Genomic DNA, 121,896 nt, shown 5'->3' with positions numbered 1-121,896 from the left:
ATGGTTTAGCCTCATGGGCTTTGGTTGGCTGCAACAACAATGCATGGTTAGTACAGGAGCGGCACCAGGGTTTCTGGCGCCCTAGGCAGAATTCGGGTGGGGGGACATTTTGTGCGCTCCCTACAGGGCGCACGGGAGCTTCCGGTTCCAGTCCCGTCGTGCCGCCGAAGAAGGACCCTCTGCCGAAATGCCGCCGGCGACAGCGGCAGTCATTGAGCTGCTCAATTGCCTGCCGTTGTTTTCCGCGGCACATCGGCAGAAGGTCCTTCTTCGGCGGCGCGACGGCAGTGGAACCGGAAGCTCCCGTGTGCCCCATGGGGTGCGCACAAAATGCCACCCCCCAACTCCTGGCGCCCTAGGCAACTGCTTAGGGTCGCCTAATGGAAGGTTAGTATGAACATGTAAGGTATTATTATTATTATTATTATGTTCTTTACGACAACATAATTTTAAGCTAAACAAAAGCAATAAAAGCATTAACATTCCCATTGTAATAATATGATGGGGCTGTCGTACTGCCTTAGTTACATAGCACAATACATCATAATTAGTACATAAAGTAGATACCCTATAGGCTGTATGAAAGGCACACTTTTCAAGTTGATATATATATTTTGGAGCATATGAATTTGACCTTGTAATTCAGAGATTTTCTGGACCTTTGGTAGCAGTGAAAGCAAATTTTGGAATCGGTCAGGTACTAAGGCAGTTCAATTAAAGGGTTATTTGGAATCTCAGGGCTGACTGTAGAACTCTATTGCCTGCAGCAGTGGTGAGATTAAAATGTATGTCTTGCAAAGTGGTGGCTTTGACATTGGGATGGAAAATTAACCACGTGTTGTGTTTGAATCAGATAAGCCTGAGGCTTCTTTATTTCAAGCATATGCTGGTAGCTCTCCCGATAACAAGGAACCTTAAAGCTTAAAACCACAAACAGTTACACACCCACTTTTCCAAACCTTATTAGTAACTCAGAAGTTTATCAAAAACAAGCCTTATTAAGAATATAGCAAAAGAAGCTTTTCCTGTTATTCACAGGTTGTCCTCTTGCGGTTACTGGCTTTTCTAACACTCCTTCTCCTTTGGCAAGTTTCTTTCTTGTCCCCCTTCTCCAGCCCTCCTACTCACTTATGCAGTTAGCTTACCTTGGATAAATAGAGGCCTGGGAGAAATATGAGGCCTATTGAAGTTTTCTCTTACAACATACACGCGGCTATTATTAGCTTGGAAAAGCAGGTGTTCTGTAGGGTCGTTTTTTGTCCCATACCCTTCCAACAAACGTTGTCATGAAGAGTGACAACTTCCCCAGGCTTCAGTTTTTGTACACGCTGAAGCTGTGGGGGTTCTAAAGGCCAAAGTGTCCACTGATGCCCTATTTTTATTTAAATGTCGGGGGTTATTCCAGGAGCACTGACTAGAAATCGGTTAGGCATACTAGGTTGTTTAATTTCCCAAATGTTTTGGTGAATTATTTAATCCCACATGCATTTTTCCCACGGACCCAGCAGGATACTGGGCTTTGGTGGTTTCAGTAGAGCAAGTGTTCCTTCTTCTTTCTTGGCACAGTGGTGGTTTAGCATTTTGCAGGGGAGAGGTTACTAGCACATCACCCTGTAATGCTTTAGGTTTTTCAGCACAAGCCAAATGCATGGTAGTTCTGTCAGTGGACAAGGGAGAGGTTACTAGCATTTTATCTTATCCTTTTTTTCTGCTGCCCAAAAGAAACAGCAGCACCAGAAGGAGAAACAGGCTGATCATCAGTCGTAAAGTGCTCTTGAGGTGGAGAGGCCTTTTTGCAGTGAGAAGCACGGGTCCAGGCAGTCAGTTCTTGGCATTTTACAGCGGTGTTGGTAGTCAGCAGGACTTCATAAGGGCCTTTCCAGCGTGGAGCCAGGGCGGTCTTTCGCTGATGGACCTTTATGTAGATCCAGTTTTCTGGTTTCAGCAAGTGGCAAGGTTGTTCAGCTATAATCATTATTGTCGATTTAAAAAAAAGGTAGAAAGTCTTGCTCCAACTGTTTATCTTTGGAGCCCTACCTGCAGTAAGAGAGATTCCCTGCCCGGGTGTGCAGTTCCCCTCTTGCAATTGCTTAAGAATAAACTGTCTCTGATTTGTTACAACCAACCTAAAAGTAAAAACTCTGTTTTCTTCCACAATTATTGATGCCGTGACTCGGATGGTAACGCTCAGCTCAGCCAGCGGCAGCTACTGCGGACTGTTCCCCTTCGAACCCCAAGGTGCCAATCAAGAGGTAAGAGACCTTCTGAAATCTCTAATGGGGTATCGAAGGAGAGCTGCCCGTGGAACCGTCTGTCCCTCTGGGGCTCATGCCATCCGAACTTATTGATTTTGTAACAAAATCAAATGCAGAGAGGTACTGAGGAACTGTTGCCGCTCTCAATAAGATTACTTTGAAGTGATCAGGGCCAGCTCAAGCTCTTTTTGCCACCCCAAGCAAAAAGTGCCGCCCCCCAGGCACGTGCTTCCTCATCTGGTGCCTGGAGCCGGCCCTGGAAGTGGTACTGAGGATTTAGTTTTCCCTGATGTGTAACAAGGCCTGATCTGAGTCAATTACATGGAAGCTGCTTAACCCTTTTTGTCATGTGTCACAGAAGTTTAGATCCTGTGTGGATTCTCCCATGTTGAATGAGGTCTGATCTCCATGTGAAACTTTTCCCACAGTCCAAGCACTTACACAGTCACTCTCCTGTGTGGATTTTCTGGTGTTTAACCAGGGCCGATCTCTGTCTAAATGTTTACCTACGGAGTGAGCACCTGTGGGGGTCTCTCTCCTGCGTGGACTGCCTGATGTTTAACAAGGTGTGATCTTCTTATGAAACTTTTCTCACAGTCCACGCACTTGTGGGGTCTATCTCCTCTGTGAATTGCCTGATGTTGAACAAGGTGTGACCTGAGTTTGAAACTTTTCCCACAGTCCAAGCACTTGTGGGGTCTCTCTCCTCTGTGGACTGACTGATGACAAACAAGGTCTAACCTTCGTATGAACCTTTCCCCACAGTCCACGCACTTGTGGGGTCTCTCTCCTGTGTGGATTGTCTGATGTCGAACAAGGTGTGACCTTCTTATGAAACTTTTCTCACAGTCCACGCACTTGTGGGGTCTCTCTCCTGTGTGGACTGACTGATGACAAACAAGGTCTAACCTTCGTATGAACCTTTCCCCACAGTCCAAGCACTTGTGGGGTCTCTCTCCTGTGTGGACTGACTGATGACAAACAAGGTCTGACCTTCTCATGAAACTTTTCACACAGTCCAAGCACTTGTGGGGTCTCTCTCCTGTGTGGACTACTTTATGTCTAACAAGCTCTGACCTCTGTATGAAACTTTTCCCACAGTCCAAGCACTTGTGGGGTCTCTCTCCTGTGTGGACTGCCTGATGATAAACAAAATCTGACCTTCGTATGAAACTTTTCCCACAGTCCAAGCACTTGTGGGGTCTCTCTCCTGTGTGGACTGCCTGATGATAAACAAATTCTGACCTTCGTATGAAACTTTTCCCACAGTCCAAGCACTTGTGGGGTCTCTCTCCTGTGTGGACTGCCTGATGATAAACAAATTCTGACCTTCTTATGAAACTTTCCCCACAGTCCATGCACTTGTGGAGTCTCTCTCCTGTGTGGATTTTCTGGTGTTTAACCAGGGCTGATCTCCGTCTGAAACTTTTCCCACAGTCCAAGCACTTATGGGGTCTCTCTCCTGTGTGGATTTTCTGGTGTTTAACCAGGGCTGATCTCCGTCTGAAACTTTTCCCACAGTCCAAGCACTTATGGGGTCTCTCTCCTGTGTGGACTGCCTGATGATAAACAAATTCTGACCTTCGTATGAAACTTTTCCCACAGTCCAAGCACTTGTGGGGTCTCTCTCCTGTGTGGATTGCCTGATGTCGAACAAGGTGTGACCTTCTTATGAAACTTTTCTCACAGTACACGCACTTGTGGGGTCTCTCTCCTGTGTGGACTGACTGATGACAAACAAGGTGTGACCTTCTCATGAAACTTTTCCCACAGTCCAAGCACTTGTGTGGTCTCTCTCCTGTGTGGACTGACTGATGACAAACAAGGTCTGACCTTTGTATGAAACTTTTCCCACAGTCCAAGCACTTGTGGGGTCTCTCTCCTGTGTGGATTGCCTGATGTTTAACAAGGTGTGACCTCTGCATGAAACTTTTCCCACAGTCTAAGCACTTGTAGGGTCTATCTCCTGTGTGAATTGCCTGATGGTGAACAAGGTTTGACCTCTGTTTGAATCTTTTCCCACAGTCCAAGCACTTGTGGGGTCTCTCTCCTGTGTGGATTGCCTGATGTTTAACAAGGTAGGACCTTTCCTTGAAACTTTTCCCACAGTCCAAGCACTTGTGGGGTCTATCTCCTGTGTGTAATGCCTGATGTTTAACAAGGTGTGACCTCTGCATGAAACTTTTCCCACAGTCTAAGCACTTGTAGGGTCTATCTCCTGTGTGAATTGCCTGATGGTGAACAAGGTTTGACCTCTGTTTGAATCTTTTCCCACAGTCCAAGCACTTGTGGGGTCTCTCTCCTCTGTGTATTGCCTGATGTTTAACAAGGTCTGACCTTTGCATGAAACTTTTCCCACAGTCCAAGCACTTATGGGGCCTTTCTACAGTGTGGCTTTTCTTAAGTGACTTTTGTGCTGACTTTGGACTGAAACATATCCCTTCAGCTCCTCCCACAAAGGTCGCCTGGGGTTGCACTTCTCCAGGAACTTCCTGATGATGATTCTCCTCCTCATTCTCATTCCCTCGCTCAGCACCTTCTGGAAGAGAAACAATCCAGACAGGAGTCATTGTGCTTGGAAGAAAGAGGAATAGCACCCAGGGAAAACCCAACAGAGAGACTGAGCAATTGGATTGTGCCTCCACATCCCACCCAAACACTCAAAGTGAAGGAGAAATGGGAAGGAAACTCCTGCAGCTAAGAGGATGGGTGGAAAGTCGTGAGCGATATTTGCTGACTACATCCCTGTCCTGGCTGAAACGAGGAAGAACAGGGGGTGCTTACTCACACCATATTTGGGGATTCTCTTCCTAGATGGTTTCTGTGTCAGTCCTCACCTGTATGGGTGCATCTTGGAAGCCTTCTTTCCTCGCAGGCCTGGAGATCGGGCACCCACGGCTCTTCCCCTTGCTCCAGGCGGGCGATAAGCTCAGGTTTGGCAAGGGGAAATCCTGCGCAGAGGGTGAAATCAGACCAGATCAGGGTGCATGGAGCACTGGTGGAGTATTTGTCACTAAGGACATTCCGTGAGTGGAACCTGTCCCTGTGCTCTGCTGGAGGAACGTGGCATCCAAGAGGAAGGGAACGTGGTCACTGAGCCCCCTTGCACAGAGGATGTTGTCTGGGGAGGTGAGCTGAATTATTACTACACCCTCACTAGGCGTTCCCAGGATCTGTGCACTCTGGGGGCCTTGCTGACTCACACACAGCTCTGCACTTAAACCCCTGCCTCTTTCTAAACCTGCAGAGCCCAGAGCCCTCCCCAGGGCTGGAGCTAGTCCCAACAAGGGAGGTGAACAGGGATTGTGTGTGCAGCCAAGAAACCAGGACAATGCTGGATTTATGCCCCTTTGAAAGGTGGCGTGGGGGGATGGTTTAGCTTGTCCATTGGGTTTTGACACCCATGTTCCACTGGAGAGGGCACAGAGATGCAAGTCTCTCTCACATGGCAGCTGTGCATTATGGAACCCATTCGCCTCTAATGTAACTGACTGAGGAAGAACCTGAACACATTCAGATACGTAGGTCCCATGGCTTCTAATAACAGAGTGGACGGGAAGCCCTTACCCAGCGAGGTCACCATCTCATAGGTCTCCTGCATGACGTCCCTGTAGAGGGCTCTCTGAGCAGGGTCCAGCAGAGCCCCCTGCCCCTGGGTGAAATACACAGCCACCTCCTCGAAGGTCACCGGCATCTGAAACAACAAGAGTCCCTCCCTCAGCACCTGCTGCCCCAGATACAATCCCACTAGTTACGGGAAGGGGAAAAAATGTGAAGCTCTGGGAGGGCCAGACTGGCAGAATCCCACCACCACCCAGCTCAGAGGCTTCAGGGTGGGAAGAAGGTGAGCGCTCCCTATCGGCTACATCAGACGGAGCAGGGCCGGGATTTCTTATTTCCGACATGCCTGCCAGCCACAGGCTGACATGGGAAGCAGAGCTCTGAGCCGGGGACAGGGACCGGAATACCAACAGCTTCTCTTCATATTTCACAGCAGCCTCAGGCCAGTGGGTCCAGGCTCCAGCACTGGGAGTCTGGAAAATGTTCCCAGGCCTGCCTACGGGGTTGTATCCTGTTTGAGAAATGGAGGAATGTCCCCTCTCCCCTCCCCCGCCTCCAATGGGCCTACTCAGAAAATCAGCAGGTTTCTCACACCCTGTCTCCTCTTTGCCTCTCCCTCACCCCGCCCAGTAGCTCCCTGAAAATCTCCTACCTGAACTGGCTCCATCACAGCCATTTCCCTTCCCTGTCTCCTAGAAGACGGGACCATCTGGAGCGAAATGTGGACGTGATTCCTCAGTCTGTCAGGGCGAGAGGAGCAATGGGGGAGGTTACAGAAGGGGCTTCAGTCCATGTCACCCGCAGATTCCCATGGAAGAAACAGATTCTTCACTCTTGTGTTTGTTAGCAGCAAGTCAGAGGCAGTTTATTTCAAGCAACTGCAGGGGCAGCCTACGGGGACGGGGGGGGTTCCCTTTCTTAGGCAGGTCTCCAAAGTACAACAGTTTAAAGCACATATTTATAGGTTCCCCTCACATATATCAACGGATACAGCTGAATCTTGTTATACATTTTCCTTCCCATTCTTATCTGAAAGCAAGGTTAGAAAACAGCTTCCCATGTCGTTTCCCCATCCGCCTCGCACAATCCCCGCTTCGACAAATCTCGTGACGTTAGGGTTAGGGTTAGCCTTGTCGTGGAAAAACGACCAGGCGTTGTGTTTGGATCAGAACCGCCTGAGGCCTTTGATTGATTACCAGCGCACAGGGGCGGACCGCTATTGGAAACAGCCTACCCGAAGCTGGTTACAGACAGGCTTATAAAGCTTAAAAGCACAAACTCGTTACACAAGGCTGCATACATTGCCTTGTCATTTCCTAACTAGAAATGTTGCAAAATCAATATAAATTAGAGCAAACTTAAATTCTTCCCATGTTAGGCCTCTCCTGGTATTAACTGTCTGTCCTATTGCGGTGAAACGGCGACTGTGAAGGATATGGCACAATTGTTTTTGGCTAGGGGACTGTTGGGTACTTTCCACTGCCTCCTCTGTGCCCTCATTTCAGCGAGCTGACCTTGGCAGCTCGACATGAGGCTTGGGCCTATAAGGTTTGGATGCCACTTGATTTTTCCTTACAAGGGGTTTGGGGTGCAGACTGCGGTGGGGAGAGGACACCCCCCAGCCCTCTCTCACCGCAGCAGCTCGGGGCAGGGTGAGAGGCACCTCTCCCCAGCCACGGCAGCTGCTGTGGTCGTAAGCCGGGCTGAGGGAGGGGTTCCTCTCCCCAGCAGCTCTGGTGGACCTGGGTCGAGCCTGGTGAGGGGATTTTTTCCACTCTGACTCCTTCTGCCCCTTGTACACAGAAACAAGTAGGATCTTAGTTCAAGGCCTGTAAGCAAGCTTGACCAAACTCAGGACCTTGACTAAAGCTTAAGGCCGGCTAAATTTTCCCTCACAGCCTGTCTTCTGCTCTGTCTCTTAAAAACACTAAGATGGCTGCTGCAAACGCCCTTTTCACACTTCCACATTCCCCCGAGGCTCTTCAGACCCTTCCAGTAACAGCAACTCTGAGCCAAATGCTAGAAAAAGAGCAGAACTGAAAGGGCCACTTTGGGAGATTTCCCCGCACTGCCCTGTAAACTCCTCTCCCTGAGGAACAGCCGGAGCCCTCTGGTGGCATCACCCGAAGAACGAGCTGCCCTGGACTCCCCCAGCAGCCCCCAGGGACAGGCAGACAAAGGCTGATTCCATTGGCCCATCCACTCTCCCTACCGGCCAGAATCAGCAGTGACTCCGGTGGGGCTGAGATCTGAAACCTGCAGGAAAATCAGACCAGGGCCCCGGGTAGACCCCAAAACTCATGAGACACAGACCCCAGCAGCACGGGTGTGTCTGACAATACATAGGGTGACCAGATGTCCCAATTTTATAGGGATGGTCCCGATTTTTGGGTCTTTTTCATATATAGGCTCCTATCACCCCCCCCCCCCCACCTCCTGTCCTGATTTTTCACACTTGCTGTCTGGTCACCCTAGACAATAACACACTGAGAGCGGGAGCTGGGTTTTTGCTTTGTAGCCTCTGCACCCTGAGGGGTTCCAGTTCCTGATCACTCCCAAAGCTGGTTTGATCAGTTCCAGGAGGAGAAAAGCTTCTCTCTGCCCCTCCCCCTTTGTGTCCCATGGGGCAGAGAAGCTGCCTGGGCATCTCCCCACCTACCACCGCCAGTCTCCCCACATCCCCCCTCCGCTCGCAGTGTCCCCCTCACATCTTCCCCCATTCCAGCCTCGCTCCCCTCGGGCCCACAATCCCCCTGATCCCCCCGCATCGCCCCATCTTCCCTTCAGTGCCCCCGCCCCCATCCCAGCCTGCCCCCCGCAGCCCCGCACCCGCTTGCTGCCCCCACCCCGCTCCCCCGCCTGCCCTCACCCCCTGCAGCCCGGGCGGGTTGCTCTCACCTTCCCTCCGAGCGGGGCCCCCCGGGGCAGGGGCCGGGCCGGGCCGGGCTGGGGGCTCTGCCCTGGGAGAGGCTCCTGGGGGGGAGCAGCGGGAAGGGCCCTGCTGGAGATTCCCCTCTCCCGGCTGCAGCCAGGGCTCCGGGCTCCCAGCACCAGCCGCCCCCCGGGGCTCGGGGATCTCGCCAGGAGCCTGGGAGCCAGAGTCACCGCAGCGGCTGCGAGTCGCTTCCTGCTGCCGGGCCGGAGCCCAGCGCTCGCTGCCTGGAGCCGCCTCCCGGCCGCTCCTGGGTCCTAGAGATCAACCCATCACAATTTAGCATCTCTGGGTCCGGCTCCTGTTCCACTCCCAGGCGCTAAGGTCAGAAGGGCCCATCACGAGCATCTGGCCCAGGGGGTCTCACGACCAAATTTGGTGGCCTCGGAGTGTGGCCAGCAACTCTCACTGGTGGCCGCTCTGACACTTTCCCCTATAATCCTAACTAACTTTAGGAGAAGCCAATAAATATGCACACAGGTAAGGGGGGGGGGGATGTTCCTCCTAGTGTGGGGGAACTTTTCTGGCTTATATGGAGCCATGGTGGAATTGGCTAGCAAAATAATCTGAGTCCTTTACCCAGAGGCCTGCATGACCTGAAGGACCCCTCCCCTTCCACTCTGGTCCCCATAATCCCCAGGCTGGGCTCAGGGCTCCGACCTGAGGTGCTCAACCCCCAATCTTCTTGTGATCACCCAGGGCAGGTATCCCCATCGGGGGGTGTTCCCTTCACTCTGGACGCTTCCCTGATCATTGCACAGAGTTCAGTACAAATACAATTTATTAAACAACAATTAATACAAAAATGAGGAGAAAAGCGGGAAAGATTAAAGGAAAACATGTCACTCCACTCTGTGGGGGCGGGGGGACCACAAACAGCGTCTGTGGGATGCCAGGGCAGTTCACAGTCTGTTCCTCCCATGTCCCAGGCCTCCTGCCCAGGCCCTGGCTGTGCTGCAGGGATGCTGCGGGTCAGACACTTACTCTGGTGGTGGCCACATGCACTCAGGCTCTAGGTGGCAGGACCCTTCTCCTAGATCAGTCTCTTCCTCTCAGGGTTATTTATAAATAAATAAATGGCGATATACCAATCTCCGAGAACTGGAAGGGACCTTGAAAGGTCATCGAGTCCAGCCCCCTGCCTTCACTAGCAGGACCAAGTACTGATTTGTCCCCAGATCCCCAAGTGGCCTCCCTCAAGGACTGAACTCACAACCCTGGGTTTAGCAGCCCAATACTCAAACCACACCCAGTCTGGCCTGCAAGGCCTCTTGGCTGAGGGTGTCTCCTTGCCCTGGGCCCCCTTGGTTCACTGCTCCCAGCTCCGAACTGCTCCAGTTTCCCTCTGCCACAGCACTGCTGCTGCTCTGCGTCCAGCCCAACACTCCTCTTTCCTTGGCACCTCCTGCTCTGCTCTGGCCCAGCCAGCTCCACTCACACAGAGGAGAGGAGAGGACCCCGGGCTGCTGACTCCCTCATTGGCTTGCCTGCCCTGTCCATCAGGCTGACCTAAAGCATTGACCCCTTTCCATTGTCAGTCTCAGGATCTTGATTTCTCATTGGCCCTTCCCCTTTCTTTTGGTATTAGGAGGTGGCTAAACGATTGAAATGGCCAACTAGTGGCCAACTCATTAAGTTTCAGTAAGAGGCCAACAATCCCCTTACACCTATAAAAGTGAAAATCATAATTTATTTATTGCTAGCTAGTAAGTCTGCTGCTGGGAAAAAAATGTTATTTCTACGTTTGCTAAAAATTTTTAACAACTTCTCAGCTAGCGACTCAGGTTGCCAACTTGGTAATATTTAAAAATGGACACTCAAGCAGGATTGCTGGAACTTTCCCTGCCCCACCTCTTACCCCTGAGGTCCCATCCCTGCCCCACTTCTTCCTTGCAAGGCCCTGCCCCAACTCCGCCTCCTCCTCCAAGGCTCTGCCCGCCCTCCACTTCTCTTCCTCCCCTCCCTGGCTAGGTCAGGAGGGACTTGCCTGTGGAGCCAGGCCTGGGAGCTGCAGCTGCCCAGGGCAGATAGGAGGCAGCCCCGGCTGAGTAGGGTCTGATGCGAGTGATGACACAGTTCCTCCCCACCCGCAGTAACTCGACTTTGGGTGTCCGAGCAGTAGATCTGACCAGATACTGTCACGTCCCCTTTTCGACTGGATTTCATGGTTGAAAACCAGGCACCTGCCCACGCTAACAGCACCCAATGTGCAATAAGTGCTGGGACTGCGTCAGGAACAACTTCTGCTTTCTGATGGTGGAGGAAGTAACCGGAGGGCAGACGGGTTAGACTCAGTTCTGACCAGCGGGGAATGGGGCTTAGATGGTGGGGGGGACTTCACACAGAGCTTGTAGGGCAGCCACAGTCCTGGGAGAGAGCTGCTGCTGGACTGGAGAGACCGGGCTCTCAGCTCCCCACACTGCCCCTCTTAGGTTGGTGGAAGTGCTCCTGGTGAGGACATGCCGCACCGACCCAAGAAGGATTGTGTGAACATCACCTACCACAGTCATTACTCTCACCCCAAAGCTTTCAGCAGTCCATGTTCATTGGAAAGCCTTCCAGCTAGGACCACTCCCCCAGCTCAATGATGCTCCTATTGTCTTTCAAGTGATCTTGCTCCCATAAGTAGAGATGGAGCAGGGGAGGTGGCCAGAGCCCTTCTCCCCGCCCCTTCTTATACTCAGAACCTTTATACTGGAAAAGTCTTTAGTGGGTCATGGGGTCAAGGAACTCCATGGCACAGGTGAGCTCCACACTACGCTACAGATGAATTGTAAGTTTCTTTGTTTACCCCCTTCTTTCTATTGGTGGATGGACAAATAAGAGTTTTCTAACAGGGACAGTCAGTCCTTTGTTGTCTCTGAGGAGTTAGTCTGTGGGCGTTCCCTAGAACTATGGCATATTTCAGTAACAAACTGGGTTACCCTATGGCTGGGTTTTCCCAGAGAGAGCCTCTTTTTTGAGCCTGCTCAGTGGAGACGCTCTCTACACCAATATTCCACAGGAGGATGGGCTACAAGCTGTCAGGAACAGTATCCCTGATGAGGCCACAGCACACCTGGCAACTGAGCTTTGTCACTTTGTCCTCACTCACAACCATTTCAGATCTGGGGACAACTTACACCTTCAAGTCAGCGACACTGCTACGGGTATCCGCATGGCCCCACAGTATGCCAATATTTTAATGGCTGACTTAGAACAACGGTTTTTTGCCTCTCGTCCCCTAGCGCCCCCTCCTCTACTTGTACTACATTGATGACATCTTCATCATATGGACCCATGGGAAGGAGACCCTTGAAGAATTCCACCAGGATTTCAACAATTTCCACCCCACCATCGACCTCAGCCTGAACCAGGCCACACAAGAGATCCACTTCATGAAAACTACAGTGCAAATAATTGATGATCACATAACCACCACCCTATACTGGAAACCTACTGACCTTTATACTTACCTACATGCCTCCAGCATCCATCCAGGACACATCACACGATCCACTGTCTACAGCCATGCCTCAAGACACAACCGCATTTGCTCCAATCCCTCCGGCAGAGACAAACACCTATAAGATCTCTATCAAGCATTCTTAAAACTACAATACCCGCCTGGGGAAGTGAGGAAACAGATTGACAGAGCAAGATGGGTACCCAGAAGTCACCTATTACAGGACAGGCCCAACAAGGAAAATAACAGAACACCACTGGCCATCACTTACAGCCCCCAGCTAAAACCTCTCCAGCGCATCATCAACCATCTACAACCGATCCTGGAGACAGTTTATTCTTAAGCAATTGCAAGAGGGGAACTACACACCCGGGCAGGGAATTTCCCTTACTTTAGGTAGGGCTCCAAATATAAACAATTGGGGCAAGGCCTTTCTACCTTTTTTTTTTATTTAAATAGACAATAATGATTATAGCTGCAGTTTGTTTATACATTTTTGCCGGATTTTTTTAAATAAGCTTTGCTGCAGTTTACATTTTATTATTATTAAAGCAAGGTCAAAAAACAGCATTTCTGACCATTTCCCCAGCCGCCTAGCACAAACCCTGCTTCCACAAATCTTGCGCTATTAGCAAGAAGGTTAGCCTGTCTTTTACTCTGTCACTTGACAACACAAAATGGCTACTACACTTCCACACACAACTCTTTTGTGCTTCTAGCACAACAATCAATTTTAAACTTTTTTTTTATTAAACCTTGCATTTTTGATTTTAGAATAAATGGTTTAGCCTCATGGGCTTTGGTTGGCTGCAACAACAATGCATGGTTAGTACAGGAGCGGTGTGACGTTATGAGTGTAATATAATATCTCATTGAAGGTGACAGGACCAGAACGAGTTAATTAACTCATAGACTGACCTGACCCATGGGTGAACCTTAAGGACTGGTTAGGAAGATATGTAACCGACTAGAGCTTTGAAATGCAAGTCTGCATTGTTAGAGGTAGAAGGGGAGATATTTGCTCAGGTCTTGTGATGTCAGCAAACAAGTCTTGTCTATTGCTATAGTTTTAATTCAAAGATCAAAAAAGGAATATTAGCATTTATGATGATACTTGAGGGAAATAGTATTATTGTCTATGTGTCTCTTTGAAGGTTGTGCTAACCTGTATCTGAACTGTTTAATGGATAAATTACTCTGTGCTAATTGCCAGGATGTTTGGAAGAAGGAGTTAAGCCTATTGTTTTCTCAGGCCAAAAGGCTGCTGGAAATGTATAAGAAGCCTGGGACATGATCCTGCTTCATCTCAGATCTGCTCTGGGTTTCAAGAGGGGGAAACCTTAAGCCATAAGGATTGAGATCCCCAGTCACTGACTGGAGCCACCCTGAATATAAACATTGGACTATAACCTATGGACTATTTCTAAAAGGACTTTTGGCAACTACAAGCTGATCTCTGCTATGCATCTGAACCTCAAGAATTGAATTCAAGTCTGTCTGTAGATTGATCTTTTAACCAACACTCTCTCTCTTTTCTTTTTTAATAAATTTTAGCTTAGTTAATAAGAATTGGCTATAGCTTATTGTGGGTAAGATCTAAGTTATAATTGGACCTGGGTATGTGGCTGATCCTTTGGGATTGGAAGAACCTTTTCTTTTATATGATGAAGTAAGATTCTCAGGAATCATCATCATATCTGACAGGTGTGTGTGGACGGAGGCCTGAAGCTGGGCACTTTAAGGGAACTGCGTGGTTTGGACTTCTAAGTGACCAGTGAGGTACTAGAGAAGCTGTTTTGTGCTGGTTTGGTAAATCTAAGTATTGGAATAACCACCAGCATTTGGGGTTTGTATGCCCCGTTTGGTTTGCAGTTCACCCTAATTGAGTGACCTCAGCTGGCTCCCACGGGCAGCACCGTCACAAGCGGCGCCAGGGTTTCTGGCGCCCTAGGCAGAATTCACGGGGCGGCATTTTGTGCGCTCCCCACAGACAGGGGAATCCAGGGCGCGTGGGAGCTTCCGGTCCCGTCGTGCCGCCAAAGAAGGACCCTCTGCCAAAATGCCGCCGGCGACAGCGGCAGTCATTGAGCTGCTCAATTGCCTCCTGCTGTTTTCCGCGGCACATCGGCAGAAAGTCCATCTTCGGCGGCGCGACGGGAGTGGAACCGGAAGCTCCCGTGTGCCCCGTGGGGAGCGCACAAAATGCCACCCCCCGAATCCTGGCGCCCTAGGCGACTGCTTAAGGTCGCCTAATGGAAGGTTACTATGAACATGTAAGGTATTATTATTATTACATTCTTTACGACAACATAATTTTAAGCTAAACAAAAGCAATAAAACCATTAACAATCCCATTGTAATAATATGATGGGGCTGTTGCACAATACATCATAATTAGTAAATAAAGCAGATACCCTATAGGCTATATGAAAGACACACTTTTCAATTTGATATATATATTTTGGAGCATATGAATCTGACCTTGTAATTCAGAGATTTTCTGGACCTTTGGTAGCAGTGAAAGCAAATTTTGGAATCGGTCAGGTACTAAGGCAGTTCAATTAAAGGGTTATTTGGAATCTCAGGGCTGACTGTAGAACTCTATTGCAGCAGTGGTCAGATTAAAACGTATGTCTTGCAAAGTGGTGGCTTTGACATTGGGGTGGAAAATTAACCACGTGTTGTGTTTGAATCAGATCAGCCTGAGGCTTCTTTATTTCAAGCATATGCTGGTAGCTCTCCCGATAACAAGGAGCCTTAAAGCTTAAAACCACAAACAGTTACACACCCACTTTTCCAAACCTTATTAGTAACTTAGAAGTTTATCAAAAACAAGCCTTCTTAAGAATATAGCAAAAGAAGCTTTTCCTGTTATTCACAGGTTGTCCTCTTGCGGTTACTGGCTTTTCTAACACTCCTTCTCCTTTGGAAAGTTTCTTTCTTGTCCACCTTCTCCAGCCCTCCTACTCACTTATGCAGTTAGCTTACCTTGGATAAATAGAGGCCTGGGAGAAATATGAGTCCTATTGAAGTTTTCTCTTACAACATACACGCGGCTATTATTAGCTTGGAAAAGCAGGTGTTCTGTAGGGTCGTTTTTTGTCCCTTACCCTTCCAACAAACGTTGTCATGAACAGTGACAACTTCCCCTGGCTTCAGTTTTTGTACACGCTGAAGCTGTGGGGGTTCTAAAGGCCAAAGTGTCCACTGATTCCCTATTTTTATTTAAATGTCGGGGGTTATTCCAGGAGCACTGACTAGAAATCGGTTAGGAATACCAGGTCGTTTAATTTCCCATATGTTTTGGTGAATTATTTAATCCCACATGCATTTTTCCCACGGACCCAGCAGGATACTGGGCTTTGGTGGTTTCAGTAGAGCAAGTGTTCCTTCTTCTTTCTTGGCACAGTCGTGGTTTAGCATTTTGCAGGGGAGAGGTTACTAGCACATCACCCTGTAATGCTTTAGGTTTTTCAGCACAAGCCAAATGCATGGTAGTTCTGTCAGTGGACAAGGGAGAGGTTACTAGCATTTTATCTTATCCTTTTTTTCTGCTGCCCAAAAGAAACAGCAGCACCAGAAGGAGAAACAGGCTGATCATCAGTCGTAAAGTGCTCTTGAGGTGGAGAGGCCTTTTTGCAGTGAGAAGCACGGGTCCAGGCAGTCAGTTCTTGGCATTTTACAGCGGTGTTGGTAGTCAGCAGGACTTGATAAGGGCCTTTCCAGCGTGGAGCCAGGGCGGTCTTTCGCTGATGGACCTTTATGTAGATCCAGTTTTCTGGTTTCAGCAAGTGGCAAGGTTGTTCATGTATAATCATTATTGTCGATTTAAAAAAAAGGTAGAAAGTCTTGCTCCAACTGTTTATATTTGGAGCCCTACCTGCAGTAAGAGAGATTCCCTGCTCGGGTGTGCAGTTCCCCTCTTGCAACTGCTTAAGAATAAACTTTCTCTGATTTGTTACAACCAACCTAAAAGTAAAAACTCTGTTTTCTTCCACAATTATTGATGCCGTGACTCGGATGGTAACGCCCAGCTCAGCCAGCGGCAGCTACTGCGGACTGTTCCCCTTCGAACCCCAAGGCGCCAATCAAGAGGTAAGAGACCTTTTGAAATCTCTAATGGGGTATCGAAGGAGAGCTGCCCGTGGAACCGTCTGTCCCTCTGGGGCTCATGCCATCCGAACTTATTGATTTTGTAACAAAATCAAATGCAGAGAGGTACTGAGGAACTGTTGCCGCTCTCAATAAGATTACTTTGAAGTGATCAGGGCCAGCTCAAGCTCTTTTTGCCACCCCAAGCAAAAAGTGCCGCCCCCCAGGCACGTGCTTCCTCGTCTGGTGCCTGGAGCCGGCCCTCGAAGTGGTACTGAGGATTTAGTTTTCCCTGATGTGTAACAAGGCCTGATCTGAGTCAATTACATGAAAGCTGCTTAACCCTTTTTGTCATGTGTCACAGAAGTTTAGATCCTGTGTGGATTCTCCCATGTTGAATGAGGTCTGATCTCCATGTGAAACTTTTCCCACAGTCCAAGCACTTACACAGTCACTCTCCTGTGTGGATTTTCTGGTGTTTAACCAGGGCCGATCTCAGTCTAAATGTTTACCTACGGAGTGAGCACCTGTGGGGGTCTCTCTCCTGCGTGGACTGCCTGATGTCGAACAAGGTGTGATCTTCTTATGAAACTTTTCTCACAGTCCACGCACTTGTGGGGTCTCTCTCCTGTGTGGATTGTCTGATGTCGAACAAGGTGTGACCTTCTTATGAAACTTTTCTCACAGTCCACGCACTTGTGGGGTCTCTCTCCTGTGTGGACTGACTGATGACAAACAAGGTCTAACCTTCGTATGAACCTTTCCCCACAGTCCAAGCACTTGTGGGGTCTCTCTCCTGTGTGGACTGACTGATGACAAACAAGGTCTGACCTTCTCATGAAACTTTTCCCACAGTCCAAGCACTTGTGGGGTCTCTCTCCTGTGTGGACTACTTTATGTCTAACAAGCTCTGACCTCTGTATGAAACTTTTCCCACAGTCCAAGCACTTGTGGGGTCTCTCTCCTGTGTGGACTGCCTGATGATAAACAAATTCTGACCTTCGTATGAAACTTTTCCCACAGTCCAAGCACTTGTGGGGTCTCTCTCCTGTGTGGACTGCCTGATGATAAACAAATTCTGACCTTCGTATGAAACTTTTCCCACAGTCCAAGCACTTGTGGGGTCTCTCTCCTGTGTGGACTGCCTGATGATAAACAAATTCTGACCTTCTTATGAAACTTTTCTCACAGTACACGCACTTGTGGGGTCTCTCTCCTGTGTGGACTGACTGATGACAAACAAGGTGTGACCTTCGTATGAAACTTTTCCTACAGTCCAAGCACTTGTGTGGTCTCTCTCCTGTGTGGACTGACTGATGACAAACAAGGTCTGACCTTTGTATGAAACTTTTCCCACAGTCCAAGCACTTGTGGGGTCTCTCTCCTGTGTGGATTGCCTGATGTTTAACAATGTGTGACCTCTGCATGAAACTTTTCCCACAGTCTAAGCACTTGTAGGGTCTATCTCCTGTGTGAATTGCCTGATGGTGAACAAGGTTTGACCTCTGTTTGAATCTTTTCCCACAGTCCAAGCACTTGTGGGGTCTCTCTCCTCTGTGTATTGCCTGATGTTTAACAAGGTCTGACCTTTGCATGAAACTTTTCCCACAGTCCAAGCACTTATGGGGCCTTTCTACAGTGTGGCTTTTCTTAAGTGACTTTTGTGCTGACTTTGGACTGAAACATTTCCCTTCAGCTCCTCCCACGAAGGTCGCCTGTGGTTGCACTTCTCCAGGAACTTCCTGATGATGATTCTCCTCCTCATTCTCATTCCCTCGCTCAGCACCTTCTGGAAGAGAAACAATCCAGACAGGAGTCATTGTGCTTGGAAGAAAGAGGAATAGCACCCAGGGAAAACCCAACAGAGAGACTGAGCAATTGGATTGTGCCTCCACATCCCACCCAAACACTCAAAGTGAAGGAGAAATGGGAAGGAAACTCCTGCAGCTAAGAGGATGGGTGGAAAGTCGTGAGCGATATTTGCTGACTACATCCCTGTCCTGGCTGAAACGAGGAAGAACAGGGGGTGCTTACTCACACCATATTTGGGGATTCTCAACTTTTTCCTTCACTTCCTAGATGGTTTCTGTGTCAGTCCTCACCTGTATGGGTGCATCTTGGAAGCCTTCTTTCCTCGCAGGCCTGGAGATCGGGCACCCACGGCTCTTCCCCTTGCTCCAGGCGGGCGATAAGCTCAGGTTTGGCAAGGGGAAATCCTGCGCAGAGGGTGAAATCAGACCAGATCAGGGTGCATGGAGCACTGGTGGAGTATTTGTCACTAAGGACATTCCGTGAGTGGAACCTGTCCCTGTGCTCTGCTGGAGGAACGTGGCATCCAAGAGGAAGGGAACGTGGTCACTGAGCCCCCTTGCGCAGAGGATGTTGTCTTGGGAGGTGAGCTGAATTATTACTACACCCTCACTAGGCGTTCCCAGGATCTCTGCACTCTGGGGGCCTTGCTGACTCACACACATCTCTGCACTTAAACCCCTGCCTCTTTCTAAACCTGCAGAGCCAAGAGCCCTCCCCAGGGCTGGAGCTAGTCCCAACAAGGGAGGTGAACAGGGGTTGTGTGTGCAGCCAAGAAACAACACGGACAGGACAATGCTGGATTTATGCCCCTTTGAAAGGTGGAGGGGTGGGGATGGTTTAGCTTGTCCATTGGGTTTTGACACCCATGTTCCACTGGAGAGGGCACAGAGATGCAAGTCTCTCTCACATGGCAGCTGTGCATTATGGAACCCATTCGCCTCTAATGTAACTGACTGAGGAAGAACCTGAACACATTCAGATACGTAAGTCCCATGGCTTCTAATAACAGAGTGGACGGGAATCCCTTACCCAGCGAGGTCACCATCTCATAGGTCTCCTGCATGACGTCCCTGTAGAGGGCTCTCTGAGCGGGGTCCAGCAGAGCTCCCTGCCCCTGGGTGAAATACACAGCCACCTCCTCGAAGGTCACCGGCATCTGAAACAACAAGAGTCCCTCCCTCAGCACCTGCTGCCCCAGATACAATCCCACTAGTCACGGAAAGGGGAAAAAAATGTGAAGCTCTGGGAGGGCCAGACTGGCAGAATCCCACCACCACCCAGCTCAGAGGCTTCAGGGTGGGAAGAAGGTGAGCGCTCCCTATCCCCCACATCAGACGGAGCAGGGCCGGGATTTCTTATTTCCCACATGCCTGTCAGCCACAGTCTGACATGGGAAGCAGAGCTCTGAGCCGGGGACAGGGACCGGAATACCAACAGCTTCTCTTCATATTTCACAGCAGCCTCAGGCCAGTGGGTCCAGGCTCCAGCATTGGGAGTCTGGAAAATGTTCCCAGGCCTGCCTACGGGGTTGTATCCTGTTTGAGAAATGGGGGAATGTCCCCTCTCCCCTCCCCCGCCTTTAATGGGCCTACTCAGAAAATCAGCAGATTTCTCACACCCTGTCTCCTCTCTGCCTCTCCCTCACCCCGCCCAGTACCTCCCTGAAAATCTCCTACCTGAACTGGCTCCATCACAGCCATTTCCCTTCCCTGTCTCCTAGAAGACGGGACCATCTGGAGCAAAATGTGGACGTGATTCCTCAGTCTGTCAGGGCGAGAGGAGCAATGGGGGAGGTTACGGAAGGGACTTCAGTCCATGTCACCCGCAGATTCCCATGGAAGAAACAGATTCTTCACTCTTGTGTTTGTTAGCAGCAAGTCAGAGGCAGTTTATTTCAAGCAATTGCAGGGGGAGCCTACGGGGTTCCTTTCTTAGGCAGGTCTCCAAAGTACAACAGTTTAAAGCACATATTTATAGGTTCCCCTCACATATATCAACGGATACAGCTGAATCTTGTTATACATTTTCCTTCCCATTCTTATCTGAAAGCAAGGTTAGAAAACAGCTTCTGATGTCGTTTCCCCATCCGCCTCGCACAATCGCCGCTTCTACAAATCTCGTGACGTTAGGGTTAGGGTTAGCCTTGTCGTGGAAAAACGACCAGGCGTTGTGTTTGGATCAGAACAGCCTGAGGCCTTTGATTAATTACCAGCGCACAGGGGCGGACCGCTATTGGAAACAGCCTCCCCGAAGCTGGTTACAGACAGGCTTATAAAGCTTAAAAGCACAAACTCGTTACACAAGGCTGCATACATTGCCTTGTCATTTCCTAACTAGAAATGTTGCAAAATCAATATAAATTAGAGCAAACTTAAATTCTTCCCATGTTAGGCCTCTCCTGGTATTTACTGTCTGTCCTTTTGCGGTGAAACGGCGACTGTGAAGGATATGGCACAATTGTTTTTGGCTAGGGGACTGTTGGGTACTTTCCACTGCCTCCTCTGTGCCCTCATTTCAGCGAGCTGACCTTGGCAGCTCGACATGAGGCTTGGGCCTATAATGTTTGGATGCCACCGGATTTTCCCTTACAAGGGGTTTGGGATGCAGACTGCAGTGGGGAGAGGACACCCCCCAGCCCTCTCTCACCGCAGGAGCTCGGGGCAGGGTGAGAGGCACCTCTCCCCAGCCACGGCAGCTGCTGTGGTCCTGAGCCGGGCTGAGGGAGGGGTTCCTCTCCCCAGCAGCTCTGGTGGAGCTGGGTCGAGCCTGGGGAGGGGATTTTTTCCATTCTGACTCCTTCTGCCCCTTGTACACAGAAACAAGCAGGATCTTAGTTCAAGGCCTGTAAGCAAGCTTGACCAAACTCAGAGGACCTTGACTAAAGCTTAAGGCCGGCTAAATTTTCCCTCACAGCCTGTCTTCTGCTCTGTCTCTTAAAAACACTAAGATGGCTGCTGCAAACCCCCTTTTCACACGTCCACATTCCCCCGAGGCTCTTCAGACACTTCCCGTAACAGCAACTCTAAGCCAAATGCTAGAAAATGAAAAGGAAAAAAAGGGGCCACTTTGGGGGATTTCCCTGCACTACCCTGTAAACTCCTCTCCCTGAGGAACAGCCGGAGCCCTCTGGTGGCATCACCCGAAGAACGAGCTGCCCTGGACTCCCCCAGCAGCCCCCAGGGATAGGCAGAAAAAGGCTGATTCCATTGGCCCATCCACTCTCCCTACCGGCCAGAATCAGCAGCGACTCCGGTGGGGCTGAGAACTGAATCCTGCAGGAAAATCAGACCAGGGCCCCGGGCTGACCCCAAAACTCATGAGACACAGACCCCAGCAGCACGGGGGTGTCTGACAATACATAGGGTGACCAGATGTCCTGATTTTATAGGGATGGTCCCGATTTTTGGGTCTTTTTCATATATAGGCTCCTATCACCCCCCACCTCCTGTCCTGATTTTTCACACTTGCTGTCTGGTCACCCTAGACAACAACACACTGGGAGCGGCGGGGGGCGGGGGGGGGTTTGCTTTGTAGCCTCTGCACCCTGAGAGGTTAGTCCCTGATCATTCCCAAAGCTGGTTTGATCAGTTCCAGGAGGAGAAAAGCTTCTCTCCGCCCCTCCCCTCCCCCCTCGTGTCCCGTGGGGCGGAGAAGCTGCCTGGGCATCTCCCCCCCCTTCCCCCGCCAGTCTCCCCACATCCCCCCTTCCCTCGCAGTGCCCCCCCTCACATCTTCCCCCCATTCCAGCCTCGCTCTCCTCGGCCGCACAATCCCCCCGATCCCTCCGCATCGCCCCATCTTCCCTTCAGTGCGCCCCCGCCCCCATCCCAGCCGCGGCTGGGATTTAAAAGGCTCTGTCCTCCCCGCCGCGGCGGGCAGCCCAGAGCTCTCTGGTTCCCGGCCGCGGCTGGGATTTAAAAGGCTCTGGGCTCCCCGTGGTTGCAGGCAGCCCAGAGCCCTTTAAATCCCAGCAGCGGCTGAGATTTAAAGGGTTCTGGGCTCCCCGCCGCAGCGGGCACCCCAGAGCCTTCTGATTCCCGGCCCCGGCTGGGATTTAAAAGGCTCTGGGCTCCCTGCGGTTGCAGGCAGCCCAGAGTCCTTTGAATCCCACCCTCTGTCCGCTGATTGCCCCCTCCCCAGACCCCTGCCCCAACTGCCCCCCAGAACCTCCACCCCCTATCTAAGCCCCACTGGTCCTTGTTCCCCAATTACCCCCTCCCGAGACCCCTGCCCCTAACTGCCCCTTGGGACCACAGCCCCTATCTAAGCCACCTTTATCCTTGTCCCCCACAGCCCACTACGGAGACCCCCCCCAACTTCCCCAGGACCGCACCCCTACCTGTCCCCTGATAAACCTCTTAGACTCCCATGCCTATCCAATTGCTGCCTGTCCCCTGACTGCCCCTTGAACCTCTGCCCCATCCAACTCCCCCTGCTCCTTGTCCCTTGACTGCCCCCCGGAACTCCCTACCTCTTCTCCAACCCCCAAACCGCTTACTGTGCCACTCAGACCAGCGTATCTGGCTCCATGCAGCTCCAGACAGTTGCTGCCATGCTCCCCCATGGAGCCCACAGCCCTCTCCCACCCCCAGCACCTGCCTTCCAGATTTGAACACCTCAAAATTCAGGAGTGCTCAAGCTCGGTTTGGGCAGCTTTTACTTCATTTCTCCCAAATCAGTTTCCCCTGCAAGGTGCCAACTGAAGGTGTTGGAGAACAGAGAGATCGGGTGGCCTCCTAATGCCTGGAAAAGAGACAAAGGCCGGAGGAGGGAGTGTCAGTGCCTGTGCGGACTTCTGGGAAGTGCACGGTGTGGAAGGGGATGCTGTGATGCTTTGGAACATCTCCATACAAAGCCAGTCAGGACTCTGGGGGAGCCTCCTCTCTCTGAGCATACTGTCTCCAGGGCAAGAAGCTTACACCTTCCTGGGTCTGACCTCGGAGCATTCAGCATGCCTTTCCACGTCATGCACTTTCCAAAGTGAGTCTGCCCAGGCTGGTCCTGGGGCAACCAGAGGTCGCTGCACCCCAACTCCGCAGTCAGATGTGACTCTCAGCCAGACAGTAAAACAGAAGGTTTATTAGATGACGGGAACACAGTTTAAACAGAGCTTGTTGGTACAGAAAACAGAACCCCTCTGTCAGGTCCATCTTGGGGGGTGGGGAGCCCAGAACCAAGTTCTGGGTCTCTCCCAATTTCCCCAGCCAGCTCCAAACTGACACTCCATCCTCTGGCCTCTGTGTCTCTTCTGGACAAGGAGGCCACCTGATCTCTTTGTCCCCAACACCTTCAGTTGGCATCTTGCAGGGGAAACTGAGGCACCCACACAGTATTCAGAGAAAATATTAAGAACATTCCCACTTCATCACAACAGATGCAACAAAATATAATACTGTATATTGAAGTAGGCAAGTGCTGCTTCTGACTTTCCACTTTTAATTGACCCTTGTAATCTTGTGGCACTGACGCGTTGTAGCTTCATTTTATATCGGCTTACAGGGCGGGAGCGGGGGGGGGGGCACCACCATTTTGGGCCCCACCAAAAATTATACAAACCTGCCGCCTATGCCAGCCGCCCCCCGGGGCTCGGGGATCTCGCCAGGAGCCTGGGAGCCAGAGTCACCACAGCGGCTGCGAGTCACTTCCTGCGGCCGGGGCTGAGCCCAGCGCTCGCTGCCCGGAGCCGCCTCCCGGCTGCTCCTGGGTCCTAGCGCTGAAGGGATCGCGCTGCAGCATCTCTGGGTCCGGTGTACCGACAGAAACATGAACCGCTCCAGATTTGCTACTTTGGCTGCACTGAGCATGCGCGGTCGAACTGAGCATGCCCAGTAACCTGTGCTGTCGCCACTGCCCTCTCTCTGCCCTCACTTCTACTCACCATTTGCTGCCTGCTCTTTGGGGGCGTTTAAAAGGCTCAAGGGGGCAAATCGCAGCGGGGGGGCTGCCAGGGTCTGAGCGGGGACAGAAATTTACTGGTCAGAGGGGTCAAGCTGCTGTAGGCAGCGGCAGGAGAGAGGCTGAAGGGGAAAAATCGGGGTGGGGGTGGGAGCCGCGGTTAAGCGGGGAGAGACGCTGCGAGACCCTGTGCGGGGACAAAACCCCCGTTTAGGGAGGGGGTGGGGGGGGAACAGTGGCCCCTCGGGATGAGCCACCTGCTGCGCTCGCAGATCTGTGGGTGTCGGGGCTGGGGGGGGGCAGAGGCTGTTTTCAGTTGTGCCCCTTGTCAGCCCCGGAGCAGGGGGCGGGTTCCTGGGGCTGGGTCTTAAAGGCACAGGCAGCCCGATTCCTACACTGTCAAAGCGTAGACAGCGCGGCTCCTCTCGATCCTATACAAGTGCTGCGGGGCTCTTACTGCTCCAGCCAGGAGACTGAATGCGGGGAAATATTGTACAGACGCCCCCTCCCTCCCTCAAACTCTGCCTCTCACTTTTTGACTATGTAAAAGTGTCTTCTATCATTTTCTATGTCTATATGAAATCACTGCAGCTCCTTTCTCTTATGTGCTGATTTGGTAACTCCCGCCCAGAGCCCACATGTCTGTACCCCCTCCTGCACCCCAATCCCCTGCCCCAGGTCAGAGCCTGCACCCGTCACTCAAACTCCCCATAGCCTGCAACCCTCCTGCACCCCCAACTCCATCCCAGAGCCTGCACCCCAAACAGGGCTGGATTAACCTGTTGTGGGCCCGGTGCTAAACATATTTGTGGGCCCCCATGGGGGAAATGGGGACATGAGGCATGGGGGCAGAGTCCTCAGAGCGAGGGGCTGACTGGGGGCAATGGGATATGAGTCATGGCACGGCAGGGACAGCCCCACTCCACCCAGCCCAGTACAAGGGCTCTGTTTACAAACCAGGAGCTGCCAGACCCACTCTGTCCAGCCCAGCCCTGCACTGCCATTGTGCTTCTTCCCCTTGGGGGTGGGCCCATGCTGCACCATGCTACCCCCTGCCCAGCACCCCTCCGGCTCCCTACTCGCAGTGCCACACCACCCAGAGACCCCCACCAACCCCCTGCCCAGCACCCCTCCGGCTCCCTACCCGTAGTGCCACACCACCCCGAGACCCCCACAAACCCCCGGCCCTGTACCCCTCTGACTCCCTTCACCCAGTGCTGCACCATCCAGACCCCCACAAACCCCCCTGCCCAGTGCACTCCCAGATCACTCCCCCACCCACTCAGAACCCCCCCACAGATCCTCTCATTGACCAGTGCCCCCCAGCTGAAGACCCCCCACAGCCCTCCCACAACTGCACAGTGCCCCACACCTTCCCACCCAGAGCCCCCCTACAAAACCCCTCACTGTCCAATGCCCCCCACCACCACAACTGCACAGTGCCCCGCACAGACCTCCCACACTTCCCAGCGTCCCCGACACACACAGATCTCCCCCACTGACAGCCCGCCAACACACAGATCTCCCCACCCTCCCCAGTGCCCAGCACCTATCCAGACCCCCTAGAGACCTACTCTCCCAAACCCTAACCCCCAGCCATAATAGCCAGCCCTGATGGGAGGTGACTATGTCTGCCAGGCTGAGATGGCAGCGCAGCCAGAGCTGGTCCTGGGGCAGGAGAACTCTGGCCTCTTGGGAGTGGTGGAAGCAGCCAGGCTAGAGCAGGAGCAGAGCCTACCCGGGCCAGGCTCCCTCAGGACCCAGCTGAGCCTCCCCCCTCCCCGACTGTTCCCTGTGAGTGGCTGAGACTGGCCCAGCCTCTGCACCAGTCCCAGGTGGCTCTTCCCCCAGGGAGGCAGGTGGGGCCACACAGGTCCCAGGCAGTGGAGACAGCTCAGAGCTGGAGCAGTGCTGGGGAGTGGGCAGATCCCTGAGTGACTCCCGAGATCCTACCCAGCCCACCCACATCCATTGGCCCCGTGGCCAGCAGCCTTGCAGAGCACACACCTCTCTCTCTCCCTGCTTTCCTATCACCAGTTATGTTACTACAGGAATGAAATCGAGACATCCCGTAAAACAGCTAGTTCCACATTGTTCTTCAAACCTCAGATCATTGAAATGCAGCTTTGCATTTGAGATACTATATGACTGTAGTACATTTTGTACATTGAAACAGCATGCACTTCTACTGAATATGCTTAATGATGGACTTTGAGTGAACTTGTGTGATTTGATTCTGGGGAAAGACTTCACAGAATGTGGACACGAAACAGTAGCATGTTGCATGTTTGAGAACGTGTTATTATCAACATGGGGCACAGCAAATCAGGTGATACATTGTGTAAGTGTGAGACAATAATATGAAAACAAGTGTGTATGTATGTGAGCAATAAGTCATTTCAATTACTAATTGAAAAGAGAGAGAATGGATTTTTATCTATGTCGAGAAACCAGAGGGGGGAAAAAGGGAAAGCAGAGCTCATTTATGCAGTCTGCTAATGTACTCTCTAAAAATTTCAGAAACTTCATCAAACGATTAACTAGTAAATCCTCATCTGATTGGAACAGTAAAATTGTTCCGCATCCCAGACAAAGTGATGGCCACAACTGCAGACCACTCATCTTAAAGGTATTGAATACCAAATTGCCATTAATATTGGTTATGTATGTTTACTTATCCATGTTGAAAGTAAATGCCAGAGATTACCAGTGGGCACTGCACCGGTGTCCTTGCCAGGGTGTATGGGGTGCGCTTCTGGCCCCAAGAAGGAATGGGGTCTCCAGTGGAAGGTGCGGTGCTGGGGGGACCAGATTCTACCAGCCAGCCCTTCGTGACAGCTGCTGCTGCAGTGGCCAGGAGCACCAGGTGCTTGTAAATCACCGTAGCCCAGAACCCCTTTTGCTCACCCACCGTAGGCAGCCCTGCCAGGAGCGTTCAACAGCATTGCTGGACCCTGTGGCTGGGCCGCTGATGCGGGGGCGATGGGATAAAGGGGGCAGCGCTGTTAAAGCATAAAGCACTGCCACAGCGGAAGTGTAATGTCAGCCATGTACGGGAAGGAACCAGCAGCCAGTTCTTACCGGTACACTGGACTGGCCCACTTTCACCTCTGTTACTTATGTGTATTCTAAATATCTGTGTTGGTAGTTTGCAGAAACGTATTTGCAGCACAAAGACTTCAGTGCGGTAGAAACAACACAAGAGGCTAATACTGCATTTAGAAGACATACAGCAATTCTTCTAATGAAGGAGTCAGGTAATTACTTTCTTGCATGTATTGTGGACTCATTAGGCACATGTGAAGATAACATGAAGAGTGGAACTTTGTCACATAGTAGACAGTTATCGTAACACCCCTAAAGTGGGATATCTCACAGGTTTGGTTCTCTAATGGTGACTACGAATCAATAATATCTTTAAGTACACAAAAATTTGAATGGGGTGAATGATTGCTATTGATCAGTTGAATGAAATTTGCATTTTTAGATACAGGTGCAGTAAAGTAAAAATTTGAGAAAATATGATTCCCAAAAAATAAAAAAAAAGTTCAAACCATTGACTGCATTAAAATATTGACAAGTAATAAATCAAGGTTTGCATTTTTAGTGTTGGTCATACCATATTCATCATTTCATAATGCTATAATTATTTTTTAGAAAGCATGGAGGACTATTGCATATACTGCAACTGTATCAACTGTGAAAAAGAAAATGAGGATTGCACGATGGTAAGATAAATAGTATTGAATGAGAAATATATGCCATAAACTGGTTAAGGACCATGATTCCTGTAAAAATTCCACAGCAGTAATCCTTTTCTTCATGCTGATAGTCATATATTAGGTAACGCTCCCATGTGGAAGGAATAGCATGAGTGAATGCTAAGTATGTGTAACATTATAACTTCTGTGATTTCATTTCTTAATTGTTACTTATCAAAGGTCCAGTGTGATTCTTGCAAGAGGTGGGCACATATACCCTGCATTGCAGAAGGAACCAATCAAGAAAACCTGACAGATGAGAAGAAAGAGTACAACTGCAAGAAATGTGCATAGTTCACTTCATTACCCCCCCCAAAAAACCCCAATAGAAAAACCCATAGTTTAAATGCCTCTTGTTCAAAACATAAAACTATATTTCATTGGGTTGCATTATGTATAGTCGGAATTTAATAAAACATGTATTTTACTTGGAAAAATTATTCTCTGTATTTGTGTCCATATATATAATGCAAAGTATAAAATTATATTTAAAAAAAGAAAGTGGTCTCATCATGGGCGTTCTCCATACCCCCAAACCTTACCTCCCTTTTCACGTACTCACACACAAACGAGTGAAAGAGCGCGCCTCGCTCATCCAATAGGTCAATTTGGCACATTAGCCAAGAGGAAGCAGATCGTGAGCGTTTTTGACCGCAAAGCCCATCCCTCCGGATTTGCAACCATCCCCAGACCAGTGACGTGCATAGGGAGCCAAGTCACTGGAAATAATCAAGGAGGAAGCCAGTGGAAAAAATGAATGGGGCCACTCTGGTTATCACCTTGGGGTCAGGGGCGTCCTCTGTACCCCCAAACCTTACCTCCCTTTTCACTTATTCACACTGTGACGAGGTAGTTCTGGCGGTACCAAAGTGAGAGTGCCAATTCAGGACAAATTGCTCAAACAGGGCAGTTACAGCCCTCGGCTGGGGGTTTTCCACCTCTAAGGCAACCCAAACCAGCCAGACACAAAGGACTTTGGTTTCACCGCACTGGGTAACACAAGTCACACAAACAATGTCCTTAGACACTCCAGTCTCCCAGTATCACCACCAGACCCACTCGTCCTGGGGATGAATGGTTATGAAAACCAACACCCCAATAAAAGAAAATGGTTCTCTCGATCCCAAAGGACCAAGCCCCAGCCCCAGTCAATATACACATCTGATCTTACCCACAAATCACGCTGTTGCCAATCCTTTAGAATATAAAATCTAAAGGTTTAGTCATAAAGGGAAAAAGGTAGAAATGAGAGCTAGAATTGGTTAAATGGAATCAATTACATAGAGTAATGACAAAGTTCTTAGTTCAGGCTTGTAACAGTGATGGAGTAAACTGCAGGTTCAAATCAAGTCTCTGGAGAACATCCCCCGCTGGGATGGGTCACTAGTCCCTTGTGTAGAGCTTCATTTCCTAGCAAAATCCCTCCAGAGGTAAGAAGCAGGACTGAAGACAAGATGGAGATGAGGCATTAGCCTTATATAGGCTTTTCCAGGTGTAAGAACCTCTTTGTCCTTCCTGTGGAACATTACAGCAAAATGGAGTCTAGAGACAAATGGGCAAGTCCCTGCATACTTTGCTCAGTTACAAGGCGTATCTGCCTTCTCTCCATGGGTCGATTGTGTAGCTGATGGTCCTTAATAGGCCATCAAGCAAACTTATCAGAGCTAACACCAACTTGTCTGGGATGTTACCCAGAAGCAGAGCACAAATACAAAATACAGACAGTACAGAGCCAATACTTATAACTTCAACTACGAAATGATACAGACAGCATAAATCATAACCACCAACCCATAACCTGGTCTTAGCCACCATATATGACCACCTTTACCTAAGATTTGGTGCCACTACAGGACCTTGGTTGCAAACCATGTTCTATATGGTCCCAGTTTATATCAATAATGTCACACACACACAAACGAGTGGACGGGCGTGCCTCAATCATCCAATAGGTCCATTTGGCACATTAGCCAGGAGGAAGCAAATCGTGAGCGTTTTCGACCGCAAACCCCATCCCTCCAGATTTGCGACCATCCCTGGACCAGTAACAGGGGCATACGCAGCCAAGTCACTGGAAATAATCAAGGAGGAAGCCAGTGGAAAAAATGAATGGGGACACTCTGGTTACCACCTTGGGGTCAGGGGAGTGCTCTGTACCCACAAACGTTACCTCCCTATTCACGTATTCACACTCAAAAAAGTGGAAGCGCGCGCCTCAATCATCCAATAGGTCAATTTGGCACATTAGCCAGGAGGAAGCAAATCGTGAGCGTTTTCGACCACAAACCCCATCCCTCCAGATTTGCAACCATCCCTGGACCAGTGACAGGGGCACAACCATCCCCGGACCAGTGACAGGTGCGTAGGCAGCCAAGTCATTGGAAATAATCAAGGAGGAAGCCAGTGGAAAAAATGAATGGGGCCACTCTGGTTACCACCCTGGGGTCAGAGGAGTGCTCTGTACCCCCAAACCTTACCTCCCTTTTCATGTATTCACACACAAAAAAGTGAAAGAGCATGCCTCAAGCATCCAAAAGATCAGCGTTCGGCAACCTTTCAGAAGAGCTGTGCCGAGTCTTCATTTAGTCTCTCTGATTTACGGTTTCGCATGCCAGTAATACATTTTAATATTTTTAGAAGGTCTCTTTTTATGGCTATAATGTATAACTAAACTATTGTTGTATATAAAGTAAATAAGGTTTTTAAATGCTTAAGAAGCTTCATTTAAAATTAAATTAAAATGCAGAACGCCCCAGACCCGTGCAATAGGTCAATTTGGCACATTAGCCAAGAGGAAGCAGAATGTGAGTGTTTTCGACCACAAACCCTGTCCCTCCTGATTCGCAACCCTATGGACCAGGCGGTAGCAAGTCCTGAGCAGGAGCCCAGATGGTGACGTTGTGCGGCAGAAACTGCAACTAGTAGCAAAATGTGAGGGTTTTGCAATGTGTCGTCACACCTGTCTCCTGTTCCACTCCCAGGCGCTATGATCAGAAGGGCCCATCATGAGCATCTGGCCCAGGGGATCTCATGACCAAATTTGGTGGCCTCAGAGTGTGGCCAGCAACTCTCACTGGTGGCCGCTCTGACACTTTCCCCTATAATCCTAACTAACCAAGACTCGTCCCCATAATTTCCTTCTTGCTAGTATACAATATTTTTTTTCCCCACCAGTGCCAGTTTTTAATGTTCTTTGTGGTCAGAAATCCCTGGGCTTTGGTGGTTTCAGTAGAGTAAGTGTTCCTACTTCTTGGCACAGTGGTGGTTTAGCATTTTGCAGGGGAGAGGTTACTAGCACATCACCCTGTAATGCTTTAGGTTTTTTAGCACAAATCAAATGCATGGTAGTTCTGTCAGTGGACAAGGGAGAGGTTACTAGCACTTTATCTTATCCTTTTTTTCTGCTGCCCAAAAAAAACAGCGGCACCAGAAGGAGAAACAGGCTGATCATCAGTCGTAAAGTCCTCTTGAGGTGGAGAGGCCTTTTTGCAGTGAGAAGCACGGGTCCAGGCAGTCAGTTCTTGGCATTTTACAGCGGTGTTGGTAGTCAGCAGGTTTTTAGTTCTTCACTGGATCATTGTAACTCCTGTTCACCATTTAATTACACTTGCCATTTTGCCTACATTGTAAACTTCTGTGCAATATTGTAATTCAAAACCCATTTAAAAATGCTTACTCCATTTTGTGGAAGGCATGTGCTACAGCCTCCATTTTTGCAAGCCATACTGTAATTTTATTAGTCTAGTTGAGATGTGTCAATGAGGTATGTATGGGTGACAGAATCAACCTCCAGGACCAGCCCGTCCTGATGAAATAAAGTTCAAATACCAACGGCTGAAGAACTAGACAACAGCCCTAACTCAAGCAAGAAGCATCCACCCTAAAAAAAGAAAGAAACAGAAGGAAGATCAAAGCCAGGTCCCAGGCTGACAGTCACACCTGCAATTGACGGGTGATCAAGCACCAAACCCAGAGGCGGCGTGACACAGCGAGACCTAGAGACTTTGAATCCAAACTAAAAGCCTATAAAAAGGAAGGGTGAGATGAGAGACTTTGCTTAACATTCTGCTATCAACAGCTACTGCGGACTGTTCCCCTTTGAACTCCAAGGCACCAATCAAGAGGTAAGAGACCTTCTGAAATCTCTAATGGGGTATCGAAGGAGGGCTGCCCGTGGAACCGTCTGTCCCTCTGGGGCTCATGTTATCCGAACTTATTGATTTTGTAACAAAATCAAATGCAGAGAGGTACTGATGAACTGTTGCCGCTCTCAATAAGATTAGTTTGAAGTGATCAGAGCCAGCTCAAGCTTTTTTTGCCACCCCAAGAAAAAAGTGCCGCCCCCCAGGCACGTGCTTCCTCGTCTGGTGCCTGGAGCCGGCCCTAGAAGTGGTACTGAGGATTTAGTTTTCCCTGATGTGCAACAAGGCCTGATCTGAGTCAATTACATGGAAGCTGCTTAACCCTTTTTGTCATGTGTCACAGAAGTTTAGATCCTGTGTGGATTCTCCCATGTTGAATGAGGTCTGATCTCCATGTGAAACTTTTCCCACAGTCCAAGCACTTACACGCTCTCTCTCCTGTGTGGATTTTCTGGTGTTTAACCAGGGCTGATCTCTGTCTGAATGTTTACCTATAGAGCAAGCACCTGTGGGGGTCTCTCTCCTGTGTGGATTGCCTGATGTTCAACAAGGTGTGACCTGTGTTTGAAATTTTTCCCACAGTCCAAGCACTTGTGGGGTCTCTCTCCTGTGTGGATTGCCTGATGTTGAACAAGGTGTGACCTGTGTTTGAAACTTTTCCCACAGTCCAAGCACTTGTGGGGTCTCTCTCCTGTGTGGACTGACTGATGTTGAACAAGGTGTGACCTGTGTTTGAAACTTTCCCCACAGTCCAAGCACTTGTGGGGTCTCTCTCCTGTGTGGACTGACTGATGACAAACAAGGTCTGACCTTCTTAGGAAACTTTTTCCACAGTCCAAGCATTTGTGGGGTCTCTCTCCTGTGTGGATTGCCTGATGTCGAACAAGGTGTGTCCTTCTTATGAAACATTTCTCACAGTCCATGCACTTGTGGGGTCTCTCCCCTGTGTGGACTGACTGATGACAAACAAGGTCTAACCTTCGTATGAACCTTTCCCCACAGTCCAAGCACTTATGAGGTCTCTCTCCTGTGTGTAATGCCTGATGACAAACAAGGTCTGACCTTTGTATGAAACTTTTCCCACAGTCCAAGCACTTGTGTGGTCTCTCTCCTGTGTGGATTGCCTGATGTCGAACAAGGTGTGACCTTCTTATGAAACTTTTCTCACAGTCCACGCACTTGTGGGGTCTCTCTCCTGTGTGGACTGACTGATGACAAACAAGGTGTGACCTTCGTATGAAACTTTTCCCACAGTCCAAGCACTTGTGGGGTCTCTCTCCTGTATGGACTAACTGATGACAAACAAGGTCTGACCTTTGTATGAAACTTTTCCCACAGTCCAAGCACTTGTGGGGTCTCTCTCCTGTGTGGATTGCCTGATGTTTAACAAGGTAGGACCTTTCCTTGAAACTTTTCCCACAGTACAAGCACTTGTGGGGTCTATCTCCTGTGTGGACTGACTGATGTTGAACAAGGCGTGACCTGTGTTTGAAACTTTTCCCACAGTCCAAGCACTTGTGGGGTCTCTCTCCTGTGTTAATTGCCTGATGCTGAACAAGGTTTGACCTCTTTTTGAATCTTTTCCCACAGTCCAAGCAATTATGGGGCCTTTCTCCTGTGTGGCTTTTCTTAAGTGACTTTCGTGCTGACTTTGGACTGAAACATCCTCCCACAAAGGTCGCCTGGGGTTGCACTTCTCCAGGAACTTCCTGATGATGATTCTCCTCCTCATTCTCATTCCCTCGCTCAGCACCTTCTGGAAGAGAGAGAATCCAGACAGGAGTCATTGTGCTTGGAAGAAAGAGGAATAGCACCGAGGGAAAACCCAACAGAGAAACTGAGCAATTGGATTCTGCCTCCACATCACACCCAAACACTCAAAGTGAAGGAGAAATGGGAAGGAAACTCCTGCAGCTAAGAGGATGGGTGGAAAGTCGTGAGCGATATTTGCTGACTACAGCCCTGTCCTGGCTGAAACGAGGAAGAACTGGGGGTGCTCACTTACACCATATTTGGGGATTCTCAACTTTTTCCTTCACTTCCTAGATGGTTTCTGTGTCAGTCCTCACCTGTATGGGAGCATCTCGGAAGCCTTCTTTCCTCGCAAGTCTGGAGATCGGGCACCCACGGCTCTTCCCCTTGCTCCAGGCGGGCGATAAGCACAGGTTTGGGAATGGGAAATCCTGTGCAGGGGGTGAAATCAGACCAGATCAGGGTGCATGGAGCACTGGTGGAGTATTTGTTACTAAGGACATTCCGTGAGTGGAACCTGTCCCAACGAGGGAGGTGAACAGGGATTGTGTGTGCAGCCAAGAAACAACACAGACAGGACAATGCTGGATTTATGCCCCTTGGAAAGGTGGAGTGGGGGGATGGTTTGGTTGTCCACTGGGTTTTGACACCCATGTCCCACTGGAGAGGGCACAGAGATGCAAGTCTCTCGCACATGGCAGCTGTGCATTATGGAACCCATTCGCCTCTAATGTAACTGACTGAGGAAGAACCTGAACACATTCAGATATGTAGGTCCCACGGCTTCTAATAACAGAGTGGACGGGAAGCCCTTACCCAGCGAGGTCACCATCTCATAGGTCTCCTGCATGACGTCCCTGTAGAGGGCTCTCTGAGCGGGGTCCAGCAGAGCCCCCTGCCCCTGGGTGAAATACACAGCCACCTCCTCGAAGGTCACCGGCATCTGAAACAACAAGAGTCCCTCCCTCAGCACCTGCTGCCCCAGATACAATCCCACTAGTCACGGGAAGGGGAAAAAAATGTGAAGCTCTGGGAGGGCCAGACTGGCAGAATCCCACCACCACCCAGCTCAGAGGCTTTAGGGTGGGGAGAAGGTGAGCGCTCCCTGTCCCCCACATCAGACGGAGCAGGGCCGGGATTTCTTATTTCCCACATGCCTGCCAGCCACAGGCTGACATGGGAAGCAGAGCTCTGAGCTGGGGACAGAGACCGAAATACCAACAGCTTCTCTTCATATTTCACAGCAGCCTCAGGCCAGTGGGTCCAGGCTCCAGCATTGGGAGTCTGGAAAATGTTCCCAGGCCTGCCTACGGGGTTGTATCCTGTTTGAGAAATGGGGGAATGTCCCCTCTACCATCCCACGCCTCCAATGGGCCTACTCAGAAAATCAGCAGGTTTCTCACACCCTGTCTCCTCTCTGCCTCTCCCTCACCCCGCCCAGTAGCTCCCTGAAAATCTCCTACCTGAACTGACTCCACCACAGCCATTTCCCTTCCCTGTCTCCTAGAAGACGGGACCATCTGGAGCGAAATGTGGACGTGATTCCTCAGTCTGTCAGGGCGAGAGGAGCAATGGGGGAGGTTACGGAAGGGGCTTCAGTCCATGTCACCCGCAGATTCCCATGGAAGAAACAGATTCTTCACTCTTGTGTTTGTTAGCAGCAAGTCAGAGGCAAGTATCAGAGGGGTAGCCGTGTTAGTCTGGATCTGTAAAAGCAACAAAGAATCCTGTGGCACCTTATAGACTAACAGACGTTTTGCAGCATGAGCTTTCGTGGGTGAATACCCACTTCTTCAGATGCAAGTGGTGGAAATTTCCAGGGGCAGGTTTATATATGCAAGCAAGAAGCAAGCTAGAGATAACGAGGTTAGTTCAATCAGGGAGGATGAGGCCCTGTTCTAGCAGTTGAGGTGTGAAAACCAAGGGAGGAGAAACTGGTTCTGTAATTGGCAAGCCATTCACAGTCTTTGTTTAATCCTGAGCTGATGGTGTCAAATTTGCAGATGAACTGGAGCTCAGCAGTTTCTCTTTGAAGTCTGGTCCTGAAGTTTTTTTGCTGCAGGATGGCCACCTTAAGATCTGCTATTGTGTGGCCAGGGAGGTTGAAGTGTTCTCCTACAGGTTTTTGTATATTGCCATTCCTAATATCTGATTTGTGTCCATTTATCCTTTTCCTTAGAGACTGTCCAGTTTGGCCGATGTACATAGCAGAGGGGCATTGCTGGCATATGATGGCATATATTACATTGGTGGACGTGCAGGTGAATGAACCGGTGATGGTGTGGCTGATCTGGTTAGGTCCTGTGATGGTGGCAGAGGCAGCCAGAGTCAGAGGCAGTTTATTTCAAGCAACTGCAGGGGGAACCTACGGGGATGGGGGGCTTCCCTTTCTTAGGCAGGTCTCCAAAGTACAACAGTTTAAAGCACATATTTATAGGTTCCCCTCACATATATCAACAGATACAGCTGAATCTTGTTATACATTTTCCTTCCCATTCTTATCTGAAAGCAAGGTTAGAAAACAGCTTCTGATGTCGTTTCCCCATCTGCCTCGCACAATCCCCGCTTCTACAAATCTCGTGACATTAGGGTTAGGGTTAGCCTTGTCGTGGAAAAACGACCACGCGTTGTGTTTGGATCAGAACCGCCTGAGGCCTTTGACTGATTACCAGCGCACAGGGGCGGACCGCTATTGGAAACAGCCTCCCCGAAGCTGGTTACAGACAGGCTTATAAAGCTTAAAAGCACAAACTCGTTACACAAGGCTGCAGACATTGCCTTGTCATTTCCTTACTAGAAATGTTGCAAAATCAATATAAATTAGAGCAAACTTAAATTCTTCCCATGTTAGGCCTCTCCTGGTATTTACTGTCTGTCCTTTTGCGGTGAAACGGTGACCGTGAAGGATATGGCACAATTGTTTTTGGCTAGGGGACTGTTGGGTACTTTCCACTGCCTCCTCTGTGCCCTCATTTCAGCGAGCTGACCTTGGCAGCTCGACATGAGGCTTGGGCCTATAAGGTTTGGATGCCACTGGATTTTCCCTTACAAGGGATTTGGGGTGCAGACTGCGGTGGGGAGAGGACATCCCCCAGCCCTCTCTCACCGCAGCAGCTCGGGCAGGGGCGGCTCTAGGCACCAGCAAAACAAGCTGGTGCCTAGGGCGGCAAAATCTAGGGGGCGTCCCCCGCGGCCGGTGGGGGGCGCGGCGCGTGGCTCGGCTGGACCCCCCGCGGCTGCGGACGGTTCGCGGGTCCGGCGGCTCCGCTTGACCTGCGGGAGGTCCACCGGAGCCCCGGGAGGACCGGACCTGCCGCAGGCATGACTGCGGAGGGGGCGCTCGTCCCGCGGCTCGGCTGGACCTCCCGCAGGCATGACTGCGGCAGGTCAAGCGGAGCCGCCGGACCCGCGAACCGTCCGCAGCCGCGGGGGGTCCAGCCGAGCCACGCGGGACCAGCAGTCATGCCCACGGGAGGTCCGCTGCTCCCGCGGCTCCGGGGCGCCTCCCGCGCATGACTGCTTGGGGCGGCCAAAACGCTAGAGCCGCCCCTGAGCTCGGGGCAGGGCGAGAGGAACCTCTCCCCAGGCACGGCAGCTGCTGTGGTCCTGACCCAGGCTGAGGGAGGGGTTCCTCTCCCCAGCAGCTCTGGTGGACCTGGGTCGAGCCTGGGGAGGGGATTTTTTCCATTCTGACTCCTTCTGCCCCTTGTACACAGAAACAAGCAGGATCTTAGTTCAAGGCCTGTAAGCAAGCTTGACCAAACTCAGAGGACCTTGACTAAAGCTTAAGGCCGGCTAAATTTTCCCTCACAGCCTGTCTTCTGCTCTGTCTCTTAAAAACACTAAGATGGCTGCTGCAAACCCCCTTTTCACACGTCCACATTCCCCCAAGGCTCTTCAGACCCTTCCCGTAACAGCAACTCTAAGCCAAATGCTAGAAAAAGAAAAGGAAAAAAAGGGGCCACTTTGGGGGATTTCCCCGCACTGCCCTGTAAACTCCTCTCCCTGAGGAACAGCCGGAGCCCTCTGGTGGCATCACCCGAAGAACGAGCTGCCCTGGACTCCCCCAGCAGCCCCCAGGAACAGGCAGACAAAGGCTGATTCCATTGGCCCATCCACTCTCCCTACCGGCCAGAATCAGCAGTGACTCTGGTGGGGCTGAGATCTGAATCCTGCAGGAAAATCAGACCAGGGCCCCGGGCAGACCCCAAAACTCATGAGACACAGACCCCAGCAGCACGGGGGTGTCTGACAATACATAGGGTGACCAGATGTCCCGATTTTATAGGGATGGTCCCGATTTTTGGGTCTTTTTCATATATAGGCTCCTATCATCCCCCACCTCCTGTCCTGATTTTTCACACTTGCTGTCTGGTCACCCTAGATAATAACACACTGGGACCTCCCCATCCCAGCGTGCCCCCCCGCAGCCCCTGCATCCGCCTCCTGCCCCCACCCCGCTCCCCCGCCTGCCCTCACCCCCGGCACCTCTTTAGCCTCCGCCCCCTGCAGCCCGGGGGTGCCGGGGGGGGCGGGTCTCTCTCACCTTCCCTCCGAGCGGGGCCCCCCGGGGCAGGGGCCGGGCCGGGCTGGGGGCTCTGCCCTGGGAGAGGCTCCTGGGGGGGAGCAGCGGGAAGGGCCCTGCTGGAGATTCCCCTCTCCCGGCTGCAGCCAGGGCTCCGGGCTCCCAGCACCAGCCGCCCCCCGGGGCTCGGGGATCTCGCCAGGAGCCTGGGAACCAGAGTCACCGCAGCGGCTGCGAGTCACTTCCTGCTGCCGGGCCGGAGCCCAGCGCTCGCTGCCCGGAGCCGCCTCCCGGCTGCTCCTGGGTCCTAGCGCTGATGGGATCGCGCTGCAGCATCTCTGGGTCCGGCTCCTGTTCCACTCCCAGGCGCTATGATCAGAAGGGCCCATCATCTGGCCCAGGGGGTCTCATGACCAAAGTTGGCGGCCAGGAACTCTCACTGGTGGCCGCTCTGACACTTTCCCCTATAATCCTAACTAACTTGAGGAGAAACCAATAAATATGCACAGAGGTAAGAGGGGGGGACGTTCCTGCCTCTCTCTTTGCGGGGAAGAGGCAGTGGAGGGGGGCAGCCCAGCAGGTCACACAGAGTTTGTAGTGCAGCCGCGCTGCTGGGAGAGAGCTGCTGCTGGTCCTCCAGGGAATTATCTCAGTCCATCAGCAGGGCACCCTCCTCTGGTGGCGTCTCACGCTCTGTCACCGCTTCACTGGCTCCATGTCTTCAGAAGCCAGAGCTGCATCTCTCCTGGACCAGTGTCCTCTTCGGGGTACAGCCCTCTGGCTGAGCCCCAAACTCCGTTCCCCCCACTTTCTGCGATGTAAAGGTTTGCTTTAGTGGGACACTACTGAGAGTATCCGATTCAGGATGAACTGCTGAGAGCAAGGGCAGGCACAGCCCATGATAGGTAGTCCTTCACTCACAAGGTACAGCGAAAAGCGAACTTCTTTGTCATCACTCTGGCTAACAAAGTCAGAGAAGCAATTCCCTCGGATACTCCAGTCCCCTTGTATCACCACTAGAAGCATTGCTTAGAGGGATGAGTGGTCATTAAAACCAGTGTCCCCAGTTAAAGGTTCTCCTGATCCCAAAGGATCAGCTACACACTCATGTCAATATACAAATCAGATCTTACCCAGAAATCATGCTGTTGCCAATTCTTTAGTATCTAACATTTAAAAGTTTATTAATAAAAAGAAAGGTGAGTTAAAATTGGTCCAAGGAATCAAATACATACAATAATCACAAAGCTCTTGATTCGGCAGCGATGGAATAAACTGCAGGCTTATATAAAGTTTCCGGTTACTCTCAAATCATTAGAAGGACCTCCGTTCCCCAGTTGGAATGCTCCCCTTCGTATAAATGCATAGTCCAAGGGTTTGAGCAGCAGAGAAGCTGGAGCAGGAAAGAGCTAAGATGGAGATGTTTCCAGGGTCTTTTATATCTTGCATCATGTGCAGGGAATCCCATTGAAAAGAACAGTAACAATATCCAGTCACATGAGCCATCACATGGGCAAATCATCCATCCACGCATGACTCCGTTCTTTACAGGCAGAAGCCATGGCCCACATGCTAGTTTGAATGTTCCCAGGAAGGCTCATCAGATGTGGACTGGCATCTCCCGAGGCCCATTGTCAGTCAGGTACTTCTTGATGGGCCATGCAATTTGAATCGTTCCTTCGCAATTCGCTGGCCAAATGCTTCACTGGGGCTCCTCAGAATCAAACTCATGGAAGTACAAGTATGTAGCCAATAGTCATAATTTCAAACACATCAATAACATATGCATGCAAATAGAACAAAAATACCCAGCTATTGCAATCCTTTCCATAGGCACCTCACTTGACCACCTTTGCACAAGATTTCTTGCAAACGTAGAACAGTGGTTGCAACAATGATCCATATGATATTTTAATCAGGTCACGTCATACCGGAGAACCAGCAGCCCTTGCTTCCAGCCTGTCGCCGTGGTGCCGAACTGCAGCCCCTAGTACAGCCCTTCCCTCAGGGGAAAACTGCGGTTCTTCGATGGGCCACTCTCTTTGGCAGCAAGTGGGACAGACCCGCTTGCTTCTCTGGGCCCCTCCCCCAGGACCCTCTAGCAGCAGCTCTTACTGCCTCCCCTCCAAGTGCTGCTGCTTACCTCTTTATCCCTGGGCCACTTCCCGGTAGCCCCAGCACCTTCCCTGCCTCCTATTGGGGCTTCTGTCTGACAGCCAGTGGGGCTGCAGCTCCGCTTACTCGCCTGACCCCACCCTGCTCTCCCTGACACTTCTCTTTATAGACAGCTAGTCCTCTTCCATCAGGCTGGAGAAAGAGACTGTTCTCTGCTCTGCAGAACAGTCCTTTTTATATGGCCCTCACTGGCTGCTCCATCAAGCCTCCTTTCCATTGGGTCTCTCCGCAAGTCCTCCTCTCATTGGCTGAGCTTTGCACAGCCTCCCCAAGGGCTGCTTTAACCCCTCTTCTCCCAGAGTGGGAAACTGCACTACACCTAGGGTGACCAGACAGCAAATGTGAAAAATTGGGATGGGGGAGTGGGGGTAATAGGAGCCTATATAAGAAAGAGACCCAAAAATCAGGACTGTCCCTATAAAAATCAGGACTTCTGGTCACCTTAACTACACCTCAAATTGTGAATACCCCTGCCGCATCCCCTCCAGCACCCACTCTACCCCCTCCAGCTCCCACCTTCATCAGTGTCTCTTTTTGGGCACCTGGGATATGGTCACCCTAGCAACAAACATACACAAAAAACTCACCATTCTACATGCACTGGTGTTACACACATTTCAACGGCAGATCATGACTTTTCCAATGATCCCTCACCAGGCCTACGTTGTACACGATATATCAGAACCATACATAAGTGGTGAGCATGGGGGGCAAAGAGAGTCTCTGTCATCCCAACACAGGACACTGAGGTAGATGGGGAAGGGGTGACCGGGTGGACTGTTGGGTTCCTCATCTTCCTCTGGCCTCAGTGATGGGGGTCGGCCTGGCTTCAAGGCTGCCCAGGTCTGTTGACATCCCCGGCTCCCTTCTTGCCTCAGCCCAAGTTTGGCATCTCAAGAATAGGGAGACGCTACTGCCTCCCCTATCATTGTCCGGGATGTCGTTCATGGACCTTTAGAGTTCAGGGGCAGTTTCACATGACTCAGCCAGTCCAAGTTGAGTCCCTCCTTCTCTGGTACCGGTGCAGCGAGTTCACAGTTCTCAGCCTCGGCTGTCAGGCTCGGAGGAGCAAACCCAACAGTTTCCCAGCTCTGTTCCCCCAACTTCTCCCCCTCCCAACGGTATCTCACATCTCTGCAGGGATCAGGCAGTGTCGTGGAAATTACCCACGCCTTGCGTTTGTATCAGACAGCCTGAGGCTTCTTTATTGTAATACAAGCATGCGGGGAGAGACAGCTGCATCGAGCTGCTCTGCAAAGATGAAAACAATAAAAGCTTACATAGATTTTTAACAATATACAGATAAGCACATTTCCTCATTAATATTTCCTTATTAGGAACACAGCAAAACCAAGTTGTCCCGTTTTAAAGAGTTGTTCTTTTGCGGTTAACAGCTTTCTTAAGATTACCTGTTGCAATTGTGTTTCTCAGAGCTCCCTCATTCCCCCTCTTTATCATGTACACAGTTAACTTGACAAAAGTTTAGGCTCACTTAACATTGCTTTCACAGGCAGTAACTTCCATTTCAGTCTCTGTCTCTCGCATTCTGAATCTAGGGGCTGGTCTACACTGGGGGAGGGGGTATCGGATACGCAACTTCAGCTATGTGAATAGCATAGCTGAAGTCAAAGTATCTTAGATTGATTTACCTCGGGTCTTCACGGCGCAGGATCGACGTCCGCGGCTCCCCGTGTCGACCCCACTACCTCCACTCGCTCCAGTGGAGTTCCAGAGTCGACAGGAGCGCGTTCGGGGATCGATATATCGGAGATGTAATATATCGATTCCTGAAAAATCGATTGCTACCTGCGGATATGGCGGGTAGTCTGGACGTACCCAACTCTCACCATCAGTGTTCATGCTGAGAGACACTGACCACTGGAGGGATAGCTCAGTGGTTTGAGCATTGACCTGCTAACCCAGGGTTGAGGGGGCCACTTAGGGATCCGGGGCAAAAATTGGTCCTGCTAGTCAAGGCAGGGGGCTGGACTCGATGACCTTTCAAGGTTCCTTCCAGTTTTAGGAGATTGGTATATCTCCAGTTATTATTATTACTGTCATTGTTCAAACCACACACACAAAAATCTCACGACAAAGGGTTACACAAACATTAAAATAAAATAATATCTAAAAAAGGATGATTCGTGCCAATGACCATTTGTCTCTTGAAATCTGCAGGAAATCTGAGCCACAAACTATCCAACTAAACTAATATCAAAGACGTGACCTCATGGCCTTCACGAAGAGAGAAAAACCCACAGGCCAGGGTGGACTATAGAATGATTTCACATTCATAAAGTGAAATCTCAGAGACTCTTTTAAGAAATTCACCCATTTTCTTCTGAAGTGGCTAAACCGGCTTCACTTCTCACCTGCTTATTCGGCTGTATGAGTTACAAAAGTTTTAGCATCATCATCATAAAAGAAAGAGAATGAAAAACAAAACAACCTTCCCATCTATAAATGATCTGGACTAAACCTAGAAAAACCCAGGAAGCAATTTTATCAATAGATGGAAACAGGGCTATAAAATGTGAAGGTCAAACTGTGCTTTGAAGTTCATTGAGATTTCCCTGCCCACTGCCAGGTCTGTGACACTTCCTTCTCCAGCACTCAGGCGTCTGACCTAAGACCATAGACATCAAAGCTGTGACTCCTAAGCATGAAGAGCCAGGGACAGGGTGGTAAGTGACACCTTGGGAGATGGAGGGAAAGAAGGGAGACAGGTTAAACTTTCCATGGCTGGGACAGAGCCTGCTGTGTTGAGAGTGGAGCGTGACAGTGATAGGGGAAGGAGGTTTCAAGTGGGAGCCGTATTATTCTGTATCCGCAAAAAGAACGAGGACTCCTTCTGGCACCTTAGAAACTAACAAATTTTTTTGGGCATAAGCTTTCGTGGGCTAAGACGCACTTCATCAGATGCATGGTGTGGAGCATACAGTAGGAAGACACACACACACACACACACAGTGAAAAGATGGAGGTTGCCATACCAACTCTGTGAGACTAATCAACTCAGGCGAGCTAGTATGAGTTTTCCCCTACTGTTACTCACACCGTCTTGTCAACTGTTTGAAATGGGCCACCCTGATTATCACTACAAGCGTTTTTTTTCTCCTCCTAATAGCTCACCTTAATTGACTAGTCCCAGAGTTGGTATGGAAACCCCCATCTTTTCATGTTCTCTGTATGTATATCTTCCTCCTGTATGTTCCACTCTATGCATCTGAAGTGGGTTTTAGCCCATCAAAGCTTATGCCCGAATATAGGTGCTCGTTTCTAAGGTGCCACAAGAACGCCTCTTTCTTTTTTTAGGGGAAGTAGGGAATCTCTCGCACTCACCCCGTCGCCCTGAAATAGCAGAGAAGCTAAAACACCCCATTTTACTGTCCCTGCTCCCCACTTTTTTAGCATCTAGTTAATTCTGGTGCATAAGGGATAAAATGTACAAACACTAAATGCTTTCCGGCACGGCCTGGTGTAACGCGAGACTATCTGGGAACGAGAAAGTCTGGCCGCCAAGGGGGAACTCAGGGACTAGCAATCACTCTGCTAACGGGAGATTGGGGTGGGGGTCAGAAACTGTGTTCCCTGCAGGCAACGCAGCTGCACTGCAGGCTATCGAGGGCCGTGGAGGCAGGCAGGGAGGGGCCCCTCTGAAGGCTAGGCCCGGGTCCACTGGAGATGCAGGGGAGAGGAACCCCTCCCTCAGCCCGGCCCAGGACCACAGAAGCTGCGATGGCTGGGGAGAGGTGCCTCTCACCAAGGGCCGGCTCCAGGCACCAGCCACGCAAGCTCTTGCTTGGGGCGCAGATACGGGGCGCGGCAACGCAAGGCCCACGTTGTTTCCTGCTCTGGCCGCCCTGTAGGGGGCGGCAGTGTGGAGGAGGGGAGCGCCCTGCAGCAAACTCGGCAGGGCAGCCCGCGTCCTTCCCTCCCCGCCGACCAGAGCAGCGCAGAGCCCTCCCGACAGGCAGCGCGGCGATCAAGGCCGCGGGGTGAATGCCCCGCTGAAGCCCTCGCCACCCCCTTCTCTCTCTGGCCCCTGCTCCCTCCCCATTAGACCAGGTGTGCACTGCAGCACAGGGAGTCCCCTGGCTCCGGCAGCCCTGGAGGGTTTTGTTTTGTTTTTTCCCCTGTTTGGCGGCCGCGCCGTTCCCCCCCCACACCCCGCTTTGCCGCTCCGCAGGTTATTTTTTTTTCACCTGCTTTGCAGCTCGAGCCGTGCAGTGTTTTTTGGTTCCCCCCCCCCGTGCTTTCCCGCTCCGGCTGTGCTGCAGGTTTATTTCCCCCCCCCACACTTTGCCGTTCCAGCCACACCGTTTTTTTGTTCCCCCCACCCTGATTTACCGCTCCGGCCGCACTGTGGGTTTTTGTTGTTTTTTTTCCCCCGCTTTGCTGCTCCGGCTTTGCTGCATTCCGCCCCCACACACACTTTGCCGTTCCAGACGCGCTGTTTATTTGTTCCCCCTACCCCGCTTTGCCGCTCTGGTCGCGCTGTGGGTTTTTGAATTTTTTCCCCTGCTTTGCCACTCCGGCGCCCCCCCCCTTTTTTTTATGCTTGGGGCGGCAAAAAAGCCAGAGCCGGCCCTGCTCTCACCTGGCCCCGAGCTGCTGTGGTGAGAGTGGGCTGGGGAGAGTCCTGTCCCCAACGCAGCCTGCAACTCAATTCCCTCATTCCCAGCCCCACCTCACAGGCCTAGCCAGAGCCATCACCCCTCCACACCCAACCCTCTGCCCAGCCCTGAGCCCCCTCCCACTCTCCGAACCCCTTGGCCCCACCCCCACCACATGAATTATCTTCTGTGCGCCAATATGGAGATGATGTGTCACATCCTGGTGCATAGAACCAAATTCATTCCGCACATGGATGTAAAAGACGAGGGAGCACTGGTCAGAGCACATAAGATGCTCAGAGTGAGTTTACACTAGGAAATCTGGTGGAGGGTCACAGAGATCTGCTGGCTAATCCCCACCACACCTCCTAGCGGAGCCAGAACTTCAGAGGCTGATGCTGCGGAGGCAGAGGTGGGGTCTCCAGGCCTCCCACAAAAGGCCCTGTAGGAACCAGTCCCTCTCAGTGGTGCTGTCTGCATGCAGACGGGCGGGGGGCAGAGGGGCTGAGTGAAGAGAGGCAGCTCCTCTCTACCCCTGTCAGTGGACAAGGGACAGGTTACTAGCACTTTATCTTGTCCTTTTTTCCTGCTGCCCAAAAAAAACAGCGGCACCAGAAGGAGAAACAGGCTGATCATCAGTCATAAAGTCCTCTTGAGGTGGAGAGGCCTTTTTGCAGTGAGAAGCACGGGTCCAGGCAGTCAGTTCTTGGCATTTTACAGTGATGTTGGTAGTCAGCAGGACTTGAAAAGGGCCTTTCCAGCGTGGAGCCAGGGCGGTCTTTCGCTGATGGACCTTTATGTAGATCCAGTTTTCTGGTTTCAGCAAGTGGCAAGGTTGTTCAGCTATAATCATTATTGTTGATTAAAAAAAAAGGTAGAAAGGCTTCCTCCAACTGTTTATCTTTGGAGCCCTACCTGGCCTAAGAGAGATTCCCTGCCCGGGTGTGCAGTTCCTCTCTTGCAATTGCTTAAGAATAAACTGTCTCTGATTTGTTACAACCAATCTAAAAGTAAAAACTCTGTTTTCTTCCACAATTATTGATGCCGTGACTCGGATGGTAACGCCCAGCTCAGCCCGCGGCAGCTACTGCGGACTGTTCCCCTTCGAACCCCAAGGCGCCAATCAAGAGGTAAGAGACCTTCTGAAATCTCTAATGGGGTATCGAAGGAGAGCTGCCCGTGGAACCGTCTGTCCCTCTGGGGCTCATGCCATCCGAACTTATTGATTTTGTAACAAAATCAAATGCAGAGAGGTACTGAGGAACTGTTGCCGCTCTCAATAAGATTAGTTTGAAGTGATCAGGGCCAGCTCAAGCTTTTTTTGCCACCCCAAGCAAAAAGTCCCGCTCCCCAGGCACGTGCTTCCTCGTCTGATGCCTGGAGCCGGCCCAGGAAGTGGTACTGAGGATTTCGTTTTCCCTGATGTGTAACAAGGCCTGATCTGAGTCAATTACATGGAAGCTGCTTAACCCTTTTTGTCATGTGTCACAGAAGATTACATCCTGTGTGGATTAACTCATGTTTAATGAGGTGTGATCTCTTTATGAAACTTTTCCCACAGTCCAAGCACTTGTGGAGTCTCTCTCCTCTGTGGATTCTCCCATGTTGAACGAGGTCTGATCTCCATGTGAAACTTTTCCCCAGTCCAAGCACTTACATAGTCACTCTCCTATGTGGATTTTCTGGTGTTTAACCAGGGCTGATCTCTGTCTGATTGTTTACCTACAGAGCAAGCACCTGTGGGGGTCTCTCTCCTGTGTGGACTGCCTGATGTTGAACAAGGTGTGACCTCTGTTTGAAACTTTTCCCACAGTCCAAGCACTTGTGGAGTCTCTCTCCTGTGTGGATTGCCTGATGTTCAACAAGGTTTGACCTTCTTATGAAACTTTTCCCACAGTCCAAGCACTTGTGGGGTCTCTCTCCTGTGTGGATTGCCTGATGTCGAACAAGGACTGACCTTCGTATGAAACTTTTCCCACAGTCTGAACACCTGTGAGGTCTCTCTCCTGTGTGGATTGCCTGATGATAAACAAATTCTAACCTCCGTATGAAACTTTTCCCACAGTCCAAGCACTTATGGGGTCTCTCTCCTCTGTGGACTGACTGATGACAAACAAGGTCTGACCTTCTTAGGAAACTTTTTCCACAGTCCAAGCACTTGTGGGGTCTCTCTCCTGTGTGGATTGCCTGATGTCGAACAAGGTTTGACCTTCTTATGAAACTTTTCCCACAGGCCACGCACTTGTGGGGTCTCTCTCCCGTGTGGACTGACTGATGACAAACAAGGTCTGACCTTCGTATGAAACTTTTCCCACAGTCCAAGCACTTGTGGGGTCTCTCTCCTGTGTGGATTGCCTGATGTTGAACAAGGACTGACCTTCGTATGAAACTTTCCCCACAGTCCAAGCACTTGTGGGGTCTCTCTCCTGTGTGGAGTGCCTGATGTTGAACAAGCTGTGACCTCCGTATGAAACTTTTCCCACAGTCCAAGCACATATGGAGTCCCACTCCTGTGTGGATTGCCTGATGATAAACAAATTCTGACCTTCGTATGAAACTTTTCCCACAGTCCAAGCACTTATGGGGTCTCTCTCCTGTGTGGATTGCCTGATGTCGAACAAGGGTTGACCTTCTTCTGAAACTTTTCTCACAGTCCACGCACTTGTGGGGTCTCTCTCTTGTGTGGAGTGCCTGATGTTGAACAAGCTGTGACCTCCGTATGAAACTTTTCCCACAGTCCAAGCACTTGTGGGGCCTTTCTCCTGTGTGGGTTTGCTGATGATTAACAAGTGCTGACCTATATGTGAAACTTTTCCCACAATGTAAGCACTTATGGGATCTCTGTTCTGTGTGGACTGCCTGATGTTTAACAAGGTCTGACCCAGGTATGAAACTTTTCCCACAGTCTAAGCACTTGTGGGGTCTATCTCCTGTGTGAATTGCCTGATGTTGAACAAGGTGTGACCTCTGCATGAAACTTTTCCCACAGTCCAAGCACTTGTGGGGTCTCGCTCCAGTGTGGATTGCCAGATGTTGAACAAGGTATGACCTCTGTATGAAACTTTTCCCACAATCCAAGCACTTGTGGGGTCTCGCTCCTGTGTGGATTGCCTGATGTTGAACAAGGTTTGACCTTCTTATGAAACTCTTCCCACAGTCCAAGCACTTGTGGGGTCTCTCTCCTGTGTGGACTGCCTGATGTTTAACAAGGTGTGACCTTTGCATGAAACTTTTCCCACAGTCCAAGCACTTATGGGGTCTCTCTGCTGTATGGCTTTTCTTAAGTGACTTTTGTGCTGACTTTGGACTGAAACATTTCCCTTCAGCTCCTCCCACAAAGGTCGCCTGGGGTTGCACTTCTCCAGGAACTTCCTGATGATTCTCCTCCTCCTCATTCTCATTCCCTCGCTCAGCACCTGCTGGGAGAGAGACAATCCAGACAAGAGTCATTGTGCTGGGAAGAAAGAGGAATAGCACCGAGGGAAAACCCAACAGAGAGACTGAGCAATTGGATTCTGCCTCCACATCACACCCAAACACTCAAAGTGAAGGAGAAATGGGAAGGAAACTCTTGCAGCTAAGAGGATGGGTGGAAAGTCGTGAGCGACATTTGCTGACTACAGCCCTGTCCTGGCTGAAACGAGGAAGAACAGGGGGTGCTTACTCACACCATATTTGGGGATTCTCAACTTTTTCCTTCCCTCCCTAGATGGTTTCTGTGTCAGTCCTCACCTGTATGAGGGCATCTCAGAAGCCTTCTTTCCTCGCAGGCCTGGAGATCGGGCACCCACGGCTCTTCCCCTTGCTCCAGGCGGGCGATAAGCTCAGGTTTGGGAAGGGGAAATCCTGCGCAGGGGGTGAAATCAGACCAGATCAGGGTGCATGGAGCATTGGTGGAGTATTTGTCACTAAGGACATTCCGTGAGTGGAACCTGTCCCTGTGCTCTGTTGGAGGAACGTGGAATCCAAGAGGAAGGGAACGTGGTCACTGGGCCCCCTTGCGCAGAGGAAGTTGTCTGGGGAGGTGAGTTGAATTATTACTACACCCTCACTAGGTGTTCCCAGGATCTGTGCGCTGGGGGCCTTGCTGACTCACACACACGGCTCTGCACTTAAACCCCTGCCTCTTTCTAAAGCTGCAGAGCCCAGAGCCCTCCCCTGGGCTGGAGCTAGTCCCAACGAGGGAGGTGAACAGGGAATGTGTGTGCAGCCAAGAAACAACACAGACAGGACAATGCTGGATTTATGCCCCTTTGAAAGGTGGAGTGGGGGGATGGTTTGGTTGTCCACTGGGTTTTGACACCCATGTTCCACTGGAGAGGGCACAGAGATGCAAGTCTCTCTCACATGGCAGCTGAGCATTATGGAACCCATTCGCCTCTAATGTAACTGACTGAGGAAGAACCTGAACACATTCAGATACGTAGGTCCCACGGCTTCTAATAACAGAGTGGACGGGAAGCCCTTACCCAGCGAGGTCACCGTCTCGTAGTTCTCCTGCATGACGTCCCTGTAGAGGGCTCTCTGAGCAGGGTCCAGCAGAGCTCCCTGCCCCTGGGTGAAATACACAGCCACCTCCTCGAAGGTCACCGGCATCTGAAACAACAAGAGTCCCCCACTCAGCGCCTGCTGCCCCCAGGGCCGCCCGGGGGGGGCAAAGGGGGCAATTTGCCCTGGGCCCCGGGCTCTGCAGGGGCCCCCAAGAGAACAGCGGAGGCTCCCGCCTCCGCCCCTCTCCTGGAGCCTCAGCGCATCAAGCGCCCTGTCTCCAGCGGGGCCCCTGAGCCCCGCCCCGCTCCGAGCCGCGTGGGGAGGGGGCGGGGCTGCAAGCTCCGGGCTCAGCTCAGCTCCCTCCGCTCGGCGTGAGCTCGCAGCTCCGCCCCCTCACCACGCGGCTCTGAGAGGGGCGGGGCTCAGGCGCCGCCAGAGGCACGCTGCGGCTGTTCAGCCGAGGCGCTGAGGCTGCGCGTGAGGAGGAGCCGGGGTAAGAGGCTGGGGCCGGGCGGGGTTGGATTGTGGGTGTTCTGGGGGTGGATAGGGTCAGGGCCGCCCAGAGGGGCGGGCAAGAGGGCGCAGGAGCTTCTTCGCTCCCGGTCTTCCGGCGGGGTCCTTCCACTCCGGGCGGAAGGACCCCCACTGGCGACTACCGCGGCGGGACCCGCCGCCGACGCAGCCCGGTCTTGGCGGTAATTCGGCGGCGGGGCCCTTCCGTTCGGGACCCGCGCCGGTGCCCCGAAGACCCGCGGCGGGGGCCCCCCGCCGCCGAATTACCGCCGAAGACCGGGCTGCACGTCAGCGGCGGGTCCCGCTTCGGCGGTAATTCGGCGGCGGGGGGCTCCCGCCACGAGTCTTCGGGGCACTTTGGCGGCGGGTCCCAGAACGGAAGGGCCCCCGGCTGCCGAAGACCCCGGGCCCCTGGAATCCTCTGGGCGGCCCTGGCTGCCCCAGCCACAATCCCACCAGTCACGGGAAAGGGAAAAAAATATGAAGCTCTGGGAAGGCCAGACTGGCAGAATCCCACCACCACCCAGCTCAGAGGCTTCGGGGTGAGAAGAAGGTGAGCGCTCCCTGTCCCCCACATCAGACGGAGCAGGGCTGGGATTTCTTATTTCCCACATGCCTGCCAGCCACAGGCTGACATGGGAAGCAGAGCTCTGAGCCGGGGACAGGGACAGGAATCCCAACAGCTTCCCTTCGTATTTCACAGCAGCCTGAGGCCAGTGGGTCCAGACTCCAGCACTGGGAGTCTGGAAAATGTTCCCAGGCCTGCCTACGGGGTTGTATCCTGTTTGAGAAATGGGGGAATGTCCCCTCTTCCATCCCCCGCCTCCAATGGGCCTACTCAGAAAATTAGCAGGTTTCTCACACCCTGTCTCCTCCCTGCCTCTCCCTCACCCTGCCCAGTAGCTCCCTGAAAATCTCCTACCCGAGCTGGCTCCACCACAGCCATTTCCCTTCCCTGTCTCCTGGAAGATGGGACCATCTGGAGCGAAATGTGGACGTGATTCCTCAGCCTGTCGGGGCGAGAGGAGCAATGGGGGTGGTTCTAGAAGAGGCTTCAGTCCATGTCACCCACATGGAAGAAACAGAGTCTTCACTCTTGTGTTTTTTAGCAGCAAGTCAGAGGCAGTTTATTTCAAGCAATTGCAGGGGGAGCCTATGGAGAGGGGGGGTTCCCTTTCTTAGGCAGGTCTCCAAAGTACAACAGTTTAAAGCACATATTTATAGGTTCCCCTCACATATATCAACGGATACAGCTGAATCTTGTTATACATTTTCCTTCCCATTCTTATCTGAAAGCAAGGTTAGAAAACAGCTTCCCATGTCGTTTCCCTATCTGTCTCGCACAATCCTCGCTTCTACAAATATCGTGACGTTAGGGTTAGGGTTAGCCTTGTCGTGGAAAAACGACCACGCGTTGTGTTTGGATCAGAACCGCCTGAGGCCTTTGATTGATTACCAGCGCACTGGGGCGGACCGCTATTGGAAACAGGCAGGCAGAGGCTGAGCCCAGCGGCCCATCCACACTCCCTGCCTGCCCAAAGCAGCAGTGACTCCGGTGGGGCTGAGATGTGAATCCTGCAGGAAAATCAGACCAGGGCCCCGGGCAGACCCCAAAACTCATGAGACACAGACCCCAGCAACATGGGTGTGTCTGACAATACATATGATGAGGGGCGGCTCTAGCGATTTCGCCACCCCAAGCACGGTGGCATGCCGCGGGGGGCGCTCTGCCGGTCGCCGGTCCTGCGGCTCCAGTGGACCTCTCGCCGACGTGCCTGCGGATGCTCCACTGAAGCCGCGGGACCAGCGGACCCTCTGCAGGCACGCCTGCGGGAGGTCCGCCGTACCCACCTGCCGCCCTCCTGGCGACCGGCATGCCGCCCCAGGCACGCACTTGGCATGCTGGGGTCTGGAGCCGGCCCTGCACAGGGTGACCAGATGTCCCGATTTTCTAGGGATGGTACCGATTTCTGGGTCTTTTTCATATATAAGCTCCTATCACCCCCCACTTCCTGTCCTGATTTTTCACACTTGCTGTCTGGTCACCCTAGACAATAACACACTGGGAGCGGCGGTGGGGGGAGGCGGGGCTGGGTTTTTGCTTTGTAGCCTCTGCGCCCTGAGGGGTTAGTCCCTGATCACTCCCAAAGCTGGTTTGATCAGTTCCAGGAGGAGAAAAGCTTCTCTCCGCCCCTCCCCCCTCGTGTCCCGTGGGGCGGAGAAGCTGCCTGGGCATCTCCCCCCCCTTCCCCCGCCAGTCTCCCCAAATCCCCCCTTCCCTCCCAGTGCCCCCCGCACATCTTCCCCCCTTCCGGCCTCGCTCACCTCAGCCCCACAATCCCCCCGATCCCTCCGCATCGCCCCATCTTCCCTTCAGTGCGTCCCCTCCCCCATCCCAGCCTGCCCCCCGCAGCCTCCGCAGCCGCCTCCTGCCCCCACCCCGCTCCTGCCCCTCTTTAGCCTCCGCCCCCTGCAGCCCGGGGGTGCGGGGGGGGCGGGTCTCTCTCACCTTCCCTCCGAGCGGGGCCCCCCGGGGCAGGGGCCGGGCCGGGCTGGGGGCTCTGCCCTGGGAGAGGCTCCTGGGGGGGAGCAGCGGGAAGGGCCCTGCTGGAGATTCCCCTCTCCCGGCTGCAGCCAGGGCTCCGGGCTCCCCGCACCAGCCGCCCCCTGGGGCTCGGGGATCTCGCCAGGAGCCTGGGAGCCAGAGTCACCGCAGCGGCTGCGAGTCACTTCCTGCGGCCGGGCCTGAGCCCTCCCGGCGGCTCCTGGGTCCTAGCGCTGATGGGATCGCGCTGCAGCATCTCTGGGTCCGGCTCCTGTTCCACTCCCAGGCGCTAAGGTCAGAAGGGCCCATCATGAGCATCTGGCCCAGGGGGTCTCACGAACAAATTTGGTGGCCTCAGATTGTGGCCAGCAACTCTCACTGGTGGCCGCTCTGACACTTTCCCTTATAATCCTAACTAACTTTAGGAGAAGCCAATAAATATGCACAGAGGTAGGAGGGGGCAACGTTCCTCCTAGCGTGGGGGGACTTTTCTGGCTTATACGGAGCCATGGTGGAATTGGCTAGCGAAAGGATCTGAGTCCTGTACCCAGAGGCCTGCATGACCTCCAGGACCCCTCCCCTTCCACTCTGGTCCCCATAACCCCCAGGCTGGGCTCAGGGCTCCTGAGGTGCTCAACCCCCAATCTTCTTGTGATCACCCAGGACAGGTATCCCCATCGGGGGGTGTTCCCTTCACTCTGGACACTTCCCTGATCATTGCACAGAGTTCAGAACAAATACAATTTATTAAACAACAAGTAATACAAAAATGAGGAGAAAAGTGGGAAAGATTAAAGGAAAACATGTCACTCCACTCGGGGGGGGGGGGGGAGCGGGGGGACCACAAACAGCGTCTGTGGGATGCCAGGGCAGTTCACAGTCTGTTCCTCCCATGTCCCAGGCCTCCTGCCCAAGCCCTGGCTGTGCTGCAGGGATGCTGCGGATCAGACACTTACTCTGGTGGTGGCCACATGCCCTCAGGCTCTAGGTGGCAGGACCCTTCTCCTAGATCAGCCTCTTCCTGTCAGGGTTATTTATAAATAAATAAATGGTGATATACCAATCTCCTAGAACTGGAAGCAACCTTGAAAGGTCATCGAGTCCAGCCCCCTGCCTTCACTAGCAGGACCAAGTACTGATTTGTTCCCCGATCCCCAAGTGGCCTCCCTCAAGGACTGAACTCACAACCCTGGGTTTAGCAGACCAATGCTCAAACCACACCCAGTCTGGCCTGCAAGGCCTCTTGGCTGAGGGCATCTCCTTGCCCAGGGTCCCCTTGGTTCACTGCTCCCAGCTCCGAACTGCTCCAGTTTCCCTCTGCCACAGCACTGCTGCTGCTCTGCCTCCAGCTCAACTCTCCTCTCTCCTTGGCACCTCCTGCTCTGCTCTGGCCCAGCCAGCTCCACTCACACAGAGGAGAGGAGAGGACCCCGGGCTGCTGACTCCCTCATTGGCTTGCCTGCCCTGTCAATCAGGCTGACCTAAAGCATTGGCCCCTCTCCATTGTCAGTCTCAGGATCTTGATTTCTCATTGGCCCTTCCCCTTTCTTTTGGTATTAGGAGGTGGCCAACCGATCGAGATGGCCAACTAGTGGCCAACTCATTAAGTTTCAGTAAGAGGCCAACAATCCCCTTACACCTATAAACGTGAAAATCATAATTTATTTATTGCTAGCTAGTAAGTCTGCTGCTGTGAAAAAATGTTATTTCTACGTTTGCTAAAATTTTTAACAACTTCTCAGCTAGCGACTCAGGATGACGGCAACTTGGTAATATTTAAAAATGGACACTCAAGCAGGATTGCTGGAACCTTCCCTGCCCCACCTCTTCCCCCTGAGGTCCCAGCCCTGCCCCACTTCTTCCTTGCAAGGCCCTGCCCCAACTCCGCCTCCTCCTCCAAGGCTCTGCCCGCCCTCCACTTCTCTTCCTCCCCTCCCTGGCTAGGTCAGGAGGGACTTGCCTGTGGAGCCAGGCCTGGGAGCTGCAGCTGCCCAGGGCAGATAGGAGGCAGCCCCGGCTGAATAGGGTCTGATGCGAGTGATGACCCAGTTCCTCCCCACCCGCAGTAATTCGACTTTGGGTGTCCGATCAGTAGATCTGATTAGATATTCTCAGGTCCCCTTTTCGACTGGATTTCATGGTTGAAAACCAGGCACCTGCCCACGCTAACACCACCCAATGTGCAATAAGTGCTGGGAATGCGTCAGGAACAACTTCTGCTTTCTGATGGTGGAGGAAGTAACCGGAGGGCAGACGGGTTAGACTCAGTTCTGACCAGCGGGGAATGGGGCTTAGATGGGGGGGACTTCACACAGAGCTTGTAGGGCAGCCACAGTCCTGGGAGAGAGCTGCTGCTGGACTGGAGAGACCGGGCTCTCAGTGCCCCACACTGCCCCTCTTAGGTCGGTGGAAGTGCTCCTGGTGAGGACATGCCGCACCGACCCAAGAAGGATTGTGTGGACATCACCTACCACAGTCATTACTGGAGTGGTTATAAGTCAACCTCATACAGGTCAACTTAGGTTTGGAGTGTTGCCGTACCCTTACAAGCAAAGGGAGGTCTTTCACCCCAAAGCTTTCAGCAGTCCATGTTCATTGGAAAGCCTTCCAGCTAGGACCACACCCCCAGCTCAATGATGCTGCTATTGTCTTTCAAGAGATCTTGCTCCCATGAGTAGAGATGGAGCAGGGGAGGTGGCCAGAGCCCTTCTCCCTGCCCCTTCTGATACTCAGAACCTTTATACTGGAAAATTCTTTAGTGGGTCATGGGGTCAAGGAACTCCATGGCACAGGTGAGCACCACACTACGCTACAGATGAATTGTAAGTTTCTTTGTTTACCCCTTTCTTTCTATTGGTGGACTGCCAAATAAGAGTTTTCTAACAGGGACAGTCAGTCCTTTGTTGTCCCTGAGGAGTTAGTCTGTGGGCGTTCCCCAGTACTATGGCATATTTCAGTAACAAACTGGGTTACCCTATGGCTGGGTTTTCCCAGAGAGCCTCTTTTTTGAGCCTGCTGAGTGGAGACGCTCTCTACACCAATATTGCACACGAGGATGGGCTACAAGCTGTCAGGAAGAGTATCCCTGATGAGGCCACAGCACACCTGGCAACTGAGCTTTGTCACTTTGTCCTCACCCACAACCATTTCAGATCTGGGGACAACTTACACCTTCAAGTCAGCGACACTGCTACGGGTATCCGCACGGCCCCACAGTATGTCAACATTTTTATGGCTTTCTTAGAAAAACGTTTTTTCAGCTCTCGTCCCCTAGCGCCCCCTCCTCTACTTGTACTACACTGATGACATCTTCATCATATGGACCCATGGGAAGGAGGCCCTTGAAGAATTCCACCAGGATTTCAACAATTTCCACCCCACCATCGACCTCAGCCTGGACCAGGCCACAGAAGAGATCCACTTCATGGAAACTACAGCGCAAATAATTGATGATCACATAAACACCACCCTATACTGGAAACCTACTGACCTCTATACTTACCTACTGTCGCGGAGTGTGGGGGAGTCAGGCCCTGCACCCCCGGGCTCCCTCCGATTCACCAGGACTCTCAGCCAGACAGTAAAGCAGAAGGTTTATTTAGACGACAGGAACACAGTCCAACACAGGTCTTGCAGGCCCAGATAACAGGAGCCCCACGTTAGGTCCATCTTGGGGTCCCAGGAGCCCCACAGCTCCCGTTGGGGATCAGAGCCCTGTCTCTGATTCCTTTCTTTTCCCTAGCCAGCTCCAGTCTGCCCAGGCCCCTCCAGCCCCTCCTCTCTCCTCAGCTTCTTTCCCAGGCCAGGAGGTCACCTCACCCTTTTGTCTCCAACAACTTCAGCCAGCACCTTTGCACGGAGGGGCCCGGGCCATCAGTTGCTAGGAGACAGAGTCTCAGTCATTCGGCTGCATGGCCTTTTGCTTTGCTAGATACTTAAGATCTGCACCCAGCACCCCAGTAGGAACAGTCCCACTTCGTCACACCTACATGCCTCCAGCATCCATCCAGGACACATCACACGATCCATTGTCTACAGCCATGCCTCAAGACACAACCGCATTTGCTCCAATCCCTCCAGCAGAGACAAACACCTATAAGAGCTTTATCAAGCATTCTTAAAACTACAATACCCGCCTGGGGAAGTGAGGAAACAGATTGACAGGGCAAGATGGGTACCCAGAAGTCACCTACTACAGGACAGGCCCAACAAGGAAAATAACAGAACACCACTGGCCATCACTTACAGCCCCCAGCTAAAACCTCTCCAGCGCATCATCAACCATCTACAACCGATCCTGGAGACAGTTTATTCTTAAGCAATTGCAAGAGGGGAACGACACACCCGGGCAGGGAATTTCCCTTACTTTAGGTAGGGCTCCAAATATAAACAATTGGGGCAAGGCCTTTCTACCTTTTTTTTTATAGACAATAATGATTATAGCTGCAGTTTGTTTATACATTTTTGCCTGATTTTTTTAAATAAGCTTTGCTGCAGTTTACGTTTTATTATTATTAAAGCAAGGTCAAAAAACAGCATTTCTGACCATTTCCCCAGCCGCCTAGCACAAACCCTGCTTCTACAAATCTTTCGCTATTAGCAAGGTTAGCCTGTCTTTTACTCTGTCACTTGACAACACAAAATGGCTACTACACTTCCACACACACCCCTTTTGTGCTTCTAGCACAACAATCAATTTTAAACTTTTATTTTTATTAAACCTTGCATTTTTGATTTTAGATTAAATGGTTTAGCCTCATGGGCTTTGGCTGGCTGCAACAACAATGCATGGTTAGTACAGGAGCGGCGCCAGGGTTTCTGGCGCCTTAGGCAGAATTCGGGGGGCGGCATTGTGTGCGCTCCCCTCAGGGCACGTGGGAGCTTCCGGTTCCAGTCCCGTCGTGCCGCCGAAGAAGGACTCTCTGCCGAAATGCCGCCGGCGACAGCAGCAGTCATTGAGCTGCTCAATTGCCTGCTGCTGTTTTCCGCGGCACATCGGAAGAAAGTTCTTCTTTGGCGGCACGACAGGAGTGGAACCGGAAGCTCCCGTGTGCCCCGTGGGGAGCGCACAAAATGCCACCCCCCGAATCCTGGCGCCCTAGGCGACTGCTTAGGGTCGCCTAATGGTAGCACTGGCCCTGGGTTAGTATGAACATGTAAGGTGTTATTATTATTACATTCTTTACGACAACATAATTTTAAGCTAAACAAAAGCAATAAAAGCATTAACATTCCCATTGTAATAATATGATGCAGCTGTTGTACAGCCTTAGTTACATAGCACAATATATCATAATTAGTACATAAAGTAGATACACTATAGGCTGTATGAAAGGCACACTTTTCAATTTGATATATATATTTTGGAGCATATGAATTTGACCTTGTAATTCAGAGATTTTCTGGACCTTTGGTAGCAGTGAAAGCAAATTTTGGAATCGGTCAGGTACTAAGGCAGTTCAATTAAAGGGTTATTTGGAATCTCAGGGATGATTGTAGAACTCTATTGCCTGCAGCAGTGGTGAGATTAGAATGTATGTCTTGCAAAGTGGTGGCTTTGACATTGGGGTGGAATATTAACCATGCGTTGTGTTTGAGTCAGATCAGCCCGAGGCTTCTTTATTTGAAGCATATGCTGGTAGCTCTCCCGATAACAAGGAACCTTAAAGCTTAAAACCACAAACAGTTACACACCCACTTTTCCAAACCTTATTAGTAACTTAGAAGTTTATCAAAAACAAGCCTTATTAAGAATATAGCAAAAGAAGTTTTTCCTGTTATTCACAGGCTGTCCTCTTGCGGTTACTGGGTTTTCTAACACTCCTTCTCCTTTGGCAAGTTTCTTTCTTGTCCCCCTTCTCCAACCCTCCTACTCACTTATGCAGTTAGCTTACCTTGGATAAATAGAGGCCTGGGAGAAATATGAGCCTATTGAAGTTTTCTCTTACAACATACACGCGGCTATTATTAGCTTGGAAAAGCAGGTGTTCTGTAGGGTCGTTTTTTGTCCCATACCCTTCCAGCAAACGTTGTCATGAACAGTGACAACTTCCCCAGGCTTCAGTTTTTGTACACGCTGAAGCTGTGGGGGTTCTAAAGGCCAAAGTGTGCACTGATTCCCTATTTTTATTTAAATGTCGGGGATTATTCCAGGAGCACTGACTACAAATCGGTTAGGAATACCAGGTAGTTTAATTTCCCAAATGTTTTGGTGAATTATTTAATCCCACATGCATTTTTGCCACGGACCCAGCAGCATACAGTATGTGGGAACCCACATCCCTCCAGTTGGTCCGTATGCTTGGAAGGAGCACTGCGAATGCCTGCACTTCCACCCAGAAAGTCTTTACGGCCACGGATCAGATGATACTCCTGAAGTGTCTGTAAGAGCCGTAGGCAAAGCCTGATGCTCCAGATCACTCTGAATGGCCATGAGCTGGTCATTCAGGAAATCCTGAATTTCTGAACAAGCCAGATCTCACCACAATGCCTTCCCAGCCTCAGTGATATTTAGCACCATCGTCATCAGAAGTTTCTGGGTCATTGAACTAAAGGCAGAGATAACACGTAATTCAGCCTGTACCTGGGTTAGCTGTGCTCCAGAGAGAAGACCCGTGGCCTTTTCCAATTTATTTATGTTGTTGGCCTTTATAGATATTCCAAATTGCAGCTGCGCTACTGGCACCATTTTATAGATGATTAGTGATGTCCCCTCCCCCCACCTTTTTTTTTTTTTTTAAGAGGAAACCCAGGCCCTTTGCTGTGCTAACCTAATGGCAGCTCCTTTTGAGCAATTAGAATATATAGAGGTGACCTGAAAACTGGAGACGGGCAGTGTACATTTATAGTCCCGAGCATAATTTAGCTTTCTCTTTTTTTTTTTTTTAGGTGAAGTACCATGCCACATTTATTGGCTAAACACTTTAAATACTTTTGGGAGGCATTAGCATTAATAGCATGGGAAGGGATATATTGCAATATGGTGCAGGTTAAATTATTGGTTACTGGGATTATTTTAGTACAGGTAAAATTTCCGGTGGCAGAACAGACTTTTTGGGTAAACGTTTGATTATTTACCCTAGCTGGGTGACTAAGTAAAAATAAGGGACTTTTTCATTTCACATGCTATACATTTCGGGAACGGCCATTATATTTACCTTGCTATAGAACCCATTAATTTTAGATTTTGGGGGCTTATTTGTAGTGATAGTCTAGATTTCTATTTTTATTGACCCATTTGTTTTTTTACTTGTTTGCTTATATGACTTATTTTGAATTTTAAAGAATCAATTTTTTTGAGCAGAATTTTAGTAAATCACTAAGACGTGAAGGCTTTGGCCACTGTATTTCATTAGAATATATTTGAATTTGGGTATATTACAGGGGAGGTAGTGGTGGTGGGGGAGATGGTAGGAGTAGCATTTGTGGCAGCAAAATGCCTTTGGTATTCATCATCAGAAAGCCAACTGGGGAGTGCTATACATGCTGAAGGTACTTGTCCAAAAGCACAGCATGCATTACTTGGAATAAACCCCAAAGTCCAACGAATATCACATTTCCAAGACTCGTCCCCATAATGTCCTTCTTGCTAGTATACAATATTTTGGTTTTTTTTCCCACCAGTCCCAGTTTTTAATGTTCTTTGTGGTCAGAAATCCCTGGGCTTTGGTGGTTTCAGTAGAGTAAGTGTTCCTACTTCTTTCTTGGCACAGTGGTGGTTTAGCATTTTGCAGGGGAGAGGTTACTAGCACATCACCCTGTAATGCTTTAGGTTTTTTAGCACAATCCAAATGCGTGGTAGTTCTGTCAGTGGACAAGGGAGAGGTTACTAGCACTTTATCTTGTCCTTTTTTTCTGCTGCCCAAAAGAAACAGCAGCACCAGAAGGAGAAACAGGCTGATCATCAGTCGTAAAGTCCTCTTGAGGTGGAGAGGCCTTTTTGCAGTGAGAAGCACGGGTCCAGGCAGTCAGTTCTTGGCATTACAGAAGGAGAAACAGGCTGATCATCAGTCGTAAAGTCCTCTTGAGGTGGAGAGGCCTTTTTGCAGTGAGAAGCACGGGTCCAGGCAGTCAGTTCTTGGCATTTTACAGCGGTGTTGGTAGTCAGCAGGACTTGATAAGGGCCTTTCCAGCGTGGAGCCAGGGCGGTCTTTCGCTGATGGACCTTTATGTAGATCCAGTTTTCTGGTTTCAGCAAGCTGGAAGGTTGTTCAGCTATAATCATTATTGTCGATTTAAAAAAAGGTAGAAAGTCTTGCTCCAACTGTTTATCTTTGGAGCCCTACCTGGACTAAGAGAGATTACCTGCCTGGGTGTGCAGTTCCCGTCTTGCAATTGCTTAAGAATAAACTGTCTCTGATTTGTTACAACCAACCTAAAAGTAAAAACTCTGTTTTCTTCCACAATTATTGATGCCGTGACTCGGATGGTAACGCCCAGCTCAGCCAGCGGCAGCTACTGCGGACTGTTCCCCTTCGAACCCCAAGGCGCCAATCAAGAGGTAAGAGACCTTTTGAAATCTCTAATGGGGTATCGAAGGAGGACTGCCCGTGGAACCGTCTGTCCCTCTGGGGCTCATGCCATCCGAACTTATTGATTTTGTAACAAAATCAAATGCAGAGAGGTACTGAGGAACTGTTGCCGCTCTCAATAAGATTCGTTTGAAGTGATCAGAGCCAGCTCAAGCTTTTTTTCCACCCCAAGCAAAAAGTGCCGCCCCCCAGGCACGTGCTTCCTCGTCTGGTGCCTGGAGCCGGCCCTAGAAGTGGTACTGAGGATTTAGTTTTCCCTGATGTGTAACAAGGCCTGATCTGAGTCAATTACATGGAAGCTGCTTAACCCTTTTTGTCATGTGTCACAGAAGTTTAGATCCTGTGTGGATTCTCCCATGTTGAATGAGGTCTGATCTCCATGTGAAGCTTTTCCCACAGTCCAAGCACTTACACAGTCACTCTCCTGTGTGGATTGCCTGATGTTCAACAAGGTTTGACCTTCTTATGAAACTTTTCCCACAGTCCAAGCACTTGTGGGGTCTCTCTCCTGTGTGGATTTTCTGGTGTTTAACCAGGGCTGATCTCCGTCTGAAACTTTTCCCACAGTCCAAGCACTTGTGGGGTCTCTCTCCTGTGTGGACTACTTTATGTCTAACAAGCTCTGACCTGTGTTTGAAACTTTTCCCACAGTCCAAGCACTTGTAGGGTCTATCTCCTGTGTGAATTGCCTGATGGTGACCAAGGTTTGACTTGTGTTTGAAACTTTTCCCACAGTTCAAGCACTTGTGGAGTCTCTCTCCTGTGTGGATTGCCTGATGTTCAACAAGGTTTGACCTTCTTATGAAACTTTTCCCACAGTCCAAGCACTTGTGGGGTCTGTTTCCTGTGTGGACAGAGTGATGTTGAACAAGGTTTGACCTGTGTTTGAAACTTTTCCCACAGTTCAAGCACTTGTGGAGTCTCTCTCCTGTGTGGACTGACTGATGTTCAACAAGGCTTGACCTTCTTATGAAACTTTTCCCACAGTCCAAGCACTTGTGGGGTCTCTCGCCTGTGTGGACTGACTGATGACAAACAAGGTGTGACCTTCTTATGAAACTTTTCTCACAGTCCACACACTTGTGGGGTCTCTCTCCTGTGTGGACTACTTTATGTCTAACAAGCTCTGACCTCTGTATGAAACTTTTCCCACAGTCCAAGCACTTGTGGGGTCTCTCTTCTGTGTGGACTGACTGATGTTGAACAAGGTGTGACCTTTGTTTGAAACTTTTCCCACAGTCCAAGCACTTGTGGGGTCTCCCTCCTGTGTGGATTTTCTGGTGTTTAACCAGGGCTGATCTCCGTCTGAAACTTTCCCCACAATCCAAGCACTTGTGGAGTCTCTCTCCTGTGTGGACTGACTGATGTTGAACAAGGTGTGACCTTTGTTTGAAACTTTTCCCACAGTCCAAGCACTTGTGGGGTCTCCCTCCTGTGTGGTTTTTCTGGTGTTTAACCAGGGCTGATCTCAGTCTGAAACTTTTCCCACAGTCCAAGCACTTGTGGAGTCTCTCTCCTGTGTCCACTACTTTATGTGTAACAAGGACTGACCTGCGTATGAAACTTTCCGCACAGTCCAAGCACTTGTGGGGTCTCTCTCCTGTGTGGATTGCCTGATGTCGAACAAGGTTTGACCTTCTTGTGAAACTTTTCTCACAGTCCACGCACTTGTGGGGTCTCTCTCCTGTGTGGACTGACTGATGACAAACAAGGTGTGACCTTCGTATGAAACTTTTCCCACAGTCCAAGCACTTGTGGGGTCTCTCTCCTGTGTGGACTGACTGATGACAAACAAGGTCTGACCTTTGTATGAAACTTTTCCCACAGTCCAAGCACTTGTGGGGTCTCTCTCCTGTGTGGATTGCCTTATGTTTAACAAGGTAGGCCCTTTCCTTGAAACTTTTCCCACAGTCCAAGCACTTGTAGGGTCTATCTCCTGTGTGAATTGCCTGATGTTCAACACGGTTTGACCTTCTTATGAAACTTTTCCCACAGTCCAAGCACTTGTGGAGTCTCTCTCCTGTGTGGACTGACTGATGTTGAACAAGGTGTGACCTGTGTTTGAAACTTTTCCCACAGTCCAAGCACTTGTGGGGTCTCTCTCCTGTGTGGACTGACTGATGTTTAACAAGGTGTGACCTTTGTTTGAAACTTTTCCCACAGTCCAAGCACTTGTGGGGTCTCTCTCCTGTGTGGATTGACTGATGACAAACAAGGTGTGACCTTTGCATGAAACTTTTCCCACAGTCCAAGCACTTATGGGGCCTTTCTCCTGTGTGGCTTTTCTTAAGTGACTTTCGTGCTGACTTTGGACTGAAACATTTCCCTTCAGCTCCTCCCACAAAGGTCGCCTGGGGTTGCACTTCTCCAGGAACTTCCTGATAATGATTCTCCTCCTCATTCTCATTCCCTCGCTCAGCACCTTCTGGAAGAGAGACAATCCAGACAGGAGTCATTGTGCTTGGAAGAAAGAGGAATAGCACCGAGGGAAAACCCAACAGAGAGACTGAGCAATTGGATTCTGCCTCCACATCCCACCCAAAGTGAAGGAGAAATGGGAAGGAAACTCCTGCATCTAAGAGGATGGGTGGAAAGTCGTGAGCGATATTTGCTGACTACAGCCCTGTCCTGGCTGAAACGAGGAAGAACTGAAGGTGTTTACTCACACCATATTTGGGGATTCTCAACTTTTTCCTTCCCTCCCTAGATGGTTCTGTGTCAGTCCTCACCTGTATGGGGGCATCTTCGAAGCCTTCTTTCCTCGCAGGTCTGGAGATCGGGCACCCACGGCTCTTCCCCTTGCTCCAGGCGGGCGATAAGCTCAGGTTTGGCAAGGGGAAATCCTGCGCAGGGGGTGAAATCAGACCAGATCAGGGTGCATGGAGCACTGGTGGAGTACTTGTCACTAAGGACATTCCGTGAGTGGAACCTGTCCCTGTGCTCTGCTGGAGGAACGTGGCATCCATAAGAACATAAGAAAGGCCGTACCGGGTCAGACCAAAGGTCCATCTAGCCCAGTATCTGTCTACCGACAGTGGCCAATGCCAGGTGCCCCTGAGGGAGTGAACCTAACAGGCAATGATCAAGTGATCTCTCTCCTGCCATCCATCTCCACCATCTGACAAACAGAGGCTAGGGACACCATTCTTACCCATCCTGGCTAATAGCCATTTATGGACTTAGCCACCATGAATTTATCCAGTCCCCTTTTAAACATTGGTATAGTCCTAGCCTTCACAACCTCCTCAGGTAAGGAGTTCCACAAGTTGACTGTGCGCTGCGTGAAGAAGAACTTCCTTTTATTTGTTTTAAACCTGCTGCCTATTAATTTCATTTGGTGACCCCTAGTTCTTGTATTATGGGAATAAGTAAATAACTTCTCCTTATCCACTTTCTCAACATCACTCATGATTTTATATACCTCTATCATGTCCCCCCTTAGTCTTCTCTTTTCCAAACTGAAGAGTCCTAGCCTCTTTAATCTTTTCTCATATGGGACCCTCTCTAAACCCCTAATCATTTTAGTTGCTCTTTTCTGAACCTTTTCTAGTGCTAGAATATCTTTTTTGAGGTGAGACCACCACATCTGTACACAGTATTCGAGATGTGTGCGTACCATGGATTTATATAAGGGCAATAATATATTCTCAGTCTTATTCTCTATCCCCTTTTTAATGATTCCTAACATCCTCTTTGCTTTTTTGACCGCCTCTGCACACTGCGTGGACATCTTCAGAGAACTATCCACGATAACTCCAAGATCTTTTTCCTGACTCGTTGTAGCTAAATTAGCCCCCATCATGTTGTATGTATAGTGGGGGTTATTTCTTCCAATGTGCATTACTTTACATTTATCCACATTAAATTCATTTGCCATTTTGTTGCCCAATCACTTAGTTTTGTGAGATCTTTTTGAAGTTCTTCACAATCTGCTTTGGTCTTAACTATCTTGAGTAGTTTAGTATCATCTGCAAACTTTGCCACCTCACTGTTTACCCCTTTCTCCAGATCATTTATGAATAAATTGAATAGGATTGGTCCTAGGACTGACCCTTGGGGAACACCACTAGTTACCCCTCTCCATTCTGAGAATTTACCATTAATTCCTACCCTTTGTTCCCTGTCCTTTAACCAGTTCTCAATCCATGAAAGGACCTTTCCTTTTATCCCATGACAGCTTAATTTACGTAAGAGCCTTTGGTGAGGGACCTTGTCAAAGGCTTTCTGGAAATCTAAGTACACTATGTCCACCGGATCCCCCTTGTCCACAGGTTTGTTGACCCCTTCAAAGAACTCTAATAGATTAGTAAGACACGATTTCCCTTTACAGAAACCATGTTGACTATTGCTCAAGAGTTTATGTCTTTCTATGTGTCTCACAATTTTATTCTTTACTATTGTTTCAACTAATTTGCCCGGTACCGACGTTAGACTTACCGGTCTGTAATTGCTGGGATCACCCCTAGAGCCCTTTTTAAATATTGGCGTTACATTAGCTAACTTCCAGTCATTGGGTACCGAAGCCGATTTAAAGGACAGGTTACAAACCTTAGTTAATAGTTCCGCAACTTCACATTTGAGTTCTTTCAGAACTCTTGGGTGAATGCCATCTGGTCCCGGTGACTTGTTAATGTTGAGTTTATCAATTAATTCCAAAACCTCCTCTAGTCAGACTTCAATCTGTGACAGTTCCTCAGATTTGTCACCTACAAAATCCAGCTCAGGTTTGGGAATCTCCCTAACATCCTCAGCCGTGAAGACTGAAGCAAAGAATCCATTTAGTTTCTCCGCAATGACTTTATCCAAGAGGAAGGGAACGTGGTCACTGAGCCCCCTTGCGCAGAGGAAGTTGTCTGGGGAGGTGAGCTGAATTATTACTACACCCTCACTAGGCGTTCCCAGGATCTCTGCACTCTGGGGGCCTTGCTGCCTCACACACAGCTCTGCACTTAAACCCCTGCCTCTTTCTAAACCTGAAGAGCCCAGAGCCCTCCCCTGGGCTGGAGCTAGTCCCAACAAGGGAGGTGAACAGGGATTGTGTGTGCAGCCAAGAAACAACACGGACAGGACAATGCTGGATTTATGCCCCTTTGAAAGGTGGAGGGGTGGGGATGGTTTAGCTTGTCCACTGGGTTTTGACACCCATGTTCCACTGGAGAGGGCACAGAGATGCAATTCTCTCACATGGCAGCTGTGCATTATGGAACCCATTCGCCTCTAATGTAACTGACTGAGGAAGAACCTGAACACATTCAGATACGTAAGTCCCATGGCTTCTAATAACAGAGTGGACGGGAAGCCCTTACCCAGCGAGGTCACCATCTCATAGGTCTCCTGCATAACGTCCCTGTAGAGGGCTCTCTGAGCGGGGTCCAGCAGAGCTCCCTGCCCCTGGGTGAAATACACAGCCACCTCCTCGAAGGTCACCGGCATCTGAAACAACAAGAGTCCCTCCCTCAGCACCTGCTGCCCCAGATACAATCCCACTAGCCACGGGAAGGGGAAAAAAATGTGAAGCTCTGGGAGGGCCAGACTGGCAGAATCCCACCACCACCCAGCTCAGAGGCTTCAGGGTGGGAAGAAGGTGAGCGCTCCCTGTCCCCTACATCAGACGGAGCAGGGCCGGGATTTCTTATTTCCCACATGCCTGCCAGCCACAGCCTGACATGGGAAGCAGAGCTCTGAGCCGGGGACAGGGACCGGAATACCAACAGCTTCTCTTCATATTTCACAGCAGCCTCAGGCCAGTGGGTCCAGGCTCCAGCATTGGGAGTCTGGAAAATGTTCCCAGGCCTGCCTACGGGGTTGTATCCTGTTTGAGAAATTGGGGAATGTCCCCTCTCCCCTCCCCCGCCTCCAATGGGCCTACTCAGAAAATCAGCAGGTTTCTCACACCCTGTCTCCTCTCTGCCTTTCCTTCACCCCGCCCAGTAGCTCCCTGAAAATCTCCTACCTGAACTGACTCCATCACAGCCATTTCCCTTCCTTGTCTCCTAGAAGACGGGACCATCTGGAGCGAAATGTGGACGTGATTCCTCAGTCTGTCAGGGCGAGAGGAGCAATGCGGGAGGTTACAGAAGGGGCTTCAGTCCATGTCACCCGCAGATTCCCATGGAAGAAACAGATTCTTCACTCTTGTGTTTGTTAGCAGCAAGTCAGAGGCAGTTTATTTCAAGCAACTGCAGGGGGAGCCTATGGGGATGGGGGGCTTCCCTTTCTTAGGCAGGTCTCCAAAGTACAACAGTTTAAAGCACATATTTATAGGTTCCCCTCACATATATCAACGGATACAGCTGAATCTTGTTATACATTTTCCTTCCCATTCTTATCTGAAAGCAAGGTTAGAAAACAGCTTCTCATATCGTTTCCCCAACCGCCCCGCACAATCGCCGCTTCTACAAATCTCGTGACGTTAGGGTTAGGGTTAGCCTTGTCGTGGAAAAACGACCACGCGTTGTGTTTGGATCAGAACCGCCTGAGGCCTTTGACTGATTACCAGCGCACGGGGCAGACCGCTATTGGAAACAGCCTCTTCGAAGCTGGTTACAGACACGCTTATAAAGCTTAAAAGCACAAACTCGTTACACAAGGCTGCATACATTGCCTTGTCATTTCCTTACTAGAAATGTTGCAAAATCAATATAAATTAGAGCAAACTTAAATTCTTCCCATGTTAGGCCTCTCCTGGTATTTACTGTCTGTCCTTTTGCGGTGAAACGGTGACCGTGAAGGATATGGCACAATTGTTTTTGGCTAGGGGACTGTTGGGTACTTTCCACTGCCTCCTCTGTGCCCTCATTTCAGCGAGCTGACCTTGGCAGCTCGACATGAGGCTTGGGCCTATAAGGTTTGGATGCCACTGGATTTTCCCTTACAAGGGATTTGGGGTGCAGACTGCGGTGGGGAGAGGACACCCCCCAGCCCTCTCTCACCGCAGCAGCTCGGGGCAGGGTGAGAGGCACCTCTCCCCAGCCACGGCAGCTGCTGTGGTCCTGAGCCGGGCTGAGGGAGGGGTTCCTCTCCCCAGCAGCTCTGCTGGACCTGGGTCGAGCCTGGGGAGGGGATTTTTTCCATTCTGACTCCTTCTGCCCCTTGTACACAGAAACAAGCAGGATCTTAGTTCAAGGCCTGTAAGCAAGCTTGACCAAACTCAGAGGACCTTGACTAAAGCTTAAGGCCGGCTAAATTTTCCCTCACAGCCTGTCTTCTGCTCTGTCTCTTAAAAACACTAAGATGGCTGCTGCAAACCCCCTTTTCACAGGTCCACATTCACCCGAGGCTCTTCAGACACTTCCCGTAACAGCAACTCTAAGCCAAATGCTAGAAAAAGAAAAGGAAAAAAAGGGGCCACTTTGGGGGATTTCCCTGCACTACCCTGTAAACTCCTCTCCCTGAGGAACAGCCGGAGCCCTCTGGTGGCATCACCCGAAGAACGAGCTGCCCTGGACTCCCCCAGCAGCCCCCAGGGACAGGCAGACAAAGGCTGATTCCATTGGCCCATCCACTCTCCCTACCGGCCAGAATCAGCAGCGACTCCGGTGGGGCTGAGAACTGAATCCTGCAGGAAAAACAGACCAGGGCCCCAGCCAGACCCCAAAACTCATGAGACACAGACCCCAGCAGCACGGAGGTGTCTGACAATACATAGGGTGACCAGATGTCCCGATTTTATAGGGATGGTCCCGATTTTGGGGTCTTTTTCATATATAGGCTCCTATCACCCCCCACCTCCTGTCCTGATTTTTCACACTTGCTGTCTGGTCAGCCTAGACAATAACACACTGGGACCGCCCCATCCCAGCCTGCCCCCCGCAGCCCCGCACCCGCCTCCTGCCCCCCCGCAGCCCCCGCACCCGCTTCCTGCCCTCACCCCCGGCACCTCTTTAGCCTCCGCCCCCTGCAGCCCGGGGGTGCCGGGGGGCGGGTCTCTCTCACATTCCCTCCGAGCGGGGCCCCCCGGGGCAGGGGCCGGGCTGGGGGCTCTGCCCTGGGAGAGGCTCCTGGTGGGGGGAGCAGCGGGAAGGGCCCTGCTGGAGATTCCCCTCTCCCGGCTGCAGCCAGGGCTCCGGGCTCCCAGCACCAGCCGCCCCCCGGGGCTCGGGGATCTCGCCAGGAGCCTGGGAGCCAGAGTCACCGCAGCGGCTGCGAGTCGCTTCCTGCGGCCGGGCCTGAGCCCAGCGCTCGCTGCCCGGAGCCGCCTCCCGGCTGCTCCTGGGTCCTAGTGCTCAATGGATCCCTCTGCAGCATCTCTGGGTCCGGCTCCTGTTCCACTCCCAGGCGCTATGATCAGAAGGGCCCATCATCTGGCCCAGGGGGTCTCATGACCAAAGTTGGCGGCCAGGAACTCTCACTGGTGGCCGCTCTGACACTTTCCCCTATAATCCTAACTAACTTGAGGAGAAACCAATAAATATGCACAGAGGTAAGAGGGGGGAACGTTCCTGCCTCTCTCTTTGCGGGGAAGAGGCAGTGGAGGGGGGCAGCCCACCAGGTCACACACAGCTTGTAGTGCAGCCGCATTGCTGGGAGAGAGCTGCTGCTGGTCCTCCAGGGAATTATCTCAGTCCATCAGCAGGGCACCCTCCTCTGGTGGCGTCTCACGCTCTGTCATTGCTTCGCTGGCTCCATGTCTTCAGAAGCCAGATCTGCATCTCTCCTGGACCAGTGTCCTCTTCGGGGTACAGCCCTCTGGCTGAGCCCCAAACTCCGTTCTCCCCCTTTCTGCGGTGTAAAGGTTTGCTTTAGTGGGACACTACTGAGAGTATCCAGTTCAGGATGAACTGCTGAGACCAAGGGCAGGCACAGCCCATGATAGGTAGTCCTTCACTCACAAGGTACAGCGAAAAGCGAACTTCTTTGTCATCGCTCTGGCTAACAAAGTCAGAGAAGCAATTCCCTCGGATACTCCAGTCCTCTTGTATCACCACTAGAAGCATTGCTTAGAGGGATGAGTGGTCATTAAAATCAGTGTCCCCAGTTAAAGGTTCTCCTGATCCCAAAGGATCAGCTACACACTCATGTCCATATACAAATCAGATCTTACCCAGAAATCATCCTGTTGCCAATTCTTTAGTATCTAACATTTAAAAGTTTATTAATAAAAAGAAAGGTGAGTTAAAATTGGTCCAAGGAATCAAATACATACAATAATCATAAAGCTCTTGATTCGGCAGCGATGGAACAAACTGCAGGCTTATATCAAGTTTCTGGTTACTCCCAAATCATTAGAAGGACCTCCGTTCCCCGATTGGAACGCTCCCCTTCGTACAAATGCATAGTCCAAGGGTTTGAGCAGCAGAGAAGCTGGAGCAGGAAAGAGATAAGATGGAGATGTTTCCAGGGTCTTTTATATCTTGCATCATGTGCAGGGAACCCCATTGAAAAGAACAGTAACAATGTCCAGTCACATGAGCCATCACATGGGCAAATCACCCATCTACGCATGACTTTACAGGCAGAAGCCATGGCCCACATGCTAGTTTGAATGTTCCCAGGAAGGCTCATCCGATATGGACTGGCATCTCCCGAGGCCCATTGTCAGTCAGGTACTTCTTGCTGGGCCACGCAATTTGAATCGTTCCTTCGCAATACGCTGGCCAAATGCTTCACTGGGGCTACTGAGAATCAAACTCATGGAAGTACAAGTATGTAGCCAATAGTCATAATTTCAAACACATCAATAACATATGCATGCAAATAGAACAAAAATACCCAGCTATTGCAATCCTTTCCATAGGCACCTCACTTGACCACCTTTGCACAAGATTTCTTGCAAACGTAGAACAGTGGTTGCAACAATGATCCATATGATATTTTAATCAGGTCACGTCATACCGGAGAACCAGCAGCCCTTGCTCCCAGCCTGTCACCATGGTGCCGAACTGCAGCCCCTAGTACAGCCCTTCCCTCAGGGGCAAACTGCGGTTCTTCGATGGGCCACTCTCTTTGGCAGCAAGTGGGACAGACCCGCTTGCTTCTCTGGGCCCCTCCCCCAGGACCCTCTAGCAGCAGCTCTTACTGCCTCCCCTCCAAGTGCTGCTGCTTACCTCTTTATCCCTGGGCCACTTCCCGGTAGCCCCAGCACCTTCCCTGCCTCCTATCGGGGCTTCTGTCTGGCAGCCAGTCAGGCTGCAGCTCCGCTTACTCGCCTGACCCCACCCTGCTCTCCCTGACACTTCTCTTTATAGACAGCTAGTCCTCTTCCATCAGGCTGGAGACAGAGACTGTTCTCTGCTCTGCAGAACAGTCCTTTTTATATGGCCCTCGCTGGCTGCTCCATCAAGCCTCCTTTCCATTGGCTCTCTCCGCAAGTCCTCCTCTCATTGGCTGGGCTTTGCACAGCCTCCCCAAGGGCTGCTTTAACCCCTCTTCTCCCAGAGTGGGAAACTGCACTACACCTAGGGTGACCAGACAGCAAATGTGAAAAATTGGGATGGGGAAGTGGGGGTAATAGGAGCCTTTATAAGAAAAAGACCCAAAAATCAGGACTGTCCCTATAAAAATCAGGACTTCTGGTCACCTTAACTACACCTCAAATTGTGAATACCCCTGCCCCATCCCCTCCAGCACCCACTCTACCCCCTCCAGCTCCCACCTTCCTCAGTGTCTCTTTTTGGGCACCTGGGATATGGTCACCCTAGCAACAAACATACACTAAAAAATCACCATTCTACATGCACTGGTGTTACATGCATTTCAATGGCAGATCATGACTTTTCCAATGATCCCTCACCAGACCTATGTTGTACACGATATATCAGGACCATACATAAATGGTGAGCATGGGGGGCAAAGAGAGTCTCTGTCATCCCAACACAGGACACTGAGGTAGATGGGGAAGGGGTGACCGGGTGGACTGTCGGGTTCCTCATCTCCCTCTGGCCTCAGTGATGGGGGTCGGCCTGGCTTCAAGGCTGCCCAGGTCTGTTGACATCCCCGGCTCCCTTCTTGCCTCAGCCCAAGTTTGGCATCTCAAGAATAGGGAGACGCTACTGCCTCCCCTATCATTGTCCGGGATGTCGTTCATGGACCTTTAGAGTTCAGGGGCAGCTTCACACGACTCAGCCAGTCCAAGTTGAGTCCCTCCTTCTCTGGTACCGGTGCAGCGAGTTCACAGTTCTCAGCCTCGGCTGTCAGGCTCGGAGGAGCAAACCCAACAGTTTCCCAGCTCTGTTCCCCCAACTTCTCCCCCTCCCAACGGTATCTCACATCTCTGCAGGGATCAGGCAGTGTCGTGGAAATTACCCACGCCTTGCGTTTGTATCAGACAGCCTGAGGCTTCTTTATTGTAATACAAGCATGCGGGGAGAGACAGCTGCATCGAGCTGCTCTGCAAAGATGAAAACAATAAAAGCTTACATAGATTTTTAACAATATACAGATAAGCACATTTCCTCATTAATATTTCCTTATTAGGAACACAGCAAAACCAAGTTGTCCCGTTTTAAAGAGTTGTTCTTTTGCGGTTAACGGCTTTCTTAAGATTACCTGTTGCAATTGTGTTTCTCAGAGCTCCCTCATTCCCCCTCTTTATCATGTACACAGTTAACTTGACAAAAGTTTAGGCTCACTTAACATTGCTTTCACAGGCAGTAACTTCCATTTCAGTCTCTGTCTCTCGCATTCTGAATCTAGGGGCTGGTCTACACTGGGGGAGGGGGTATCGGATACGCAACTTCAGCTATGTGAATAGCATAGCTGAAGTCAAAGTATCTTAGATTGATTTACCTCGGGTCTTCACGGTGCAGGATCGACGTCCGCGGCTCCCCGTGTCGACTCTGCTACCTCCACTCGCTCCAGTGGAGTTCCAGAGTCGACAGGAGCGCGTTCGGGGATTGATATATCGGAGACGCGATATATCGATTCCTGAAAAATCGATTGCTACCTGCGGATATGGCGGGTAGTCTGGACGTACCCAACTCTCACCATCAGTGTTCATGCTGAGAGACACTGATCACTGGAGGGATAGCTCAGTGGTTTGAGCATTGACCTGCTAACCCAGGGTTGAGGGGGCCACTTAGGGATCTGGGGCAAAAATTGGTCCTGCTAGTCAAGGCAGGGGGCTGGACTCGATGACCTTTCAAGGTTCCTTCCAGTTTTAGGAGATTGGTATATCTCCAATTATTATTATTATTACTGTCATTGTTCAAACCACACACACAAAAATCTCACGACAAAGGGTTACACAAACATTAAAATAAAATAATATCTAAAAAAGGATGATTCGTGCCAATGACCATTTGTCTCTTGAAATCTGCAGAAAATCTGAGCCACAAACTATCCAACTAAACTAATATCAAAGACATGACCTCATGGCCTTCACGAAGAGAGAAAAACCCACCGGCCAGGGTGGACTATACAATGATTTCACATTCATAAAGTTGAAATCTCAGAGACTCTTAAGAAATTCACCCATTTTCTTCTGAAGTGGCTAAACCGGCTTCACTTCTCACCTGCTTATTCGGCTGTATGAGTTACAAAAGTTTTAGCATCATCATCATAAAAGAAAGAGAATGAAAAACAAAACAACCTTCCCATCTATAAATGATCTGGACTAAACCTAGAAAAACCCAGGAAGCAATTTTATCAATAGATGGAAACAGGGCTATAAAATCTGAAGGTCAAACTGTGCTTTGAAGTTCATTGAGATTTCCCTGACCACTCCCACGTCTGTGACACTTCCTTCTCCAGCACTCAGGCGTCTGACCTAAGACCATAGACATCAAAGCTGTGACTCCTAAGCATGAAGAGCCAGGGACAGGGTGATAAGTGACACCTTGGGAGATGGAGGGAAAGAAGAGAGACAGGTTAAACTTTCCATGGCTGGGACAGAGCCTGCTGTGTTGAGAGTGGAGCGTGACAGTGACAGGGGAAGGAGGTTTCAAGTGGGAGCTGTATTAGTCTGTATCCGCAAAAAGAACGAGGACTCCTTCTGGCACCTTAGAAACTAACAAATTTTTTTGGGCATAAGCTTTCGTGGGCTATGACGCACTTCATCAGATGCATGGAGTGGAGCATACAGTAGGAAGACACACACACACACACACAGTGAAAAGATGGAGGTTGCCATACCAACTCTGTGAGACTAATCAACTCAGGCGAGCTAGTATGAGTTTTCCCCTACTGTTTCTCACACCGTCTTGTCAACTGTTTGAAATGGGCCACCCTGATTATCACTACAATTGTTTTTTTTCTCCTCCTAATAGCTCACCTTAATTGACTAGTCCCAGAGTTGGTATGGCAACCCCCATCTTTTCATGTTCTCTGTATGTATATCTTCCTCCTGTATGTTCCACTCTATGCATCTGAAGTGGGTTTTAGCCCATCAAAGCTTATGCCCGAATATAGGTGTTCGTTTCTAAGGTGCCACAAGAACGCCTCTTTCTTTTTTTAGGGGAAGTAGGGAATCTCTCGCACTCACCCCGTCGCCCTGAAATAGCAGAGAAGCTAAAACACCCCATTTCACTGTCCCTGCTCCCCACTTTTTTAGCATCTAGTTAATTCTGGTGCATAAAGGATAAAATGTACAAACACTAAATGCTTTCCGGCACGGCCTGGGGTAACGCGAGACTATCTGGGAACGAGAAAGTCTGGCCGCCAAGGGGGAACTCAGGGACTAGCAATCACTCTGCTAACGGGAGATTGGGGTGGGGGTGGGGGGTCAGAAACTGTGTTCCCTGCAGGCAACGCAGCTGCACTGCAGGCTATCGAGGGCCATGGAGGCAGGCAGGGAGGGGCCCCTCTGAAGGCTTAGCCCGGGTCCACTGGAGCTGCAGGGGAGAGGAACCCCTCCCTCAGCCCGGCCCAGGACCACAGAAGCTGCAATGGCTGGGGAGAGGTGCCTCTCACCAAGGGCCGTTGTTTCCTGCTCTGGCCGCCCTGTAGGGGGCGGCAGTGTGGAGGAGGGGAGCGCCCTGCAGCAAACTCGGCAGGGCAGCCCGCGTCCTTCCCTCCCTGCCGACCGGAGCAGCGCAGAGCCCTCCCGACAGGCAGCGCGGCGATCAAGGCCGCGGGGTGAGCGCCCCGCTGAAGCCCTCGCCACCCCCTTCTCTCTCTGGCCCCCGCTCCCTCCCCATGAGACCAGGTGTGCACTGCAGCACAGGGAGTCCCCTGGCTCCGGCAGCCCTGGAGGGTTTTGTTTTGTTTTTTCCCGTTTGGCGGCCGCGCCGTTCCCCCCCCGCCCCAGCTTTGCCGCTCCAGCCGCTCCGCAGGTTATTTTTTTTTCACCTGCTTTGCAGCTCGGGCCGTGCAGTGTTTTTTGGTTCCCCCCCCCCCCCGTGCTTTCCCGCTCCGGCTGTGCTGCAGGTTTCTTTCCCCCCCCCACACTTTGCCGTTCCAGCCGCACCGTTTTTTTGTTCCCCCCACCCTGATTTACCGCTCCGGCCGCTTTGTGGGTTTTTGTTGTTTTTTTTCCCCCGCTTTGCTGCTCCGGCTTTGCTGCATTCCCCCCCCACACACTTTGCCGTTCCAGACGCGCTGTTTATTTGTTCCCCCTACCCCGCTTTGCCGCTCTGGCCGCACTGTGGGTTTTTGAATTTTTTTCCCTGCTTTGCCACTCCTGCGCCCCCCCCCTTTTTTTTTTATGCTTGGGGCGGCAAAAAAGCCAGAGTCGGCCCTGCTCCCACCTGGCTCCGAGCTGCTGTGGTGAGAGTGGGCTGGGGAGAGTCCTGTCCCCAACGCAGCCTGCAACCCAAATTCCCTCATTCCCAGCCCCACCTCACAGGCCTAGCCAGAGCCCTCACCCCTCCACACCCAACCCTCTGCCCAGCCCTGAGTCCCCTCCCACTCTCCGAACCCCTTGGCCCCACCCCCACCACATGAATTATCTTCTGTGCGCCAATATGGAGATGATGTGTCACATCCTGGTGCATACAACCAAATTCATTCTGCACATGGATGTAAAAGACGAGGGAGCACTGGTCAGAGCACATAAGATGCTCAGAGTGAGTTTACACTAGGAAATCTGGTGGAGGGTCACAGAGATCTGCTGGCTAATCCCCACCACACCTCCTAGCGGAGCCAGAACTTCAGAGGCTGATGCTGCGGAGGCAGAGGTGGGGTCTCCAGGCCTCCCACAAAAGGCCCTGTAGGAACCAGTCCCTCTCAGTGGTGCTCTCTGCATGCAGACGGGCTGGGGCAGAGGGGCTGAGTGAAGAGAGGCAGCACCTCTCTACCCCTGTCAGTGGACAAGGGAGAGGTTACTAGCACTTTATCTTGTCCTTTTTTCCTGCTGCCCAAAAAAAACAGCGGCACCAGAAGGAGAAACAGGCTGATCATCAGTCGTAAAGTCCTCTTGAGGTGGAGAGGCCTTTTTGCTGTGAGAAGCACGGGTCCAGGCAGTCAGTTCTTGGCATTTTACAGTGGTGCTGGTAGTCAGCAGGACTTGATAAGGGCCTTTCCAGCGTGGAGCCGGTGTGGTCTTTCGCTGATGGACCTTTATGTAGATCCAATTTTCTGGTTTCAGGAAGTGGCAAGGTTGTTCATGTATAATCATTATTGTCGATTAAAAAAAAGGTAGAAAGTCTTGCTCCAACTGTTTATCTTCGGAGCCCTACCTGGAGTAAGAGAGATTCCCTGCCCGGGTGTGCAGTTCCCCTCTTGCAATTGCTTAAGAATAAACTGTCTCTGATTTGTTACAACCAACCTTAAAGTAAAAACTCATGCCATGACTCGGATGGTAACGCCCAGCTCAGCCCGCGGCAGCTACTGCGGACTGTTCTCCTTCGAACCCCAAGGCGCCAATCAAGAGGTAAGACACCTTTTGAAATCTCTAATGGGGTATCAAAGGAGGACTGCCCGTGGAACCGTCTGTCCCTCTGGGGATCATGCCATCCAAACTTATTGATTTTCTAACAAAATCAAATGCAGAGAGGTACTAAGGAACTGTTGCCGCTCTCAATAAGATTACTTTGAAGTGATCAGGGCCAGCTCAAGCTTTTTTTGCCACCCCAAGCAAAAAGTGCCCCCCCAGGCACGTGCTTCCTCGTCTGGTGCCTGGAGCCGGCCCTGGAAGTGGTACTGAGGATTTAGTTTTCCCTGACGTGTAACAAGGCCTGATTTGAGTCAATTACATGGAAGCTGCTTAACCCTTTTTGTCATGTGTCACAGAAGTTTAGATCCTGTGTGGATTCTCTCATGTTTAATGAGCTGTGATCTCTGTATGAAACTTTTCACACAGTCCAAGCACTTGTGAGGAGTCTCTCTCCTGTGTGGATTCTCCCATGTTGAACGAGGTCTAATCTCCATGTGAAACTTTTCCTACAGTTCAAGCACTTACAGAGTCTCTCTCCTGTATTTCAGAGTAGCAGCCGTGTTAGTCTGTATCCGCAAAAAAAACAGGAGTACTTGTGGCACCTTAAAGACTAACAAATTTATTTAAGCATGAGCTTTCGTGAGCTAAAGCTCACTTCTTCGGATGCATCCGAAGAAGTGAGCTTTAGCTCACGAAAGCTCATGCTTAAATAAATTTGTTAGTCTTTAAGGTGCCACAAGTACTCCTGTTTTTTTTTCTCTCCTGTGTGGATTTTCTGGTGTTTAACCAGGGCTGATCTCTGTCTGAATGTTTACCTACAGAGCAAGCACCTGTGGGGGTCTCTCCCCTGTGTGGACTGCCTGATGTTGAACAAGGTGTGACCTGTGTTTGAAACTTTTCCCACAGTACAAGCACCTGTGGAGTCTCTCTCCTGTGTGGACTACTTTATGTCTAAGAAGGTCTGACCTCCGTATGAAACTTTTCCCACAGTCCAAGCACTTGTGGGGTCTCTCTCCTGTGTGGATTGCCTGATGTCTAACAAGGTTTGATCTTTTTATGAAACTTTTCTCACAGTCCACGCACTTGTGGGGTCTCTCTCCTGTGTGGCCTGACTGATGACAAACAAGGTCTGACCTTCTTAGGAAACTTTTCCCACAGTCCAAGCACTTGTGGGGTCTCTCTCCTGTGTGGACTGACTGATGACAAACAAGGTCTGACCTTCTTAGGAAACTTTTCCCACAGTCCAAGCACTTGTGGGGTCTCTCTCCTGTGTGGACTGACTGATGACAAACAAGGTCTGACCTTCGTATGAAACTTTCCCCACAGTCCAAGCACTTGTGTGGTCTCTCTCCTGTGTGGACTACCTGATGAGAAACAAGGTCTGACCTTTTTATGAATCTTTTCCCACAGTCCAAGCACTTGTGGGGTCTCTCTCCTGTGTGGATTGCCTGATGTTGAACAAGCTGTGACCTCCGTATGAAACTTTTCCCACAGTCCAAACACTTATGGGGTCTCTCTCCTGTGTGGATTGCCTGATGATAAACAAATTCTGATCTTCGTAAGAAACTTTTCCCACAGTCCAAGCACTTGTGGGGTCTCTCTCCTGTGTGGATTGCCTGATGTTGAACAAGGCTTGACCTTCTTTTGAAACTTTTCTCACAGTCCACGCACTTGTGGGGTCTCTCTCCTGTGTGGACTGACTGATGACAAACAAGGACTGACCTTCGTATGAAACTTTTCCCACAGTCTAAGCACTTGTGGGGTCTCGCTCCTGTGTGGACTGCCTGATGTTTAACAAGGTGGGACCTTTGCTTGAAACTTTTCCCACAATCCAAGCACTTGTGGGGCCTTTCTCCTGTGTGGGTTGGCTGATGATTAACAAGTGCCGACCTATATGTGAAAATTTTCCCACACTGTAAGCACTTATGGGATCTCTGTTCTGTGTGGACTGCCTGATGTTTAACAAGGGCTGACCTAGGTATGAAACTTTTCCCACAGTCCAAGCACTTGTGGGGTCTATCTCCTGTGTGAATTGCCTGATGTTGAACAAGGTGTGACCTGTGTTTGAATCTTTTCCCACAGTCCAAGCACTTGTGGGGTCTATCTCCTGTGTGAATTGCCTGATGTTGAACAAGGTGTGACCTGTGTTTGAATCTTTTCCCACAGTCCAAGCACTTGTGGGGTCTCGCTCCAGTGTGGATTGCCAGATGTTGAACAAGGTGTGACCTCTGCATGAAACTTTTCCCACAGTCCAAGCATTTATGGGGTCTCTCTCCTGTGTGGACTGCCTGATGATAAACAAATTCTGACCTTCCTATGAAACTTTTTCCACAGTCCAAGCACTTGTGGGGTCTCTCTCCTGTGTGGAGTGCCTTATGTCGAACAAGGTTTGACCTTTTTATGAAACTTTTCCCACAGTCCAAGCACTTGTGGGGTCTCTCTCCTGTGTGGATTACCTGATGTTTAACAAGGTGTGACCTTTGCATGAAACTTTTCCCACAGTCCAAGCACTTATGGGGCCTTTCTCCTGTGTGGCTTTTCTTAAGTGACTTTAGTGCTGACTTTGGACTGAAACATTTCCCTTCAGCTCCTCCCACAAAGGTCGCCTGCGGTTGCACTTCTCCAGGAACTTCCTGATGATGATTCTCCTCCTCATTCTCATTCCCTCGCTCAGCACCTGCTGGAGAGAGACAATCCAGACAGGAGTCATTGTGCTGGGGAGAAAGAGGAATAGCACAAAGGGAAAACCCAACAGAGAGACTGAGCAATTGGATTCTGCCTCCACATCCCACCCAAACTCTCAAAGTGAAGGAGAAATGGGAAATAAACTCCTGCAGCTAAGAGGCTGGGCGGAAAGTCGTGAGCGATATTTGCTGACTACAGCCCTGTCCTGGCTGAAATGAGGAAGAACAGGGGGTGCTTACTCACACCATATTTGGGGATTCTCAACTTTTTCCTTCCCTCCCTAGATGGTTTCTGTGTCAGTCCTCACCTGTATGGGGGCATCTCGGAAGCCATCTTTCCTCGCAGGCCTGGAGATCCGGCACCCACGGCTCTTCCCCTTTCTCCAGGCGGACGATAAGCTCAGGTTTGGCAAGGGGAAATCCTGCGCAGAGGGTGAAATCAGACCAGATCAGGGTGCATGGAGCACTGGTGGAGTATTTGTCACTAAGGACATTCCGTGAGTGGAACCTGTCCCTGTGCTCTGCTGGAGGAACGTGGCATCCAAGAGGATGGGAACGTGGTCACTGGGCCCCCTTGCGCAGATGAAGTTGTCTGGGGAGGTGAGTTGAATTATTACTACACCCTCACTAGGCGTTCCCAGGATCTGTGCGCTGGGGGCCTTGCTGACACACACACAGCTCTGGACTTAAACCCCTGCCTCTTTCTAAACCTGCAGAGCCCAGAGCCCTCCCCAGGGCTGGAGCTAGTCCCAACGAGGGAGGTGAACAGGGATTGTGTGTGCAGCCGAGAAACAACACAGACAGGACAATGCTGGATTTATGCCCCTTGGAAAGGTGGCGTGGGGAGATGGTTTGGTTGTCCACTGGCTTTTGACACCCATGTTCCACTGGAGAGGGCACAGAGATGCAAGTGTAAGGGGACTGTTGCCCCCTTACTAACATTCAGTGGGGGTGTTTTGGTTGCTAGCTTCCAGCACTAAAAGGGGAGGGATCGATGGCAAATCAAGACCCTGAGACTGACAGTCCCCAGGAACAGTGGCAAGAGGCCAATGCTCCAGGTCAGCCTGATTGACAGGGCAGGCCGGCTAATCAGGGAGACAGAAGGCCAGCGTGGGTCCCGTAATCCGTGTGTGAGCAGGAATGTGCCGGAGTCAGACAGAGTGGGGCCGAGCAAAGGAGAAAGCAGGGGCCCAAGCTGAGCTGGAGAGCAGAGCCGGGCCAGATCCAGAGGGAGCGGAGCTGCAGCCAGAGAGCCACAGGCACAGAGCAGAGAGAGCAGACCCTGTGCTGGGAGTGGAGCTGCAGCCAGGGAGCCACAGGCACAGCGCAGAGAGAGAGCAGATCCTGTGGCACAGCCCAGGAAGAGCAGATCCTGTGCTGGGAGCGGAGCTGCAGCCAGAGAGCCAGGTGTAGTGAGCAACCGGGGCCAGCCAAGGGGGGACCTTGGACAAAGGGCCCAGCACAAAAAGACATCCCCAGCCAAGGGTCCATGCAGGCCAGGCTGGGAGGGGAACCTTAACCTGCCGGGGGGCTGGCACTGGAAAGAAGGATCCCACCACCCAAAGCCCGGAGGTGTGTGGTCACCACCATTTCAAGTGTCCCACCCACAGCATCCCTGCAGCACAGCCAGGGCCTGAGAAGGAGGCCTGAGGCCTACAAGGAACAGACTGCAAAGTGCCTTGATGTCCAGAGACATTGTTTGTAATGTTCCCTGCCACAGAGCAGGGTGATGTGTTTCCCTGTAACCGTTCCCATTTATTCTTATTCTTTTCTTTAAATTGATTGTTAAGTAAACAACTTGTATTTGCTTTAAATTGTCTGGAATAATCAGTGGGTCAGGGAGGTGCCCAGTGCAGAGAGGGTACCCCGGAGTGGGGACACCTTAGCCCCTGGCCTAGGTGGCCACAGCAGGGTTGGGGGTTGAGCCCCCCAGGAATCCTGGGCCCAGTCTTGTTGGGGCTATGAGAACTCTGCCAGACAGGAGAGTCCTCAAGGGCAGAGAGGCCTCTGGGTAAAGGAAATGGGAGTGAGGACTCAGATCCTTTCGCTAGCCCACTTCACCGGGGTAGCACAGAAGCCAGGAAAGTTCCCCACAATAGCGGGACCATTCCCCCGCTTACATAATTGGCGTCACGAACAGGATCCTATCCACAGGGTCCACCCCATTGGTTTACTGGTTGAGTTCTAGTAGCATTGTCCAGGCCTGGTTGAGCACTCTACCATGGCTGGAATTGAACTACGAACCCAGTTTGCTGATCTTCAGCGCAGATTATCAAACCAAGCGGAGGCATTACAACAAGCTAGAACTGAACAGAGAGAAGCCTTATCACTGGCTAAGGCAGTGATAGACCAACAGGCAGCAGAAGCTAAGAAACCCCCTACTATTTATGTCCCACGGGAGCAGAAGGTCACAGAGTTTGGTGGCTTCCTGACAAGACGAGGAGACATTATGGTAGAAGAATGGGTCAAGTCTGTAAAGGCAGCTCTGCGTGTGCTAAGAGTACCTGTAGAAGACCATGTAGACTTCATAGAGGAACATCTCAAGGGCCAGGCCAAGGCCACAGTAAAGTTCATGGCAGTGGCACACAAGAAAGATGTGGAAAAGGTATTTGAACTCCTCCTAGACGTGTATGGAGACAAGGTGCCTATTGGAACCCGACTAAAGGAGTTCTTTGAGAGAAAGCAGGAGCCTGGTGAAACTATCCGGGCATATGCATATGACCTCCAGGAGAGAATGAGCAAAGTGGAGCGGCGAGACCCTCAACGAGTTCCAGACCCAGATACAGTTCTGAAAGAGCTGTTAGTACCGGAGATCCAGAATGATTCCCTCCGCCGTGAAATGAAAAGGAGGTTTAAGGAAGAGCCCAGTAAGAAGTTCCATGAACTCGTGCAGGCTGCCATTATGTGGTCAGAAGAAGAGGAAGTTCCTGTGGCAGAGACAGCCAAGAGTAACCCCTGTACACGAAGTGGGGGCCTAGTGAATGCAGCTGCTGGGGAAAAAGCCCGGCCCCAAACACAGCCAACATTGGAAAGCTTAAGTGAAGCTGTCCAAAAACTGGCGGTCCAACAGGGGGAGATGCTGAAAGTGATGACTGAGGTGATGAAAGGGAAAAACCCCACCAATATGCCAAGACATCCAAGGGTCCCAGGACCCCGAAGAAGATCTCCACTGAAGGACGAGCTGGGCAGATACATTTGTTACACTTGCGAAAGGCCAGGACATACTAGTCGAGAATGTACACTGAGAAGGAGACTGGAGTCCCAGGCACCTGACATTCAAGAGGCACAGGGAGCAAGCAGCCCACCGTCAGAAGGCCAAGTGGGGACTGAAGGGTTTCTACGGCTGTCCCTAGAAAAAGGGCAGCGTGGCAGCAGCGAGGAAAAGGACCCTGATGATGTTAGTATATTCAACGACTTCTGTGGCCGAGCTTTCGGGGACTGCTTGACAGTGGAAATAACCATAGCAGGGGTGAGAACCCGCTGTTTGATAGACACTGGCTCAGAAGTCACCACTATTTCTGAATCATATTTCCGAAACCACTTAAAAGAGAGAGATCTGACCATGCATAATACCCAATTTGTACAGCTAACGGCAGCTAATGGACTTGCCATCCCTGTGGTGGGGTGCCTTGAAGCTGATGTAGGGTACATGGGTCGAACAATCCCTGGGAAATGCATCTTTATTCTAAAGGACACAGCTTCAGGAAAGACTTTAATGGAGAACAGAGTACCAGGAATTCTTGGGATGAATATTATAAGAGAGCTGAAAGAATTACTGTTGGTAGGAGAAGGAACCCAGGAGATGAACCGTCATGGGCAGCCCAGGAAGGACGCTACACTGAAGCGAGTACTAGCCCAAGTGGAGAGACATGAATGTTTCCCGGGGCCAACGGGACAAATTGGCTATGTTAGGGTGGCAGGGAGACAGAAGGTGGTTATACCTCCCTGGAGTGAGAAGATTATTGATGGACGCTGCTGGGTGCCAAGTGACTTTGACGGATACAGAGTGCTTGTCGAGCCAACACCTGGGGCCAGTCTCCCTAATGGGCTCCTGGTTGCAAATGTACTGGCTAATGCCAGCAAAGGAAAAGTGCCAGTCAGGCTGTTAAACTCAAGTAAGAAGGCCATAAAGTTGTGCCCCCGAACCAGGGTGGCAGAGATACACCAACCTGAAGGAGTGGTGCCCCCAGTGGGGGTGGCCTTGGAAGAAAATGGGGATGAGCTGCGGGTGACAAAAGTAAAAAAAGGCACACAGGTTATCACATTGCAAGTGGCACCCGAGGGAGAGCTACCCATCCCAGTCCAAGTGGACCTCCAACAGCTAACCCCTACACAGGTTGGCCGTTTGCAGGCGCTACTGGAGAAACATCAAGAGGTCTTTTCCAGGGATGAGCGGGACTTCGGTTACACCACCACAGTGACACACCAAATAGCCACTGGAGATGCTGTCCCGATAAAACAGAGACACCGGCGGATTTCACCACGAGTGTTCCAGGAGGTAAAAAAACACATCTTGGACCTAGTGACTCAAGGTGTCCTTAAAGAAAGCCACAGTCCGTGGGCATCACCTGCAGTGATTGTAATAAAAAAAGATGGTGGGGTGCGATTTTGCTGTGACTACAGGAAACTGAATGAGGTAACACACAAAGATGCCTACCCGCTACCCAGGGTGGAAGAGTCACTGGATGCATTAGGGAGTGCAAGAGTGTTTTCAACCCTCGATTTAACGTCTGGTTATTTCCAGGTTGCAGTGGAAGAACGAGACCAGGAAAAGACAGCAGTGACGACTCCCTTTGGGCTGTTTGAATGGACACATATGCCATTCGGCTTGTGTAATGCACCTGCTACGTTCCAGAGACTAATGGAGGGGGTTTTGGGAGACTATATCTTAGACACTTTGCTGATATACCTGGATGATATTATTGTGTTTTCCAAGGATTTTGAGAGTCATATGGAAAAATTGGACTTGGTTTTCACACGATTGAAGGAACACAGATTAAAGCTGAAGCCAAGCAAGTGCTGCCTCCTACGTGAAAAAGTCAAATTCTTGGGCCATGTGATTTCAAAGGAGGGAATCCAGGTAGATGAGGAGAAGACCAGGGCGCTGGAAAATTGGCCGGTCCCCAAAAATGCCAAGCAAGTGCGGCAGGCTCTAGGTTTCATGAGCTATTACAGACAATTCATTCCAAAGTTTGCGCACGTTGCTGCACCGCTATATGGACTAGTGGGCCAACCCACCCAAAGGAAGGGAAAGGACCAATGTTTTGTGTGGGATGATGCCTGTCAGACAGCTTTTGACAAATTAAGACATCAGCTGATGTCACCACCTGTACTTGCATATCCTGACTTTAGCCTGCCATTTATAGTGACAACAGATGGAAGCCTGCACGGCCTAGGTGCGGTGCTCAGCCAGAAGCAAGAGGGGGCCAAGCGTGTAATCGCATATGCAAGCCGAGGGCTGAGGAGGTCAGAAAGAAATGACAAAAACTACAGTGCTTTTAAACTAGAACTATTGGCCTTGAAGTGGGCTATCACTGAAAAATTTAAGGATTATTTAGTGTACTCTAAATTCACGGTAATCTCAGACCACAATCCACTCCGATACCTGGCAACGGCTAACTTAGGTGCAATTGAACACCGCTGGGTGGCCCAACTCGCTGAGTTCACTTTTGAAGTACAGTATAAGCCTGGAAGGCAGAACATCAATGCTGACACTCTGTCTAGATTGCCTCTGGAGGAGGAATCAGAAGAGGGTGAGGATCTAGAGAAAGACTTCCTAGTCATTCCTGCAGATGTTGTGCGTACGTGTTTGTGGCTAGAGAATCCAAAGCCCAAGGACGAAGTGACGGTAGAGGATGCAGTACAAAATCTGGTAAAAGGGGAGAGTGCAATAATCTCGGGGTACTCATGGGAGGAGATTCAGACTCTGCAAAGCGAAGGTGATGTTGGACCTGTCTTAGTGGCAGTCATGAACCAAAGGAGGCCAGATCGGAGATTTGGGGCCAGATACACCAGTCTAAGAAGCTAGCTAGACAGTGGGAACGACTTAGATTACACCGTGGAGTGCTGTTCCGGGTAACATACCATCCCCGAGATGGTGAGGAAGTGTGGCAGTTAGTGGTGCCTGTGTCGCTCTGCCGTCAAGTTTATGAAGCCAGGCATGATCATGGGGGACATTTCGGACACAGGAGCACTCTGGAGGTGATGAGGAGAAACTATTACTGGCCCACAATGGGTAGCGACGTGCAAGCATGGATCCGTCAATGTAAACGGTGTGCCTTAGCCAAAGATGTGTTTCCTCCCAACCGAGCCCCTTTGACCTGTACTAATGTGACTGCCCCAATGGAGGTCCTAGCAATGGATTACACATGGCTAGAGAGATCTTCAGAGGGGTATGAGAACATACTGGTCCTCACGGACATGTTCACCCGATTCACTGTTGCAGTTCCAACTAGAAACCAGACAGTGCGGACAACGGCTGATGCCCTCATATAACATTGGTTTGTGTACTATGGTTGTCCGGCACGGTTACACTCGGATCAGGGGAGGAATTTTGAATCAGAAGTGATAGCTGAATTGTGTAAACTGTATGGCATAGCCAAAAGCCGAACAACACCCTATCACCCGCAAGGAAACGCTCAGTGTGAGAGATTTAACCGGACACTGCACGATATGCTAAGAACACTCCCGCTGGAAAAGAAGCAAGCCTGGCAGGAACATCTCCCTGAGCTTGTGTTGGCCTATAACAGCCATGTCCATTCGTCAACAGGTTACGCTCCTTTTTATCTCATGTTTGGGAGGGATCCCAGGTTGCCATTGGATATTCTGGACAGAGAGGGCCCTGAGGAGGATGTGGTGACCAATTTGGATGACTGGGTCAAAGGTCACCATGACAGGCTGAAGATAGCCTGTGAAGTAGCTCTCAATACAACTAAAGAGACAGCCCAAAGTAGGAAAAGGACTTATGATCGCAAGTCCAGTGGGGCTCTCATCAGGCCCGGTGACTGTGTACTAGTTCGTAACCATAGACACCGGGGGCGTAATAAAATACAGGACAAGTGGGAGTCAAATCCCCACATTGTAGTTGCTCACACCAATCCCGAGCTACCAGTTTACACCATCCGGCCTGAACGAGGAGGTCCTGAGAGAGTAGTACACAGGGACCAGTTGAAACATTGCACGCTTAGAAGGGACTATAGAAGGCGTAGATCAGTACACTCTGAGGAGGCTGAAACTAGTTGGGAAATGGTTCTAGTCCCACAAACCGAATACAGAGCGGGACAGAGTGGGGCAAACCCAAACCCTAACGAGAATGGCCAGATCCCTCAAACTGACCCAGTATTACCCGAGGATAGGGAAACAGAAAATATGGGTAACGAAGCACCAGTCTTAAGGAGGTCCCAGAGGGCTAATAAAGGTGTACTTCCTGTTAGACTTAGAGATACTTATGTTATTGGTTCTATGTAGTGTGTTGATGAATATTGTTATGTATAGTATTAAGAAGTAGATGTGGAGCGTTAACTATGTTAAATGTTCTTTTCGTAATTCTTAATGGGTTTTTAATATAATATGATGTGGATATATGTTGTTTTTATGGGGCCCGGATGTACTGGTGTAACTATTGTGGCTGTGGCAGAATTTTAGCAGGGGGGAATGTAAGGGGACTGTTGCCCCCTTACTAACATTCAGTGGGGGTGTTTTGGTTGCTAGCTCCCAGCACTAAAAGGGGAGGGATCGATGGCAAATCAGGACCCTGAGATTGACAGTCCCCAGGAACAATGGCAAGAGGCCAATGCTCCAGGTCAGCCTGATTGACAGGGCAGGCCGGCTAATCAGGGAGACAGAAGGCCAGTGTGGGTCCCGTCCTCCCTGTGTGAGCAGGAATGTGCCGGAGTCAGACAGAGTGGGGCCGAGCAAAGGAGAAAGCAGGGGCCCAAGCTGAACTGGACAGCAGAGCCGGGCCAGATCCAGAGGGAGCGGAGCTGCAGCCAGAGAGCCACAGGCACAGCCCAGAGAGAGCAGATCCTGTGCTGGGAGCGGAGCTGCAGCCAGAGAGCCAGAGGCACAGCGCAGAGAGAGAGCAGATCCTGTGCTGGGAGCAGAGCTGCAGCCAGAGAGCCAGAGGCACAGCGCAGAGAGAGCAGATCCTGTGCTGGGAGCAGAGCTGCAGCCAGAGAGCCAGAGGCACAGCGCAGAGAGAGCAGATCCTGTGCTGGGAGCAGAGCTGCAGCCAGAGAGCCACGGGCACAGCGCAGAGAAAGAGCAGATCCTGTGCTGGGAGCGGAGCTGCAGCCAGAGAGCCACAGGCACAGCGCAGAGAGAGCAGATCCTGTGCTGGGAGCGGAGCTGCAGCCAGAGAGCCAGAGGCACAGCGCAGAGAGAGCAGATCCTGTGCTGGGAGCGGAGCTGCAGCCAGAGAGCCACAGGCACAGCGCAGAGAGAGAGCAGATCCTGTGCTGGGAGCGGAGCTGCAGCCAGAGAGCCACAGGCACAGCGCATAGAGAGCAGATCCTGTGCTGGGAGCGGAGCTGCAGCCAGAGAGCCACAGGCACAGCGCAGAGAGAGCAGACCCTGTGCTGGGAGTGGAGCTGCAGCCAGAGAGCCACAGGCACAGCCCAGAGAGAGCAGACCCTGTGCTGGGAGCGGAGCTGCAGCCAGAGAGCCAGGTGTAGTGAGCAACCGGGGCCAGCCAAGGGGGGACCTTGGGCAAAGGGCCCAGCACAAAAAGACACCCCCAGCCAAGGGTCCATGCAGGCCAGGCTGGGAGGGGGACCTTAACCTGCCGGGGGGCTGGCACTGGAAAGAAGGATCCCACCACCCAAAGCCCGGAGGTGTGTGGTCACCACCATTTCAAGTGTCTCACCCACAGCATCCCTGCAGCACAGCCAGGGCCTGAGAAGGAGGCCTGGGGCCTACAAGGAACAGACTGCAAAGGGCCTTGATGTCCAGAGACATTGTTTGTAATGTTCCCTGCCACAGAGCAGGGTGATGTGTTTCCCTGTAACCTTTCCCATTTATTCTTATTCTTTTCTTTAAATTGATTGTTAAGTAAACAACTTGTATTTGCTTTAAATTGTCTGGAATAATCAGTGGGTCAGGGAGGTGCCCAGTGCAGAGAGGGTACCCCGGAGTGGGGACACCTTAACCCCTGTCCTAGGTGGCCACAGCAGGGTTGGGGGTTGAGCCCCCCAGGAATCCTGGGCCCAGTCTTGTTGGGGCTATGAGAACTCTGCCAGACAGGAGAGTCCTCAAGGGCAGAGAGGCCTCTGGGTAAAGGAAGTGGGAGCGAGGACTCAGATCCTTTCGCTAGCCCACTTCACCAGGGTAGCACAGAAGCCAGGAAAGTTCCCCATAATAGCGGGACCATTCCCCCGCTTACATAAGTCTCTCTCACATGGCAGCTGTGCATTATGGAACGCATTTGCCTCTAATGTAACTGACCGAGGAAGAACCTGAACACATTCAGATACGTAGGTCCCACGGCTTCTAATAACAAAGTGGACAGGAAGCCCTTACCCAGCGAGGTCACCATCTCATAGTTCTCCTGCATGACGTCCCTGTAGAGGGCTCTCTGAGCGGGGTCCAGCAGAGCTCCCTGCCCCTGGGTGAAATACACAGCCACCTCCTCGAAGGTCACCGGCATCTGAAACAACAAGAGTCCCTCCCTCAGCACCTGCTGCCCCAGATACAATCCCACTAGTCACGGGAAGGGGAAAAAAATGTGAAGCTCTGGGAGGGCCAGACTGGCAGAATCCCACCACCACCCAGCTCAGAGGCTTCAGGGTGGGAAGAAGGTGAGCGCTCCCTGTCCCCCACATCAGACGGAGCAGGGCCGGGATTTCTTATTTCCCACATGCCTGCCAGCCACAGGCTGACATGGGAAGCAGAGCTCTGAGCCGGGGACAGGGACAGGAATCCCAACAGCTTCCCTGCGTATTTCACAGCAGCCTCAGGCCAGTGGGTCCAGACTCCAGCACTGGGAGTCTGGAAAATGTTCCCAGGCCTGCCTACGGGGTTGTATCCTGTTTGAGAAATTGGGGAATGTCCCCTCACCTCCCCACCCTCCAATGGGCCTACTCAGAAAATCAGCAGGTTTCTCACATCCTGTCTCCTCCCTGCCTCTCCCTCACCCCGCCCAGTAGCTCCCTGAAAATCTCCTACCTGAGCTGGCTCCATCACAGCCATTTCCCTGCCCTGTCTCCTGGAAGATGGGACCATCTGGAGCAAAATGTGGATGTGATTCCTCAGTCTGTCGGGGCGAGAGGAGCAATGGGGGAGGTTACAGAAGGGGCTTCAGTCCATGTCACCTGCAGATTCCCATGGAAGAAACAGAGTCTTCACTCTTGTGTTTGTTAGCAGCAAGTCAGAGGCAGTTTATTTCAAGCAATTGCAGGGGGAGCCTATGAAGGGGGGGGAGGTTCCCTTACTTAGACAGGTCTCCAAAGTACAACAGTTTAAAGCACATATTTATAGGTTCTCCTCACATATATCAACGGATACAGCTGAATCTTGTTATACATTTTCCTTCCCATTCTTATCTGAAAGCAAGGTTAGAAAACAGCTTCCCATGTCGTTTCCCCATCCGCCTCGCACAATCCCCGCTTCTACAAATCTCGTGACGTTAGGGTTAGGGTTAGCCTTGTCGTGGAAAAACGACCATGCGTTGTGTTTGGATCAGAACAGCCTGAGGCCTTTGATTGATTACCAGCGCACGGGGCGGACCGCTATTGCAAACAGCCTCCCCGAAGCTGGTTACGGACAGGCTTATAAAGCTTAAAAGCACAAACTCGTTACACAAGGCTGCAGACATTTCCTTGTTATTTCCTTACTAGAAATGTTGCAAAATCAATATAAATTAGAGCAATCTTAAATTCTTCCCATGTTAGGCCTCTCCTGGTATTTACTGTCTGTCCTTTTGCAGTTAAACGGCGACTGTGAAGGATATGGCACAATTGTTTATGGCTAGGGGACTGTTGGGTACTTTCCACTCCCTCATTTCAGCGAGCTGACCTTGGCAGCTTGACATGAGGCTTGGGCCTATAAGGTTTGGATGCCACTGGATTTTGCCTTACAAGGGTTTTGGGGTGCAGACTGCAGTGGGGAGAGGACACCCCCCAGCCCTCTCTCACCGCAGCAGCTCGGGGCCGCGTGAGAGGCACCTCTCCCCAGCCACGGCAGCTGCTGTGGTCCTGAGCCGGGCTGAGGGAGGGGTTCCTCTCCCCAGCAGCTCTGGTGGACCTGGGTCGAGCCTGGGGAGGGGATTTTTTTCCACTCTGACTCCTTCTGCCCCTTGTACACAGAAAAAAGCAGGATCTTAGTTCAAGGCCTGTAAGCAAGCTTGACCAAACTCAGGACCTTGACTAAAGCTTAAGGCCGGCTAAATTTTCCCTCACAGCCTGTCTTCTGCTCTGTCTCTTAAAAACACTAAGATGGCTGCTGCAAATCCCCTTTTCACACTTCCACATTCCCCCGAAGCTCTTCAAACCCTTCCAGTAACAGCAACTCTGAGCCAAATGCTAGAAAAAGAGCAGCACTAAAGGGGCCACTGCCCTGTAAACTCCTCTCCCTGAGGAACAGCCGGAGCCCTCTGGTGGCATCACCTGAAGAACGAGCTGCCCTGGACTCCTGCAGCAGCCCCCAGGGACAGGCAGGCAGAGGCTGAGCCCAGTGGCCCATCCACACTCCCTGCCTGCCCGAAGCAGCAGTGACTCCGGTGGGGCTGAGATGTGAATCCTGCCCAGAAATCAGACCAGGAGCTCCGGGCAGACCCCAAAACTCATGAGACACAGACCCCAGCAACATGGGTGTGTCTGACAATACATAGGGTGAGGGGCGGCTCTAGTGATTTCGCCACCCCAAGCACGGCGGCACGCCGCGGGGGGCGCTCTGCCGGTCGCCGGTCCTGCGGCTCCGGTGGACCTCCTGCCGACGTGCCTGCGGATGCTCGACTGAAGCCGCGGGACCAGCGGACCCTCTGCAGGCACGCCTGCGGGAGGTCCGCCGTAACCACCTGCCGCCCTCCTGGCGACCGGCATGCCGCCCCAGGCACGCACTTGGTGTGCTGGGGTCTGGAGCCGGCCCTGCACAGGGTGACCAGATGTCCCGATTTTATAGGGATGGTCCCGATTTTGGGGTCTTTTTCATATATAAGCTCCTATCACCCCCCACTTCCTGTCCTGATTTTTCACACTTGCTGTCTGGTCACCCTAGACAATAACACTCTGGGAGCAGCGGTGGGGGGGGGGGGGGCTGGGATTTTGCTTTGTAGGCTCTGCACCCTGAGGGGTTAGTCCCTGATCACTCCTAAAGCTGGTTTGATCAGTTCCAGGAGAAGAAAAGCTTCTCTCCGCCCCCCCCCACCCCTTTGTGTCCCGTGGGGCGGAGAAGCTGCCTGGGCATCTCCCCCACCACCACCGCCAGTCTCCCCACATCCCTCCTTTCCCTCCCAGTGCGCCCCCTCACATCTTCCCCAATTCAGGCCTCGCTCCCCTCAGCCCCCTCAACCCCCGCCGATCCCCCCGCATCGCCCCATCTTCCCTTCAGTGCCCCCCGCCCTCATCCCAGCCTGCCCCCCGCAGCACCCGCACCCGCCTCCTGCTCCCACCCCGCTCCCCCGCCTGCCCTCACCCCCGGCACCTCTTTAGCCTCCGCCCCCTGCAGCCCGGGGGTGCCGGGTCTCTCTCACCTTCCCTCCGAGCGGGGCCCCCGGGGCAGGGGCCGGGCCGGGCTGGGGGCTCTGCCCTGGGAGAGGCTCCTGGGGGGGAGCAGCGGGAAGGGCCCTGCTGGAGATTCCCCTCTCCCGGCTGCAGCCAGGGCTCCGGGCTCCCAGCACCAGCCGCCCCCCGGGGCTCGGGGATCTCGCCAGGAGCCTGGGAGCCAGAGTCACCGCAGCGGCTGCGAGTCACTTCCTGCGGCCGGGCCTGAGCCCAGCGCTCGCTGCCCGGAGCCGCCTCCCGGCGGCTCCTGGGTCCTAGCGCTGAAGGGATCGCGCTGCAGCATCTCTGGGTCCGGCTCCTGTTCTGCTCCCAGGCGCTAAGGTCAGAAGGGCCCGTCATGAGCATCTTGCCCAGGGGGTCTCACGAACAAATTGGTGGCCTCAGATTGTGGCCAGCAACTCTCACTGGTGGCCGCTCTGACACTTTCCCCTATAATCCTAACTAACTTTAGGAGAAGCCAATATATATGCACAGAGGTAGGAGGGGCAATGTTCCTCCTAACGTGGGGGGACTTTTCTGGCTTATACAGAGCCATGGAGGAATTGGCTAGCGAAAGAATCTGAGTCCTTTACCCAGAGGCCTGCATGACCTCAAGGATCCCTCCCCTTCCACTCTGGTCCCCATAACCCCCAGGCTGGGCTCAGGGCTCCAGAGGTGCTCAACCCCCAATCTTCTTGTGATCACCCAGGACAGGTATCCCCATCGGGGAGTGTTCCCTTCACTCTGGACGCTTCCCTGATCATTGCACAGAGTTCAGAACAAATACAATTTATTAAACAACAAGTAATACAAAAATGAGGAGAAAAGCGGGAAAGATTAAAGGAAAACATGTCACTCCACTCTGGGGGGGGTGGGGTGGGGGACCACAAACAGCATCTGTGGGATGCCAGGGCAGTTCACAGTCTGTTCCTCCCATGTCCCAGGCCTCCTGCCCAGGCCCTGGCTGTGCTGCAGGGATGCTGCGGATCAGACACTTACACTGGTGGTGGCCACACGCCCTCAGGACCCTTCTCCTAGATCAGTCTCTTCCTCTCAGGGTTATTTATAAATAAATGGCAATATACCAATCTCCTAGAACTGGAAGGGACCTTGAAAGGTCATCGAGTCCAGCCCCCTGCCTTCACTAGCAGGACCAAGTACTGATTTGTCCCCAGATCCCCAAGTGGCCTCCCTCAAGGACTGAACTCACAACCCTGGGTTTAGCAGACCAATGCTCAAACCACACCCAGTCTGGCCTGCAAGGCCTCTTGGCTGAGGGCATCTCCTTGCCCAGGGTCCCCTTGGTTCACTGCTCCCAGCTCCGAACTGCTCCAGTTTCCCTCTGCCACAGCACTGCTGCTGCTCTGCCTCCAGCTCAACTCTCCTCTCTCCTTGGCACCTCCTGCTCTGCTCTGGCCCAGCCAGCTCCACTCACACAGAGGAGAGGAGAGGACCCCGGGCTGCTGACTCCCTCATTGGCTTGCCTGCCCTGTCAATCAGGCTGACCTAAAGCATTGGCCCCTCTCCATTGTCAGTCTCAGGATCTTGATTTCTCATTGGCCCATCCCCTTTCTTTTGGTATTAGGAGGTGGACAACCGATCGAGATGGCCAACTCATTAAGTTTCAGTAAGAGGCCAACAATCCCCTTACACCTATAAATGTGAAAATCATAATTTATTTATTGCTAGCTAGTAAGTCTGCTGCTGTGAAAAAATGTTATTTCTACGTTTGCTAAAATTTTTAACAACTTCTCAGCTAGCGACTCAGGTTGACGGCAACTTAGTAATATTTAAAAATGGACACTCAAGCAGGTGTGCTGAAACCTTCCCTGCCCCACCTCTTCCTTCCAAGGCCCTGCCCGAACTCCGCCTCTTCCTCCAAGGCTCTGCCCGCCCTCCACTTCTCTTCCTCCCCTCCCTGGCTAGGTCAGGAGGGACTTGCCTGTGGAGCCAGGCCTGGGAGCTGCAGCTGCCCAGGGCAGATAGGAGGCAGCCCTGGCTGAGTAGAGTCTGATGCGAGTGATGACCCAGTTCCTCCCCACCTGCAGTAATTCGACTTTGGGTGTCCGATCAGTAGATCTGACCAGATATTGTCAGGTCCCCTTTTCGACTGGATTTCATGGTTGAAAACCAGGCACCTGCCCACACTAACACCACCCAATGTGCAATAAGTGCTGGGAATGCGTCAGGAACAACTTCTGCTTTCTGATGGTGGAGGAAGTAACCGGAGGACAGACGGGTTAGACTCAGTTCTGACCAGCGGGGAATGGGGCTTAGATGGGGGGGACTTCACACAGAGCTTGTAGGGCAGCCACAGTCCTGGGAGAGAGCTGCTGCTGGACTGGAGAGACCGGGCTCTCAGCTCCCCACACTACCCCTCTTAGGTTGGTGGAAGTGCTCCTGGTGAGGACATGCCGCACCAACCCAAGAAGGATTGTGTGAACATCAGCTACCACAGTCATTACTGGAGTGGTTATAAGTCAACCTCATGCAGGTCAACTTAGGTTTGGAGTGTTGCCGTACCCTTACAAGCAAAGGGAGGTCTCTCACCCCAAAGCTTTCAGCAGTCCATGTTCATTGGAAAGCCTTCCAGCTAGGACCACTCCCCCAGCTCAATGATGCTCCTATTGTCTTTCAAGTGATCTTGCTCCCATAAGTAGAGATGGAGCAGGGGAGGTGGCCAGAGCCCTTCTCCCTGCCCCTTCTGATACTCAGAACCTTTATACTGGAAAAGTCTTTAGTGGGTCATGGGGTCAAGGAACTCCATGGCACAGGTGAGCTCCACACTACGCTACAGATGAATTGTAAGTTTCTTTGTTTACCCCTTTCTTTCTATTGGTGGACGGCCAAATAAGAGTTTTCTAACAGGGACAGTCAGTCCTTTGTTGTCTCTGAGGAGTTAGTCTGTGGGCGTTCCCCAGAACTATGGCATATTTCAGTAACAAACTGGGTTACCCTATGGCTGGGTTTTCCCAGAGAGAGCCTCTTTTTTGAGCCTGCTCAGTGGAGACGCTCTCTACACCAATATTCCACACGAGGATGGGCTACAAGGTGTCAGGAACAGTATCCCTGATGAGGCCACAGCACACCTGGCAACTGAGCTTTGTCACTTTGTCCTCACTCACAACCATTTCAGATCTGGGGACAATTTATACCTTCAAGTCAGCGACACTGCTACGGGTAGCCGCATGGCCCCACAGTATGCCAACATTTTTATGGCTTTCTTAGAACAACGTTTTTTCAGCTCTCGTCCCCTAGCGCCTCCTCCTCTACTTGTACTATATTGATGACATCTTCATCATATGGACCCATGGGAAGGAGACCCTTGAAGAATTCCACCAGGATTTCAACAATTTCCACCCCACCATCAACCTCAGCCTGGACCAGGCCACACAAGAGATCCACTTCATGGAAACTACAGTGCAAATAACTGATGATCACATAAACACCACCCTATACTGGAAACCTACTGACCTCTATACTTACCTACATGCCTCCAGCATCCATCCAGGACACATCACACGATCCATTGTCTACAGCCATGCCTCAAGACACAACCGCATTTGCTCCAATCCCTCAGACAGAGACAAACACCTACAAGATCTTTATCAAGCATTCTTAAAACCACAATACCCACCTGGGGAAGTGAGGAAACAGATTGACAGAGCAAGATGGGTACCCAGAAGTCACCTATTACAGGACAGGCCCAACAAGGAAAACAACAGAACACCACTGGCCATCACGTACAGCCCCCAGCTAAAACCTCTCCAGCGCATCATCAGCCATCTACAACCGATCCTGGAGACAGTTTATTCTTAAGCAATTGCAAGAGGGGAACGACACACCCGGGCAGGGAATTTCCCTTACTTTAGGTAGGGCTCCAAATATAAACAATTGGGGCAAGGCCTTTCTACCTTTTTTTTTTTTATAGACAATAATGATTATAGCTGCAGTTTGTTTATACATTTTTGCCGGATTTTTTTAAATAGGCTTTGCTGCAGTTTACATTTTATTATTATTAAAGCAAGGTCAAAAAACAGCATTTCTGACCATTTCCCCAGCCGCCTAGCACAAACCCTGCTTCTACAAATCTTGCGCTATTAGCAAGGTTAGCCTGTCTTTTACTCTGTCACTTGACAACACAAAATGGCTACTACACTTCCACACACACCCCTTTTGTGCTTCTAGCACAACAATCAATTTTAAACTTTTATTTTTATTAAACCCATTTTTTATTTTAGATTAAATGGTTTAGCCTCATGGGTTTGGTTGGCTGCAACAACAATGCATGGTTAGTACAGGAGCGGCGCCAGGGTTTCTGGCGCCCTAGGCAGAATTCGGGGGGCGGCATTTTGTGCGCTCCCCAAAGGGTGCACGGGGGCTTCCGGTTCCATTCTCGTCATGCCGCCAAAGAAGGACCCTCTGCCGAAATGCCGCCGGCGACAGCAGCAGTCATTGAGCTGCTCAATTGCCTGCTGCTGTTTTCCACGGCACATCGGCAGAAAGTCCTTCTTCGGCGGCACGACGGGACTGGAACCGGAAGCTCCCGTGTGCCCCGTGGGGAGCGCACAAAATGCCACCCCCCGAATCCTGGGGCCCTAGGCGACTGCTTAGGGTCGCCTAATGGAAGCACGGGCCCTGGGTTAGTATGAACACGTAAGGTATTATTATTATTACGTTCTTTACGACAACATAATTTTAAGCTAAACAAAAGCAATAAAAGCATTAACATTCCCATTGTAATAATATGATGGGGCTGTTGTACTGCTTTAGTTATATAGCACAATACATCATAATTAGTACATAAAGCAGATACCCTATAGGCTGTATGAAAGGCACACTTTTCAATTTGATATATATATATATTTTGGAGCATATGAATTTGACCTTGTAATTCAGAGATTTTCTGGACCTTTGGTAGCAGTGAAAGCAAATTTTGGAATCGGTCAGGTACTAAGGCAGTTCAATTAAAGGGTTATTTGGAATCTCAGGGATGATTGTAGAACTCTATTGCCTGCAGCAGTGGTGAGATTAAAATGTATGTCTTGCAAAGTGGTGGCTTTGACATTGTGGTGGAAAATTAATCACGCGTTGTGTTTGAGTCAGATCAGCCTGAGGCTTCTTTATTTCAAGCATATGCTGGTAGCTCTCCCGATAACAAGGAACCTTAAAGCTTAAAACCACAAACAGTTACACACCCACTTTTCCAAACCTTATTAGTAACTTAGAAGTTTATCAAAAACAAGCCTTATTAAGAATATAGCAAAAGAAGCTTTTCCTGTTATTCACAGGTTGTCCTCTTGCGGTTACTGGCTTTTCTAACACTCCTTCTCCTTTGGCAAGTTTCTTTCTTGTCCCCCTTCTCCAGCCCTCCTACTCACTTATGCAGTTAGCTTACCTTGGATAAATAGAGGCCTGGGAGAAATATGAGGCCTATTGAAGTTTTCTCTTACAACATACACGCGGCTATTATTAGCTTGGAAAAGCAGGTGTTCTGTAGGGTCGTTTTTTGTCCCATACCCTTCCAACAAACGTTGTCATGAATAGTGACAACTTCCCCTGGCTTCGGTTTCTGTACACGCTGAAGCTGTGGGGGTTCTAAAGGCCAAAGTGTGCACTGATTCCCTATTTTTATTTAAATGTCGGGGGTTATTCCAGGAGCACTGACTACAAATCGGTTAGGAATACCAGGTCGTTTAATTTCCTAAATGTATTGGTGAATTAATTAATCCCACATGCATTTTTGCCACGGACCCAGCAGGATACGGTATGTAGGAACCCACATCCCTCCAATTGGTCCATATGCTTGGAAGGAGCACTGCGAATGCCTGCACTTCCACCCTGAAAGTCTTTACGGCCACAGATCAGATGATAATCCTGAAGTGTCTGTAAGAGCCGCAGGCAAAGCATGATGCTCCAGATCACTCTGAATGGCCATGAGCTGGTCATTCAGGAAATCCTGAATTTCTGAACAAGCCAGATCTCACCACAATGCCTTCCCAGCCTCAGTGATATTTAGCACCATCGTCATCAGAAGATTCTGGGTCATTGAACTAAGGGCAGAGATAACACGTAATTCAGCCTGTACCTGGGTTAGCTGTGCTCCAGAGAGAAGACCCATGGCCTTTTCCAATTTATTTATGTTGTTGGCCTTTATAGATATTCCAAATTGCAGCTGTGCTACTGGCACCATTTTATAGGTGATTAGTGAAGTCCCCCCCCTTCTTTTTTTCTTTTTAGAGGAAACCCAGGCCCTTTGCTCTGCTAACCTAATGGCAGCTCCTTTTGAGCAATTAGAATATATAGAGGTGACCTGAAAACTGGAGATGGGCAGTGTACATTTTATAGTCCCGAGCATAATTTAGCTTTCTCTTTTTTTTTTTTAGGTGAAGTACCATGCCACATTTATTGGCTAAACACTTTAAATACTTTTGGAAGGCATTAGCATTAATAGCATGGGAAGGGATATATTGCAATATGGTGCAGGTTAAATTATTCGTTACTGGGATTATTTTAGTACAGGTAAAATTTCCGGTAACAGAACAGACTTTTCGGGTATACGTTTGATTATTTACCCTAGTTGGGTGACTAGGTAACAATCAGGGCCTTTTTCATTTCACATGCTATACATTTCGGGAACGGCCATTATATTTACCTTGCTATAGAACCCATTAATTTTAGATTTTGGGGGCTTATTTGTAGTGATAGTCTAGATTTCTATTTTTATTGACCCATTTGTTTTTTTACTTGTTTGCTTATATGACTGATTTTGAATTTTAAAGAATCAATTTTTTTGAGCAAAATTTTAGTAAATCACTAAGACATGAAGACCTGGGCCACTGTATTTCATTAGAATATATGTGTATTTGGGTATATTACAGGGGAGGTAGTGGTGGTGGGGGAGATGGTAGGAGTAGCATTTGTGGCAGCAAAATGCCTTTGGTATTCATCATCTGAAAGCCAACTGGGGAGTGATATACATGCTGAAGGTACTTGTCCAAAAGCACGTGGAATAAACCCCAAAGTCCAACGAATATCACATTTCCAAGACTCGTCCCCATAATTTCCTTCTTGCTAGTATACAATATTTTGGGGTTTTTTTCCCCACCAGTGCCAGTTTTTAATGTTCTTTGTGGTCAGCAATCCCTGGGATTTGGTGGTTTCAGTAGAGCGAGTGTTCCTACTTCTTTCTTGGCACAGTCGTGGTTTAGCATTTTGCAGGGGAGAGGTTACTAGCACAACACCCTGTAATACTTTAGGTTTTTTAGCACAAGCCAAATGCATGGTAGTTCTGTCAGTGGACAAGGGAGAGGTTACTAGCATTTTATCTTATCCTTTTTTTCTGCTGCCCAAAAGAAACAGCAGCACCAGAAGGAGAAACAGGCTGATCATCAGTCGTAAAGTCCTCTTGAGGTGGAGAGGCCTTTTTGCAGTGAGAAGCATGGGTCCAGGCAGTCAGTTCTTGGCATTTTACAGCGGTGTTGGTAGTCAGCAGGACTTGATAAGGGCCTTTCCAGCGTGGAGCCAGGGCGGTCTTTCGCTGATGGACCTTTATGTAGATCCAGTTTTCTGGTTTCAGCAAGTGGCAAGGTTGTTCATGTATAATCATTATTGTCGATTAAAAAAAAGGTAGAAAGTCTTGCTCCAACTGTTTATATTTGGAGCCCTACCTGGAGTAAGAGAGATTCCCTGCCCGGGTGTGTAGTTCCCCTCTTGCAATTGCTTAAGAATAAACTGTCTCTGATTTGTTACAACCAACCTAAAAGTAAAAACTCTGTTTTCTTCCACAATTATTGATGCCGTGACTCGGATGGTAACGCTCAGCTCAGCCAGCGGCAGCTACTGCGGACTGTTCCCCTTCGAACCCCAAGGCGCCAATCAACAGGTAAGAGACCTTTTGAAATCTGTAATGGGGTATTGCCGCTCTCAATAAGATTACTTTGAAGTGATCAGGGCCAGCTCAAGCTTTTTTGCCACCCCAAGCAAAAAGTGCCGCCCTAGGCACGTGATTCCTCGTCTGGTGCCTGGAGCCGGCCCTGGAAGTGGTACTGAGGATTTAGTTTTCCCTGATGCGTAACAAGGCCTGATCTGAGTCAATTACATGGAAGCTGCTTAACCCTTTTTGTCATGTGTCACAGAAGTTTAGATCCTGTGTGGATTCTCCCATGTTGAATGAGGTGTGATCTCCATGTGAAACTTTTCCCACAGTCCAAGCACTTACACGGTCTCTCTCCTGTGTGGATTTTCTGGTGTTTAACCAGGGCTGATCTCTGTCTGAATGTTTACCTACAGAGCATTCACCTGTGGGGGTCTCTCTCCTGTGTGGACTGCCTGATGTCGAACAAGGTGTGACCTTCTTATGAAACTTTTCTCGCAGTCCACGCACTTGTGGGGTCTCTCTCCTGTGTGGACTGACTGATGACAAACAAGGTCTAACCTTCGTATGAAACTTTCCCCACAGTCCAAGCACTTGTGGGGTCTCTCTCCTGTGTGGACTGACTGATGACAAACAAGGTGTGACCTTCTTAGGAAACTTTTCCCACAGTCCAAGCACTTGTGGGGTCTGTCTCCTGTGTGGACTGCCTTATGTCGAACAAGGTGTGACCTTCTTATAAAACTTTTCTCACAGTCCACGCACTTGTTGGGTCTCTCTCCTGTGTGGACTGACTGATGACAAACAAGGTCTGACCTTCGTATGAAACTTTCCCCACAGTCTAAGCACTTGTGGGGTCTCTCTCCTGTGTGGACTGACTGATGACAAACAAGGTCTGATCTTCGTATGAAACTTTTCCCACAGTCCACGCACTTGTGGGGTCTCTCTCCTGTGTGAATTGCCTGATGGTGAACAAGGTCTGACCTTCTTATGAAACTTTTCCCACAATCCACGCACTTGTGGGGTCTCTCTCCTGTGTGGACTGACTGATGACAAACAAGGTCTGACCTTCTTATGAAACTTTTCCCACAATCCACGCACTTGTGGGGTCTCTCTCCTGTGTGGACTGACTGATGACAAACAAGGTCTGACCTTCTTATGAAACTTTCCCCACAGTCCAAGCACTTGTGGAGTCTCTCTCCTGTGTGGATTGCCTGATGTGTAACAAGGTGGGACCTTTGCTTGAAACTTTTCCCACAGTCCAAGCACTTGTGGGGTCTCTCTCCTGTGTGGATTTTCTGGTGTATAACCAGGGCTGACCTCCGTCTGAAACTTTTCCCACAGTCCAAGCACCTGTGGAGTCTCTCTCCTGTGTGGACTACTTCATGTCTAACAAGGTCTGACCTCTGTATGAAACTTTTCCCACAGTCCAAGCACTTATGGGGTCTCTCTCCTGTGTGGACTGCCTGATGATAAACTAATTCTGACCTTCGTATGAAACTTTTCCCACAGTCCAAGCACTTGTGGGGTCTCTCTCCTGTGTGGATTGCCTTATGTCGAACAAGGTGTGACCTTCTTATGAAACTTTTCTCACAGTCCACGCACTTGTGGGGTCTCTCTCCTGTGTGGACTGACTGATGGCAAACAAGGTGTGACCTTCGTATGAAACTTTCCCCACAGTCCAAACACTTGTGGGGTCTCTCTCCTGTGTGGACTGACTGATGATAAACAAGGTCTGACCTTTGTATGAAACTTTTCCCACAGTCCAAGCACTTGTGCGGTCTCTCTCCTGTGTGGATTGCCTGATGTGTAACAAGGTGGGACCTTTGCTTGAAACTTTTCCCACAGTCCAAGCACTTGTGGGGTCTCTCTCCTGTGTGTAATGCCTGATGTTTAATAAGGTGTGACCTCTGCATGAAACTTTTCCCACAGTCCAAGCACTTATGGGGCCTTCCTTCTGTGTGGCTTTTCTTAAGTGACTTTTGTGCTGACTTTGGACTGAAACATTTCCCTTTAGCTCCTCCCACAAAGGTCACCTGTGGTTGCACTTCTCCAGGAACTTCCTGATGATTCTCCTCCTCCTCATTCTCATTCCCTCGCTCAGCACCTGCTGGGAGAGAGACAATCCAGACAGGAGTCATTGCGCTGGGAAGAAAGAGGAATAGCTCTGAGGGAAAACCCAACAGAGAGACTGAGCAATTGGATTCTGCCTCCACATCCCACCCAAAGTGAAGGAGAAATGGGAAGGAAACTCCTGCAGCTAAGAGGATGGGTGGAAAGTCGTGAGCAATATTTGCTGACTACAGCCCTGTCCTGGCTGAAACGAGGAAGAACTGAAGGTGTTTACTCACACCATATTTGGGGATTCTCAACTTTTTCCTTCCCTCCCTAGATGGTTCTGTGTCAGTCCTCACCTGTATGGGGGCATCTTGGAAGCCTTCTTTCCTCGCAGGTCTGGAGATCGGGCACCCACGGCTCTTCCCCTTGCTCCAGGCGGGTGATAAGCTCAGGTTTGGGAATGGGAAATCCTGCGCAGGGAGTGAAATCAGACCAGATCAGGGTGCATGGAGCACTGGTGGAGTATTTGTCACTAAGGACATTCCATGAGTGGAACCTGTCCCTGTGCTCTGTTGGAGGAACGTGGATTCCAAGAGGACGGGAACATGGTCACTGGGCCCCCTTGCGCAGAGGAAATTGTCTGGGGAGGTGAGTTGAATTATTACTACACCCTCACTAGGCGTTCCCACTATCTGTGCGCTCCCCAGGGCTGGAGCTAGTCCCAACGAGGGAGGTGAACAGGGATTGTGTGTGCAGCCAAGAAACAACACAGACAGGACAATGCTGGATTTATGCCCCTTTGAAAGGTGGAGAGGTGAGGATGGTTTGGTTGTCGACTGGGTTTTGACACCCATGTTCCACTGTAGGGGGCACGGAGATGCAAGTCTCTCTCACATGGCAGCTGTGAATTATGGAACCCACTCACCTCCGATCTAACTGACATGGGAAGAACCTGAACACATTCAGATACGTAGGTCCCACGGCTTCTAATAACAGAGTGGACGGGAAGCCCTTACCCAGCGAGGTCACCATCTCATAGGTCTCCTGCATGACGTCCCTGTAGAGGGCTCTCTGAGCAGGGTCCAGCAGAGCTCCCTGCCCCTGGGTGAAATACACAGCCACCTCCTCGAAGGTCACTGGCATCTGAAACAACAAGAGTCCCTCCCTCAGCACCTGCTGCCCCAGATACAATCCCACTAGTCAGGGGAAAGGGAAAAAAAATGTGAAGCTCTGGGAGAGCCAGACTGGCAGAATCCCACCCCCACCCAGCTCAGAGGCTTCAGGATGGGAAGAAGGTGAGCGCTCCCTGTCCACTACATCAGACGGAGCAGGGTCGGGATTTCTTATTTCCCACATTCCTGCCAGCCACAGGCTGACATGGGAAGCAGAGCTCTGAGCCGGGGACAGGGACAGGAAACCCAATAGCTTCCCTGCGTATTTCACAGCAGCCACAGGCCAGTGGGTCCAGGCTGCAGACTGCAGCACTGGGAGCCTTGAAAATGTTTCCAGCACTGGGCAAGGGGGTTGTATCCTGTTTGAGAAATGGGATAATGTCCAGTCTCCGCTCCCCCATCACCAATTGGCCCACTCAGAAGATCAGCAGGTTTCTCACATCCTGTCTCCTCCCTGCCTCTCCCTCACCCCGCCCAGCAATTCCCTGAAAATCTCCTACCTGAGCTGGCTCCATCACAGCCATTTCCCTGCCCTGTCTCCTGGAAGATGGGACCATCTGGAGCAAAATGTGGATGTGATTCCTCAGTCTGTCGAGGTGAGAGGAGCAATGGGGGAGGTTACAGAAGGGGCTTCAGTCCATGTCACCCACAGATTCCCATGGAAGAAACAGAGTCTTCATTCTTGTGTTTGTTAGCAGCAAGTCAGAGGCAGTTTATTTCAAGCAATTGCAGGGGGAGCCTATGAAGGGGGGGGGAGGTTCCCTTACTTAGACAGGTCTCCAAAGTACAACAGTTTAAAGCACATATTTATAGGTTCCCCTCACATATATCAACGGATACAGCTGAATCTTGTTATACATTTTCCTTCCCATTCTTATCTGAAAGCAAGGTTAGAAAACAGCTTCTACAAATCTCGTGACCTTAGGGTTAGGGTTAGCCTTGCCGTGGAAAAATGACCACACGTGTTTGGATCAGAACAGCCTGAGGCCTTTGATTGATTACCAGCGCACAGGGGCGGACCGCTATTGGAAACAGCCTCCCCGAAGCTGGTTACACACAGGCTTATAAAGCTTAAAAGCACAAACTCGTTACACAAGGCTGCAGACATTTCCTTGTTATTTCCTTTCTAGAAATGTTGCAAAATCAATATAAATTAGTGCAAACTTAAATTCTTCCCATGTTAGGCCTCTCCTGGTATTTACTGTCTGTCCTTTTGCAGTTAAACGGTGACCGTGAAGGATATGGCGTAATTGTTTTTGGCTAGGGGACTGTTGGATAATTTCCACTGCCTCCTCTGTGCCCTCATTTCAGCGAGCTGACCTTGGCAGCTCGACATGAGGCTTGGGCCTATAAGGTTTGGATGACACTGGATTTTCCCTTACAAGGGTTTTGGGGTGCAGACTGCGGTGGGGAGAGGACACCCCCCAGCCCTCTCTCACCGCAGCAGCTCGGGGCCGGGTGAGAGGCACCTCTCCCCAGCCACGGCAGCTGCTGTGGTCCTGAGCAGGGCTGAGGGAGGGGTTCCTCTCCCCAGCAGCTCTGGTGGACCTGGGTCGAGCCTGGGGAGGGGATTTTTTTCCACTGTGACTCCTTCTGCCCCTTGTACACAGAAAAAAGCAGGATCTTAGTTTAAGGCCTGTAAGCAAGCTTGACCAAACTCAGGACCTTGACTAAAGCTTAAGGCCTGCTAAATTTTCCCTCACAGCCTGTCTTCTGCTCTGTCTCTTAAAAACACTAAGATGGCTGCTGCAAATCCCCTTTTCACACTTCCACATTCTCCCGAGGCTCTTCAGACCCTTCCAGTAACAGCAACTCTGAGCCAAATGCTAGAAAAAGAGCAGAACTAAAGGGGCCACTGCCCTGTAAACTCCTCTCCCTGAGGAACAGCCGGAGCCCTCTGGTGGCATCACCTGAAGAACGAGCTGCCCTGGACTCCTGCAGCAGCCCCCAGGGACAGGCAGGCAGAGGCTGAGCCCAGCGGCCCTTCCACACTCCCTGCCTGCCCAAAGCAGCAGTGACTCCGGTGGGGCTGAGATGTGAATCCTGCCCAGAAATCAGAGCAGGGCCCCGGGCAGACCCCAAAACTCATGAGACACAGACCCCAGCAACATCGGTGTGTCTGACAATACATAGGGTGAGGGGCGGCTCTAGCGATTTCGCCACACCAAGCACGGTGGCACGCCGCGGGGGGCGCTCTGCCGGTCGCCGGTCCTGCGGCTCCGGTGGACCTCCTGCCGACGAGCCTGCGGATGCTCCACTGAAGCCGCGGGACCAGCAGACCCTCTGCAGGCACGCCTGCGGGAGGTCCGCCGTAACCACCTGCCGCCCTCCTGGCGACCGGCATGCCGCCCCAGGCACGCACTTGGTGTGCTGGGGTCTGGAGCCGGCCCTGCACAGGGTGACCAGATGTCCCGATTTTCTAGGGATGGTCCATATTTTTGGGTCTTTTTCATATATAGGCTCCTATCACCCCCCACTTCCTGTCCTGATTTTTCACACTTGCTGTCTGGTCACCCTAGACAATAACACACTGGGACCTCCCCATCCCAGCCTGCCCCCCGCACCCGCCTCCTGCTCCCACCCCGCTCCCACGCCTGCCCTCACCCCCGGCACCTCTTTAGCCTCCGCCCCCTGCAGCCCGGGGGTGCCGGGGGGGGCGGTTCTCTCTCACCTTCCCTCCGAGCGGGGACCCCGGGGCAGGGGCCGGGCCGGGCTGGGGGCTCTGCCCTGGGAGAGGCTCCTGGGGGGGAGCAGCGGGAAGGGCCCTGCTGGAGATTCCCCTCTCCCGGCTGCAGCCAGGGCTCCGGGCTCCCAGCACCAGCCGCCCCCCGGGGCTCGGGGATCTCGCCAGGAGCCTGGGAGCCAGAGTCACGGCAGCGGCTGCGAGTCACTTCCTGCTGCCGGGCCGGAGCCCAGCGCTCGCTGCCCGGAGCCGCCTCCCGGCTGCTCCTGGGTCCTAGCGCTGAAGGGATCGCGCTGCAGCATCTCTGGGTCCGGCTCCTGTTCCACTCCCAGGCTCTAAGGTCAGAAGGGCCCATCACGAGCATCTCGCCCAGGGAGATGAGCCATCTCACGAACAAATTTGGTGGCCTCAGAGTGCGGCCAGCAACACTCACCGGTGGCCGCTCTGACACTTTCCCCTATAATCCTAACTAAAGTTAGGAGAAACCAATAAATATGTACAGAGGTAAGAGGGGGGAACACTCCTGCCTCACTCTTTGCGGGGAAGAGGCAGTGGAGGGGGGCAGCCCAGCAGGTCACACACAAGCTTGAGGTGCATCCGCATTGCTGGGAGAGAGCTGCTGCTGGTCGTCCAGGGAATTATCTCAGTCCATCAGCAGGGCACCCTCCTCTGGTGGCGTCTCACGCTCTGTCACCGCTTCGCTGGCTCCATGTCTTCAGAAGCCAGAGCTGCATCTCTCCTGGACCAGTGTCGGGGATCTCACCAGGAGCCTGGGAGCCAGAGTCACCGCAGAGTCACAAGTCCTCTGGCTGAGCCCCAAACTCCGTTCCCCCCCTTTCTGCGGTGTAAAGGTTTGCTTTAGTGGGACACCACTGAGAGTATCCAATTCAGGATGAACTGCTGAGACCAAGGGCAGGCACAGCCCATGATAGGTAGTCCTTCACTCACAAGGTACAGCGAAAAGCGAACTTCTTTGTCATCGCTCTGGCTAACAAAGTCAGAGAAGCAATTCCCTCGGATACTCCAGTCCCCTTGTATCACCACTAGAAGCATTGCTTAGAGGGATGAGTGGTCATTAAAACCAGTGTCCCCAGTTAAAGGTTCTCCTGATCCCATATGATCAGCTACACACTCATGTCAATATACAAATCAGATCTTACCCACAAATCATGCTGTTGCCAATTCTTTAGTATCTAACATTTAAAAGTTTATTAATAAAAAGAAAGATGAGTTAAAATTGGTCCAAGGAATCAAATACATACAATAATCACAAAGCTCTTGATTCGGCAGCGATGGAATAAACTGCAGGCTTATATCAAGTTTCTGGAAACTCCCAAATCATTAGAAGGACCTCCGTTCCCTGGTTGGAACGCTCCCCTTCGTATAAATGCATAGTCCAAGGGTTTGAGCAGCAGAGAAGCTGGGGCAGGAAAGAGGTAAGATGGAGATGTTTCCAGGGTCTTTTATATCTTGCATCATGTCCAGGGAATCCCATTGAAAAGAACAGTAACAATGTCCAGTCACATGAGCCATCATATGGGCAAATCACCCATCCACGCATGACTCAGTTCTTTACAGGCAGAAGCCATGGCCCACATGCTAGTTTGAATGTTCCCAGGAAGGCTCATCAGATGTGGACTGGCATCTCCCGAAGCCCATTGTCAGTCAGGTACTTCTTGATGGGCCATGCAATTTGAATCGTCCCTTCCCAATACGCTGGCCAAATGCTTCACTGGTGCTACTCAGAATCAAACTCATGGAAGTACACGTATGTAGCCAATACTCATAATTTCAAACACAACAATAACATATGCATGCAATTAGAACAAACATACCCAGCTATTGCAATCCTTTCCATTGGCACCTCACTTGACCACCTTTGCACAATATTTCTTGCAAACACAGAACAGTGGTTGCAACAATGATCCATATGATATTTTAATCAGGTCACATCATACAGGAGAACCAGCAGCCCTTGCTCCCAGCCTGTCACCGTGGTGCCGAACTGCAGCCCCGAGTACAGCCCTTCCCTCAGGGGCAAACTGCGGTTCTTCGATGGGCCACTCTCTATGGCAGAAAGTGGGACAGACCCGCTTGCTTCTCTGGGCGCCTCGCCCAGGACCCTCTAGCAGCAGCACTTACTGCCTCCCCTCCAAGTGCTGCTACTTACCTCTTTATCCCTGGCCACTTCCCTGTAGCCCCAGCCCCTTCCCTGCCTCCTATTGGGGCTTCTGTCTGGCAGCCAGTCAGGCTGCAGCTCCACTTATTCGCCTGACCCCACCCTGCTCTCCCTGACACTTCTCTTTATAGACAGCTAGTCCTCTTCCATCAGGCTGGAGAAAGAGACTGTTCTCTGCTCTGCAAAACAGTCCTTTTTATATGCCCTCGCTGGCTGCTCCATCAAGCCTCCTTTCCATTGGCTCTCTCCGCAAGTCCTCCTCTCATTGGCTGGGCTTTGCACAGCCTCCCCAAGGGCTGCTTTAACCCCTCTTCTCCCAGAGTGGGAAACTGCACTACACCTAGGGTGACCAGACAGCAAATGTGAAAAATTGGGATGGGGGAGTGTGTGTGTGTGTGGGGGGGGGGGGGGGTAATAGGAGCCTATATAAGAAAGAGACCCAAAAATCAGGACTGTCCCTATAAAAATCGGGACCTCTGGTCACCCTAACTACACATCACCTTGTGAATACTCCTGCTGCACCCCCTCCAACACCCACTCTACCCTCTCCAGTTCCCACCTTCCTCAGTGTCTCTTTTTGGGCACCTGGTATATGATCACCCTAGCAACAAACGTACAGTAAAATCTCACCATTCTACATGCACTGGTGTTACACACATTTCAACGGCAGATCATGACTTTTCCAATGATCCCTCACCAGGCCTACGTTGTACACGATATATCAGAACCATACATAAGTGGTGAGCATGGGGGGCAAAGAGAGTCTCTGTCATCCCAACACAGGACACTGAGGTAGATGGGGAAGGGGTGACCAGGTGGACTGTCAGGTTCCTCATCTCCCTCTGGCCTCAGTGATGGGGGTCGGCCTGGCTTCAAGGCTGCCCAGGTCTGTTGACATGCCCGGCTCCCTTCTTGCCTCAGCCCAAGGTTGGCATCTCAAAAATAGGGAGACGCTACTGCCTCCCCTATCATTGTCCGGATGTCGTTCATGGACCTTTAGAGTTCAGGGGCAGCTTCACACGACACAGCCAGTCCAAGTTGAGTCCCTCCCTCTCTGGTACCGGTGCAGCGAGTTCACAGTTCTCAGCCTCGGCTGTCAGGCTCGGAGGAGCAAACCCAGCAGTTTCCCAGCTCTGTTCCCCCAACTTCTCCCCCTCCCAACGGTATCTCACATCTCTGCAGGGATCAGACAGTGTCGTGGAAATTACCCAGGCCTTGCGTTTGGATCAGACAGCCTAATGCCTCTTTATTGTCATACAAGCATGCAGGGAGAGACAGCTGCACCGAGCCGCTCTGCAAAGATGAAAACAATAAAAAGCTTACATAGATTTTTAACAATATACAGATAAGCACATTTCCTCATTAATATTTCCTTATTAGGAACACAGCAAAACCAAGTTGTCCCATTTTAAAGAGTTGTTCTTTTGCGGTTAACGGCTTTCTTAAGATTACCTGTTGCAATTGTGTTTCTCAGAGCTCCCTCATTCCCCCTCTTTATCATGTACACAGTTAACTTGACAAAAGTTTAGGCTCACTTAACATTGCTTTCACAGGCAGTAACTTCCATTTCAGTCTCTGCCTCTCCCATTCTGAATCTAGGGGCTGGTCTACACTGGGGGAGGGGGTATCGATCTAAGATACGCAACTTTAGCTACGTGAATAGCATAGCTGAAGTCAAAGTATCTTAGATCGATTTACCTCAGGTCTTCACAGCACAGGATCGATGTCTGCAGCTCCCCGTGTCGACTTCGCTACCTCCACTCGCTCCAGTGGAGTTCCGGAGTCGACGAGAGCGCATTCCGGAATCGATATATCGCGTCTAGATGAGACGCGATATATCGATCCCCGAAAAATCGATTGCTACCTGCGGATATGGCGGGTAGTCTGGACGTACCCTAGCTCTCACCATCAGTGTTCATGCTGAGAGACATTGATCACTAGAGGGATAGCTCAGTGGTTTGATCATTGGCCTGCTAACCCAGGGTTGAGGGGGCCACTTAGGGATCTGGGGCAAAAATTGGTCCTGCCAGTGAAGGCAGGGGGCTGAACTCGATGACCTTTCAAAATTCCTTCCAGTTTTAGGAGATTGGTATATCTCCAATTATTATTATTACTACTGTCATTGTTCAAACCACACACAAAAAAATCTCATGACAAAGGGTTACACAAACATTAAAATAAAATAATATCTGAAAAAGGATGATTCATGCAAATGACGATTTGTCTCTTGAAATCTGCAGGAAATCTGAGCTACAACCTATCCAACTAAACTAATATCAAAGACGTGACCTCACGGCCTTCACGAAGAGAGAAAACCCCACAGGCCAGGGTGGACTATAAAATGATTTCACATTCATAAAGTGAAATCTCAGAGATTCTTTTAAGAAATGTATCCATTTTCCTCTGAAGTGGCTAAACCGGCTTCACTTCTCACCTCCTTATTCGGCTGTATGAGTTACAAAAGATTTAGCATCATTATCATAAAAGAAAGAGAATGAAAGACAAAACGTCCTTCCCATCTATAAATGATCTGGACTAAACCTAGAAAAAGCCAGGAAGCAATTTTATCAATAGATGGAAACAGGGCTATAAAATCTGAAGGTCAAACTGTGCTTTGAAGTTCATTGAGATTTCCCTGACCACTCCCACGTCTGTGACACTTCCTTCTCCAGCACTCAGGCATCTAAGACCATAGACATCAAAGCTGTGACTCCTAAGCATGGAGAGCCAGGGACAGGGTGGTAAGTGACACCTTGGGAGATGGACGGATAGAACGGAGACAGGTTAAACTTTCCATGGCTGGGACAGAGCCTGGTGTGTTGAGAGTGGAGCATGACAGTGACAGGGGAAGGGGTTTTCAGTGTGGGAGCCGTATTAGTCTGTATCCGCAAAAAGAACGAGGACTCCTTGTGGCACCTTAGAGACTAACAAATTTATTTGGACATAAGCTTTCGTGGGCAATGACGCACTTCATCAGATGCATGGAGTGGAGCATACAGTAGGAAGACACACACACACACACACACACAGTGAAAAGATGGAGGTTGCCATACCAACTCTATGAGACTAATCATCTCAGGTGAGCTATTATCAGTTTTCCCCTACTGTTACTCACACCGTCTTGTCAACTGTTTGAAATGGGCCATCCTGATTATCACTACAAACATTTTTTTCCTCCTCCTAATAGCTCACCTTAATTGACTAGTCTCAGAGTTGGCATGGCAACCCCCATCTTTTCATGTTCTCTGTATGTATATCTTCCTCCTGTATGTTCCACTCTATGCATCTGAAGTGGGTTTTAGCCCACCAAAGCTTATGCCCAAATAAAGGTGTTCGTTTCTAAGGTGGCACAAGAACGCCTCATTGTTTTTTTAGGGGAAGGAGGGAATCTCTCGCACTCACCCTGTCACCCTGAAATAGCAGAGAAGCTAACACACCCCATTTTACTGTCCCTGCTCCCCACTTTTTTAGCATCTAGTTAGTTCTGGTGCATAAGGGATAAAATGTACAAACACTAAATGCTTTCCGGCACGGCCTGGTGTAACGCGAGACTATCTGGGAATGAGAAAGTCTGGCCGCCAAGGGGGAACTCAGGGACTAGCAATCACTCTGCTAACGGGAGATTGGGGTGGGGGTGGGGGTCAGAAACTGTGTTCCCTGCAAGCTATGCAGCTGCACTGCAGGCTATCGAGGGCCATGGAGGCTTAGCCCGGGTCCACTGGAGCTGCAGGGGAGAGGAACCCCTCCCTCAGCCCGGCCCAGGACCACAGGAGCTGGGATGGCTGGGGAGAGGTGCCTCTCACCCAGGGCCGGGTCCAGGCACCAGCCAAGCAAGCTCTTGCTTGGGGCGGCAGATTCTACGGGGCGGCAACGCCCAAGGCTAGGGCGGCACGTTGTTTCCTGCTCTGGCTGTCCTGTAGGGGGCGGCAGTGTGGAGGAGGGGAGCGCCCTGCAGCAAACTCGGCAGGGCAGCCCGCGCCCTTCCCTCCCCGCCGACCGGAGCAGCGCAGAGCCCTCCCGGCAGGCGGCGCGGCGATCAAGGCCGCGGGGTGAGCGCCCCGCTGAAGCACTGGCCGCCCCCTTCTCTCTCTGGCCCCCGCTCCCTCCCCATTAGACCAGGTGTGCACTGCAGCACAGGGAGTCCCCTGGCTCCGGCAGCCCTGGAGGGTTTTGTTTTGTCTTTTCCCCTGCTTTGCCGGCCGCGCCGTTCCCCCCCCCCCCCCCGTGCTTTCCCGCTCCAGCTGTGCTGCAGGATTCTTTTTCCCCCTGCTTTGCCGTTCCAGATGCGCTGTTTATTTGTTCTCCCTACCCCACTTTACCGCTCTGGCCGCACTGTGGGTTTTTGGGTTTTTTCCCCTGCTTTGCCACTCCTGCACCCCCCCCCCCTTTTTTTTTTTGCTTGGGACGGCAAAAAAGCCAGAGCCGGCCCTGCTCTCACCTGGCCCCGAGCTGTTGTAATGAGAGTGGGCTGGGGAGAGTCCTGTCCCCAACGCAGCCTGCAACCCAATTCCCTCATTCCCAGCCCCACCTCACAGGCCTAGCCAGAGCCATCACCCCTCCACACCCAACCCTCTGCCCAGCCCTGAGCCCCCTCCCACTCTCCAAACCCCTTGGCCCCACCCCCACCACATGAATTATCTTCTGTGCGCCAATATGGAGATGATGTGTCACATCCTGGTGCATAGAACCAAATTCATTCCGCACATGGATGTAAAAGACGAGGGAGCACTGGTCAGAGCACATAAGATGCTCAGAGTGAGTTTACACTAGGAAATCTGGTGGAGGGTCACAGAGATCTGCTGGCTAATCCCCACCACACCTCCTAGCGGAGCCAGAACTTCAGAGGCTGATGCTGCGGAGGCAGAGGTGGGGTGTCCAGGCCTCCCACAAAAGGCCCTGTAGGAACCAGTCCCTCTCAGTGGTGCTGTCTGAATGCAGACGGGCGGGGGCAGAGGGGCTGAGTGAAGAGAGGCAGCACCTCTCTACCCCTGTCAGTGGACAAGGGAGAGGTTACTAGCACTTTCTCTTGTCCTTTTTTCCTGCTGCCCAAAAAAAAACAGCGGCACCAGAAGGAGAAACAGGCTGATCATCAGTCGTAAAGTCCTCTTGAGGTGGAGAGGCCTTTTTGCAGTGAGAAGCACGGGTCCAGGCAGTCAGTTCTTGGCATTTTACAGCGATGTTGGTAGTCAGCAGGACTTGATAAGGGCCTTTCCAACGTGGAGCCAGGGTGGTCTTTCGCTGATGGACCTTTATGTAGATCCAGTTTTCTGGTTTCAGCAAGTGGCAAGGTTGTTCAGCTATAATCATTATTGTCGATTAAAAAAAAGGTAGAAAGTCTTGCTCCAACTGCTTATCTTTGGAGCCCTACCTGGAGTAAGAGAGATTCCCTGCCCGGGTGTGCAGTTCCCCTCTTGCAATTGCTTAAGAATAAACTGTCTCTGATTTGTTACAACCAACCTTAAAGTAAAAACTCTGTTTTCTTCCACAATTATTGATGCCGTGACTCGGATGGTAACGCCAGGCTGAGCCCGCAGCAGCTACTGCGGACTGTTCCCCTTCAAACCGCAAGGCGCCAATCAAGAGGTAAGAGACCTTCTGAAATCTCTAATGGGGTATCGAAGGAGGACTGCCCGTGGAACCGTCTGTCCCTCTGGGGCTCATCCCATCCGAACTTATTGATTTTGTAACAAAATCAAATGCAGAGAGGTACTGAGGAACTGTTGCCGCTCTCAATAAGATTACTTTGAAGTGATCAGGGCCAGCTCAAGCTTTTTTTGCAACCCCAAGCAAAAAGTGCCGCCCCAGGCACGTGCTTCCTCGTCTGATGCCTGGAGCTGGCCCTGGAAGTGGTACTGAGGATTTAGTTTTCCCTGATGTGTAACAAGGCCTGATCTGAGTCACTTACATGGAAGCTGCTTAACCCTTTTTGTCATGTGTCACAGAAGTTTAGATCCTGTGTGGATTCTCTCATGTTTAATGAGCTGTGATCTCTGTACGAAATTTTTCACACAGTCCAAGCACTTGTGAGGAATCTCTCTCCTGTGTGGATTCTCCCATGTTGAATGAGGTCTGATCTCCATGTGCAACTTTTCCCACAGTCCAAGCACTTACACAGTCACTCTCCTGTGTGGATTTTCTGGTGTTTAACCAGGGCTGATCTCTGTCTGAATGTTTACCTACAGAGCAAACACCTGTGGGGGTCTCTCTCCTGTGTGGACTGCCTGATGTTGAACAAGGTGTGACCTCAGTTTGAAACTTTTCCCACAGTCCAAGCACTTGTGGAGTCTCTCTCCTGTGTGGACTACCATATGTCTAAGAAGGTCTGACCTCCGTATGAAATTTTTCCCACACTCCAAGCACATATGGAGTCCCTCTCCTGTGTGGATTGCCTGATGACAAACAAGGTCTGACCTTCTTATGAAACTTTTCCCACAGTCCAAGCACTTGTGGGGTCTCTCTCCTGTGTGGATTGCCTGATGTCGAACAAGGTTTGACCTTCTTATGAAACTTTTCTCACAGTCCACGCACTTGTGGGGTCTCTCTCCTGTGTGGCCTGACTGATGACAAACAAGGTCTGACCTTCGTATGAAGCTTTCCCCACAGTCCAAGCATTTGTGGGGTCTCTCTCCTGTGTGGATTGCCTTATGTCGAACAAGGTTTGACCTTCTTATGAAACTTTCCCCACAGTTCAAGCACTTGTGGTGTCTCTCTCCGGTGTGGATTGCCTGATGTTGAACAAGCTGTGACCTCCGTATGAAACTTTTCCCACAGTCCAAGCACTTGTGGGGTTTCTCTCCTGTGTGGACTGACTGATGACAAACAAGATTTGACCTTTTTATGAAACTTTCCCCACAGTCCAAGCACTTGTGTGGTCTCTCTCCTGTGTGGACTGACTTATGACAAACAAGGTCTGACCTCTGTATGAAACTTTTCCCACAGTCCAAGCACTTGTGGGGTCTCTCTCCTGTGTGGATTGCCTGATGTTGAACAAGCTGTGACCTCCATATGAAACTTTTCCCACAGTCCAAGCACTTGTGGGGTCTCTCTCCTGTGTGGATTGCCTGATGTTTAACAAGGTGGGACCTTTGCTTGAAACTTTTCCCACAGTCTAAGCACTTGTGGGGCCTTTCTCCTGTGTGGGTTGGCTGATGATTAAGAAGTGCCGACCTATATGTGAACCTTTTCCCACACTGTAAGCACTTGTGGGGACTCTCTCCTGTGTGGATTGCCTGATGTCGAACAAGGTTTGACCTTTTTATGAAACTTTCCCCACAGTCCAAGCACTTATGGGGCCTTTCTCCTGTGTGGCTTTTCTTAAGTGACTTTTGTGCTGACTTTGGACTGAAACATTTCCCTTCAGCTCCTCCCACAAAGGTCGCCTGGGGTTGCACTTCTCCAGGAACTTCCTGATGATGATTCTCCTCCTCATTCTCATTCCCTCGCTCAGCAACTGCTGGGAGAGAGACAATCCAGACAGGAGTCATTGTGCTGGGAAGAAAGAGGAATAGCACCGAGGGAAAACCCAACAGAGAGACTGAGCAATTGGATTCTGCCTCCACATCCCACCCAAACACTTAAAGTGAAGGAGAAATGGGAAGGAAACTCCTGCAGCTAAGAGGATGGGTGGAAAGTCGTGAGCGATATTTGCTGACTACAGCCCTGTCCTGGCTGAAATGAGGAAGAACAGGGGGTGCTTACTCACACCATATTTGGGGATTCTCAACTTTTTCCTTCCCTCCCTAGATGGTTTCTGTGTCAGTCCTCACCTGTATGGGTGCATCTTGGAAGCCTTCTTTCCTCGCAGGCCTGGAGATCCGGCACCCACGGCTCTTCCCCTTGCTCCAGGCGGGCGATAAGCTCAGGTTTGGCAAGGAGAAATCCTGAAAAGGGGGCGGAATCAGACCAGATCAGGGTGCATGGAGCATTGGTGGAGTATTTTTCACTAAGGACATTCCGTGAGTGGAACCTGTCCCTGTGCTCTGTTGGAGGAACGTGGCATCCAAGAGGACAGGAACATGGTCACTGGGCCCCCTTGCACAGAGGAAGTTGTCTGGGGAGGTGAGTTGAATTATTACTACACCCTCACTAGGCGTTCCCAGGATCTGTGCACTGGGGGCCTTGCTGACTCACACACAGCTCTGCACTTAAACCCCTGCCTCTTTCTAAACCTGCAGAGCCCAGAGCCCTCCCCAGGGCTGGAGCTAGTCCCAACGAGGGAGGTGAACAGGGATTGTGTGTGCAGCCAAGAAACAACACAGACAGGACAATGCTGGATTTATGCCCCTTTGAAAGGTGGCGTGGGGGGATGGTTTGGTTGTCCACTGGGTTTTGACACCCATGTTCCACTGGAGAGGGCACAGAGATGCAAGTCTCTCTCACAGGGCAGCTGTGCATTATGGAACCCATTCGCCTCTAATGTAACTGACTGAGGAAGAACCTGAACACATTCAGATACGTAGGTCCCACGGCTTCTAATAACAGAGTGGACAGGAAGCCCTTACCCAGCGAGGTCACCATCTCATAGGTCTCCTGCATGACGTCCCTGTAGAGGGCTCTCTGAGCGGGGTCCAGCAGAGCTCCCTGCCCCTGGGTGAAATACACAGCCACCTCCTCGAAGGTCCCCGGCATCTGAAACAACAAGAGTCCCCCACTCAGCACCTGCTGCCCCAGCCACAATCCCACTAGTCACGGGAAAGGGAAAAAAATGTGAAGCTCTGGGAGGGCCAGACTGGCAGAATCCCACCACCACCCAGCTCAGAGTCTTCAGCGTGGGAAGAAGGTGAGCGCTCCCTGTCCCCCACATCAGACGGCGCAGGTCCGGGATTTCTTATTTCCCACATGCCTGCCAGCCACAGGCTGACATGGGAAACAGAGCTCTGAGCCGGGGACAGGGACTGGAATCCCAACAGCTTCCCTTCATATTTCACAGCCGCCTCAGGCCAGTGGGTCCAGGCTCCAGCACTGGGAGTCTGAAAAATGTTCCCAGGCCTGCCTACGGGGTTGTATCCTGTTTGAGAAATGGGGGAATGTCCCCTCTCCCCTCCCCCGCCTCCAATGGGCCTACTTAGAAAATCAGCAGGTTTCTCACACCCTGTCTCCTCCCTGCCTCTCCTTCACCCCGCTCAGTAGGTCCCCGAAACTCTCCTACCTGAACTGGCTCCATCACAGCTATTTCCCTTCCCTGTCTTCTGGAAGACGGGACCATATGGAGCGAAATGTGGTGTGATTCCTCAGTCTGTCGGGGCGAGAGGAGCAATGGGGGAGGTTACGGAAGGGGTTTCAGTCCATGTCACCCGCAGATTCCCATGGAAGAAACAGAGTCTTCACTCTGGGTTTGTTAGCATCAAGGCAGAGGCAGTTTATTTCAAGCAATTGCAGGGGGAGCCTACGGAGGGCGGGGGGGTTCCCTTTCTTAGGCAGGTCTCGAAAGTACAACAGTTTAAAGCACATATTTATAGGTTCTCCTCACATATATCAATGGATACAGCTGAATCTTGTTATACATTTTCCTTCCCATTCTTATCTTAAAGCAAGGTTAGAAAACAGCTTCCCATGTCATTTCCCCATCCGCCTCGCACAATCCCCACTTCTACAAATCTCGTGATGTTAGGGTTAGGGTTAGCCTTGTTGTGGAAAAATGACGACGCGTTGTGTTTGGATCAGAACCGCCTGAGGCCTTTGATTGATTAGCAGCGCACAGGGGCGGACCGCTATTGGAGACAGCCTCCCCGAAGCTGGTTACAGACAGGCTTATAAAGCTTAAAAGCATAAACTCGTTACACAAGGCAGCATACATTGCCTTGTCATTTCCTTACTAGAAATCAATATAAATTATAACAAACTTAAATTCTTCCCATGTTAGGCCTCTCCTGGTATCTACTGTCTGTCCTTTTGCGGTGAAATGGTGACTGTGGAGGATATGGTACAGTTGTTTTTGGCTAGGGGACTGTTGGGTACTTTTCACTGCCTCCTCTGTGCCCTCATTTCAGCGAGCTGACCTTGGCAGCTCGACATGAGGCTTGGGCCTATAAGGTTTGGATGCCACTGGATTTTCCCTTACAAGGGGTTTTGGGTGCAGACTGTGGTGGGGAGAGGACACCCCCCAGCCCTCTCTCACCGCAGCAGCTTGGGACCGGGTGAGAGGCACCTCTCCCCAGCCACGGCAGCTGCTGTGGTCCTGAGCTGTGCTGAGGGAGGGGTTCCTCTCCCCAGCAGCTCTGGTGGACCTGGGTCGAAACTGGGGAGGGGATTTTTTCCCCTTTGACTCCTTCTGCCCCTTGTACACAGAAACAAGCAGGATCTTAGTTCAAGGCCTGTAAGCAAGCTTGATCAAACTCAGGCCCTTGTCTAAAGTTTAAGGCCGGCTAAATTTTCCCTCACAGCCTGTCTTCTGCTCTGTCTCTTAAAAACACTAAGATGGCTGCTGCAAATCCCCTTTTCACACTTCCACATTCCCCCGAGGCTCTTCAGACACTTCCCGTAACAGCAACTCTAAGACAAATGCTAGAAAAAGAAAAGGAAAAAAAGGGGCCACTTTGGGGGATTTCCCTGCACTGCCCTGTAAACGCCTCTCCCTAAGGAACAGCCGGAGCCCTCTGGTGGCATCACGTGAAGAACGAGCTGCCCTGGACTCCCCCAGCAGCCCCAGGAACAGGCAGACAAAGGCTGATTCCATTGGCCCATCCACTCTCCCTACCGGCCACAATCAGCAGCGACTCCGGTGGGGCTGTGAACTGAATCCTGCAGGAAAAACAGACCAGGGCCCCGGGCAGACCCCAAAACTCATGAGACACAGACCCCGCCAGCACGGGGGTGTCTGAGAATAGATAGGGTGACCAGATGTCCCGATTTTATAGGGATGGTCCCGATTTTTGGGTCTTTTTCATATATAGGCTCCAGGGCCGCCCGGGGGGGGGGCAAAGGGGGCAATTTGCCCCGGGCCCCGGGCTCCACAGGGGCCCCCAAGAGAACAGCGGGGGCTCCCGCCTCCTCCCCTCTCCTGGAGCCTCAGCGCATCAAACGCCGAGTCTCCGCCGGGGCCCCTGAGCCCCGCCCCGATCCGAGCCGTGTGGTGAGGGGGCGGGGCTGGGAACTCCGGGCTGAGCTCGGCTCCCTCCGCTCGGCATGGAGCTCGCAGCCCCGCCCCCTCCCCACGCGGCTCTGAGCGGGACGGAGCTCAGGCCCCGCCGGCCACACGCTGTGGCTGTTCCGGCGAGGCGCTGAGACTCTGGGTGAGGAGGGAGCCGGGGGTAAGAGGTTGGGGGCGGGGGGGAAGCGGGGGCCGCCGCCAACGTGCAGCCCGGTCTTCGGCGGTAATTCGGCAGCGGGGAGCCCTTTCCGGGACCCGCCGCCGAAGTGCCCCGAAGACCCGCGGCGGGGGGCCCCCGCCGTCGAAGACCGGGCTGCGCTTCAGCGGTGGGTCCCGCTTTGCGGTAATTCGGCGGCGGGGGGGCCCCCGCCGCGGGTCTTCGGGGCACTTCGGCGGCGGGTCCTGGAACGGAAGGGCCCCCCGCCGCCGAAGACCCCGGGCCCCCGGAATCCTCTGGGCGGCCCTGATAGGCTCCTATCACCCCCCCACCTCCTGTCCTGATTTTTCACACTTGCTGTCTGGTCACCCTAGACAATAACACACTGGGACCTCCCCATCCCAGCCTGCCCCCCGCAACCGCCTCATGCCTCCACCCCGCTCCCCCGCCTGCCCTCAGCCCCGGCACCTCTTTAGCATCCGCCCCCTGCAGCCCGGGGGTGCCGGGGGGGGGGCGGGTCTCTCTCACCTTCCCTCCGAGCGGGGCCCCCAGGGCAGGGGCCGGGCCGGGCTGGGGGCTCTGCCCTGGGAGAGGCTCCTGGGGGGGAGCAGCGGGAAGGGCCCTGCTGGAGATTCCCCTCTCCCGGCTGCAGCCAGGGCCCCGGGCTCCCAGCACCAGCCGCCCCCCGGGGCTCGGGGATCTCGCCAGGAGCCTGGGAGCCAGAGTCACCGCAGCGGCTGCGAGTCACTTCCTGCTGCCGGGCCTGAGCCCTCCCGACGGCTCCTGGGTCCTAGCGCTGATGGGATCGCACTGCAGCATCTCTGGGTCCGGCTCCTGTTCCACTCCCAGGCGCTATGATCAGAAGGGCCCATCACGAGCATCTCGCCCAGGGGGTCTCATGACCAAATTTGGTGGCCTCAGAGTGCGGCCAGGAACTCTCACTGGTGGCCGCTCTGACACTTTCCCCTATAATCCTAACTAACTTGAGGAGAAACCAATAAATATGCACAGAGGTAAGAGGGGGGAACGTTCCTGCCTCTCTCTTTGCGGGGAAGAGGCAGTGGAGGGGGGCAGCCCAGCAGGTCACACACAGCTTGTAGTGCAGCCGCATTGCTGGGAGAGAGCTGCTGCTGGTCCTCCAGGGAATTATCTCAGTCCATCAGCAGGGCACCCTCCTCTGGTGGCGTCTCACGCTCTGTCACTGCTTCGCTGGCTCCATGTCTTCAGAAGCCAGAGCCGCATCTCTCCTGGACCAGTGTCCTCTTCGGGGTACAGCCCTCTGGCTGAGCCCCAAACTCCGTTCTCCCCCTTTCTGCGGTGTAAAGGTTTGCTTTAGTGGGACACTACTGAGCGTATCCAGTTCAGGATGAACTGCTGAGACCAAGGGCAGGCACAGCCCATGATAGGTAGTCCTTCACTCACAAGGTACAGCGAAAAGCGAACTTCTTTGTCATCGCTCTGGCTAACAAAGTCAGAGAAGCAATTCCCTCGGATACTCCAGTCCCTTGTATCATCACTGGAAGCATTGCTTAGAGGGATGAGTAGTCATTAAAATCAGTGTCCCCAGTTAAAGGTTCTCCTGATCCCAAAGGATCAGCTACACACTCATGTCAATATACAAATCAGATCTTACCCAGAAATCATGCTGTTGCCAATTCTTTAGTATCTAACGTTTAAAAGTTTATTAATAAAAAGAAAGGTGAGATAAAATTGTCCAAGGAATCAAATACATACAATAATCACAAAGCTCTTGATTCGGCAGCGATGGAATAAACTGCAGGCTTATATCAAGTTTGTGGTTACTCACAAAGCATTAGAAGGACCTCCATTCCCCAGTTGGAATGCTCCCCTTCGTATAAATGCATAGTCCAAGGGTTTGAGCAGCAGAGAAGCTGGAGCAGGAAAGAGCTAAGATGGAGATGTTTCCAGGGTCTTTTATATCTTGCATCATGTGCAGGGAATCCCATTGAAAAGAACAGTAACAATGTCCAGTCACATGAGCCATCACATGGGCAAATCACCCATCCACGCATGACTCCATTCTTTAGAGGCAGAAGCCATGGCCCACATGCTAGTTTGAATGTTCCCAGGAAGGCTCATCAGATGTGTACTGGCATCTCCCGAGGCCCATTGTCAGTCAGGTACTTCTTGATGGGCCATGCAATTTGAATCGTTCCTTCGCAATACGCTGGCCAAATGCTTCATTGGGGCTACTGAGAATCAAACTCATGGAAGTACAAGTATGTAGCCAATACTCATAATTTCAAAACACATCAATAACATATGCATGCAAATAGAACAATCATACCCAGCTATTGCAATCCTTTCCATAGGCACCTCACTTGACCACCTTTGCACAAGATTTCTTGCAAACGCAGAACAGTGGTTGTAGGGTATTAAAGAAGGTTTACATTATATGAGAAATGATTTATTGATTTATGGTTTTATTATTAACTAATACTTTATAACTTAAGGTTTATGTTAGAAGTAAGTTTGTAAGGATTTATTGTCA

General features: G+C 51.2%; 7 protein-coding genes and 3 long non-coding RNA genes across 13 annotated transcripts; all 10 read right to left on the bottom strand.

The window, feature by feature from the left end:
* Nucleotides 1–342: 342 nt before the first annotated feature.
* Nucleotides 343–5,875, bottom strand: LOC120382866 (zinc finger protein 585B-like). Of its 2 annotated transcripts, XM_039500299.1 has the most exons (4): nucleotides 5,823–5,875; nucleotides 5,093–5,206; nucleotides 3,585–4,794; nucleotides 343–3,248 (listed from the first exon to the last, which is right to left on the bottom strand). In XM_039500299.1, the coding sequence occupies exons 1-4, from the start codon at nucleotides 5,854–5,856 to the stop codon at nucleotides 2,762–2,764; spliced, it is 1,845 nt and encodes a 614-aa protein (XP_039356233.1). In that variant the 5' UTR covers nucleotides 5,857–5,875; the 3' UTR covers nucleotides 343–2,761. The 2 variants fall into 2 exon arrangements, with proteins under 2 accessions (XP_039356233.1, XP_039356232.1); XM_039500298.1 differs by having other exon boundaries at nucleotides 343–4,794.
* Nucleotides 5,876–5,904: 29 nt separating this feature from the next.
* On the bottom strand, nucleotides 5,905–8,779 carry LOC120382937. The gene is made up of 3 exons (XR_005588276.1): nucleotides 8,715–8,779; nucleotides 6,469–6,556; nucleotides 5,905–5,949 (listed from the first exon to the last, which is right to left on the bottom strand). It is a non-coding gene; the product is annotated as an uncharacterized LOC120382937 (long non-coding RNA).
* A 5,697-nt stretch (nucleotides 8,780–14,476) lies between these two features.
* Nucleotides 14,477–19,179, bottom strand: LOC120382894 (zinc finger protein 484-like). Its single transcript, XM_039500357.1, has 3 exons — nucleotides 19,127–19,179; nucleotides 18,388–18,501; nucleotides 14,477–18,074 (listed from the first exon to the last, which is right to left on the bottom strand). The coding sequence occupies exons 1-3, from the start codon at nucleotides 19,158–19,160 to the stop codon at nucleotides 16,798–16,800; spliced, it is 1,425 nt and encodes a 474-aa protein (XP_039356291.1). The 5' UTR covers nucleotides 19,161–19,179; the 3' UTR covers nucleotides 14,477–16,797.
* An 11,740-nt stretch (nucleotides 19,180–30,919) lies between these two features.
* Nucleotides 30,920–34,500, bottom strand: LOC120382887 (zinc finger protein 184-like). Its single transcript, XM_039500343.1, has 4 exons — nucleotides 34,464–34,500; nucleotides 33,965–34,078; nucleotides 32,454–33,651; nucleotides 30,920–32,368 (listed from the first exon to the last, which is right to left on the bottom strand). The coding sequence occupies exons 1-4, from the start codon at nucleotides 34,495–34,497 to the stop codon at nucleotides 32,233–32,235; spliced, it is 1,482 nt and encodes a 493-aa protein (XP_039356277.1). The 5' UTR covers nucleotides 34,498–34,500; the 3' UTR covers nucleotides 30,920–32,232.
* On the bottom strand, nucleotides 30,920–68,635 carry LOC120382929 (zinc finger protein 707-like). Its single transcript, XM_039500414.1, has 5 exons — nucleotides 68,558–68,635; nucleotides 66,997–67,084; nucleotides 66,350–66,476; nucleotides 63,773–63,886; nucleotides 30,920–31,633 (listed from the first exon to the last, which is right to left on the bottom strand). The coding sequence occupies exons 2-5, from the start codon at nucleotides 67,051–67,053 to the stop codon at nucleotides 31,614–31,616; spliced, it is 318 nt and encodes a 105-aa protein (XP_039356348.1). The 5' UTR covers nucleotides 67,054–67,084; nucleotides 68,558–68,635; the 3' UTR covers nucleotides 30,920–31,613.
* On the bottom strand, nucleotides 34,553–38,234 carry LOC120382943. The gene is made up of 3 exons (XR_005588284.1): nucleotides 38,194–38,234; nucleotides 35,111–35,198; nucleotides 34,553–34,590 (listed from the first exon to the last, which is right to left on the bottom strand). It is a non-coding gene; the product is annotated as an uncharacterized LOC120382943 (long non-coding RNA).
* Nucleotides 49,517–52,525, bottom strand: LOC120382942. Its single transcript, XR_005588283.1, has 3 exons — nucleotides 52,477–52,525; nucleotides 50,890–50,977; nucleotides 49,517–49,559 (listed from the first exon to the last, which is right to left on the bottom strand). It is a non-coding gene; the product is annotated as an uncharacterized LOC120382942 (long non-coding RNA).
* Nucleotides 68,636–75,858: 7,223 nt separating the features above from the next.
* Nucleotides 75,859–89,029, bottom strand: LOC120382872 (zinc finger protein 585A-like). Of its 2 annotated transcripts, none has more exons than XM_039500307.1 (4): nucleotides 88,995–89,029; nucleotides 79,787–79,900; nucleotides 77,557–79,474; nucleotides 75,859–77,331 (listed from the first exon to the last, which is right to left on the bottom strand). In XM_039500307.1, exons 1-3 carry the CDS (start codon nucleotides 89,026–89,028, stop codon nucleotides 77,610–77,612), a joined length of 2,013 nt encoding a protein of 670 aa, XP_039356241.1. In that variant the 5' UTR covers nucleotide 89,029; the 3' UTR covers nucleotides 75,859–77,331; nucleotides 77,557–77,609. The 2 variants fall into 2 exon arrangements, with proteins under 2 accessions (XP_039356241.1, XP_039356242.1); XM_039500308.1 differs by having other exon boundaries at nucleotides 77,557–79,471.
* Nucleotides 89,030–98,156: 9,127 nt separating this feature from the next.
* LOC120383483 (zinc finger protein 436-like) lies at nucleotides 98,157–103,171 on the bottom strand. The gene is made up of 5 exons (XM_039501642.1): nucleotides 103,121–103,171; nucleotides 102,461–102,574; nucleotides 101,911–102,156; nucleotides 100,644–101,322; nucleotides 98,157–98,226 (listed from the first exon to the last, which is right to left on the bottom strand). The coding sequence occupies exons 1-5, from the start codon at nucleotides 103,152–103,154 to the stop codon at nucleotides 98,157–98,159; spliced, it is 1,143 nt and encodes a 380-aa protein (XP_039357576.1). The 5' UTR covers nucleotides 103,155–103,171.
* Nucleotides 103,172–112,757: 9,586 nt separating this feature from the next.
* Nucleotides 112,758–116,692, bottom strand: LOC120382897 (zinc finger protein 585B-like). 2 transcript variants are annotated; one of them, XM_039500359.1, is made up of 3 exons: nucleotides 116,640–116,692; nucleotides 115,905–116,018; nucleotides 112,758–115,591 (listed from the first exon to the last, which is right to left on the bottom strand). In XM_039500359.1, exons 1-3 carry the CDS (start codon nucleotides 116,671–116,673, stop codon nucleotides 114,315–114,317), a joined length of 1,425 nt encoding a protein of 474 aa, XP_039356293.1. In that variant the 5' UTR covers nucleotides 116,674–116,692; the 3' UTR covers nucleotides 112,758–114,314. The 2 variants fall into 2 exon arrangements, with proteins under 2 accessions (XP_039356293.1, XP_039356294.1); XM_039500360.1 differs by having other exon boundaries at nucleotides 112,758–115,588.
* Nucleotides 116,693–121,896: the final 5,204 nt, after the last annotated feature.

Source organism: Mauremys reevesii, linkage group 15 (assembly GCF_016161935.1).
Source record: "Mauremys reevesii isolate NIE-2019 linkage group 15, ASM1616193v1, whole genome shotgun sequence".
NCBI classification, from domain to species: Eukaryota; Metazoa; Chordata; order Testudines; family Geoemydidae; genus Mauremys; species Mauremys reevesii.
The sequence above is the reverse complement of the archived record's forward strand: the minus strand, read 5'-3'. Positions and strand labels throughout refer to the sequence as shown.

Coding starts and splice junctions, on each gene's coding strand:
- LOC120382866 (XM_039500298.1), bottom strand. CDS start 5,856: ATGCAGGAGACCTATGAGATGGTGACCTCGCTGG. Junction 5,207..5,822: donor TGAGATGGTGACCTCGCTGG/GTAAGGGCTTCC, acceptor CCCTCTGCGCAG/GATTTCCCCTTGCCAAACCT. Junction 4,795..5,092: donor TCCAAGATGCACCCATACAG/GTGAGGACTGAC, acceptor TTTCTCTTCCAG/AAGGTGCTGAGCGAGGGAAT.
- LOC120382894 (XM_039500357.1), bottom strand. CDS start 19,160: ATGCAGGAGACCTATGAGATGGTGACCTCGCTGG. Junction 18,502..19,126: donor TGAGATGGTGACCTCGCTGG/GTAAGGGATTCC, acceptor CCCTCTGCGCAG/GATTTCCCCTTGCCAAACCT. Junction 18,075..18,387: donor TCCAAGATGCACCCATACAG/GTGAGGACTGAC, acceptor TTTCTCTTCCAG/AAGGTGCTGAGCGAGGGAAT.
- LOC120382887 (XM_039500343.1), bottom strand. CDS start 34,497: ATGCAGGAGACCTATGAGATGGTGACCTCGCTGG. Junction 34,079..34,463: donor TGAGATGGTGACCTCGCTGG/GTAAGGGCTTCC, acceptor CCCCCTGCACAG/GATTTCCCATTCCCAAACCT. Junction 32,369..32,453: donor GGGAAAAATTTCAAACACAG/GTCACACCTTGT, acceptor ATTCAGACAGAG/ATCAGCCCTGGTTAAACACC.
- LOC120382929 (XM_039500414.1), bottom strand. CDS start 67,053: ATGGTCCCGTCTTCTAGGAGACAAGGAAGGGAAATGGCTGTGATGGAG. Junction 66,477..66,996: donor CTGTGATGGAGTCAGTTCAG/GTAGGAGATTTT, acceptor TTGTTGTTTCAG/ATGCCGGTGACCTTCGAGGA. Junction 63,887..66,349: donor TGAGATGGTGACCTCGCTGG/GTAAGGGCTTCC, acceptor CCCCCTGCGCAG/GATTTCCCCTTGCCAAACCT.
- LOC120382872 (XM_039500307.1), bottom strand. CDS start 89,028: ATGCAGGAGAACTATGAGATGGTGACCTCGCTGG. Junction 79,901..88,994: donor TGAGATGGTGACCTCGCTGG/GTAAGGGCTTCC, acceptor CCCTCTGCGCAG/GATTTCCCCTTGCCAAACCT. Junction 79,475..79,786: donor TCCGAGATGCCCCCATACAG/GTGAGGACTGAC, acceptor GTCTCTCTCCAG/CAGGTGCTGAGCGAGGGAAT.
- LOC120383483 (XM_039501642.1), bottom strand. CDS start 103,154: ATGCAGGAGACCTATGAGATGGTGACCTCGCTGG. Junction 102,575..103,120: donor TGAGATGGTGACCTCGCTGG/GTAAGGGCTTCC, acceptor CTCCCTGCGCAG/GATTTCCCATTCCCAAACCT. Junction 102,157..102,460: donor TCCAAGATGCCCCCATACAG/GTGAGGACTGAC, acceptor TCTCTCTCCCAG/CAGGTGCTGAGCGAGGGAAT.
- LOC120382897 (XM_039500359.1), bottom strand. CDS start 116,673: ATGCAGGAGACCTATGAGATGGTGACCTCGCTGG. Junction 116,019..116,639: donor TGAGATGGTGACCTCGCTGG/GTAAGGGCTTCC, acceptor CCCCCTTTTCAG/GATTTCTCCTTGCCAAACCT. Junction 115,592..115,904: donor TCCAAGATGCACCCATACAG/GTGAGGACTGAC, acceptor TCTCTCTCCCAG/CAGTTGCTGAGCGAGGGAAT.